The 123,767-nt window shown below is 41.1% G+C and overlaps 8 protein-coding genes and 1 long non-coding RNA gene across 9 annotated transcripts; 4 read left to right on the top strand and 5 right to left on the bottom strand.

Annotated features, from left to right (window-relative positions):
• Nucleotides 1-36,904: 36,904 nt before the first annotated feature.
• On the bottom strand, nucleotides 36,905-50,456 carry psat1 (phosphoserine aminotransferase 1). Its single transcript, XM_033619001.2, has 9 exons — nucleotides 50,278-50,456; nucleotides 46,456-46,516; nucleotides 45,744-45,813; nucleotides 42,806-43,011; nucleotides 41,158-41,330; nucleotides 40,764-40,933; nucleotides 39,769-39,897; nucleotides 37,524-37,661; nucleotides 36,905-37,334 (listed from the first exon to the last, which is right to left on the bottom strand). The coding sequence occupies exons 1-9, from the start codon at nucleotides 50,332-50,334 to the stop codon at nucleotides 37,232-37,234; spliced, it is 1,107 nt and encodes a 368-aa protein (XP_033474892.1). The 5' UTR covers nucleotides 50,335-50,456; the 3' UTR covers nucleotides 36,905-37,231.
• Nucleotides 50,457-54,499: 4,043 nt separating this feature from the next.
• kiss1rb (KISS1 receptor b) lies at nucleotides 54,500-59,954 on the bottom strand. Its single transcript, XM_033620148.2, has 6 exons — nucleotides 59,735-59,954; nucleotides 57,742-57,866; nucleotides 57,292-57,427; nucleotides 55,258-55,496; nucleotides 55,019-55,171; nucleotides 54,500-54,868 (listed from the first exon to the last, which is right to left on the bottom strand). The coding sequence occupies exons 1-6, from the start codon at nucleotides 59,952-59,954 to the stop codon at nucleotides 54,632-54,634; spliced, it is 1,110 nt and encodes a 369-aa protein (XP_033476039.2). The 3' UTR covers nucleotides 54,500-54,631.
• Nucleotides 59,955-60,855: 901 nt separating this feature from the next.
• On the top strand, nucleotides 60,856-63,300 carry LOC144464256 (uncharacterized). Its single transcript, XR_013492014.1, has 2 exons — nucleotides 60,856-61,462; nucleotides 61,594-63,300. It is a non-coding gene; the product is annotated as an uncharacterized LOC144464256 (long non-coding RNA).
• Nucleotides 63,301-64,699: 1,399 nt separating this feature from the next.
• Nucleotides 64,700-70,129, bottom strand: isca1 (iron-sulfur cluster assembly 1). The gene is made up of 4 exons (XM_033618894.2): nucleotides 70,028-70,129; nucleotides 67,590-67,643; nucleotides 67,018-67,123; nucleotides 64,700-65,762 (listed from the first exon to the last, which is right to left on the bottom strand). Exons 1-4 carry the CDS (start codon nucleotides 70,106-70,108, stop codon nucleotides 65,614-65,616), a joined length of 390 nt encoding a protein of 129 aa, XP_033474785.1. The 5' UTR covers nucleotides 70,109-70,129; the 3' UTR covers nucleotides 64,700-65,613.
• A 2,082-nt stretch (nucleotides 70,130-72,211) lies between these two features.
• Nucleotides 72,212-85,451, bottom strand: tut7 (terminal uridylyl transferase 7). The gene is made up of 29 exons (XM_033619715.2): nucleotides 85,319-85,451; nucleotides 83,909-84,344; nucleotides 83,352-83,506; nucleotides 82,962-83,078; nucleotides 82,648-82,825; nucleotides 82,441-82,529; nucleotides 82,002-82,053; nucleotides 81,789-81,858; nucleotides 81,442-81,568; nucleotides 81,196-81,315; nucleotides 80,964-81,086; nucleotides 79,862-80,039; nucleotides 78,836-79,533; nucleotides 78,475-78,625; nucleotides 77,122-77,208; nucleotides 76,878-76,978; nucleotides 76,589-76,646; nucleotides 75,990-76,093; nucleotides 75,814-75,903; nucleotides 75,593-75,706; nucleotides 75,379-75,456; nucleotides 74,481-74,658; nucleotides 74,148-74,195; nucleotides 73,944-74,035; nucleotides 73,739-73,854; nucleotides 73,445-73,635; nucleotides 73,223-73,296; nucleotides 73,065-73,131; nucleotides 72,212-72,410 (listed from the first exon to the last, which is right to left on the bottom strand). Exons 2-29 carry the CDS (start codon nucleotides 84,324-84,326, stop codon nucleotides 72,352-72,354), a joined length of 3,933 nt encoding a protein of 1,310 aa, XP_033475606.1. The 5' UTR covers nucleotides 84,327-84,344; nucleotides 85,319-85,451; the 3' UTR covers nucleotides 72,212-72,351.
• A 1,494-nt stretch (nucleotides 85,452-86,945) lies between these two features.
• ccno (cyclin O) lies at nucleotides 86,946-88,972 on the top strand. The gene is made up of 3 exons (XM_033619644.2): nucleotides 86,946-87,299; nucleotides 88,036-88,221; nucleotides 88,307-88,972. Exons 1-3 carry the CDS (start codon nucleotides 86,946-86,948, stop codon nucleotides 88,913-88,915), a joined length of 1,149 nt encoding a protein of 382 aa, XP_033475535.1. The 3' UTR covers nucleotides 88,916-88,972.
• Nucleotides 88,973-90,387: 1,415 nt separating this feature from the next.
• mcidas (multiciliate differentiation and DNA synthesis associated cell cycle protein) lies at nucleotides 90,388-93,768 on the top strand. The gene is made up of 7 exons (XM_033620575.2): nucleotides 90,388-90,564; nucleotides 90,642-90,711; nucleotides 90,822-90,901; nucleotides 91,381-91,441; nucleotides 91,574-91,800; nucleotides 92,780-92,890; nucleotides 92,986-93,768. Exons 1-7 carry the CDS (start codon nucleotides 90,388-90,390, stop codon nucleotides 93,424-93,426), a joined length of 1,167 nt encoding a protein of 388 aa, XP_033476466.2. The 3' UTR covers nucleotides 93,427-93,768.
• A 4,211-nt stretch (nucleotides 93,769-97,979) lies between these two features.
• On the top strand, nucleotides 97,980-117,747 carry LOC117252604 (cell division cycle protein 20 homolog B-like). Its single transcript, XM_033619645.2, has 13 exons — nucleotides 97,980-98,119; nucleotides 98,457-98,516; nucleotides 106,278-106,500; nucleotides 107,341-107,429; nucleotides 107,910-107,961; nucleotides 108,064-108,180; nucleotides 109,122-109,339; nucleotides 109,496-109,587; nucleotides 109,807-110,035; nucleotides 111,210-111,335; nucleotides 111,419-111,542; nucleotides 112,327-112,420; nucleotides 117,604-117,747. The coding sequence occupies exons 2-13, from the start codon at nucleotides 98,463-98,465 to the stop codon at nucleotides 117,614-117,616; spliced, it is 1,431 nt and encodes a 476-aa protein (XP_033475536.2). The 5' UTR covers nucleotides 97,980-98,119; nucleotides 98,457-98,462; the 3' UTR covers nucleotides 117,617-117,747.
• On the bottom strand, nucleotides 101,269-104,809 carry gpx8 (glutathione peroxidase 8 (putative)). The gene is made up of 3 exons (XM_033619016.2): nucleotides 104,541-104,809; nucleotides 104,118-104,379; nucleotides 101,269-101,897 (listed from the first exon to the last, which is right to left on the bottom strand). Exons 1-3 carry the CDS (start codon nucleotides 104,745-104,747, stop codon nucleotides 101,734-101,736), a joined length of 633 nt encoding a protein of 210 aa, XP_033474907.1. The 5' UTR covers nucleotides 104,748-104,809; the 3' UTR covers nucleotides 101,269-101,733.
• Nucleotides 117,748-123,767: the final 6,020 nt, after the last annotated feature.

The raw sequence follows: 123,767 nt of genomic DNA on the forward strand, positions 1-123,767 counted from the left end.
CGCACCTGAAGCCCTGACGCCGGATTATTGGCTTCAACACAAGGGCTGCCTCTGCCGCCCGCCACGATGCCTCAGACGATTCAACAGCCAAGTTTTTTTTTTTCTAAAGAGGAACTTCATTTGGCAGCTGATGCGCAGGAGATTGCACAGGAGCAGATTTTGAGGGTAGATGGGTAGCGAGCTGGATGTGTGTGTGTCTATGGGGGGGCCGGGTGGCTTATCGAGGGAGGGGGGATTAAGGAGGAGGAGGTGGGCTTGACGTGGGTGGAGGTGGGGAGTGGGTGGCAAGAAACCCCGGCCTTAACATCTTGCTCAGTGCACTGATCCCGACTAGCTATCAGGACCTGTACATATGTCTCTTAATCTCACTGCAGCTCCAGTCCCCTCTCCTTTCACTCACTCACACACACAAAATACACACACATATCTGCTTATATCTCATGTTATACCCCCCCACTATTACTAACTATAACACACGCACACACACATAGCCCACTGGTCATAGTATTTCCCTCCGTCAGGTTTTTAAAAGAGTACTCCACCTATTTAGCATTGCACTTCTACAACAATGTCCAACACATTCTCACTCCGACCTCGTAACATATTGACGTGCTTGGTCATGGACTTTCCAAGTCCAAATACAACATGCAAGGTACCCTGGGTGCGTTCGTTGTTGATGCTCTGTGACACCGTGTTGAGTTCTGCCTGTTACATGCATTGTCTTCTTTCAAGATACACTTCCGTTTTCACAGGAAATCTAACATTTACATAGGTCTCTTTGAAAATAATGCACTATGTCAGTACAACACCGTAAATTGACATTTTCTTTCCTTCAGTGACAAACCTGGTTGGGTTAAGGCGACAAAAACAGGTGGTTAGGTTTAGGAAAAAGAACAGGGTTTGGCTTTAGAATCTTTCGGGACGCAAATACCGCTCTCTCAGGTGAAGGTTGGTGTTTGTTGGACCAATCCACCACCACCACCACCACCATTCACAGCCTTAACTTTCGTCCTTGTCCAGCTGCATTTGCCCCTGACGCCACCGGCTGCTCGTAAACTATAATGGCAATTGGCTGCGTATTATGCCAATGTTAAAGGACTCCTTTTTTCGTTGGTTTCTGATCCCGCAACTTACTGCCCATGTGCCAAATTTCGATGACTTCGGGGTGAGACTGGGCTCCAATGTCAGATAAAGGGAAAAAAATCTGATACAGCAGAACCAGAAAACGTAAGAATCCTACACATTTGCTCAAACACCATGGATGCTGTCAATATCTTTCAAAGCCTTTGGAAGGTCTAATATGTTTGGGGATAGAAACTGAGTAATTGATTATTTTTGCCATGGTCATTGACCAGTTCAGCAGAAAGCTGCGATTGTTGTTAGTTGTTACGGTGACAACTCACTCTCAGTTTAAGAACTCTGGCTGCGGTCAAATGGTCCTTTCTGCTCAGGAAGGTTCCTAACTGTGTGAAATGACCCTGAAGTATCTGAGCGTCTGCCATGATAAGGTCTGTTTGAATTGCCTTAATATTAAGGAAAGGTGCTTTGATGCTTCCTTTATAATCTCCTTTAGCGTAGACTATCCTTTACAAAAGGAAAGGAGATAATGCCGTCCCACAATGCCTTGCAGCAGCAACATTTAATGTGACATGCCATACCTGCAGTTCTTTAGGAAATCAACTATTTTGTGACACTATCCGCAACCTGTATGACTCCTAACAACTTAAAGTCACATCATCTGTTAATCTGCACCCCTCTAATTTGTATAACATCTTTACTTCATTTACCTGTCTCTGATTGAGGTCATCAGAACATGCTACTACCACAATAAATGTGGTTAAAAATATGGTCGTATCCTCTTGAAATATTTTTTCCTGCCTCCTAAATGCACTGCAAATGTGCACATCGTGTTGGTAACTTATTCTGAGCAGTAGCTCTATTTGTCAGGACACAGGGAGTTGCTCAGTGGACAGCCGAGAGGCAGAGAAGGATAAACAGCATGCAGACTCACATCTAACTCAGTGAACTAAGGGTTTATTTCAGCCAAAACAGAGTCTGTGATTGTTGGAACAGTGAAAGGAACTAAGAGTTTTTGGTGAGTTTTATTTTGTTTCTGTCAAATTTAAGCGTGTTTTATGATGAGTTAACGAGGCAGTTCAGCTAACGTTAGTCTTAGTTGGGTGAAAGTGAGAAACCTTGATTGGTGTACTTTTTCTATTTAATGAGGAAAATAGGTCCTTTTCTTTTATAAGTTTATTTCTATCAATAGGATTCATATGAAGGCTGTGAAATCTCTGCTCCAACACATCTCCCAGGAGAAACTACGAGGTGGGATAACACAAAAGTTCACTAACAAGTTACTTTCCTCAGTTAGTAACGCTGTAACGTAAATCCAGCAATTCTTAGTTTCTTTCTAGCAGCATGGCAGGGGAGATAGAAAACAAAGACCTCTCTCCCTGCTTTCAACTACTCCAATGCTCGTTTGGTGAGTTCACAACTTGTTGGTTTGATTATACAGAAGAATACGGAAGTTAACCCGCTACAACCGTCACTGTGGCAATGGTACATACAAATGGCTGTCATTTTGATTTCAATGGGATTTTAATCTCTACTATTCTAAATGGATGATTAAAAAAAATAAACTTCAGTTGTTGCATTGCAGTAAACTTAACATTTTTTTGTAAACTCGCTATCCACCTTATTTTCAAACATGGAAGTAAGTAGTGATCAACTTCCGTGTTTTTGTGCGTGACTTCCGGTCAGCCACTTTCCCTTACTGGAGCTAACGGTGCAAGCTAATTTTTTTCAATTTTCAATTGTTTATGTTAGTCAATCAGTTAGTTAGTTAGTTAGTCTGTGTATTTTCTTTCTGTCAGCAACATACACTCCTAACACAGGACAGGTTGTTTTTATTGACTGAGTTGATTTTTAAGCCATAGTGATGTGCGGATCGGCTCTGATAGCACCCGAATCAGCATGTACGCATCAACCATCCAGCCGTTACAACATGATTGAGCTAGCAAAGCAGTTTTGTGTTGCTGTGTGTGGTATTTATTCAGTTTTGGGAAATCACGATGTCAGAAAGCATCAGTGGCTGCAGCTGACAAGGACAGCTAACACTAGCAGCAAAGCTAACATCAGAACGTCATCCGTTAAAAGCCTCCCGTTGTCGGATACGACATGAAACTACTCCAGTTAGCTCAATCATGTTGTAACTAAGACATCCGCTGGAAAAAATATTTTTTTCACAGACCATTTATTGAGTTATTGAGTTATTACAGACACCGCTAACAGCTAACAGCTGACAGCTAACGGTTAGCCTAGCTAATCTACAATAACCATGTTATTAATTACAAAACGTGCACACAGAAATAGTAATGTTTGTTCAATCATTGTGTTCATAGACTTTACAAACATCAGATTAGTCTAAATGGTGATATAGTGATGTGAAAAATGTGAGATATCTAGCTTAACTCAACAAGGTAAACAACAAGGTGATTCCCATTTACACAGTGGTCAAGAGTGATGGACCGGAAGTGTCGCACAAAAAAACCCGAAGCTGGCTGTGTTCTGTTTTGCCTCTGTGTTTACGTGAAAAATAAGGCGGATAGCCTTTACCATTTTCTTGTTGTTACCGTTGTTCCTACAACATCAGACAAGCTAAAACAGTTACCTGTTCAGCCTTTTGATTGGTTTGAATGACAGCAAGGCTCACATTCTACAGATGGATTTAGGGCTGCACAAATTTATCCAAAAGCATGCATACACAACATCTTATCAATTATGCTATATAAGTATGTGGTGGTATTTAACAACAACGTCAACTGTGTTACATGTATGCACACTGCAGTTTTAATGAACCCTTCACAAACATAAATAACTTCCACTTTGTTCTCATTATATCCCCTGAGATGTTATTTTTTTCTGTCTTAAGTTGACATACATATACATGAGCATATAATGTATATATACATGCAATTAGATTGAAATATGTTCTGTTTTCTTTTAACATAAATAACAGTAATGACTAAAAACACAAGTATAAAGTACAAACCTATCATCTCTAATCCCTGCTGAGATGTTGTTATTATCATATCACATCGCTATATGTTGATCAAATGCTGCTCTGTCTCGAAAGTTTTAAATGCCATGTACATCCGTACATGTCAATTAAACTTTGAAGCACTATTAAATATAGAAAGCACACACACACATCAGGGTATGACAAGGCAAGTTTATTTTTAAAGCTCATTGTAGGTGCAAAGACAATTCAGAGAGCTTTATGTATATGAGAAATACAACACCTGATGCAAATTTAAAGGATGGAAAACATTTCAAAATAAATTAAAATGATAAAAGGTGACTTCAGAATGTGGACGCTCTTCTTGCTGTGGCAATGAAGCTGCAGGCTGCTGCTGTTGTCCTAAAGGTCAGCAGAGTTACAGAGGTATATTTACTATACAACAAGCACAGTGGTATTGTCCTTTCACACCTGCATCGTCCTCTGGGTGTATTGAAAAATATTAAAGCACCTGTCTGTCATTGTCTGTGTGTGTGTGTGTGTGTGTGTGTGTGTGTGTTGGAGGTTAACTGTCTAACTAATCATACTTCAGTGAGCACTAACCACTGGTCCGTGTTCTTAAATCTCCTGTCCTTACAGCAAGCCGCATCTAATCTCCAATGCTCGCCCCTTTAACACGTCATTAATCCCCGGCGGCCGCCCCTTTGAACAGGGAGCTTGTGTGAAGGGATAACCAGGCCTCCTCAGACATAGAGACGGAGAGGCGGAGGCAGCGCTGGATTTACTCCGCTACCAGCAGGTTAATCCTGCCTCCGCACAGAGTGAGCAAGGGGAGGCGGTGTGTGTGTGTGTGTGTGTGTGCGTCTTTATTGGAGACAGTTAAGGATCGGCTACATCACGGTAACGACTCTGGGGAAACATCAGCATCTGGTGCTCAAAGTCATCCAGTCCCCCAAAAGGAACGTACAGATTGCTGCCATTTCTTTATTAGATTACAAATGGATGGATGCAAGTGTTTGTGCTGATAAAAACCAAAATAGCATGCAGCAACCAGATGACAAACAGATCGGGACGCTGAAGGCAGGAAAAGGGAGACAGACCTGGATGAAGAACAATTAATTAACAGGGAAGTGGTGAACGGCTGAAAAGAAGAAATCCTGAGGGCCTAAATAATGCAGCGAGCTAATCAGAGCTACAACATCCCAAAATGTACATGACACCACTTTATGGCAGACATTGTAGAAAAAAGTATTGTTGGTAACACTTTACTTTAAGTCCCTCTATTCAGTATCTACAATCAGTATAAACACTGAATACATGTTGACAACAAACTAGACTGTATTGATGAGCAGGCACAAGGACATTTTATTAAAAGGTACAATATAACTTCTTCTATGACAAGAACTTTTATATTATGTGTTTACATATGAGCTTCCACTTATAGATGCCCACAGGAGGAGTATATGAAGAATATAAATAGCCAACATTATTAAACATACATATCTGTTAACAGGCCCGCCACAGAATGGCTGTGCCCACAAAAAAGGTCCATGAATGGGCCCTCCTTAAATCTGCTTTACTCATATCAACGCATGTCCATGCCCTCTTTCTTCTAGTTAAGATCAGTAAATTACTCAGGTAATGGTCATGTGACCGTCGATCACCCGCAGGTTTTGTTTTTGTTTTTTTCTGTAGAGTAGGTTTTCATTATCACACTAACCCTGTCTCTTTCCCAATTTGTCAAATACCAATGTTTGGTCAGTGGTCCCAGGCGTCAGATACCCCTTAGGGTGGCGGAATTTTTGACAACACGTTCTCACTCCGACCTCGTCAGATATTGACGTTTAGTCATGGACCTTTCACGTACAGATATGACGTGACGTGGTACGTTGGTTGTTGACATTCTGGGACGCCATGTCAAGTTCTGCTTGTTGCATGCATTGTCTTCTTTCAAAATACACTTTTCTTTACATTTTCACAGGAAATTTTCACAGGAAATTTACCGTTTACATACAGTTGCTTTCGAAAGAAACGCTCTACGTTGGTACAACAGTGCCAACTGACAACGTTTTTCCTCCAACAACTAATGCACGTGGTTGGGTTTAGGAAAAAAGAGCAGGGTTTGGCTTTAGAATCTTACGGGACACTCTCCTGGTGAAAGTCAGTGTTTGTTGGACACATCCACTAAATCTCAGACTTGACTCAGGCTCTTGTCTTGCCATGTTTCCCCCTGACGCCGCCGAGCACCGTTAAGCTATAGTGCCGACTAGCCGCATATCGTCGACGTTAAAGGATGCCTTTTGTCGTCAGTGTCTGACACCACAAGTCACTGCCTAAGCGCCGGATTTCAATGACTTCGGAATGAAGCTGTTCTTGACACTTTAAGCTGCCATAGTATTAGTAGTAGTAAAGTGTGAGAAAGTCCGCATAGGGTCGGTGGGAGGCAAGATGGATCGGTCAAACAAACTCGTGACTTTCACCCAGGAGACTGACCTACAATCATTTTGATAACAGCATAGTGTAATAGCATATATAGTAAAATCCTTACGTTTTAAATTTATTTGAAAAGAGATTGCATGCATTTCATTAGTGACATTTTTTAATTGTCACTTAATAAGCAATGAAAAATACAATGTTTATAGTTGTTATTTCAATAAGCAATGATTAATAGTTTGGTTTTAAATAAAAATGTTTTATCATTGCTTATATTTGGATAAACATGATTTTTACTGGCCTCCATGGGCCCCCTAGCAGCTAGGGCCCAAAAAGCTTTCCCTCTTTCCCTCTTTTATGGGCAGACCTGTTTGCTGACACCTATATTATTATATGTTGGGAACCATTTAATAAAAGTTTATGTACCTTACTGCTTATAAATGTTACTTGAAAATACAAATAAATAGTGAAAATTTTGAACTTTTATACATCTTATAATTGTACTAAGAGGCATCAGTCCACCTCAACTCACCTGTGTTTGCTCCACTATAGCAAATCAATTCTCTAAATGCATGTTTAAATAACTGAGTGTGTGACATTTGTAAATGTAATAACTGCTCAGTTTAGTGTATCACATTCACAAGGCGACACCGAGGCTGCTAACTTTTCTTTCTAATATAAAAAGTCCTTTGTCTGCTGTGCAGTCTCGGATATGCAGTCGGACTTTTAACATTCGGTCTCCTCTTCAGTCTAAAAGACTAATCAGCCACTCTGCAGGGCTCTGGCTGCTAACCAGGACTAATTCTGCCTCCTGCTGGCTGGTGACACACACTGGGACAGCCATGATTGGCTGTTTAGCGCCAGGGGGTACACCTCTGATTGTCTGCTTAGCATATTTTCTCCCCTCATTCTGATGGCACATACTCACTCTTATCCTCATTGCACGGCACAAAGCAATGGAAACGTGGAAGTTATAGTGTGTGTGTGTGTCTGCAAGTGTATGCCACAAGAGTGTGTCTGGGAAAACAAAAAAAATTCATCGCCAAGCTAACCCTCCCTCCTCCCCTTTCCTCTCTCCTTTATTGTTCTCCCTCTCTCTTTTTTTTTCTTCCTCTCTTCCGGCGCGGCACAGATCAGATAGAATGTCACCTCTACAAACTGCCGCGAGCTAATTAGCTGTTAGCCATGTTTGTGTTCTTGACTGATGACAGGATCATTTACTCTGGTCTCCAGCTGGCTCTGTTTGTCAGAGCCATCTCATTAGCATGGCAAATTAGTCCCACTCAGTCAGGGTTCTGCCTCGCCCAATGGGAAGTGATTGGAATGCAAATCAATCAAGAGGGCGGGGAAATGAAAATCACTAAATTGTGGAGAAGAAGCCAGAAGGAGAATGTTGTGTAAACTTTTATTTTGGAGGAGATAAAAAAAAAAATCAAGTCAGCTTGTTTGCTGGAAATTAGAGACAAAAGTGGAAAAGGTCAAGACTGAGCCAATTTGGGATGGATTTGTTACCAGCAGAGGCATCCGAGGGAAAAAACATTCAAGGGTGATGCCTTACACTGTTGCATGTGATTGTTATTAGTCTGAGGAAATCGACTGTAAACTGTAGGAACATAACTCTGAATTTGTGAGTTTAATTCCCCTAAAAGCTCAGCTTCATTCCCAATACCAAAGCCCAGATTTAATCAACAGCAGCCATTCATCAAATCTGTGCCAGGCCAACCAGGTACAGTATGACTCTGAATTAAATCAAATGAACCAGACCTGGGGAAGAAATAAAAATATATCAATAAACAAACAAGGTTCAGCATATTAACAAGGAGCATTGCCTGGCAAAGGAACCTTGTTTGTCATCATTGCTTCGTAATTCTGCTAAGTGAGCCGTTAATACTTTCCCAGCGTAAAACAATCTCTTTAATTTAATATTCTGTCATCAGGTTTTCCCCCTCATCAGCAGGAAGTTATTGATCACTCTCAGGGCTGCTTTCACAACAAGACAGCTGCAATTTTCTCTGTGCGTCATTCAAATCAGTCAGTGCATTTACATTTCCCTGCTCATATAGCCGTGACTTACCATTTGACTTAAGTGGAGGAAAGTTTGCGGAAAGCGTATAGCACATGTAGGAACCTACGCTTTTTTTCTTCCGCCCAGTACAGAACAATAGATGAGCGAGCCACTGGGGTTTACTAGGTACATTTATGTTGTTAGAGGTGCAGGAGGTCTCTGTCTCACTCTCTCTTTTCTGTGTGTGTTTTACTCCTTCAAGTCAATCTCTGTGAAGCTGCCGCTATCTCCAGTTTCATTTGTCGACAGGTCTGGCAGCAAGGAGGGAGGGGAGGGAAGGAGGAGGGGGGTGGCGGTGGAGAGAAGGATGGAGGTGGAGAGAAGGAGGGGGAGCAGTAATGTAAGAAAATTGGAGGATTAGACGGCGAGCCCTCTTCCTGTCTGCTGCAACCCCCCCCCTCCTCCTCCGCCTCCTCCTCCTCTCCTTCCTCCTTCTCATGCCTCCATCCAACCCTCAGACTATAATAACACAGCCTGACATACTGACGACCAGCCCCCCCCCCCCCCCCCCCCCCTCCTCCCCTCTCTCCGTTATCCCCTAACAGATCTGTCATACCTCCTCTTTCCCCCTGGCTTTCTCCTCTTTTTTACAGATCTGAAACCCGGACTTTCTCCCTCTTACTTCATCTTTTTCAGTTAAAAGCAGGATTACACTCTATTTGTGTCTCTCTCAGCCTTACTCTATCTTTGTCACTGTCATTCTCAATTACTCTGCTCCCCTCCTGCCATCATCAGCTTCTCTAATCTTTGCCAAGACATAATCCATGCTATAAAGTAATGTGTGAGATCTCTATATCTAAGTTTGAGGCAGATTTCCATTGTCACTGTGTTTTTGCATGCTGGGGAACAGAGCGTAGAGATGTGGCGCTGACACGACACAAGGCAAAGAGGTAGTAGTAGTGGCGGTAGTGGTGGTGGTGGTGGTGGTGGTGGTGGTGGAGGTGGGTTGGTTGGAGGGGGTGAGCAATGAGTGGGAGTTTCAGAGTGTACGTGGAGGGGTCTGAAAGGGCCTAAATGGATCTGCGATTGGACTCTCTGAGGTCGTCATCAGCCCAGATTGGAGGCCATTAGGGCCTATTTAAAAGAATTACTTCCAGGATGCAATCAAAAACCCTGATAGGTAATCAATGGCAACTAGATCAGGGCACAAAGGCAGTCCATGTGTCTCAATCAGCCACCATTCAGCAGGACAGGGAGATCAGTACTGGCCAGAGACTGCATTCACTTTCTGGAGTGCATGCATGCACACACGCTGCACGTAATATACAATACCTGAGACGCATGTACGCATGCATGCACACTGTTATAAAAGCGTACAATCATTTGGACAATACTATGCATTGCTAGAATATTCACACACACACCCACGCCCACACACACGACAGTAAGTTGATCTGCAGATGGACATGTTACTCTGATCTGCTCCCAGACAGTGATTTATCAGGAGGCACATAATGCCTCCAACACCACCCCCTGAGCTTTAAAAGAAGAATTACAGGACATAAAGGAGAGAGATGGAAAGAGCGATGGATGGAGAAAGAGAGAGCACAAAAAAATGAGAGGGGAGGAGGGAGGAGTAATGGGGGAATAGGTAAGAGCGAAGGCAGGGAGGAGATTGTGGACAGACAGGTTGATTTATTAGAACCTTCTAGTTAACGGAGCTCCTCTACACATGCACACACACACACATACACACACCTGCAGCATCCAGTCAGAGTGATGAGTGGGGAGAGGTTGGTAATGCTGCTCAATGATGCGTGTGGCGTTTAGTTCAGTCTGAGTGCGCCCGTTTCTCCAGCCATGCAGGCTCACAATATGCCCCGGCAGGCGGACAAAGAGAGAGACAGAGAGACGGAGGGAGGAAAGAGACGAGAGAGAAAGAGCACCAAGGCCACAAATTGGGTCAATATGCCTCGTTCATAAACAGAGCAGAACCCTCAAAGCACCCCCGGCACGCAGAGGGGCAAAATTAGCACCCACATTTGAGCTACAGGGACTTCAGGGTGCACGCAAACATGCACACATACATATGCAAACAGAGACAGTTGCTCAAGAATGTGCAATAACTCAATTTATTAGGTTAGATACACCAGCGCATATAAATGCAGAAACACATATACCAATAGGAACAATAATAGTCCTGACATGATAAAACACCATCAAGAAGGGGATATGAAACACACTGCGCTCCCTGCAATAAGATTACAGGCTATCAGCCCTCAGTAGATTTGCCAGCGGGAGTCCCCAGTATAATAAAATCAGATTAAAGGACAATCATATTTATTTCTAGTATATACAATATATCAAGGTTGCTCAGTAGCTCTTATTGTGATAGGCTGTGAAAAGGCGAGCCTCTGTGTACTCTCCTTCTTCTAAGTTGACGTTAGGCTGTGTTTAATGAGCTTCAGGTGTCAAGGAGTCGGGAATGTAACAGGATATGTTGGCGAGGCTTATTGATTTATTGTTTTTCAAAGAAGTTTTTGTACTTTTGTTATTGCCTGGCTGTCACCGGTAATGTCATTTCAGAATCATTTCAGGTGAATAAAAGTTGAGGGACGGTGTGTAAATGTGAGCTGGTGATTGCTCTGCAGCTGAATAAAATATTAGAGAATAAGATGACTTGGATAGGTTAATGTGGCTGCTGACACATAAACAGGTCTCCTGCACTGGTGTGTGAGCACATGCAGAGATTATGATTTATAGGGATTCAGAATCAGAACAGAGGCATGTGAGTAAATAATTAGTTTTACTTTAATTATTACCACCAGTGAAACCAATATTGCCAGTTCTGCTTCTGCTGCTACAACTACCAACACTAATACCTTACATAGGTGCGGATAACAAATCATAGTAAAGTGCTCATATGAGGAAATAAATCACCACAAGTGTTGGCTTTGGTCGCCTATGCTTTTTTGCTTTGTGTACAGTTGTACTTCATGGATAAATGTTACTGAGTAAAATGATTTTTAGTGCAGATGCTCTGCAGTAGGTGGTCAAACAGTCCGTGCAGGTGTCCTTCCTCATTAATTAAAACCTCAGAAGGTTACATTTGCAGGAGATATACACAAACCAAAGGGATACTTTACATAGGTGTGAGCTCGTAACCCAAAGGTTCTCTTTATAGATGTATTATAAAATCTGTAAAACAAGATGTGTTAACCTGTAGTAAATTCAATAAAATGAACGACAATGTACTGTGATGCAGATAATGTCAGGGTTTCTGATCCTGCTGATAAAGGGTTTATTGCATACATGCAAGACAAACATCCTGTAGCTAATTATTTTGGTTTTACAGTTACTGTTGTTTTTAGCTGCAACTAGCAGCTCTATAGCTCGTTCTGTCGGTTAATTGATTTGTGCACATACTTCCCCACCCTTTGGTGGTCACAGTTTTTGCCTAGGAGCCTGAAATTTGGCATGGATGTCTCAGCTATTGCAAATTCAGGTTTTTTTTCTTTTGGACTAGACTAGACAAGACAAAGACTGGACAAAGTTAGCAACTGGCTGGTGAAGATAGTGGAGCCTTTAGCAGCGAAAGATGCTGATCAGGAGTTGATGGAAACCAAAATGCAGCTAAAGGAGAGTGAATATTGGACTTGCTTTGGCTGGGTGGGAAGACCAAGCTGAAAAATGAAGCCAGTGTGGAAGTGCCAAAAAATGCAGTTCCTTTAATGACCACTTGAGGCTGCCTCCAGAAGCGAGTCAATCCCCACAGACCCCCTTATTAAGATGCCCAACTTTATAGCAGAAATTCTTCACATTTGTATGGGGGTGAATTTTTATACAACTCAGTCATTCATTTTAAGGCTTATAGTTATTCATAATTAAGGGTGGGGCCATCTGAGTGCCACTGCTCTACCCTTCCGTCCATATATGGTCACTTCTGGTTCCAAAAAACCGAGATGGCAATGGCGGGAATGCCAAACTCAAGGCTTCAAAATGGCAGTCCGCAAACCAATGGGTGACATCACCCTAGCTACATTGATTATTTTATACAGTCAGTGGGGACGACACACAACTCATAATGCTAATGTTGCTCCGTATTTGCTGGATGTGTAAACTGTTGCACTGTATATGTACTTTAAACAGATCATATGTCAGTGTTGTGTTTGCAGATTGTTTCTGCTGCCCCCAAGTGGTCAAACACTAGTTCATGCAGCTTTAAAGGTTACAGAAAACACAAGAGTTGTGTGATGCTATGCAAACAAAGGAATAGTAATTAAAGTCACTAGGCATCAACAAATGCTACGTATGAAACATACTAATACAATTAAGAAATGTGTGTTTATCTTGTAAATTCAAGAAGACCTTTACATAAACAGAAATGATACTGTCTTGTTTGAGAGTTAAGTTCGTTTGACTTTTTAATTGTTTTAACTTTAAATGCCAGAGTCATTGCTCATGTGGCGAGGAGACTGAACACAAAAGCCACTAGACTCAACGTAAACTAAAAAACAGAGGGTCACTTGAACTGTACAAAACTGAAAGTCTAAATTACTGCAAATGAAATAAACACACTGACTAATGTCTAAAATCTGGCATGCACACAAAGATTTGCCTTTTCATTTATTGTCCACAGTTTAGCTACAGTAAAGCTCTCCTATCAGGCAGAAGAAAAGGCAGTATTAATGCAGTGTTAGTTCATCACTCTCACTGCAGTGTTTGAGGTCACTTTGCACCACAGCATACACTTAATTTGCTACCTGTCTCTTCACTGAGGATCTCTTTTCCCTCTATACTTTTGCCTCCACTGAAAAAAAAGGGTCCGTGCACTCTGCACCCAGCCAGCTCTGTGCTTATGCAACCAGCTGTTTGCTTCGCTCATCCTGTCCAGGGAAAGCAACTGTCTAAACAGCACTTGTATTATTGGACCGTAGAGGTTGTTATCAGAGCCTGATAATACAAAGAAGGTTAGGAGCCCAAATAGATTCGACTGATTCCATCAGAGGTAGGGCTGCTTCTTGTGCATTCATTAAGGTTGTTAAAAGAAGGTATATGTCTGTAGTGACTGCAGCATCCTCCGACATCTTTGTCAGATTTTACTGTCTGGATAAAGGCTGGTTATAGTGTGTTCTCTGTTCAGCCTCATGAGGAGAGACCATAATCTTTTTAAGCTGTGTGTACCACCATTACAAATGCTTCAGTAGAAATGTCAAACAAACTGAACGCTAAATGCGATACCAATTTGTTGCAGTTTGTAACGCCAAAGGGAGAGATTGGATTTTTTAAAATGGGGTTGTATGAGGCACTCGTTAGTGTATGAGCTAAAATAGATGTACGCCCCCAGATTGGAGAAGCAGACAGGAGTACCAATGTGGAAGCAAAGCAATGCACTGCTGAGGGAGGCATCAGCAAAACGTATTTTAGTCACCTTAAAAAAAGGCTCACCTAACACAATAAATATCAGGTTAAATTAACACTATAGTTACAATATTTTCACCATATTAACTTGTTTTTGGAAGGCCCTTCCTGACAGGGAACTGAAGCCATTATCTATGGTCTCTTTAAAGCTACCAGGCTCCTTTGACAAAAACTTAACTCTCGAAACACGGGAGCTGCTGGTCTACCACTGCCTTGACTGGTTGGTTTGTTTGCGTTATTGCCTGACTTTGATGAATCTGAACGAACCCTTAAAAACACCAAAGAAGAATAGGTGATCACTTTTAACAACTGCAAAACTAACGCTTCAAAATTAAAACATTCGTTAACAAACTCTCACACAACTCGTGCAGTATAATCCAGCAGCCAGATGCATAAACGATGTGTACGCATAAAAAACATACGTACAGCTTTTCTCACACATAAACTGGTATAAAGGAAGAATGAACGGTGAGAATGTGCGTACCTAACACATTCTTCAGACCACGCATACGCAAGGTTTCAGTTGAGATAGATGCAGATGATATGATGCAGGGATAACACTGTTTTTAGATTGTTTTCCAAGTTCAGTGATTGTTCTATTATTTTTGCAGGCTGCTTGTCGTTAAAATATTAATCAAAGGCACATTTATTAAGTTCATTTTGAATTATTTATGAGTGATGATGAATTTCATCATAATTTTTATTCACATTCATCTCCCAGGTTCGTGATTGTCTAATGTTATTCTGTGAAGAACTTTGTAAAGTCAGTTTCAACAGGCGCTCCATGAATTAATCATTGATAATCCTTCTGACATTTAATAATAATGATGATTGAGATTTTACCACAGAAATGTGATAAATTACTGGTACAGATGCTACAAATTGCCACAGCTGTGTGTGTTGACAGCTGCTCTGGCACCTTTGGAGGCCCTCGCCGATGCAACACAGTTGGTGAACTGCACATTCTATCTTACTGACAGGTTTAATGTTTAAGGGTGTTTCTACATCCATTTATGGCGGACTGTGGGTGTGGAAATGAGGCTTGTGCATGTGTGCCTGCTTCCACAATGATTAGGATTTAAAAACAGACCACTTAGTAGCTCAGTGATTAGAGCGGGTGTCCCATGTACAAGGGCAATGTCCTTGCTGCAGCGGCCCTGGGTTCCATTCGAGCTGGTGGCCCTTTGCTGCATGTCATATGTCACCCCGTCTTTCCCTTTTTTGCACTGAAGTCTGTCCTGTCAAAGGTATCAGGCAAGAAATTAAATGAAAAGTTAACCCTATCTGTGCTCTTTTCCAAGCCAACAGACTCAACTTACAAATCCAGTAATTTTACCTCGCTGAACATGGGAGCTGCTGGTCTACCAACTCCTCTGTTTGTAGTTTGTTTGTGTTATTTTGTGACTTTGGTGTTTTACAGGGTTAGTTTGGATTCACCAAAGTCACGCATTAACACACACAAACTACAAATAGAGGCAGTGGTAGACCAGCAGCTCCCGTGTTCAGCGAGGTAAAATTATTGGTTTTGTCAATGGAGTCTGGGAATGACAAGAGCACAGATAAGTTTCACTCTCAGTTCTGTTTGCTGTCAGGAAGGGCTGTCTGTTTGGGAAGTACTGAGCATACGACTCAGACTTGGATCATACTGCACGAACTGTGAGAGAGTTTGTTACAAATGTTTTGATGTAGTTTTGCTGTTGTTAAACGTGGACCCAAGGATTTTCTCCATTTTTGAATTCATTCTGCACCTGAGAGATGAAAGAAAAACAAAGTTGACTGAATTCAACAAAACACAGGTTGAGTAACTGATATACAAATGGTCATTTAGGCTATGAAGTATTCCTTTAAAAGAGGCAAAAGTGTATCTTTTTTTCTTGCTCAACTCAAATACCTCACCTCCATTTTACAAAGAATGAGAAACAAAAGGTTACCGTATTAATCTTAAAATATTCAACCTCTATCCAAGCCTGCATTTATATTTGTAGTCCACTTTTTTAAGCTCTGGGAAATTGCAACTGTGCCTAATTATTCTCAAATAACAGCCTAAAATGCAGAACTGTGAGGCTCAGACTTTTTAACGCTCCTCTCGCCCACACGACTAGATGTCCCTTTCCTCTGCCTAAATGCCACACAATTATGAGTACCTCTCAGCTTGGCAGGCCAAGATGGTTGGGGGTTGTTGAGGAGTGAGATTGCATGCGTGAGTGCACAAGCGTCTGTGTGTTTGTGCTGTGTGTACATTTGTGTGAACAGAGAAGTCATCTTATTTACCCACCTTGGTGTTAGGGGTGGCCATCGCCCGCCCAGCTAAATGCCATGCAAATGCTGCCGCTGCCGTCAAGCTGCCAATCACAACGCTTTTGGCATTCATGGCATGCCGCGGGAGCATTTACAGCATCTGTGATCTTTACTAAATGAGAAATAACCCTAGCCTGTCCAAGCTGGCCGCGACGTTTAAACAACGCTATCCCCAAATTCCCACTGGAAAAATGCTGTGAAGTGAAGACATCGTATTGTGTCAGAGGAATGATAAAGAAAACAAAGGGGGTGGAGGGGAGGTGGGTAGATGTGTGGGTGGTAAGGGAGGTGTCTTACTCCCATAGTACAGCCTCATTATGATGATGTGATTTGCTGGAATGGCAGCAGCGGCTCTCGTCACTAATACCAGCTCCCCTGAGCCACGAAACAGCGCTTTATTAAACTTTATGAAAGGCTTAGCTGTCCAATTTATGAGCCTGCCTGCTGAGGACATGAGCGTGCAGAGACAGAGGAAACACTGCAGCACTACATCAGATGAGATTACACAGAACAAAAAGTTTTACCCCTGACAGTACTTTTTCCTCTCGCTTTATTCTGAGATGCAAACACAAGACATTGTGTTAGATTGTTCTTACAAGAAGTGAAGGAATCAGATCAGCTCTCTAACTAAAAGACATTCCCATCAGCATGCATCCGTGGAAAGAATCAAAAGTCAACCTTTAATTAAAACTTTTTGATATGCTTTTATAGAATTAGAATGATGAGACAAAAAAAATATATGCCTCGAAGTCAGGCTGATTTGCAGAACTAGGTTATCTTCATTTGTTTATTCCAGTAATGTGTTGAAAACCAGCCTTAAAACTAAACTACAACTTTTATGATAGGCGGATTTATAAAAAAAAATATATATAACAGGTTGTAAAACTGCACAGCCATCAATAAATATAAATTAAAGGCCACATTTGGTTTTTATCCTAAATCTCCAATTTGATTACAAGACATGAAATAGAGGGTTGGTGTGAAGGAACATAACCATTGAGGGCTTTGTAAGTTATCAGTTAGCAACAAGTCTAACTATTGCCACAGTACTTTTGTATATGATTTATTCATAGACTGTCTAAAATGATGGACATAGCTACTGTGATGTCACCCATTGGTTTGTGGCCTCCCATTTTGAAGTCTTAAAGTCAACATTTCAGCCACCGTTATGATGATTTTTTAGAGCCAGAAGTGACCAAATTTTTCAGTCTCTGAGTCAGTTGACATAGCCCTCCTCTAATTATATGTAACTTCAAGCCTCAATAAAATGTAAATGGGTACGTTACATAAAAAAATTCAGCTCTGCACAGTTGTCATGAATGTTGAAATTAGCTATAGCAACCAAAACAGTTTTTTGTACCAGGCTATAAACATGTTTATTTCTGCTGTAAAGTTGGATTATTTAACATGGGGGTCTGTAGGGATTGACTCAATCTTGGAGCCAGCCTCAAGTGGCCATTAGAGGAACTGCAGTTTTAAGCACTTTCGTGGTAGCGTATTTTTCAGCCTTGGAGGTTTTCCGCTTGATTTAATGTTAGATCCATGTTTTATTTTTTGGATGTTTGAAATAGAAACTATTAGCAGTTGTATTACCCAAATGTTGCTGTGTTTGCAATCTAGAAATTAGCCCAAACAAGACAATTTAAAATTTGCCTTCATTCAGAAGGCTCAATCTACATATCCGACCCCTCTATTGCACATTCTAGCCTAGGAGTAGGCTGTCCCGATTCTTGTTAGGTAAAGTCTTGCACCAAAATGGCCCTCTAAACAGAGGTCTTTCAGAAGTACTGAGTGTTATGAGAAATCGCCTTGTGAGTCACTGGCATGATGGCTGCACAACCAACAAAAGAAACCCACAAATGTAAGTATTTCCCTCCTAAATAAATATTTTAAAAGTTTGATCAATCAATCAATTTTATTTATAAAGACCAATATCACAAATCTCAATTTGCCTCACAGGGCTTTACAGCATACGACATCCCTCTGTCCTTAGGACCCTCGCAGCAGATAAGGAAAAACTCCCCCCAAAAAACCCTTTAACAGGGGTAAAAGAACAGTAGAAACCTCAGGAAGAGCAACTGAGGAGGGATCCCTCTTCCAGGACGGACAGACGTGCAATAGATACAGAACAGATCAACATGATAAATTAACAATATGATGAGAATTGTATATTCTTAGTTTAACAGTACTTCAATATACTGTGGTTCTTTTTTTTATAACAAGCATAATGAAAAAAAAAAATCTCGATAGCTAACTAGCTAGCTAGCATAAGTTACATTGTGATTGCTGATTTATGCATGACAGTCCCGCAAGAGAAATCGCCACAGCCGTTAATGTCATCAGTGACTACCGATGAGGTTTCTTGAAGGATTGTCCCACACGGGAAGGTTCTGATCAACCTGTAACTCTTTTCAAAAGGGCCAAAAGGGCACTTGAAAACAAGGGGTAGGGGGTAAAAATAAGAAATGGGATTGGGCCAGAAAGAGTACAAACAATTATGAAATGCTGCAGAGACAAAAAACATATTTGACTCCCATGGAGTAAACAGATACAAACAGTTTGCTGTCATCAGCATAACAATTACAAAAAAATACAGTTATTATAAATGCAACAGGAAGGGGACCCAATGCAGAACCCTGAGGAACCCAGCATTTCACCTCAGACTGTCAGTCCGACTGTCAGTCCGCTGAGTAGAGGGTGGACACATTTCATGAAATGCCAATAAGCAACCATCAAAGCTGCACTGTGAGTCTATCTCAGATACACAGATGCAAGTTTTATTTTAGCTTTCTCTGGAGGTCCTTGCCCACTGCTGTTCAGTTTTTACAACAAGTGGGAGTTTACAGGTTTCAAAGCTTCATAACACCATTATTTTCAAATTATGATAACTCCCTATTATCCTCTCTTACACACCTGAGAAATAAAGATGGTGATGTATAGTTATGATAAGATGAGACTGATAACATTAGCTCTGTGCTCTTATGAATGATGTATCTGGACTTGCAGAATTGTCTGATATCAACGTTATGTTGGGTGAGTGAATTGATAGTTTACCGTATGGTGATGAATTAGAGTATCCGTTCTGATACTCTGCACTGCGGCTGCAAAGACTACTCATGACAGTCATGATTATACACAAAAATAGTGCCCACAGAGCTGTGTGCACCTCGCTCAATCCACCACTGGTGGCAAAAAAGGCCTCATTAACTCCTGTGTCTTTGCTGACATTCTGTTATCACACACTGACAGACACACACAGATAAACACGTGCATTAAATATTCACTAAAGTGTTTGTGTTGGCAGAGAGACAGCCGGGCAAACACACACATTCATGCACTCACTTGCACACACATGAACACAGATCCCCAGGCAGCAATTAGTCATGCCCCATAAGAGCCCCTCCACCCCACCACCGCCCCCCATGGCACTAAACTGTAGGTGCAAATTTAAATTTGTCTGAATGCACTGACACTGGTCTCTCATCATACATGAACATGTCAGGGTCACACAGAGGCAGAGACAGATACGCTCACTCACATGCACACTGCACACACCAAAAACACATAATAAGAGGGATTTTTTTACTCAAGAAGAGATTCATTTTCTGTGTGTTGAGAGCTGACAAACAGGGTCTGATTAATCACACAACTGAGTTTATGGTGAAGATACAATCTGGAAAGGGGAATGGAAGATTTTAGATATATTTAGAGCAATAATTGGGCCATTTTATAAAATAATTTAGACATCCTGTTCATACTATAGTATGCATATTATATGTAATCAAAATTAGCACAATGCTCTTCAAGATAGAAAAAATGCTCAAGCTCATTGCCAACTACAGTATTAAAGGACACAAACTTTTGAGAGCTGCAAAGTTTATAACTTATGTTATCTAATCATTTCAGTAGTTACCCAAGGTGAATTTTACTTTCATGCCAGCTATTACTTTTGAAGGTCTATAGCGACAAAGTGCCACCCTCGTCTTTCATACATTTCTGATTTAAAGGTGATGATCTCAAGACAAATATCAGCTGTGTTAAAGTAAAGAAAGAAGAATGGAACAAATTCAGTGATGTTCAGAGTTTAACTGATAAGACGCACCAAAGAATATTTACCAGGAATCCACAGATACGTTACATTTGCACGTCATTATACAGTGGATACGCTTAAACTTAACATTTCAATGATGCTGTGTGTGTGGTTTGATTTAGGTACAAAAAGATTGTGTTTTGGTTTTAAGAAATGGTTTTGGGGTTACAATCCCAGTAGGAAAACAGCAATGTCTCAGTAACTAACAACTACTTTTCATGCCTAAAAAGCTGCTGGAAACACAGGAATGACTTGATCAATCACAACTCGTTTTGTTGTTGGTCTCGAATAGTGGTCTGCAGCTTGGCAAACATTGGTCAGCCCAGGTGACACACCATCCACCATACCCTCCGCCTCCAGATGGAAAAGTCAACTCATATATTAGGTCACTTTAAAAACAGAATGATTTGTATGACGTGCAAATGTAACATTATTTGTGGCTTACAGAAATATATACATTTTCTTCTGATGACTGAACAGTTTTTTAGTTTAGAGCCTAAATTAGGTTACAGAGAAGAAATCTCACTGGTCACCCGAGGAACTGATTAATTGCATTTTTGTTTATACAGTAAATGTTATTAACTGCAATCCTAAACAAATCTAAAGAAGCTTTATTCTATGAATCTGCAATTTACCTGGGTGAATATTTATTCATTGTTTGTTTATTATTGGTCACTTTATTCTCCCTAAATGTAGACAACTTTAACACCATTGTATATTCAGGAATAACCTACTGCACACTGACTAAAAGACCCTTTCAGTTACACAGGCAACTAATTAAATTAATGAATTTACTGCAAGCACTATCTCTAGCCCCACTACTATTAAGGCCATAGCGCTTTCCAGAAAACTGCATGAAAATTTAAAGGAAATTATGTTAAAATGGTATATTCCTACAATAAAGTGTTAAATACTTAAACAGAGTTAAACTGACTCCAAAGTCAGAAATAATATTCTCATGCCACTGAAAATTTTTTAAAAAAAGTATATATTTTGTGACTAAACCCACTCGAGCTCTTCAGTAACCTGATTATTAATTATATTAAGGCATATGACAGGCATAAAATTCAACCCCATTACCATAAAAAATGTTGTCGTAGATTCTGCACATCAATGTTTGTTACGTTTGTACATTTCATATGTTTAATTAGTAGGTTTTATATGTAGTGGATATGTTGAAACGTAACGCTTTAGTTTTCAAATTTATGTTGGGACAATGCTGTGGTCAACATGTGGTTAGGTTAAGGCACAAAAAACACTTGGAAGGGTTAGGAAAAGATCATGTTTTGGCTTGAAATACCTGGTTTTGTCTCCACAAACACGGCTGGAAATGTCACTGGTCTTGGATACTGGTCTGCTGTTCACGCGGGGTCATCCCTATGTTTCCAGTTTCCTGGGTTCTATGTTCCCCACTTAACCCTGCAAAAAAGCTTCTATGTTCCCCGCTTACACAAAAAGGGTTCTATGTTTCCCGCTTGGTTGAGCGGGCAACATAGAACCCGGGAAACATAGAACCTGTTTTTGTGTAAGTGGGGAACATAGAACCTTTTTTGCAGGGTTAACTGGGGAACATAGAACCCGGGAAACATAGAACCCTGGAAACATAGATACGCTCCCGTTCACACCATCCGCCATCCCTTCCTTTTAATGATGTAATCTTAACTAGCCTTCATCACTTTAGAAATGTTGATCTGAATGAAACATACAAACGCAACATACCCATGGTTTGAAGAAACATACAATGCCAACATTTTATTGATTTTATTTTATAATTTTCTTTTTTAAGAAACCATTTTTATGTGACAGCAATGAGATAACTGACTCCAAGAGGTTGTGGCAAAGTCTTATTGGTTGAGGTTAAAAGTATAAACGCCTTCAGTCAGCTGAGTGAGTAGGAAGTGGGAAAGGAAAACTCTTCATAAACAGAGTAAGTATGAAGATTTTGCTGATCTTAATTTCCATCAGGAGAGACTAACTGAAAGTTGATCTTAAGGAGTGATTAAGAAATCACGTTATTTGATAATGTACGAAATAGAAAAAAATAAAGAGATATGTGAGGAGTCTTTGGCACTTAAACCCATCATGGCATCACATGGGGTCTAATCCATTTCAATTTAGGAAGGAGTTAAAAGAGTTAGAGAAACCTGGTTACCACAAGTAAATTTCTGTTAAACACAATTATGTATCCATGTAAACCCTCTGGACACAAACATCAACCAGATGTTTGCATGACAAACCCAGGACAGGAAATGTTCCCCAGTAACAGCATCAAATATGTGGAGTAATCAGATTCATCACCTAATTTCTTGCATAACCTGATTCATCACAGTAATCTAGTTTGCACACGCAGTCAGTGACTCAGCTAAACCATTAATAAAAAACCAAACCCACAGTGATTCCATCCACCTGAATAAGTTAAGCACACTTGTACCACAGTGGCGCTGAGTGAATGAGTGCCAGCAGTGGCAAAATGACAATGTAACACTAAAATCAATGGCACTCTGCTGCTAATGAATGACAAGGCTAATTGCGGGAACGGCTTGTTGCTCTTTGGTTTAGATAAATACTCCGACAAGTGAAGTGCTTTAATTATCCCCAGTGTGTTTGTGCCTGAGCGCTGCCGCTTCACTCGAGATGCCTGCCGAATGAGACAAGCTAATTAAGAGTGATTTCCCCGCTCCCCACTCATTAATAACACAACAGCAATTAAGAGGAGCTAGTGGAACATGGTGCATTTGGTGCTAATAAGATTAGCCTCATGGAGCAATGAGTTTACGAGAGAGACAGAGACGCGCACAGACAGGGGAAGGTGAAGCTGGGAAAGAGATTCAATTGAGAGAGAAAGATATTAGGAGGTGTTGAAAGGGAGTAGAGAGATAGTGTGGCTGTAAAGAATTGAGAATGAAGAGAAATGAGACAAGAGGAGGAAAGGAGGCAGAACAAAAAGGTGGTAGGAAGGTAAAGACAAATGAAGTTGAATGAGGAAGAGAAGGATGAGGAAGGTGCAGAGAAGGAGGAAGAAAGAGACGGAAAAGAGAGAAATAATGTGCTTTGGATTCAGACAGCCTATTTTTTTCATTTCCCTGCATGAATCACCAGATTGGCCTTTAAATGAGCTGTTGCATAAAGGACATTCAGTTTCATGAGCTCCCTGAATAATAGCAGAGGCAGGGAAGAGACCGTGCACCTCTGATCGTGACAGCGTTTAATTACCAACAATACTTGAGCCTGTGTGAGAGAGATTATGGAGGTAATAAACAAATTCAAGATGGAGAAGAAAATGCAGTATGTAGGTTATGTTTACACTCAGGCACCAGTTCATCACATATGGGTACAACAGTAAGTACACGGGACATGAACATGGTGAATTAGATCACCCTACAGGCCGTGGTTTACTATAAAAAGCAGGCCGACAAGCTTCAAGGGGTTCCTGTACTTCTAAATTAAGTAATAGGATGAGCTAAATTAGGGGCCTGAGTAATTTGAAGCAGGACACAACTGCTGATGTTTGGCAGTTTAACTCCAAAGTCCACAGCCATGATAACGTCTCTGTGAGGCTGCGGGGCTTTGAGCTAAATGTTAATGTTAGCATGCTAACGTGTTCCAAAATAACAAGGCTAACATGCAGTAGAAGATGTTGCGTCAGTCAATGCAGGATTACACAGGCGTAGTTTTCTTTCTTTTACATGTCAGAGCCAGTCAGGAAAATTAAGTAGGCATCAGTAAGGTGTGAGAGGATGAAACAGGCCTATCTGATTGTAAAGACAGCAATCAACAGTAAGATTAAGCTACATTATGGATAAGGCAGATACTGTAGTAGCGTTAGCATTAGATGAGAAAGAGGCCACCTCAGGCCAGGTAAGGGAGAGTCCGGCATGTGCCTGACAGCTACGCTTTAGAGCTTGTGAAGTTCAAAAGTTCCAACAGTTACTCAATACAATAATCCAGTGTTATGAAGTGCTTTGTTTAATTTTATTGTGTGTTTGAAATTATAATCGTCCTCACTATGAAAGATGTTAAATTTTGCCTGTTCTGAGCTGCAGGACAGAGCCTCACGTGTTTACGTTATGGTGCTGCTTACACGACACCGAAATGGCTCAACTCAGTCATTAAACCCGGTAATAATTGTTGGGTAATGTTAGCTGTGTGATGCTAGCCCTGCGCCATCCCTGTCCCTGTGTAAACAGAAAGAGAGAGGGGCAAGAAGGGGCTGAGCGGATCAGTAGGCCTACGCTGTGCGCAGCTCTAAAATGAAATGAGATTTTACCCATCTTAGATGGTCAAATTGCTGTAAAGTTGTGGTGACTGGACAAAATTGCAACGTCGCGCAGAACTGGCTGAATTTGTTGAAATCACAACATTGTGAAATTCTGGAGGGACTGCTACGTTAGTGTTTAGCTGGCTATGAGGGGGAGAATGACCCAAAATGTTTTCTCAAAAGCCTCGAACTTAGGTTTTTAAAATACCGTCAAATTTGTGTCATATGAATAATCCCCTAAAGAGGTCTAATATAACTGAGTAAATGTTCTTCTGTTGGCCTAATATTCAGTTCAGAGTATTGAAGACCTTGGTCACTTATTGGCATTGTTGGGGATCCTTGATTTTCAATTACAGCAGTCCAGATTTTAACGGCATGGATTTAAACGTAGCAGATTTGTTGGCATTAACTCTGACAACTCTACTCCAGCGTACTGTAACAAAAATAGGTTTCAAGATTAGCAAAGCAATTTAAACCAAATTCCTACCCTGTCTATGTTAACTTAAAAATAATAACATCTGACAAAATGTGCCTGTTTTTAGGTGGCAGGAGTGAAAATTAGTCATCCTCAACATTTGTTGTGATATAGCCTTAGAATGATGAAGACAGTTGGAGAACAAATTAATACAAAAAAGGATGTACAGGATGATTTATGCCTTGACATCTATCATGTGTTTACCAAATGATGTACAGATTTTTAGGCATTTTATAATCTTAAATGGTGAGAAACAAAAGCGCAAATAGCTTCTGTAAATGAGAAAAATCTGCCTGGGGAGCATGTCCCTGGACCCGTTTGGGCCTAGCCCAAATCTTTATAATATCTGGCTCCGCCCCTGTCCCACAGCATGAATGGCTGTGTCCAAAATCACTCCCTACTCACTATAGTCTTCTGTATAGTGAGTTTGCCAATTTGTAGTGCTGTCCAAATGTATGGTGGGAATTATTAATAGACTCAAAGTATCCCACAGTGCACCATGAAAAGTAGTTTACCACTGATGGTCACTCACCAAGCAATATATCCCATCATGCATTGAGCCGAACTGACAGACTGTATGGGACAGACACCGAGACAGACAACTCGACTACAACCTGCTGTACATGTTTGACTTACAATTGCATGTTGTTTGTTTCACGTTTCTTTGCTATATAATAAACTGTCGATTTAATGAGTAGTGTCCAAAAGTGTTTTTGTTGCAGATGAGCTCACTACATAGAACTCCCTATATAGTGAGTAGGGAGTTGTGAATGAGTAAATGGTTTTGGCCTATCTGTATCGAATGCTGCGGCACCTCACTCAAAAAACCTAAACTATTTGTCAGCCTCTTGATGGACTGAGAGGAGCAGTCAGGGAATTACCAAAATTAGGACTCATCATCGGGACACTATGAAAGCCTGTGCAAAATGTCATGGGAATCCATCCAATCGCTGTTGACCTACCAAAAGAAATACCCAAGTGGTGGACCCATAAAGCGCCTGACATTACCATGATGCTAGAAATGCTAAAAAATAATTTCAACACCTCGGCAAATAAAACCAAGTGCAAAAAATAATTTTGGGTGAACTCATCCTTTTATATTTCAAAACCACACTTACAGTCTAAACTTATGACAGTGGTTCTCTGTGCACGTTGCTTGTGTGATTTCCAACTTTGCACATTGTAATTAAAGCACATGTCTGTGTTTTGTGCCGACGTTGACCTTGTGGCTCTGTTGAACAAACTAGCTCATATACAGTATGCAGACATTCTCGGGTACTTTTCCTGCCTGTTGCATCTTTGAAAACAAACTGAAACAAAAGAGTCTAGTCAGTGTGTTCATGAATATAAACCTTGGAACAAAAGGTTTATCCTAGACTGAATTTTTATGCTGTCCGTGATTGCTGCATCCAAGTTTATTGTGCTCTTGGTTCTGGAGGAGCTTGTTTGACCAAGTTAAAGCTGCGTTCATTATTATTTTTATATTAAAATCAATTGATGCAGGTTTAATGATTGATCCACCAGGGAGCTACTTAACAATAAAACAGAAATACATACATGTTGAATAATTGATCTGTACTAGCCATGATGTCAAACAGGTACACTTAATGCACATGAAGTCACCATATTCCACTTTAAAGCTATGCATTTTCCTACGGGGCCTCTGTATGCAGCCGTTTTGTGGAAAAGTGTACTCACTGCTCTGTAGTACACACTGAGCGGTTGCAGGTAAAAGGAATAAACTAGTTCACGGATAAATTCTGAATTGAGTGATCTTCTTTGAGCAGACAGTATATACAGTATCTATAGAAAACAGACCCAGCGGCAATGCAAACTGTGTGTGTGTCTGAAATAGACTGTATAAAGGATGTCAGTCACAGTAACTTTTCATGCTGCAAGCATGGAGCTCTTGACAAGAGACTCAATCAGCAGCACTAAAGCCTGCCTCTGCCTCCTCTGCCTCTGCCACCCTACTTTTGTGTCGACTAATCTCCTCTGTAGGATGTAGAGGAGCCATTTGATATTGTCTTCCCCGGTGTTTTTCATTATCACCGTCTTACTGCAGCCTGCCGGTGGCATTACCTCGACATTAGTGGGCTTGACAGGACGAGAATCACCACACAATCCTGTCACAACCTCCCATCTCGGCTGTAACCCTACTCGCATTTCAAAGCCCCTCTGCCTCTTCTTATTTTTCACTTGCTTTTTTTTTCCTGCTTTGAGGCGGATCTGCGGCAGGGTCATGGACAATATTTTTGGGGAAATTGCTGAGAGGTTAGGCCGTTTGCTGGAATCCAAATTGCATTTAGACAGAGAGTAGAGTATAAAGAACTTGTCATAGAGACACAAGAGCAAAATATCCATTGGAAAGGTTGAATACAACGCATACAGCTCTATAGCATTGCCTCTCATCTCCTTCACGAATCCCCCTCCTCTCACATCTGGAGGAGTTGCTGAAATTAGCTCAATTTCACCACTAACGAGGATTCTTTCACAAACATTACCCGTTTTTTCTTCACTGTCATAAACTCACATTGCACAGTCCATTTCACAGCCACAAGCACAAACAGCAGCAAAGATTTGTTCAACACAGTCATGCACTTGCAAACATGCACAAATTGTTGACAGGCTTGTTCCAATTAATGCATGACTGCTATCAATTATTGCACCCTCCTGTGTCTGTTGTAGCCCACAGCAGAAGATTTTTTTTTTTTTTAACAAAATTCTACAGTTTCATCATCAACACTTCTAATGAGCGATCTTACATCAGTCAAAGAGATGGATTTTATTCTTCCCATCCCTTCTTGTATTCATGTCTGCTTATTTGTTACAGTTCCTTCTCCAGTTTTAGTTAGATGGGCTTTAAAGGTCTCTGCTCTGAGACCTGATCAGCTTTTTACTCCTGACACGAACACAGAAACAGAGATATTGGAAGAAAGATCTCACACTAATCATTTTGCATCATTTGTTGTACCTCACCTGCCTCAGGCAACAGTGGATCTCACCGTATGTCAGCCTGAACTTGAGGTCCCAACGCAACCACATTGAGATTTATCTCCCGAGGTTAGCATAACAGCATATCTACCCAGATTTTCCTTTTCTAAGCCTGACTAGCAAGAGTGTCCTTTAACCTGCCTATCCTTATGGTTGCTAGAATCTTAAATCACTCCACAGTGAGTCAGTCCACCACTTTGGGTCAAGGTGAAATAGTTTATCAATTTGGATAGCCATGAAATTGTGTACAGTCATGCATGGTGTCCAGAAGATGATTCATACCAATTTTGATTATCCTCTGACTTTTCCTCGAGCGCCACCATGAGATCAGCGTTTGTGGCTTTGAGTAAAATATCTCCACAACTCTTGGCTGGATTTTCAGATTTTTCTTTTTGTACAGACATTCATGTTCCCCTCAAGATGAACTGTAAACACTGTGGTGATCCCCTGAAATCACAACCAGCAACTGTGGTTTATGACTGTATATTTGTTAAATCAATGAAAGCCTCAGCTGTACTTTTGTGCCAAATAGCAATTGTTAGCACGCTAAGACATTATGCTAAGATGATGGACCTGGTAAACACTATCTTGGCTTAACACTAACATATTAACATTGTTACTGCATAAATAAAGAAAGTGGATGTAGACACCGTAAAGCCGTTTTGAAGACTACTTTTTGAAGCCTTGAGTTTGGCATTTTGACTGTCTCCGTGTTCGTTTGTTTGTTTGTTTTTTTTGCTTTTTTCTTTGAGCCAGAAGTGACCATATATGGACGAATAGGGTGGAGCTGCAGAAGTGCGAGAGGTGAATCTAACTGAGAACCAACTTATCAATCACAAGGTAGCCACAACCTAAATCATACCTTGCTTTATTGTCTATTTTAATCTACATGACACCTTAATTTACGAAATCAAGACTTGAAACTCACAGTTGAGACCATAAACCTATCAGGAAAATCTTTACTGAGGTAATAAATACAGTGAGAAATGGGGTCATTTTCTCATAGACGTCTATACAATTTGTGTTCTTTTTACAACCAGTGGACTCGCCCCCTGCTGGCCATTAGGAAGAATGCAGGTTTAAGGCAGCATTTTCTTCACTTTCAGACCTGAAGATGTCCCCTCAGATGTGCTTTGTTTCTTACCACCAAATAGGAAATGGACTGCACTTGTATAGCGCCTTTCTAGTCTTTCGACCACTCAAAGCACTTTTACACTACATGTCACATTCACCCATTCACACACACTGTCACACACTGGTGGCCGAGGCTACCATACAGGGTACCAATGGAACAGCCACCGGGAGCAATTTGGGTTTCGGTATCTTGCCCAAGGATACTTCGACATGCGGACTAGAGGAGCTGGGGATCAAACCACTGATCCTCCAATTGGTTGACGACCTGCTCTACCTCCGAGCCACAGCAACCCCAGTGCTAGCCTAATAAGACCCTAAGCTAGGATGATAAATATAAAAACACTATTCCCGCTTAAGGGCGCAGTCACACATGAGCGAATGCACAGAAGTGACCATTGCCCACTGAGGCAATACACAGAAAGCTAGCTTGCAGGCTAATGTTAGCCAGCTTGCTAATAAATACAGCAAAATATGATGTTATATTGGTACATTTTCCATTTTCTTAAATTCCATGCCTGTCTCTCGACTCACTGCCAGCCGGGCAGCGTCTCTAATTTGGGGCAGTTTGTATTTTTCATGGCCAATATCATACAGTACCAGTTGGTTAGACGTGGAAACAATGAACGTTTCCTCCACACATACTTCTTTGCTACTGGTTGAAGCTGTAACTTTGTTGGTCAAAATTCACCAAAGTTGAACACCAGGAGAAGCGAAGATGTGAATTTGCTTTGCCACCGGAAGGAAATATTTTACTTGCCCTTCTGCTCACACTGAATAAAAGTGAACGAGAGGTGTTCAGTACCCTCATGTGTGTCCGTACCCTAACACCAACTTGTTAACGCCATTATGATGAGTATGTTAACATAACCCAAAGCACCTCTGTGTCTAAGTTCAGCCTTACAAAGCCGCTAGCTCCACAGTTGTTGTACACCTTGATCCGAAGACAAGGTGTCACCAATTTTCAAGTTGCCATCTTGGACATCATCACAATAGACATCCTCTACTGTTCTGAAGCGCCATGGCTATCAGATGCTTAGATAAACTAGGAGCTGAGGTAAAAACATTCTGGAAATAAGCGTAAATAGTATACCTGTGTCAAAGTGCAGTTATGTTAATACAGAAAACCTCCGGCCTTGGAATACAAAATATGAGCCGCTAAGTTAAGCTACAAGCTAAAGATGGAAGTAAAAGAGATCAAATGTGTGCTAATGTCCATGTGGCTCCAAAAGGGGGGCGACTACTTCCTGATGGAAGCATGAAGCCTTTCAAGGCCTCCATACAAAACGACCATGCACAACGACAAACTGCTGCTGAAAGGTTTGAGTCTTACAAAGCTGCAGATATGAATGTAAAGAAAATGATGAGGCGGTCTCTTATCACACTGACAGAAAACTCATCTGGCTTAAAGCAATACCTCACTCTGGAAGAACATTTTTACCTTTCAGCACACAACCCTCCGCAGCAGGTCCAACATCTCCTGCTCTGGGGATCCACAGTCAACACCAGCATTCAGACTTTCTCCCCTGCTCTTGGTATTGATATTTGCTAACAGCCAAAATTACTTTTTGGAAAGAATCATCCGGGATGTTATATAAAATAATAACTCCTGGATCAACTTTACCTTGTGTTTCATTACATTTCAAAATGAAAGTAAGAAAATAGCTAGTCGCTTTTTTCTTCTTTTTTTGTACTCAAAAGGAGTCAGTTTCAGAGGTGACACTTTATGATCACCCACCATCAAGGTAGTTTTCAAGAGGCATATTAAATCGATGAGGGGGAAAAAAAAGAGCTTAATGGGAAATATCACTTAAAGGATCTCGCTTCTCTGAAAGTGGGCTGCAACATAATACGGATGCTGAGCCTGAAAACGTTTTGAGAGGCTACAAGGTCAATAGTTCAATTCCCACTTATTCCACCCATACAGCCATTCATGCACTGATAGATTTGTAAAAGATGAAAGAGAAAAGCAACGACAAAACGGTGCATCTCATGCTCTATTAACTTCATGCCCGGTACACACTAATAGCCTTTTTACACAAGTCTGCATCAGCAGAGTTTTTCCTCTTATTCACCTGAAATAAGCAGCTCCTGGAAAGTGAATTATAGCGTATTCCTTACAACATGCTTCTCTGTGTCTAATATGGATATTTTTTCAGCACTTGACATTTATTTTTAAAGGCATAAAATTTGCTAAAGATGGTTAGACAGTGAATTACAATCATGCCGAGCATTGTTTTCTCACTGAAACATTATTGAGCAGAGATGTGTATTTTCAGAGAGGATGCTGATTTTGTTCTTGAGTTGAGAACCCTTCATGTGTTGTCGTGAGCTGACCTTATCAGAGGAAACCACACGAATCTGTGTGTGTGTGTGTGTGTGTGTGTGTGTGTAGGTGTGAAAGCAAGAATACAATATGAGTAAATTTTGTTTTCTGAAGTGACTCATTATCAGCAACCGGATGTTTCACACACGCTTTGTTTGTCGTTCTTGTGTATCTATCACCACATCACATATTGGACACTATTATTATTCTATCATTATATATTATCTACCTTATGTGTCAGTCTATGTATGTATATGCTTTGACAACATGATTTAATCCAAATTGCATGCCAGTAAATCTAATTGAATGTAGTGGGTGACACCAAGAATTACCATGAGAGGAGTCAGACCCGATTTGATTGCCTCTGCCTTTGCAAACACACGTTTCTTGTTGAACACTTCCACCTAGAGGTCATTTGCAGCAAAAACAATTTTATTATTCTAGTTTCATTTTTGTTCAAGCTTGTTTGCAGCACGTGGCATAGGCTCCCAGAGACTTTGCCAACGAACCAGAGACCTCTCAGGTCATCTGGGACAGGTCTGCTTTGTTCCCCCAGAGTTAAAACTAGCAGCAATTAGTTTTTCACGTATCTGAAACAACTCTCAGTTCTTTTAAATCAAGGCTGAAGACTTTTCTGTTTGCTGCTGCCTTGTATTGAATCAAACATTTATTAATTTCTTACATTACACTGCAACTTTTATTCTTGTATATTATTAGTATATTTAAGCTTGGTCTTATTGCAACTTCTGTAGCTCTTTAATGTCATTTTTAACTGTATTTAAATTTCCTTTTTTAATGTGTTTCTTTTGAGAGTTGGTGGTGGAGTCAGTGTCCTTTATTCAAAAACCTTTTATAAAAACATACTTGGCTGAAGACAGAGGCACCTACAATTAAGGACTTGGGTGGATGTAGGCTAATACATGATGTATATGTGATGGAGAAGTTGACTTTTTCTTCCAGATTGGAACTGGGAAAAAAGTTATAGACTTATGACTGAGAACTGGACTGAGTACATATCGTCAAGCAGGTCGGACTTCATATGAGAAAATGTGTAAACTGAAGAATCCTTTGGTTCGTTGCATTCATTTGAAATGTTCTATAAGTTGTCCACATGTGTTGTGCATGAGGGGAGGAGGAAAAGGACCGAGATTCATTTTTTATTTACTTTTCCATATTTTTTTGCAGTTTTATTAGCTCATTTTTGCTTATTTTAGTATTTTTATTGCCCTTTTTCCTTTGTTTCCTTTTCTTTCTTTGCTATTCTGTCTAGAATGACTGATGGAAGAGGTGTAGACAGATAGGGATATGAAAGTTTAGACATGGATCTGTAAATGCACAGAAGAACGAATAAGCAAGGATACACCCATGTGGATGTAAGGTACTTAAGTATAGTATAGTTTAGTATAGTACCCTTTACTATATGTATCTATGTGGGTATGTGTGTATATGTATTTTTCAGTTCATTGTTTTTTGCTTTGATATAAAAAAAACAAAACAAATGTAAAGATACTTTCATTTATCTTGATTTTAATAGACCTTTTTAATCATATATTACTGTAATTTGTTTTGACCTACATTATTCAGGTTCAGCTTATTTATTAATTTACTTACCTATGATTTGATTATATGATCTGCCTTATGTAAGAGAGTGCTCTTTAAATAAATCATCATGTTTGTTTATTATTATAGTGTTTCAGATAAATAGCAGCTACAGTGTATGCAGGCAGTTACAACAAACGACTATTTGCATATATTTTGGATATACATACCTATACAGACACTCGTTGGTGGATCCCATCGCCCGAATACGTCTTCTTTGAGGGCCTCCTTAATTCAACCAACACCACACCATACCAGGGTTCCAACACCTTCCCAAACATCAAATTCAATGACTTTTTAAGGACTTTACAGGCCCCGTTCCCTCAAATTCAAGGACCCGACACGGCATTGTTTAAGACAAAAATAAAAGTTACTTGACAGCGGGCTTTACAGAAGCTCCAGGGGAACAATAAAAAGAGAAAGAGTCTTGAATGTGTTAACACTTCTCAATTGTGCCGTTACAGTGCAGGCAGACAATGTGGCCTCTTGCCCTCTCTAACAAAGCACAGCAGAACAATATATTGTGTAAGTTGGGCAATAGAGACACACTTATTTCTGAATTGAGGAGCGATTCTTGCACAAAATATGTAAATTCAAGCACTTTAAATGACCTTTGTCTACTTCAAGGCCTCATTTTTTTCCTTTAAATTCAGAAACTTTCAAGAACCCATGGGAACCCTGCCATATGATCCTCACCCTCCTCTGCTGGAAAAAAGTTACATTGGCAGGAGAGGACAAAATTCTCACTAACAATAGACATGCTCACTGACAGATAATTTAAATATGACAGAAACACCTCTATAAAAGATAAAATTGAACTACATTACTCTCCTCTACCACAATAGCAGGAATACAATTATTATTTTCATCTCTTTCCTGTTTTGCTTCTCCTCCAGGAAGGTCAAAGGTCAGGGTCAGACAGACTCACGGCTCCTGGAGCTGATACGGCTGTGGTATCTTGCTGAAGAACAGCCTCAGCAGGGTGAAGGCAGCGGGGAACTGGCCTCTGGACATCCAGATGGAGGACGGTCTCTCTCACCATGAAGCCGTCCTGCCACCCTGCTGGTGTTATGTAGACCTGGTCACTCCTACACACTGAGCTGTTTTTGCTGTCAGTGGGCAGTGAAGTAGGGGACTGTTTAACCTCGCTGGCAACACACTAACTGTGCTTGTAAAGTAGTTGTGCTGCATATTATTATTTAAGAGTAACTTAATAACACCACTTAATAAAAGATATTTTCACAGCCGTGTATTGACGAAAGTTTCCGGTCTGTTACACCACACACAGCATCACTAATGGGTGTGGTCAGAAGTGTGCTTGGGGGAGAGTTACTGTCCCAACCGAGGGAGTTCAAGTATCTCAGGGTCTTGTTCACGAGTGAGGGTAGAATGGAGCGTGAGATGGATCAGCAGTTTGGTCGGCTCTGCAGTGATGCCAGCACTGATGAGCCAGAAGGCAAAGCTTTTGATTTACTGGTCCATCTCCGTCCCAACCCTCACCTATGGTCATGAGCTCTGGGTAGTGACCGAAAGAATGAGATCGCAGATACAAGTGGCCAATATGAGTTTCCTCCGTGGGTTGGCTGGGCTCAGCCTTAGAGATAGGGTAAGGAGCTCAGACATCTGGAGGGAGCTCAGAGTAGAGCCGCTGCTCCTTTGTGTTGTAAGGGGTCAGATCAGGCATCTGATCAGGATGCCTCCTGGGCGCCTCCTGTTAGAGGTGTTTCAGGCACGTCCCACTGGTAGGAGGCCCCGGGGCAGACCCACTGGAGGGATTACACATCTCATCTGGCCTGGGAACGCCTTAGGGTCCCCCAGGAGGAGCTGGAACGCGTTGCTGGGGAGATGGACGTCTTGGGTGCTTTGCTTGGCCTTCTGCCTTCGCAACAGATAAACAGATGAAAATGGATGGATGGATGGATAGAGAAGTGTGCTCTTGTAACCTCATCTATCAGTGATGTGATGTGATCAGATGTACTCATACAGAGATCAGCTGCTAGGATTGTTTTTTAAAAGGCTGCAATGATTCTGAGTTCAGGCAGGGTCGATATGCAAATTAGAGTTACTAGGAACACAACTTTTTTCCACCCACACCACAACAAAACTAGACTTATTGATTTATAATATTATCAGTAAGCTCTTCACATTTCCATTCACCTCCACTATATTGGGGTGGAGGCAGACATTGATATCTAAAAACCCGCTCAGTTAATAATGTTTGCAGTTTGATATGGCAACAAATTTGACCAATGTTAGCAACAGTAACAAGCTAAGATGCTGTTAATTAGGAAGTACTTGTTTGAAGATGTTGGGAGTCGGGACTTAGTTATCGTTGACAAGGTTTCCTTTTTTATACTTTTATATCAGTCCTACTGATCCCAAATAGCTAGGAGAAATTAAAAATGCATACCAAACAAAAGTTCAGGTCTCAGGAGGATATTACCCATGTAACCAATTCAGCAAATCAAAATCAGTGAGGCTGAACTTATACAGCACTGAGTCAATTTTCTAACAGTATCTGAAATCCGAATATCCTTAATAAAATCCCTCATTAAATCAGAACCAGGCCGGCATCACATAGCTCAATTTGGTTGTGTAACACTGCTCCTCTGCTATCAGAATGAGAAATTATCGCTCATTAGTTGTGTTTCAATTCAGCTGTCAAGAGAAATTTAAGCACTTTTGAAATGTTGCAAAAAAGAAATGCAAATCAGACGCGTTTCCAGCAACAGGTTTGGAGCAAGGTTATTATAGTTCACTAGAGCTGAACATTTTAGTTAACTGAAATGAAAATAAAAAGTAGACTTTAGGAAAAAAGTAAAGTATTGGAAACAATATTGTGCACTTACAAAAGTGACTGAAATAAAATATCTAAGTTTTAGCGTTTGTCAATTTGTTCACATCTGTTAGAACAACAAGCATGATGAAGCACTGATGCACACGGGATGTCTACATGACTGTGAGCACACTGCTGAGGCTCTGTGGCGGTATTCCTGCCTGCATATCCACACTTGGAAAGCCGACCGCCATCCACTCTGTGCAATACACTGACCGCGGATAAGTACCTCACACAACCCTACCTCAAAACATCCAACCTGTCCCCTTGAGTGTAGAGCCACTCAGCGGATTGTTGGCAAGCTTTCCCCAAAACATATGTAGTGTGGCACGAGTGAAGAAGGCAAGTGACTCAATTAAAAAGTGCGTTGTTTATTGTAATACCTATTCTGAACTTCTTAGACAAATACCCCCATCAAAACTAATACTGACACTGAGTAAACATTTTTAAATAATAAAAACTAAACTGAATCAAGCAGCCTTTCTCTGAAAACTAACTGAAACTAAACTGAATTATAAAACAAAATAAGAAACAAAATGAAAATAAAAACTACAGAATAAAGCGAATAAACAAGGCTACGAGATGAGTAGTTTCGTCAGAAAATGGCAGTATAGGCCAGTGGTTCTTAAATGGTGTGCTGTGAGACTTTGTGATAACCACACATTATTACAAAATTCAACTGGGCCAATACAAAAAGTTATGAATGAATGTGAGTTAAATGTCTGCTACATCAGAAATTACTTGGCGAAAGCATTTCTATATCCCGTTTATTGTTTAAACTCTTTTTCTACTGCTGTAAAAACTACCTCAGGGCAAATGTGAAAACTTTTTTGTGCAGTTCAGGAAGTTTTATCGAATTTTGCCGCTTCCATGCAGCTTTTTTAACGCAATACTTCAAAATCCACATAAAATACTTTCATGGAAACATGATGCCGACTGATATTGGTTTTAAATGGTTTTAAATGATGTAGTTTATAATGTGATTTATAGTAAAAGGCACTCAAGACAAAAAAAATATGCTGCGAAACTTACTTTACTGGAATGTAAATATATTTTCAACAAGTAACAAGACTTACCTACAGTATGTACATTAAAGCACTGTTAGTCAACAAATTAATTAAAATAGTAATTCTAAGAAACACACATGTATTTTAAGACATTACTGGCAGCAGTAGTGGTTAAAGCTGATTAGGAACAATGACCAGGTTTTACAAAATCTGTGCCTAATGGTGCACCTTCAGGATCCACCATGGACCTCAGCTAGAAGTACCAGAGTTTTATTTTAAGTACTGGAGTAGTAAAATGCCACTGTGTGAGATCAGCTGACTGAGAGACTGGCCTGTTTTATTGGTGCTCTTTCAGGAACTCTTTCATATAGGTGGCCAGGGTCTCAGTGTCCTCCAGTGTTACAGCGTTGTACAGAGAGGCACGAATTCCTCCAACTGACCTGCAGGGGGAGACAGAACGTCTTGTCTGAGGTCTACACACAGAAAGGTAAAGTTAACATCTAACTTATGTCGAACTTCATCTAACCTTACATATGAAAAAAAGACATCAGTAATGTCTTCAGTAACCTACAAAATCTAGCAATAAAGCCAGTATTAATGCAATGACAGGAGGCATGTGTCTGACTAACCTGTGTCCTTTCAGAGATATCATTCCACGTTCGACCGCACCAGCCAGAAATTCTTTTTCCAAGGCTTCGTCTCCTTCTTTCTTCCCCACACGAAAAGGTACGTTCATACGGCTGCGACAATTCACATCTACGGGACACCTAGACAGGTGGACACAGTGGTAAGTAGTTAGAAGTTTAAATTTTCACTTCATTAGTTACATTTATTTATTTATTTAACCTTTATTTAACTAGGAAGTCCCATGAGATTGAAAATCTCTTTTACAAAAGAGACCTGGCCGAGGTAGCGCCATTCAGAGCACATTTAAAAAGCAACGAATACAACATGTAATATAAAAAACAAAAAACAAGCACACATCTCTGTCACCACATTCTTTCTGATGCCCTTAAATTCATAAATGGATATAAGTGTTTCTCATGTTAGATCTTTTTGGAGATTGTTCCATGCCCATGGTGCAGAGTAGGAGAATGTGGTTTGCCCCAGATCTGTTTAACCCCAGGGTACATTCAAAAGCAACCACCAGTGAGAGCATAGCTGGTAACTACCAGGGCTGACACACAGGGCGGAGCAGAGGTAGGTCGGAAGTTTGACCAATATTGCTTTATAGATAAAAAAATAAACCAGTGCTGTTGTCTGCGAGTGGTCAGTGATGTCCAGCCCACTATGCAGTGATGAGAAAGTGACTTTGCATTTGTAATAAAACATAGAGATGCATTATATACTGAATCAAGGCTACGTACGCTTTAAGTATCTAGGTGTACAACTGGATAATAAGTTGGACTGCTCCCTAAACACAGACACTCACAGACACTGAAGATGTTCGAGGCCATCATGAACAACCCAGATCATCCACTCCACAACACCTTGATGGACCAAAAAAAACTGTGGTGGACGGCTCCTCTCTCTTCGATGCAGGACAGAGAGATACAGAAGATCCTATATACCAACAGCCATCAGGCTTTATAATTCTTTGACATGTAATAGATGAGCTGACAGATAATTGAATTTCCCCTTGGGGATGAATAAAATTATTCTCAATCTTATTCTTATTATTAATCACAGAGAGAAAAGTAGCTTCCATTCATTGTATACTAAATGACCTCAAGTTTGGTCAAGTAGCCAAACTAAAAAAGTGGTACACTTATAATGAGTTTGTATTCCATGTGTATGCATTACATAAGTTGTAGTGACATTCCCTCTGAATATCAAAAAAGCCACTAATGAGCTGTAGGCACATAATTAATCTAGCTATAATCTAGATATAATCTATCTTAAAACTTAAAATACACTCAGTTACATGGTACAAAAACGATGTGCTCCCATGCTTAATGCAGCTCTCTGCTCAACTAAACTGCACATGACGTAAATTAAAAAATAAAGGGAGCGTCCTTATCTAATTTCAACATACATGCATTTTAGTTCTTTTACATTTTTATACAGTATTTATGTTTTATACAATATCTGGATATGCATTTTGTATTACATTAAAATTAAGTTAAATTCACATGTTGTGACTCTTGAAGGTATTTTCTTAGGGTTGTTTTATTTTCCCTTTAGTTATCAGGGCTCAACAGTAATGGTTGCCAGGTTACCATTGGCAACCATTGAGAAATCGTGGCCCAGTTCTCGGCCTTTGGTTGCCATCAGTGGCCCAGCACAGCAAACAACAAAACATGCAACCCACAATAAAAACATTTTTTAAAATTGTTGCATGAGTGATATTTAAAAATTTAAGTAACAGAACCAGACTATGTCACATGTAACAACTCTTGTGTTGGTAAGTTTATTCAAGTGTGCACAGGCATCTATTTTAGAGACGCTGGTGGAGGAGATGAAGTTGTTTGGGTGTGGTGTGATAACAATCACAAATCAATGTGCAAATTGATTTCACAAACAAAGAACCAGATGAACCTGAACTAAAAATAAACAGGGAGGTGAAGCATCGCAGCGTCTTTGAGCTGGATGGAAAGTGATACTGTAAAGCATTTATATAATACACCTCATTAAGTGACACACAAAGGTCATATAGTTTGTATAACTGCATAGTGTCTTAATTACTCAAACATAGGCAAACATATTTTCAATTTCGAACTGGTTCCAGCCTCACAACCACTTTTGATATTTAGCATTGAGCCCTGATTATGTTACGAGAGAGAGCTCTTATTTTGAAGGCAACTTGCCAGGGGCCAAAATACACAGCAAAAACACCAAGACAATGTCAGCACTTTGAAGTATTGTGATACTCACTCATAGAAGCCATTAGAGCCGTTGATGATGTCATAGATCATGGAGGACTTCTGCTTGTTGAGCCTCTCCATGGCAGCGCTGCCGCCGTTGTTCTTGATCCACTCCAGAACCAGACCCATGATGTAGATACTGAACCCACAAAATTAAATAATGAATGATGTTTTACATAATTGTGAACTGTTTTTTAATATCCGTGAAAGGAATTGTTCAATGTTTTGGAAAATACACTTATTTGCTTTCTTGCAGAGAGTTAGATGAGAAAATTGAATCATGTGTGTATGTTACATATAAAGCAGCAGCCGGTTAGCTTAGCTTAGCTTAGCATACAGTAAAGCCTGGAAACAGCTAGCCTGGGTCTGTCCAAAGGTACTCTCACTGTTTGAAATGCTATCTCATTTGTTTCCTCCATCCAAAAATCAAAATATAAAAACAAGTTGTGGTTTTACAGGGTGCTGCTCTGAAATCTTGTCCTCTCTGAAGTTGCCAGGCAACCACTGGAGACCCCAGGAAGTAACAAGTCACAGCCCAGAAACAGTTTGGCACACAAACCCGAAAAAAACAACATCACTGACATATGATGAGTTAATTAGTGAGCTTTAGATGTGCCGCTGATTTTTTAGCTTTGGACTGAGCCAGTAGCTGTTTCCAGTCGTTATGCTAAGCTAAGCTAACCAGCTGCTGGTTGTAGCTTCATATTTACAAGACAAACATGAGAGTGGTATCAATGTTCTCATCCAACTCTCTGCAAGAAAACAAATGAGCACATTTCCCGTAATGCTGAAATATGCCTTTAAACTTGTGTGGTGAAAAAAGCAGCCAGTAATTCCAGGAGACACAGAAATGAGTAAAAAGTTCAGCTTGGTTTTTCTAAAAATGTGACACATGTACATTTTACAAATGCATTTTTCTCAGCTGACATACAGACTATACAGATAATTCTCAATCTGTAGGAAACATGGAAGGTTCTAAGGACAAAAGCAGAGGTGAGTCTGTACCTGAAACACGGCGGCGTGTTGTAAAGTGAGTTATTTTCAGCCTGCACCTTGTAGTCCAGGACAATGGGACACTCTTTGAGCGCGTGGCCTATCAAGTCCTCTCGCACGATGACCACAGTAACCCCGGCACAGCCCACGTTCTTCTGAGCTCCGGCATAAATCAGCCCGAACTACAGAATGCAAGAAATATGACTTTATTAATCCATGCCATTGACTTGTGGCACAAAAACTGCTTAATTTGTATCTAAGTCAAATATGGGTGCTACTCCCTTATCACTTAGGGATAATAAATGTTTTCCTGACATGTGATATGAATAATATGGAAATCTGGGGGACAAGGAGCACAAAAGCAAAAGGGGTTAAACATTTTATTCAGTATCATTCTTGTCTTCACCTTCGATACATCCACAGGTCGAGACAGGAAGTTGGAGGACATGTCGCTGACGAGGACCACCCCGTTTGTTTCAGGTGTGAAGTTGTACTCCACGCCGTGGACCGTCTCGTTGCAGCAGTAGTACACGTAGGAGGCTGAGGGGTTCAGGGTCCAGCTGCTGGGGTCGGGGATTTCTGAAGGGAGCAAAGACAGAACATTGTTAAACAAGAGCTACATAGTTAAACCGGTTTCTTTGGTGATTTGTAAAGCCTTCTTTTGGAGGTATTTTGTCTCCAGTGGCCAGAGTGACACAAAGAGTGTCAATGTTCTAACAAATAATTTCCCTGATGCTTACATGAAGTTTAAACTTAGACTAGTCGACTAGTCTAAACGTAAGAGATCACTCAGAAAACAGTCAAAGTGAGCACAATCAAAAAAGTATTGTGTATATTTTAAGAGCCATTTGAAATCGTTAAACACATATTTCGATAACAAAATTCTATTTCAAATGCCACTGAGATGTGTGGCGCTTTGCACCGTGCATTATCCTAAAAAACATGACAACAAGTCAATAAATACAAGCTAAGAAATAAGATTTACAGTGTATTTAACTTCCTGACTCATCTCCATTTTAAAAACACACACTCACAGGTTAAGTCTCTCATGCATGAGTATGCACGCAAATCGACACACACACATGTTGAGGCTTCTCAGGATCTTCCATGTGCCCAAAAGCACGTCTCTTTCAGCCTGGAGAGAAGACATTGAGCCAGTGCGAGTGTGTGTAAGGCTCAGACCTACTTTCCACGTTGAACGTCTGCTGACAGCTCAATGGTTCCATCCATTGAGTCTGAGAGCGCATGTGTGTGTTTGTTCTTGGCTTTGTGAGTGAAAAGAAAGAGCGAGGCAGCTGATGACGATCAGAGCCGCTGCTGAGTCTCACATCCAGATCCAACCTGCTCCAGTTTTCCTCCAAACTAAGTTTAACCAACTAGTATTTCTGGTGACAAGTAGCGAGGGATAGCAACATTTAATGGACTAGTGGACTGACTGCAACCACCCCTAGCAAACACCAGATGTGCCTCATGACTTTCTGTCTGAAGAGCCACATGTTCAGACAAAAATGCAGGTTGAAAAGACTGAAGAAACAAGCCATTCAGAGCACAGAAGGCTCAATATATTTTGATTTTGTATCATGTTTCTTTTAATCCATATTGTTAATGAAAGTAATTTACATTTAATTCCAAAAACACTGTAAAACTGCCTCCAGACATTAGAATAAACAAGAACCCCACTGAAAACCCCAAATCAGACACAACCATGTGGAAAAGGCTGCTCGCATACCAGAGTCTTTTATTGGTCATCTGCTCTATTGTTTATTACCTAACAGCCTGGGCACATGGCCAGGTTCTGCACAGGGACTGTCCTCATATAGCAGGACCGTCAATAACCAACTCATAAGAGCTGAAACTATTTTTTGATGTGGTGATTAAAATTTTATTTAAAAAACGAAAGAAGAAATTAGGAACTTGCTAAACCTCCACTTTGGGACTAAACCTTGTCACTGGTACATGCTTGCTACTTAAAAGTTTTTGTTTGTGGCAGTTGTGGCAAAAGAAAATTATTATTAGTCTGCCTCTGCATTAACACAACATGCACACACACTTACTGGTGTAACTGTCCAGCTTTGGGTGGACAATGTTGACTTTGCCGTATTTCGCCGCCTCTTGTGCTGCTTTTGCCGACCACGTGCCGGTCACCAGGTAATCTGCGCACCTGTCCTCTTTAAGACCAATCAGGTTGAGGGGGACAGCGCTGAACTGTCCAGTCCCACCGCCCTGCAGGAACATCACCTTGTAGTTGTCTGGGATGTTTCTGTGAGGGCAAAGGTTTCTGTGTTAAAACAGTGTAGAGACGTTACGCTGATCCTACCTTCAACAGACACAGTATATCCGTATCTGACACACTGGTGTGGATGAAATGTCACAATTAAAACAGCTGCATCTTCGTTTCGCTATAGTTTATCTTTATGGTGTGTCAATGTAAATGGTAAAATAACTGTTAGAATAAACCAGGGGTTGGCAACCTGCAGCTCTGGAGCCACATGCGGCTCTTTAGCCCCTCTCCAGTGGCTTCCTGAGGCTTTGACCAAAAATGAGGCCACATGAAAACAATTCACATCCATTTTTTAACATTTTAATTTTCAAATGTCATTGTTGTTGGCCAAACACATGGTTTGTAAAGTGACAAACTTCTTGAAAGTTTGCAAAGACTGGAGCATGTTTCAACTCCTCCTGATGAATCTGACGTTAGCCCATTTAAGCCCACCGGCAACAATAGTTGCCAAAGTGTATGCTTGTCATTTTCCACTTATAAATACATTTGTAAATACTATACATGTTTTGTATATCAATGATATGTGAGTAGACACCTTAGAAAATCATATTAAGAAAAAAAATTAAGTTTCCACATACTTCCTGTCACATGGCGTTGTTGGGTTCCTGACCCATCTTACTGAGGGCATGGCGACCACAAACCCCCACAAGTAATGGTGATTTTCATATTATAATAATATTTTTTTTGTTGACATATATATATATATCTACTTAATCATGAAAGTCTCTAGAATCATCCAAACAACAGGAATATTGCACTGGATGTATAGTTTTTTCTGTATGCAATCATTTGTCCAAGCGGCAACTATTGTTGCCGGTGGGCACATACCTTATCAGTAGATAATAATGTTAGCTAACATTACCGACATTACAAAGGGCTAATATTTGGTAACAATACAGTTTTTGATAGTGTTAGCTTTAACATTTGGTAACCAACATTACTAGTGTTTGGTAGCTAGCGCTAGCTAACTACCTAGCTAACTAACTAGCTAGCTGCCAATGTTAGCACTGACTGTGTTGCACTGTGTAGTAGATTAGAAGGACTGAATGATGTCAAATACAGGGAGAACATCTTTAACACTATTGTACATGAACAGGGATACAGAATTGGAATTGTTTGGTAAAAAATATCCATTTCAAATTGCGTTAATTTCACAAAATGGTGGCCCCCAGTGGCTATGGGAACAAACTCTTTCGTGTTTTCCACAGAGATAAACCAGGAAGATTAGAGAGGTATACTTTGGCAGAGGTTTTGGACATCCTTGATGCAGATGATCCCTCTGCAAAAATCACAAGCATTTCAGTTGTGCCAGAGTCTGAGAATAATGCCCGCGAAACAGACTGTGACAGCGATTTTTCTGATGATGATGATGTGACCTGTGATCCCAAACGCCTACCATCTAGGCTGCTCAAAGGAGACTGCTTTGTGTCTGATGGTGACATGCAACTACCCATCATTGATGATGGACAAGAACCTGAGTAGCTATGTTTCCATCCAAAAGTGATTCGAATCATTGGGAAATGCGCATTAAAAGAAATACGAATCCTGTGTGTTTCCATTAAATGTACGGACTTTGGTGAAAACTACGAACTCACACGAGTTTTCCGCAGAACCGAAAACAAAACAAGTCTCGCATTGTTCTTCTTCTACGTTTTCTGGTGGTTGGCAACCAGCTTGTAAATGCATTACCGCCTTATTAAGGCTAGAAGTGTTCTTATTTTGTCCTCCGTCTACACAAGTCTTGTGTTGTTGTTTTCTGCAATGTTTTTGCCTTGTGAGTGAACCAGAATCACCGGAAGCAGTTGGGGTGAAACTGCGCTACGTCAGACTTAATTCAAACATAACTGTTTCCATCCCCCGTTTTGTGAATCAACATTTTTTTCTTATCAACCAAAACCCGGCTATAGCGAGTGTATTTCAGTTTGTGCGAATCAGGGGATTTTCATTCGAATTTTGGCGTTTCCAAGTTTTTTGATGACAAAATTTATTAATTAAATTGTTCTCATACTTGTTTTAAATAATAAAAGTCTTTCTCAATAAAGACAGCTGAATTACATGTTGTTTTTTGTGCTCTAATTCACTTTTCACCATTAGAGGGGTAGATACAAGGTATGTGCCCACCGGCAACTATAGTTGCCGAACATTCAAATGAGATTTTCTAGAACAGAGAGCACGAAACGGAGGAAATAACTTTAGAACATGTTCATATGGGACTCAGTTAACATAATTATATGCATAAAAACATTGAGAAAAATTTGGGCACAAATGGGTTAATAACTGTGGTGAAACACACCTCCTTCACAAGCAAACACAAGCCAACCCCCCCTTGAACCATTCTGGCACTCATCAGCAGTCTGAGACATAAACAATGTCAGCAAAAAGGGCCAGGACTTGGAGGAAGATGAAAGGGAATGTGCAGATGATAATTGATGTGGCAATAGTATCATCTCCATCATTCTACTTGTCTATAAATCATAATTCACTCGACATTCTTCTGTATGTCTGGGTGTGCAGGTTTTTTTGTCCCTGCTATATGGTGACGATCAAATAAAAAGACGTCGCCCCAGAAGTCCTGCGTAGAATGGGGCCATCTGTTTCCATGACATGTATATTGTGAGAAAATATTTGACACCCTTGTTTGGAAGGACAGTGGAGTGAAGCAGGAGGACAAAACAGTTGTAGTCATGTGAAACAACAAAAGCAGCACTTACAACAACTCTCGCAGGAGACCCTCCGTCTTGTTGAGGATTTTGCCGAAGTCTCCTGATCGGTGACTCATCTCTGGTTTGAACAGAATCACAAACATTTGAATTTAATCTCACCATCACTGGCATTTACTCACCTTTCAGCACATTTCAGTTATATCTGATTAACACATTTAACGCTGACGCACATCTGTAGGACAGATTCCAGTGAGGAAGCAGCGTTCAGTTGTGATGGCTGATAACAGTGTTGATGTGCTGCCTTGATTAGATCAATGAAGTTATCATGAATCTGACACAGTTTTACAGGGTGTCAGAAATATGTGAAGTAAATATCTTCCAAGGTCACTGTCTTTTTATGAAGCATTCCTCCTCTGTGGTTGAACAGGAAACAAAAAATGTTGGGGCATACCTATTTGATTTGGTAAATTCAGACAGCTGAAGCCTCATATTAGCTGCAGATAAACTTTGGATCAACAATGTTGCACACAGCAAGGACTGTGTGGATGTTGTCCCTGATCACTTCCATTAAAAGCACATTATGAAGGGATCTCTTAATGTCCAGTATTCATGAAAAGAAGGAATGATTATTACTAATGATATACTTGAGTTAATGCGTTAAGAACTTTCGTAACATGTATACGTACTGATCATGTCTGGAATAAAGTAGTTTCGTCTCATTATAACTTAAAAACTTTAACTCATCAGTAGTTCTACTCACCAAGAACGCTAATACCAAGGCCGCTGTAGCTGAGGAGCTCCTTCTGTGCTTGTAGCAGCACCTGCAATATAAAGCACAGCTTAAAAGTATTTCTCCACAACTTAAAGAGGCAGTTCACCCTAAAATCAATTCTACATATTTTCCCTTTTACTTGTAGTGTTGTTTATCAGTCTAGATTGCTCTGGTGTGAGCTGCCAAGTGTTGGAGATATCAGCTGTAGAGATGTGTGCCCTCTCTCTAATATAATGGAACTAGATGGCACTCGGCTTGTGGTGCTCAAAGAGCTAAAAAAATACATTAAAAAATAAACAGCAATGGCTACGGTTACATGATGGCTTCTCTTTCAGAATGAAATAAATCTGAATTAAATCATTCGGAATTAAAGTTTTTCCAGGTAGTTTACATGGGAAATATTCATTCCGAATGAGGGTTTACACAGGAGATCAGTTTAATCGCCTTTATTTGGGACTGTGCAAGGTTTGGGGCAGGGAAGGTTTCTGATTGGATAGGGGGCGGGGTGGATGTTACGCGTTTACGTTTATCGGAAGAAAACACTGTAGTCCTCGCTCTGGATAACAAGATGCTTGACGATGCCGTTCTTAGTGCCTTTTTCGGCCGTGTTTTGCTCATATTCTTGAAGCAGCAGTACGACAACAACCTTGTTCTTCTAATGCTTCATCTGTTGAGGAGGAGAAGGGAGGTAAAAGAGCGTGCTGTGGTGAATGGCAACCGGTGAGTGCAACGAGTCCGACTGCTCTATCTCAGCCCATTGCTATGCTGCCCATTGCTATGTGCGATATATACGTCAACGCACCAGAAGGGCAAGGGAACGAGCATGCGCAGAAAGACCAGAATGAACTTAAAAAGGAATGAGTGTATACATGCACACAAAATTCTTTCATTCAGAATGACAAACGGAATAAACCACTGTCCATGTAAACGTACTGAATGTCTCTTTCCAGAAATCATGACCTGGTAACTGAAGATAATCCATGTACCCACTGAGGTCGGCCGATCAGCTGCGGTTTGTGGTCCCAAAAAGCCGCTTGAAAACGAGAGGTGACCAAGCCTTCTCGGTAGTTGCCCCTAGGCTATGGAATGACCTGCCTGCCCATGTCAAAATGGCCCCACTGTAGAATCTTTTAAGTCCCGCCTCAAGACCCACTTGTTTTCCTTTGCATTTGATTCTGGTTGACGAGTAGACCAACCTGTCTCGGTGTCTTTTTATCCCTTGAGCTTGCTGTACAGTCTGTATCGCTTCTGTATCTATGATCTGTATATTTCGTATGTGTATTTCTGTATAGTCCCATGTGGATATTCTGTATATTCTTATTCTTATGTATATTCTTATGTGGATTTCTGTATATTTCTGTATATGCTTATGTGTATTTTTGTGCAGCACTTTGGTAACTTCGTGTTTTTGAAATGTGCTATATAAATAAAATGGAGTGGACTGGACTGGTGCACAGTTTCATGTAGGAACTATTTTCTTGCTACCGAACTACACCCACCAACCGTATCACCATGCAGAAGGAGGCAGACATGGCTCACCTAGCACCACTGAGCTAGCTAACATTACAGCTCAGCCGAGGAGGACACCATTAATGCTTACATCTGCAACTTTACGAGCACAGGCCTCTTGTCCATGAGTATGCATGCACGCTTCCTTCTTTGCAGTGATAGTTGGTGGGTGTAGCTCGGTGGAGAGAAAATAGTTTCTACTTAAAACAGCTCACAACAAGGTCTGTGGATTATCTTGAGTAACCAGGTCATGATTTCTGCAAAGAGACATTGCTGTTGCTAATGTCTTTGCAGGGCTGTTTCAAGACACTCTGGGGGCCCTAGGCAAGAGGCACCTCAAAAACAGCATCAATAAGTGATTAACATAGGGGGGATCAAAATAAAATAAATAAATAAAATAAAAATCAACCAGCCACTCTCCTCCCCTGACAAGTAAAGAACAGTCCCTTCATAAGTAAAGAACAGTCCCTAAAGTGCGCTGAGGTTTGTGGACCGTTACCTGCCACAAAGAGAGAAATGTGAACGGCTCGTTTCTCCTCTGACACATCACACCTGTGTGCTGCCACGGCTCGGCTGTTCAGGTATTTCTGGGCAGCCATGAAATCAACAAAGAGGAAATTATTGGACCTGGAGCCAGACTTCCCCGTCGCCAGTAAGCCTTATCTTGCGGCGTATTTGACAGGGATACGGCGTCTGTGACCCCCGTTCAACCCACAACTGGCAGGATTCGCCTTTCGTTTCTGCTGCTGGTTGAAATCTGTACTTGCATAGCGTGCAGAATGATTTGTTTTGCTTGCGCAAGAGGGTGAGTGTCCATGCGCTACACTCACCCTCTTGCGATTGGACTTTGAACTTATCCCACAGTAGTGGTACCGTGAGGTACCGTAGTACTATGGTACTCCAACAATGCTAGCGCGAGCGGCAACCAATCATGCAGGACATGGTCTCAATTTGCATGATGCATGAAAAGAGACAGAAATGCTGTGCAGTCCCGCACAGTGCGGGACGTCTGGTCACCCTATTTAGCCACTCGCAAGCAGCAGCTAGTAGGGGGCCCATTAGGGGGGATTCCAACATGTTGTCGTTGTTGCAGTGTCTATAGGGGTTCCATCATATTGTCATTGATATGGACCAATGTCAGCCGTCTCTGGGGGCCCCCTTCCAGCTCGGGGCCCCAGGCAATTGCCTAGTTTGCCTGTCCGGTTGCGACGGCCCTGTGTCTTTGAGCACCACAAGCCAAGTGCAATCTAGGTCCATTATATTTAAGAGAAGGCAAACATCTCTACAGCTGATATCTCCAACTCTCTGCAATATACACCAAAACTATCTAGACTGATAAACAGCAACAGGTAAGAAGAAAAATGAGTATTTTTGATTTGGGGGTGAACTGTCTCTTTAAAACTGTATCAGACATGATGATGATCTGTAAAGTTACATTAGATAAAAGTCAAGTCAAGTCCAAAACTAAGAGGCAAACTAAAGGAGATGAAGTGTTTGGTCTTTGTCAGTAACCAAAGTGGTGTAATGACACATTAGGTCTGACAGTCTGGCACAGTATGGGCCATCGGGGACATTTTAATATCACTGTAAATTAGTGTTTAATGCTTTATCCAAATAAAGGCAATTCAGATTGTTATTTGGTGTGTTAAAAGATTTGAGATGTCCATTGTGCATTGCTGTACATTTTTCTAAATTTTTGTTTGTTTCGGTGATCTGTTGTTATTGGTGTTGTTTTCAATGGTACTTTGATTACCAAAGAGTCTCAGCAGTTCATAACCTCAGAAACTATGCTTAATGGAAAGGACCAAACATACGTGACTTCACAGACCCGAATATAGCTGAGTTTAGTAGAAGCCTACCAAACTCAAATACACACTGAGACTGTGTAAATGTTTGTTTTCCCCTAAAACATGTTTGATAAGTGCTTTGATTTATTTCTCTGACACGTTAGGATGTTTTTGTGCCATCTAGAGGTTTGGTCTGCTGCTGCCAGGGCGGCACAAAGGAGCAGGTTTCCACATGAATGAATGAGGCTGATGCAACTCAACACTCAGTTTTCAGCCGGAGCGGAAACAAACAAGCGGCAAAGCGACAGCAGCCACAATCATTATGTCACATAACTGCCTGCGCGTCTCTGACATCAGCAGGGCTCAACACTGCCGACAGATTTACAGTCAGTATGTAAATGCAGAGTGTTAAATGTTGCATTAAATAACACAGTCAGCTCGTCTGTTACAGCTTGTTCTCGCATTATTATCGTTACACAAGCAAAGTGATGCAGATCTGAGGGTCTGGACTCACGGATTGGGGCAGTTTAGCAGGTCCGGCTCCAAAGTTGATGGTTTGTTTCTGCTCCATGGTGTCAGAGAGATTTCCTGGATGTTTGATACGGCGGTGTGGATGGTTGTCTCCTCTCAGACGCGGCCGTGCTTCTGCTCTCCTCCTGTGCTCTGCGGCGTGGATGCCAATTATCTGGCGAGTGTGAAATGTTGCGTTCAAGTGCGCCTCGTAAACTCGTGTTGTCGGCTCACAAGATGGACTTCACAAGTCATTTTTGGTTTCTAACCTCTCCTGCTCAATATTTTCACTTTTAATTTTTCTCCGGTATTTTTTTATACATGTATGTGCAAATAAATAAACTTACTACATTACAAGAAAAAAAACTTTAATCATAGATAAGTTAGACATGGTGCACATATTCTGAGATACTGTGACATAGGAGTATTTTTTTTTTTTTTTTTTACAGAAATGTAAATAAGAAAACAAACAGAACTGAAACAAATCTTAAGCCTAATTTATATGTTTCATTGTTTGTTATTAAAAACACATCAGCAATGACAGATTAGAGGAGCTACAGTAACAACACACTACAGACCAGTGATACGCAACAAGCGGCCCCTGGGCCAAATCTGGCCCGCCACAGGGTGCTGGGTGGCCCCCCACCAATTTTCTAATTCACAATAAAAAAAGAGGAGTCCTATTGAGAATTTTTTCATACTGTTAATGTAAAGTAAGGTGCCAGGGTGCATAAAAAGCATAAAAAATAGAACTTGTTAACCAAAAAAGTTCCAGGAGAGGATCCCTTGGACCCCAGACAGAAGTTAGCCATGAATTCAGGCTAAGTCCCAAATGTCCTCAAATCCTAGAGGCATCCCAGTACACCTGGCCTGTGAGCGAATTTGCAAATCTTAGGGCTGTTTCATAGTCGACGCATGCAACGCATGCAACGCAAGCAAGCAACGCAAGCGATGCGAGCAGCGCACTTCCTTTCATAGTCAACACCTTGGATGCAAGTGATGCGGGCGACACTTGAAATGCAATACATCGCTCGTGCAATAGGGGGTAGCAGAGTCACCAGTACATTACGGCTATCTAGTACTGCTGTAGCTAGCTAGTACTGCTATTTCACTAGAGTGCAGGGCACTAGAACTGTCATATAAATGGGGGTGTGCCCATACGAGTTCGCAAAGTTTTTCCTCCTCGCCCGCCATATTTCATACCTGCTTCTCCTGTGAATAAAAAAGTGGTTAATTTCAAGTACGTCGCTTGCATTATCACCCCCGCTGGGAACGCATGGTATTACACACGTCGCTGCGTCGCGTATCAAAAAAACGGACAACACATTTTGAGATGCAAGTACGCATCATGGCGGCCAGTGTGTCTTGATGCGTCCCAATGTGTTTGCATCTGCATGCCTTTGCGTTGACTATAAAACGGCCCTTAGGATGGCGAAGGAATAGCCCGCCTTACTCTGCCTATGACCGGCTTACTCTAACCTTAATCACTCCCACTACTACTACCTAAACCTAACCAATCCAACCAGTGAAAACAACAAATACTAGCCAGACATAGGGAGAGAAGGGCAGGTCATTCCTTCACCATTTTAGGCTTTGCAAATTTGCAGTGTGTGTGGGGCTTTTGTAACTGCCCCTGGTCACCTGTCATTTTGCAAAAATGGACCCCAGGCAAAGCAACGTGAGCATCCCTGCTATAGACAGGATCATCAGATTTATTGGCCAAGTATGTTAGAGTTTGGGCCTCTATCAAACAATGGCTAAAAGACAGACACCAATAGGTCACAAAAGAGGCCAAATAAACCACATGCTACACAGGTCAGAACATCTGCACTAACCTGTTGGGGAGTCACAAGGCTTAAACTGCTGTCAGGCTGATAAATCTGACTTATGATAGTAGTCAGGTGACCATAGAGAGCCTAAATAGAAACAGTATTCTTTTTTTCTAGCTGCAGTCATCCCTAATGTTCATACTGACCATTAAAAGATCACTTTCCAGTGACAGTGATGGGGGACAAAATCAAGCTATTCCAAAGTTCATCAGCAAATTTAGAGTATATGAGTCTACAATGTTGAGCTGCAATGGAAAATCACAATAATTTTGAAATATACCTCCATGATTTATCTAATTCACAGTGTTCAAGCCCTTTAATTGCTTCAGATAAACTTTGGATTACACTCTTGTCTAAAATGAGACCTGTGGATTTTGTCCAATAAAGGGTTAATTACCAGCATAATCATGAGTAATTATTACAGCAGGAAAAACCTGTTTCATTGTTCATGTTGGCACCTGACTGCTGTTTCAACAAACACTGTGAACCTGTCCTTTAATCCTGTTCTATCCAGGTGATAATCAAGGCTAGTGCCGGGGCTGTGGCGTTGTGATTTATTCCTGCATGTGCACTCTGTGGAAATCTTTTTTTTTTTCGGCATCACCTGAAGGCAGCACAAGCACCCAAATTCCTCGCCAGGCTTTCTATTGGCTGGTGTCACATGTGTGTCCGGTAGACGGCTGTCATTGGTGGATTTCGATTTAGATGTGGACTGATTGGCTCCAATGTCACGCCACAAAAATGTGAGCGCGCGCCAGACACGCACGAGTCAGACAGACAGAGGTTTAACTGTTACCAAACATCATTATAAAGCGTTAAGATCACAGTAAATGTGGTGTCATGAAAGAGTGTTTAATAAACTGCAACCCCCAAGAAAAACTATTTTAAAAATATGTGCATGTTGTTTACAGTCTCCCATTGTTGAAATGAAAACAAGATCCCTCCTACAAGTAATGCAGGAATTTGGACATTTCAAAATCAGTGCTGCTGTGAAGATACAGGTTGTGTCTTTAGGTTCGGGGGAGAGAAGGGATCTCTGGGTAATCACAGAGGCTCTGAGAGGAGCAGGAAAATACCATGTGTTTGAGGGAACTAAACAAAACTACAATAAGTGAAACCACACTATTGACATAATTTCATTTTTTTCATTTTTTTTTTTTTTGAAAAAGTTCATATATATTCTAGTGTACAAGTGAAACACTGCATCCTATTGCACACATTACCATCATGTACAAGTGATAATAATCTTTCCAAGGTGAAGAAAATACAAAACAAAAGTGATACGAATAAAAAATAAGCATATACATATACCTACACCAACGTATACACTTAAACACACATATACCTGTGTGCATGCAGACATGTACACATGGCTGCAAATACACACACTCCCACACTCACAATAAGTCTATCAACTGTCAGGAAAGGCCATTCTGTAAGTTTTCAGACGAGATTTAAAGATGTGAACAGAGTCAGCTGATGTGATGCTCGGTGGGAGGTTGTTCCAAAGACATGGAGCAAGACCTGAAAAGGCTCCATCACCCTTTGTCTTTAATCTGGACTCTGGAACAGTTAGAAGACCCAGACTTGTAGACCAGAGGGGCCTGTTTGGACTTGTATGTGCTTAAAGGCACTTTAAAATGGAGTCTAAAAGAGACTGGAAGCTAAAATAGGTGTGATGTGTGAGGATCATTTTGTTTTTGCCAAATGGTCAAGGACAAATGACCTGTATAAGCGTGCAGACTCTCAGACACAAAGCATGTTTTAGGGATTTAGAGGAAAAGGAACTGTATCCAGCTGTTGTGCATGTTTCTCTCAACATGCACAAGCAGACAGACAAACACAACCTGAGCATACACAACTGAATTCAGAAAGAAATTGCATGAAACAGTAAAAAGGGGTCGTGTATGCATGCTATTCCTCTTTTTACAAGCCGTCTGTCCACACAGGATGCTGCTGCTACAGATGTTAAATTGATTTAAGGAACATGACCTGATACAAGAAACAGGTGACGATACGTTGAGCTTTGAAATCGTTAACAGAACAAGGGTGATGCTGATTTACCAAAAGATAGAAAAATTGATTTAAATACGTTTTTTAGTCTCCTCATTTGATGTGACTGCATCATGTCTAATACACAAACGATGATCATGTCATACTTTTGAGTTAGGGTACTGGCACTTTTCTGGTCCAGTTCAGGCACTGCTGACATCCTGTAAACTGATTGCATGAGTTCAGCTAAATGAGAAAAGTATGACTAAGACAGTTGTGGTTCAGAGGCTTGTGAGGGTCACGAGAGGCTCCTGATTGGTTTGTACTTTTAAAGAAGTCACATGACAGAGAGTGCTCTCACAGTGTGTCACTTACTGGTGTTCTTACTTTCTATTTTGAGCCTGCATTGTGCCAGATTGGTGTGTATGTATGTGTGTGTGTGTGTGTGTACATGCACATGCACACTGCTGCTCTCATCTCCAGAACAAACCATAAATAAACAATGAGCGCACAGTGTCCGAATGCCCAGCGTGGCCTTTAGGACCCAGATGAAAGAAAGTGCATCTCTGCTTCTCCTTTGGGTGCCTGACGATCCATCTCTCTCGCGTCCTCTGCGTTCATGTTTCCCACCCTGACTCTCCCCCTCGTGCGCCACAGAAACACGGCGGGGAAGGCGTGCTTGAAGGCCTTCCTGAAGTTGTTGCCCATGAAGGCGTAAACGAAAGGGTTGACGGAGGAGTTGGAGTAAGACATGCAGTGACCCCAAATCTTCAGCTGAAAAAGATGAAGCGGACTTAGATGAAAGGGATCGATCATCGGAGTCAGAGTTTTTGAAGCGAGAGCTGTCACCACAGTCCTGTCATACACTATCAGTGCACAGATGCTACCTAGCTACAGCATCAAACACTATGGAGAGTAAATCACCTTGTATAGAATGTAACTGCGGAAGCCAAAAGCTTGCAGGAGGATGCAGACCTGGATGGGGCCCCAGCAGATGAGGAACAGGGCCACCATTACTACCACCATCCTGGAGACTCGCGCCCGCACTGATGCTGCTCGCTCTGCTTGAGCCTGAAGCTGGAATTAAGGAGCTTTAAATACATTCTGTTCTCTGTGGATTTAATAATAGTAAGATAAAACAGCAACTCCATGATTCCTCTTACCTGGTAGCTGCTGTCGATGGGATTCACACTGGACTGCCCCATGCGCTTGAGCATGAAGGCGTAACAGGCGGTGATAGTGAGCAGGGGCAGCAGGTAGACGGCCAGGAAGCTGTAGATGATGAAGGCTCTCTGGAGGCAGGCCGAGGGGAAGACCTCGCTGCAGTACGTCTGAGGGCCGAACCAGTATCCTGCCTCCAGGCGCTGGTACACAGCTACAGGGATCGACAGAAGTAAGGAGCCTGGAGAGGACAGAGGACATGAGTGTGTGACTCGGAGCATGATGTTCATAATGAGTTTATTGCCACTAAATGCTGGCTACAAAACAAAAAACAGAGCATGTGGACAGCAACTGGAAAATCCCCAATTGTAAAGTGTAATTCAGGGAGCAAGCGCATCACTGTAGGCCACACAGGTTCAGGGCGCGCAACATCATCCACTTTCACCAAGCAGTCCCACACAAGCCCTTCTTCACTTTCCCTCATGCATACTATGCTTAGCAATTTTGTGAGTTACCACTTTCACTACTTTTCACGAGACTTATGAAGACTTGGGTCTCGTTGAAACTGTTCCTTATGCTGTTGCCATGAACCTTTATCCCTTTATACGGCCCTAGTCCTCAGCCATATGTTGTTGTGTTTTTGTCATGGTGGCTGTTGTGACGACCCTCCTCCCATACGCTAGATGGCTCTCTTGCTGGTTCTTGTCTGCTGTGTTGCAGGAGCTGAGAGGAGGGTCTATGGCTGACTGAGCCACACCTGGGCCCGGTGTGTGCTCCAGTATAAATAGTCGTCAGTCTTGATCTCTGTTGGCCTACGGACAGCTCTGGCTTTTCTCTTTTGTTTCCCACACACACACACACACACACCCCCGCTGCCACATACCCAGTACCCACACATGCACCTCATCACTGATTTCTGATGATACACGTTGTATTGTTTGATTAAACTTGTGTTTTTGCAAATAAATTATCATTTTTGTCAGCCAGCTTGTTTGTTTCCCGTTGTCATAGCTTTTGAGCAGGGCTGTGACACCATTCTATCGCATTTCCACATTAAACTGCAGAGTTGTCCACCAAAATTAATAACTTTATGCACTAGCATTGATGACAGAACTTTAATTCCTGCGACACTCACAAGGTGCCACCAGTTGTCAAGCAACCACAAGCTTTCTACTACAAGTCGTTTTTCCTCACCTGATAGACGCTTGTCATGGTGGCCGCAGTTTGACACAGTAGCCGAGTAGTGTATTAAATGTAAGCTATTGACTGTGAGAGTGCTGAAATGGGCTGTGGATGATTAAAATATGATGCATTCAGGACCTGCACGAGGTGATTCTGAGGACCGCCATTGGCCCATGGGACGCACTTTGAGCAACTATGCATTGAGGAGATATTAAACTTAAACAAGCATAAGTAAAAAGGAAAGTTTCTGTGATTGGCAGGTATCTCTGCCTATCACACTGAGCTATGGTGGCTCCTGCTTGCATGTACAAGCTACATCCATGCTCTATTCTGTTGCCAAGACTTGAATTAAATGACGCCAGACAATCAACAGGACAGTGACAAGGACTAAACCTAAATTCAAAGCTTCAATATGTTCTTTACGTCTTTCTTTTTCTGTACAGTTTCTATTTTAACTGCAACAAAGGCCAAAAAAGCCAGTGTTTTCTAAAGCTCTCATTGCAGAAGGGCTTATGAATACAGAAGCCATCGAAAAAACACAAAAACGCGAATGGCCCTGTCTAAAGCCAGTGTTTGGTTTGTCCATTCTGGAATACTGTAGAAACATTGTAGAATCCATAGATACACACTTGGTCCCTGTATAGATATAAACAGCTCATTGTAAGGTAACAAAAACACAACAGTTTTTATTTTCAGCAGATTATACACTAAAGAAAATATCCTTATTATATTATATTCCATTCCTGCTAATATGTCCCCCTAAATCCTACACACTGGACCTTTAATGCAGTGACTAACTAATATCAAAGTGAGGGGGTTTGAAAGGTAAACAGAAGCTTGTGCGTGTGTGATACCTATCCAGATAGACACAGAGACGGCCAGAGCCATGCGTGGAGTGCGGTGTCGCAGTGACTGCAGAGGATATACGGTCACGTAGCAGCGGTCCACACTCATGGCTGACAGAGTGATACATGTTGCCTGAGCAGTTACCTGAAACATGAAGAAGACAAGGAAGCTTTGACTCTGTTTGACACCTCATACTTTTCATTTTCATTTTCACTTTTGTCTTCTCTGGTACATTTTCAAGTTATTGGGGTTTTTTTGCACTATTTGAGAAGCTGTACATATAAAACTGTCTATTCTGCACATAATATCATTAATGCTACTACGTCTTGTGGGCATTTTTAAATTATTATTGCAGCACTATATCATTGAGTTTCAGTCACCATGCCATGACAGTACTCGCACCATGGTCTCCAGCAGTTTCGGACCTGTGTAATTGTGTGTTTATGTGTGTATCTCACTTGTTGAAGGTAGTTCACCAGTCGGCACATAAACTCTCCAAAGATCCAGCTGGGCAGTGGGTACAGTGTGGCAGTGAAGGGCACGCAGCAGACCAGAAACAAGATGTCAGTCGTCGCCAGGTTTACTGGAAGAGAGCAAAGAAGTGATTCCTCAACACAGAAATGTAATTCAAGACATGTTGAGGTGAGATGCATTCAAAGTGTCCAAAACACCATAAATGACAGCATTAATACCAACAGCACATTTAGATGCTGAGGTTTTGCCTTTCAGAATTTCCCAACTAACCTGTGTTGACACTTTCAGCATGGTCCATCCATTCATAATTTTAAAGGTTTTAATCCTAAATGCAGTTTTATTTTTATACTAGTTACAAGCCACTGTTACTGACATTTACCAACATTATTGGATTACCTGGTGAAATAAAGTAAACTATTTAAGAGGACAGGAGCAACTAGAGCAGCAGTGTTGATGATTTTAATGAGTATTGATAAAGGTTGTGTAAAACTTAATACAACTTTTTACCTAATGCAATATTAAGCTCCATGCGTAAAAACTGACTCAGATCTGCAGTAAGAAGTAGGTTCATTAAAATATACTCCAACTACTGCAAGTAGTCCTAAGGTTTCTACCATCTTTTTCCCCGTTAATGGTTTTTTGGGGAGGGAGTTTTTCCTTATCCGCTGTGAGGGTCCAAACGACAGAGGGATGTCGTATGCTGTAAAGCCCGCTGAGGCAAACTGTGATTTGTGATATTGGCTTTTATAAATACAGTTGAATTGAATTGAATTGAATTACTGTATTATATTTTAAAAGGGGATGTATGTGATGATGGTAATGTTACATGACAGAACTGTTAAATTAAGAACACGTCGAGGCTAAAAGGCCACCAAGTGCATTAAAGTTTAGTGTGTACTTGCAGATTTGTCCATTCTGAGCTACTGTAGAAACACCATGGAAAAGGGCCAGGTAACAAAAACACAACAACTCTTATTTGCAGGTGATTATACACTAATGAAAACAAAGTTATTAATATCATATCCCATTCCTGTCGATAGATGCCCTTAAATCCTACACACTGGATATTTAACAAATACTCAAAAAAGTACATGTACACAAAAACAACAGTAATAATAATACATGTAATTTGTTGCTCCGAACCCTTTGTCCTCATTTTGTTTGTGTCAAGGACACACATGCATGTGGGTGACATGATACACAGTCCTACCGATGGTGTCACACTGTTCCTTTTATCAACATGTGGCCGTAAGCTGCCAAAGATAAGCTGCAATGTGCCAGCAAAGGCAGGGAAGAGAAGGACTGCTGTAGGTAAACATGGATGTAAACAGTTAGGGATTCAAAATATTTAAAAATCAGTTTTGCAAATGTGTCATGAGGAAGAAAATGCACTCAACACATTTATTTAAAAAATACAAATAATGTGTTTTCGTGGCTCACACTGGATGCAGACATAACTGTTGCTCGTTGACAAGAAAACCCCACATGGCAGCTTTAAACTGATTTATTCTGTCCTGCAGAGAGAGTCCTCTCATCTGTTCTCCCTTTGGGCTTTGCAAAGTAACAATTTCATTTGAGATTTCCTGCATGTGCTCTATAACTCCTGTGTGGGGGAATCCTACTTCCGATATTTCTTTCACTGGACACGCTGAAAAAACTACTGAAAACTGGTTAACTGGGAACTGGCCCACTGTAGGGTGTCCGCTAAGAACTTCACCACAGATGTTTAGTCATATACAGATTAATAACAAGTTGACTATGATGTTGTATGTGGTTCTGAAATGTAAGCAACTTATAAACAATGTAAAGGCCTATATTAATAGGCATCAGTATGATTACACATTACACAGGCCAAAGACTCCCTAGGCAAAAGATAGACGTGTTACCACTAACATCATCACAGAGATTCTATGTTGTAGCCACCAGCATAGAGGATACCAAAAAACAGCTGGTCTTACTGCACTTCAGAAACGTTACCTATGTAAAAGTTGGTGACAGTCTTCATCTGCTGGTGCTTGGTGACCACATGGATGACCAGCGAGTTCCCGACGAGGCCGACCAGCATGATGAGGCCGAAGAAAGTGGGGACCAGCCAGGCGTCGACCAGCACCGGTGGCCCTTGGCCCTCCAGTGCTGCTGACATGTTGCACACAGACCCACAGTCTGGACTGTGATTGGCTGTAGGTTCCTGTACCATCTTCACAAATCAGAGCCAAAAATATTTTATGGTCCATGAGGAACATATTTAAAATGGTAGTATGTCAGCTAATGTTTCTGCAGTGTCTGTCTCTCTCACAACATTTAAATGTAACACAAAAAATGACAACATCTAAGTAAATAAGCTTTTTTCTGTATAAGCATCTCTTACCTGTGCTGTATCTGTTTGCTCCAGCAGTGTTCCTCTCTCTGCTCTGTAAAGCAAGCTTTAGTCCTGTGTCGATCAGTGATGGGCTGCTGTTCTGTTCTCTGCAGGTCTGAGATGAAAGCACTGTTATAGACCACCATAACTGGGGAGGGGAGGGGGAGTTTGGAGGAGACAGGAGTCACTTTAATTTGTGAGCGTTTATGTGAGAGCAAGAGAGAGAGACACTGAGGTAGCAGGAGCTTTTAAACTAAATCTCAGTCATCACCTGTAATTACCCAGGACCGGGTGTCCTGTGAAATGACTGCAGCTGGATTCAAATACAGTTCAAATACATCCAGAAGTCGCAGTGGATGTTAACTTCAGCTCATCCTGCATCTGAACACAGTGCGGCTGAACCAAGCCTGGAAGAGCAGAGCCTGAAATGTCACCAGAGATATAATTTTGGATGTCACAAATGTCACTTTTTCTTCTGCGTTCTCTGCTGATTAAAATCTGTCTGATGTAATCATTTCTGACATCAATAAACTGTGTTGTCGAGCAGAATTCTCCAAATGACTTTCACATGTAACGAGGTCAATGATGCAATCAGAGCAAGAACTGATTCTGAGATAATAGGTGTCACATGCTCTCCAAACTCTTATCACAGTCTGAAGTTATTCCACCAAATTGCATTTTATCAATAGTATGTAATAACAATTAATACACTAGGAAATCATAATGAGTGATACCTCCCTGTAAACCAAAATGAAAACAGATGAGCCACAGAGGCAGCCGGGGGTCGTGGTGACAGTACAGCTTGATCTCCTGCACATCACAGCAGTTTTTAAAGCTGTCATTATCCTTCATGGCCTTTGCTGCAAAGTAACAAGTAGCAGACAGTGCCAAGTGCACAGCGTGACACAGGTGGAGATTAAGTGTTCAAGTACAGTGGTGACGATTGTTGTTTTTGCAGCAGTTGTTTGGCAGGTTGTCCCGGCCATCGGACATGTAAAACTCTTCTCTCTTCTTGAAGAAGAAGAAGTGCAGGATCAGGAAGGAGGAAACCGGGCTGCTTTAAAACAGACACATTGGAGTGATCAGCCCCAAGTGAAGAAAAAACATTCATTCATTTATTATCTGTAACCACTTTGTGGTGATTTTGGTTCCTGTGGTATGTTTTTGTGTTTGCTCTCTCTCACTCCCCTCTTTTCTGTTCTGCAGTGCATGTGTGTGTCAGGGGGTGTGGCTGGCTTCTCCTGCAGCAGCAGATGAGGCACACCTGTCTTCACTCACCTCATCTTCCTGTCTACAAAAGCCTGGTCTTCACTCCACTATGCTGCCAGATAATTCCGTCATGTTCGGTAGAGCTCTGTGTTCTTACATTTTGTTTCTTGTGATCAGCTTGTTGCATAGCCGTGTTTTTGCTGCCTGTTCTTCTAGTGTTGCTAGAGTTCTTTTGTACTTACCTGTGTTTTTTTCCTGTTGTGCTCAGGACCTGCATCAGTATCTGCTTTGGGGTCCAAACAAAACCGGAACTTAACACACTTATCCGTCTCAGGGTTGCAGGGGAACTGAGGACAGCTGATATTAGGCAAGAGGCGCATTCACCATGGACAGGCTGCCAGACTATCACAGGGCTGACGAACAATTATGCATGCTAACATTTATACCTATGTGCAATTTGGTCACCAATTAACCTGCATGTCTTTGGACTGTGGGGGGAAGACGGAGCCCCCGGAGAAAACCCACGCTGACACGGGGAGAACATGCAAACTCCACATAGTTTAAACCTGAAACCTTTTTGGTGTGAAGTGACAGTTCCTGCAGCAACATGCTGAGCCCAGATGAGATATGTAATCCCTCCAGCGTGTTCTGGGTCTGCCCCGGGGCCTCCTAGTGGGACGTGCCTGGAACACCTCGCCCAGGAGGCATCCTGATCAGATGACCGAACCACCTCAACTGACCCCTTTCAACACGAAGGATCAGCAGCTCTACTCCGAGCTCCCTCCAAATGTCCGAGCTCCTTACCCTATCTCTAAGGCTGAGCCCAGCCACCCCACGGAGGAAACTCATGTCTGCAGCTTGTATCCGTGATCTCATTCTTTCGGTCACTACCCAGAGCTCATGACCATAGGTGAGGGTTGGGACGTAGATGGACCAGTAAATCGAAAGCTTTGACTTCTGGCTCAGCTCTCTCTTCACCACAACGGTCCAGCACAGCGCCCACATCACTGCAGACACAGCACCAAACAGCTCTCAGTTTGTGGTTTCTAATATTTATCATGTGTAACTAACTTCTTGTTCATCCTTGTCTTTGTCGGTGCTGCAGCAATGATCAGTCTTAAACACACAAGTGCAATGTAAAAATAACGACTGTCAAACTCTCTTTGCTGGTTTCAGTTTGATTTTATCCTCTTTGTGTCTTTTGCTTTAATTAAGTGGTACAGACGTGGGTTTTGATTAATCATGGTGAGCAGTTTTCCCAGCTGTCTGAGAGTTCCTCGGGACTCCAGATTTCTTTGAGGCACCTAAATACAGCTTCTTCTGGAGGTCTGTTAGGTCCTCAAAGAACCAGTCAGTGGTGGGCCCTGGATCAGGAACGAGCATCACAATAATTAAATGACTTACTGTTAATTCACTGATTGTTCAAAAACACTGTGATTTCTTTTTCTTTTCTATGCTCCATACAGGGTAAGAACAGAAGGTGTCATGATCAACTTAACAAGCTTTGTTCGCAGTGATCTTGAAACTGTTATGTGATCAAAAGAAAATGATGTCTCAGTATTACTATGGTTACATCCTCTTTTCACATTCCGTTCATTTACACTTGGTTCTTGTGACCTTAAAAATCATTCAGTTGAGAGGAAACATAAAAAGTGAAGACCTTAACTAAGCAGTTTCCAGATCACAGACAAGTTCCCTCATTATCCAGAAAATCATCTCCTTTATGTCCTCTGTGACTCACCATATGTCAGAACACAGGGTCACTTACGAAACAGCTCTCCTGTAGCTACAGCGTCATTAACGGGCACTTACTGTGACATTTACTGTCGAATGGGGCAGAAATCTGTGGCAAGACATGGGCGTCATTCTTTTTCTGTTTTGCTTTTTTGTTAAAATTTAGTAATTTAAATCTTTACCAAAAAAAAGTAGTTAGTTTCAGCTTAGTTGTGTGGATGAAGATCAATAAAAATGTATTTGTATTTGTGAATGTAATGAGTAATTTTTTCTTTTTACCAGTCTGGGGAAACTGTTCAGGCAGCGTCCTTCAAGGTTCACAGTGCTGTTTGGCCCAAGCCTGCACACCCAGGATGTGTGGATGCATCATGTGCTCTTTAAGCTGTTGTCTAATAGAGGAGGCTGAGTCAGAAGGCTGCATCTTAGACTTTGCTACCAGGAGGGCAGGGTTTGGGGATGGTGAACTAGGCTGCAGCTGTCCCTCCTGGGATGAAGCCACAGCAGTGATGATGGGGGCAGAAACAGGTCCTGAGGCAAGTAATCTTTCTCTTGAAGTCTCTCTTGGACAGCTGGCTGATGTTTACAGGGAGGACGGCTCTAGATCTAAAAGTCCCTCTGGTGTTAGAAGTGCCTCTCCCTGAGTTCTTTAAGGTGGAGAAGGTGGTGCTGTTGTTTTCGGGGGTCAGTAGGTGGTGATCTGATCTCAGCCAAAGCCTTTAAATGGGTGGTTGTGGATATTTTTAACACTTGGCCTTATTTTCTTTGTAAACATAGTGTACTTCATAGCACAAATTGCCAAAATAAAATTAAAAAGGAAGCTCAGGATACAGATATGCAAACACACAGGAGCAAGTTACAAAGACTTTGTGATGGTTTTGCATCTTTCTAGTCGTTAAGCATCTTTTTTTGTGGGTTTGTAATCCTTTGTAGCCATTCAGTGTCTCTTTGTGGTCATTTTGAGTCTACTCCTGGTTCATGTGGGGTTAATTTAATAGTTGACATTTGCAAGTGAAGGCTAGGGGCCCCTCTGGACCCCTTTAAGTGATCCATCCACTGTATACTGTGCTACCAGTATCATTTCTCGATGCCTAGCCCCTATATACTGCATGCCAAAACAGAAGGCAGACAAAGTTGGCAAATATAGTGAAGCTTTTAGCCGCTAAGGACCCAGATATTTTCCTCAGGAGTAAGTGGAGACTAAATAATAGTTAAATGCAAAGTGATAACTAGACTACAATGCATCAGATGTAGTGCTGCTTAATCCCTTAACTCCAAACTAATGCTGACAGTTACTCAGCTGCTGCTGTAAATGGGTAGATATTTGCTCATCAGCATGTTCATCAGCTTTGGTAATAATAGTTATGGCTGTATATGTTCTGTGCTGCTGCATTAAAACCATAAACGAGGGATGATTAAAATAAATCTTTAGAAATAACTGAACCTTCTCCTCCTCTGCCTGGATACAGTCACCATAAAAGTGATGTCAACTTCAAAATTTCAGTGACACAGAATCCATCTGTTTCTCACAAATGAGCCATCTCCATGACAACTAGTCTAAGTTTATCAGTTCAGTCATGATGTACCAATCACCCTGGCACACCCACAGTCAAACTGTTGAACACAAAACAGTGGCCGCACAATTTCATATCCTTGGATTTATCTATTTATTATTTCATATGTACACAGACATATTGCACAGTACAAACACAAAGTCCTGGCTTTGATCAAAGCAAAAAGAAACACAGACCTCATGTATTCTTGTGTGAAGAATACTTGTTTTGTGCGTTATGATTTTTTTTTTGTGCGTTTGTGTGGTTCAAGGGAGATATACATTCTTTATATTTACACACAGAGATAAATATACACTTTACAAACTAATAAAGCAGTTTCAAGACACTCACACTCGTCCACTTCTGCATACTGCGGGGTACATGACACTGGGTGATGGGACACTGTCTTACAGTGTGTTAGTCAAACAGGTGATGTTGGCCTGTAGATTTTGGTGGACAGATTTAAATTTAAAAAACAGATAACTAATAGTATCAAATCCTACTTACACATGGGCAACTCCCACCTTCACTGCGCATGTCCTTGGGCCATGCTGTGCCATTTCCTGCTGCATACAAGTCATGGTGAAATTAGACTGGATCTCTGAATATAATGTACGTAAAAGTGTAAAATGGCAGCTAGGCACAAAATTAAAAAACATCTTGCCTTTGAGGTCCTTCTTATTTTTAGATGCAGAGCAGAGTAAAAAAAAAAACAGTTGTCTAAATTGAGGTATGTGAACCTAAAATCAACATGTTGAGATAGTTGTGACTACACTGATTGAATTAAAACCTTCCTGTTAGTATGAATATGCATACGTGGGTTTTACGTGTGTGTGTATGCGAGTGGTCCGCAGGAGGAGCAGTGGTAGTAATGCAGGCACATCCACATGTCAGAGATTTCCTGATGCCTGACATCCTCGTCAACATTCAGTCTCTCAGTCTTTAGGGGAGGGACAGGGTTTGGAGCGAGAGGAGGGGTGGGGGAGGCAATGGCTCCATGATGCTCAGATGTTGAAGCTTTCTCCACAACCACATGTGCCCTTAATGTTAGGGTTGTTGAAGACAAATTCACTGGACAGCTTCGACTCCACAAAGTCCATCTCAGTTCCCAGAAGGGTCAGCTGAGCCTTTTTCTCTATAAACACTCTCACACCTGCAAGACAGTAACAGTAGAGCTATTACTCAAAGTCTAACCTTCATGTCAATACTCAGCCAGAATGTTCTGGGTTTATATGTTACCAGCAAAACAGCTCTTATGGTCTACTCAGACTAAATGAGGACAAATCATACATCAATCAACCCAATCTATGTCTTTAAGCCCATCCACACTGAATCTGAAAACTTAATATTTTGCAGTGCAGGGTTTCTTTTCCTGCAGCTGTTTTGAATTTTGAGACTATCAAATGCTCATAAAAAAAAGCCCGGAAATAAAATGATCGACTGATCACGTGGGCAAAAATTATTATCTTCTAATTCTGTTCATACTGTCATACAATATGGATATTGATCAACTGATCCATTTGGTCTCGCAGAATAGAGTTCTTCTTTGACAAACAGACAAATCATAAAGCCCAGTTCAGACCAATAATTTGCATTTTGGAACATTTTTGCCTGTTTGTCACTACAACAAATGCAACTGTAGCCAGTATCTCACTATCACTATCATCATTCATATTTTACAAAGCAACAAAATATATTTAGCCACAAACTAAGCCTGAAAAGCTGGAAAACAAAGTGGAGGTACAGAGAGTTGTTGCACAGAGATGATACACTGTCTCATCTAGTTGCATTGGTGTGAACTGGCAGGTTTTTAGAACGTTGCACAATGCATTGCAAGTAGTTGCATGTTTCAACTCGTCTCATCGTGGATCTTTGGTCTGAGCTGGGCTTTAGATAATGACCATGAAGGCTGAGGAATCTGAAGACGGCATCTGATGAGGTGTAGCAACTGAACTGGCTTGTGCTGGTGATTAGCAATAGCTACAAAAGAGGCCGAATGTCGACGATCAGCTGTTGCTGTCACTCGATGCAGCGCTGAAGGACTGTCTCTGTGAGCCACTCTTCTGCTCTCTCTGTCCAGATAGCACAAGCTAGCACAGTAGGCCGTGCTGTGCAAGGTTTAAACACAAAAAATCATTATAAAATATTTTGGATTTTTGTTATGATATTTCCAGTCATCCCTGGTGTGAAAAGGCCTTTTAACTCCACAAAAATATATTTTTAATTAAAGCCACTAAGTGTGGAACTTGAACTTTTCCATCTTTAGCACCCCCGAGCGGTTTTATGAAAATAGTATCAGCAATGAATGCTCAAAACCTTGATGTATTTGATCTTTGTTCTGCCTGTCTTCACTCAAATGTTCAAAATCTTTTAGTAAAAGGAAAACACAAAAATAAGACAAGGCTTACCATCCTGCATCACTTCCTCGTCAGATTTGCCTTTTTCCGTGGCGTAGTCCAGTGTGTAAGTCATGCCATTGCAACCGCGTGTTCTCACTCCAACCTTCAAACCGATCTATAAAGAGCCAGACCGACATTACCATCCAGTGTCATTTACCTCTTCAGCAACCACTACTTGACTGTTTCATCAGTTTTTAATGCCATGTTCAAAGGTGGACTGAAAAAAAAAAAAAAAAAAACAGCCATCACTGAGAGGGCGTAATATTATTTAAAAATGGATATAACCACACAGTCACAGTAAGCAAGTGTGTAGAGTATGTAGAGTTGCACCTGTTTTTACACATGAAAAGTGCCACAAACTGTTCTGTAACAGACGAAAAAAGACCTAGAGGGAGAAGTTCAAACCAAGCTCACTTTCTCAGCTCTGGACAGCTGGCCAATCACTGCATGAAATGGGTGTTACACAATTGCTGAGACTGAAAACAATATTGCACCCTGCTGCCATTACACAGGATGTGGAGAGGCACTGTCTGTTTGATGATATGATGTTTCAGTGAATGTTGATTTTGTCATTTACTCACATATTCCGGCTTGTCCTGCAACAAAAACCTGATCTTGTTCACAGCTGCTGGAGTCTGAAGAAAAGACAACAGAAGATAAAAACTGTTACTTTATACATTGGATTCAGTGTATTTAGCAAAACTGACTGTTTCGAACATACTGAGCAAATGAATGAGGGTAAAGAAACAGCCTTTGGAGCTAGTTTATGTTTCTATGACTGAAGTTTCTATTGCACGAGCGACCACTTCATCTGGTCTGAAATTACCAAGTACCTACAGTATAATGAAATAGCCTGCACTCCTGTAGCTAGTGCTGTAATTGAATGTGCGTAGGTGCAGTAAACATGGAGCACAGTGTTTGGAGCTCTTGTGTGCTGGCATTTAGGAGACTCAGGTGCACCACATTAGCCACATGGTGCTAATCCTTTAAAGCCGGTGTGCTCATCTCTATGTGTTAAATTGCTGATGCCAAATGTACAGTGCACCCTAATTGTGTCACAGCCTGGAGTTGTCTCATCACTATAATGTCAACTAAGTGAAATGATAACTTGGCCTTTAGGTCACAGAGTGTTGCAGGGACGATGTTTTCTTTGTAAGCCATTCTGGAAGTTAGCATCATCCTGGTTTCCTTGACAAAAGGCCTACGATATATTTCCATTGGATTTTGGATTATTGCAGAAAATAAGCTCTGTGGCAAACAAAAGTGTTCGTGTTTGGCATGATGGCATTTAACATCCCAGACAACTTCTGTAATCTCATTTAGCCATCTGTTAGCAGCTGCCTTTTTTAAGACAAATAAAACTTTTACATTTTACAAGTGGTGTATTTACTCATGTAATTTATGTTGAAGAACAAAATTTGAAAATGTCTTATGGTTGTGTTAACCACAGACCTTCCTTCAGGCATCTAACCCAAAACCAATACAGAAAACCCACAGATTTCGAGACAAGGGAACAGGAAGTAAAAAATGCTAAGTCATTTCCAGGTTTTAGGGCTCATTACTGCAGCACTTAATCATTTCAATCTTAGTTAATAAAGGCTAATGGCTAAACACACAACTCCTGCAGCTTATTAATAGGTTACATCAAATTTAATGCATCATTTGGCAGTATTTTGTCTCATCATCCTTTACCTCTTACAGATTAAGACAGTAACTACAACAGAACCATTTAATGACACATCATAGTTGCCTTAGTGTTGAGTGACCTCACACTGCTGAACATTTTCTTCAGCTTGCTACCTTTATCAGTTCAGACCACCACACACACACACACACACACACACACACACACACACACACACGTTATCTCGCAGCAGCACCATTAGCAGAGCACATCAAACTGGTATTGACATTTTTATCCCGCCCATAATAACAAACCATGACTCTGCTGGAGCATCACTGAGAGTGTATTTCATGACAGTTACCGTTACATTCATACTTTTCCATTAACTACTGATTATTCTCTGGTATGTTTACTCTATTAGACATTTACCAGTGAAGAGAGGCTTAGGATTACGGGAGAGATTGATGTCACAAATAAGAGTTGTTGAGTTAGTTGACAAATGTGTCATGTTTCTCTACTCAATAACAAATATTTGTCAGCCATCATGTGGTTTATATTCAAGACCTCTGGCTCACTGAGACACCACCCCCTTATTTCTAAAACCTTGTGTTGTTGATGTCAAAAAGGTTCAGAAACTATGTAAACTGCTAACTTAACTATGGAGCTTATTTCATGCACACTGCCCTTGTATTGCGATTCTGCAAAAACTGTTTCTATAAATTATTTGCAAATCAAATGGGTGATCCACCGATTTTCAACATAAAAAGTGAGTTTACTAGCCACAAAGAGGGAAACACTGTTTGGGAAAACAGATGTATAGTGTCAGAAGGTTTAAAGGTTATATTCTATGATGGAGAAACGAAAAGATATTTTCAAAGTTGTGACGGGGGGGCTAACTTAACGTGTACGGCTTGAAACTATTGTCGGTATTGTGTTAAACTGTTAATGGTGGTTAAACTGTTAATGGTGGTTAAACTGTTAATGGTAACTGTCGCTGTTACCGAACAGATCAGGCGATGACATTTTGTTACCAAACAGCTTAGCTTAGCAATTAGCATTGGATAGCATCAGTTCAGCCCAGGGCAATTATCGTCTTGCGACCGACAGCTGTCACAGACGCCCTTGTATGCACATCGGCTAATAACGTTACAAGCTCACCAATACGATTAAAACTAATGCTACAGGAAAGCTACGTAAAAGTAGAAACCAATTTATAACTGCGCACAACGTTAAAGTCACAGACAGTTAGCTAGCTTAGCTAACTTTGGATCACGTAACGTTAGCATCACTGGCTAACGGACGCCGGGTATGAAGGGCGCAGTTTGTGTGCTGACACTCCTGAACAGGCGGAAAAAAATGTTTAACGTTCATTTATAACCACAGTTTATTACCTACCAGTGTCAGTGCGGCTCTTGTCGGCAGAATCTTTCTTTTGCTGACCGCTCGGACGGTCGCTCGCACCAAGGAGGCAGACATGTTGCTTCAGTTAAAAATCAAAACATTGAATTGCGCAAGCGCATAAAACAATGGTAGTCTCCCCAGTTTCCTTGTCGATGATTGGCTAATATCATGAGTGACGGGTGCGGCAGCCAATGGGATCACGGATAAAACTAAGAGGACACACAAGGGCTCTGGAATGTACTGCTGCTGTGTACCCTACTTGTAATGTTACAACACAGTGTTGTACTTAAACTTTTCAATAGATAATAAATTAATATAAAAATAATTATTTTGAAAAATTTATCACAACTGAAGGTCCACTCAACACCTTTTCCCAGCGCTTTCAATCCACTGTGCTACTTTTTGTGGTACGTTTTTTTCTTGTATTGATTTTACTAAAAACATGACATCCAGTGACCATGGTGGACTAATTTATCATCCCTATCTTATTACTCACTTTTAATTACACAATCCGAGTTTAGTTCCTAATAAAATACTTAATAAATAGTGCAGTTGTTGTGTTTACTGGCTACTGTATTAGCTCAGATGTGTTAAGCAAATACAGAGGAAAAAAATGTTCAAATCAAACACCCAGGAAACACTGTTTTGAAAACAAAATATTTTCAAAGAAATATTCCACACTTGGATTTGAGTTCAGTTTAATGAATTCTTTGAGACACAAAATGGATTGCAAGCCAACCTTTTCTGGCATGAACGGGGTTTCCTTAATTACAAACTAAACCTCCCATTTGAGTCCAACAAAAGAAATGCAATAAAGCTGGCATTAAAACAAAGCTGCTTTAAAACAAGAAATTGGATTACAATACCATCAACAACACATTTCTTTTAATAAAATTCAGCCATATTAGGACAACAATAAAGCAAATCCATCTTCAAAGTTGAATGATAAGCAGGTCTTTGAGACATTAACTAGCAGCAACATAATTAAAGGGCGTGTACCCTCACACAGTGCAGCTACCAATCTGTGGCACCAATACAACAAAATTAAGCCTTGGTGGCAAATAAATACATTTATTTCTTCACTGAACTAACTGAGATTATCTCTAGTTTAAGAGTAAGTGAACACAGTGTTTGCAGCAGTGTACACCATCAGCTGGACCAGATATTTTGTTGTTGTTTTTTTAACTTCACCACTGAGTGTAAGCATGAAACGTTTTGTCAAACTGCCTCAACTACAGTATATGTTCTTGCACTATAGTTACAACACTTCCTAGCATGTGTGGAGACACATACGGGTCAGGGTTAGCAGTTTCACTGTCCTTCAATTCACACTTAAGAAAGGCAGTTGGGGGGCAACATGTATCTATGAAACAGGAGTGGATCAGCAGTCTCAAAAAATAAAACTATGATCCTGAAAAAATATCTACAGGGTAGTTTCTCTAACACAGAGACACAAACACGTAGACATACTGTAGGTAGAGCTGCTCTCAAGGCTGAAGGAGAGATGGACTGATGGACGTCAGTGCAGAGGACAAATCAAACAGGATTTAAAACAAATTCCATAAAAAAAATAAGATCCTGGCCATTACGTACACTGCCATTCAAAAGCTTTTGAGCAACCTTTTTCCTATTTTGGGGGGATAAATCTCAAGAAATATAACTGGAAATTCATCCTAAAAACCTTGTAATCATAAAATAAGGAGTAACTGAATTGATAAATGACTTCTTGGCTTAATGATCTCAAGTCACTTTAGGTCTAAGACAACAACCTATCACTTGTCTTACAGCTGTAGCAATGCTTACAAACACCAGACTGTCAGGACAGTGTAGCCAATACAGTGTCAAAAAGTGTTAGCGTCAAGTATAAGACAAATATAAAGTATGTCGTCTGTAAAATATGCCTTATTATGGCAAATGAAGTAATTAACTATTAGTCCTGTACCAAACACTTCTCAATTACTCACATAGTCTAAGAGATTTCACACTGACATTGTTTGTAATGTAATGAGTATAAAAAAACTTGACTGGCAGTGTAGGTAAACAAAGACATGAGGTGCATGCGTAATGGCTTCTCTTGTTAAAATGAAAGCTTTAAAAAGCTCCTCTTACAAGGAGAGCTTTAGGAGGGGAAGAAAGAAAAAAAAAACACATAAAAAGGCCCTATTTGGCTTCAAGTCGAGGCGTCCTGGCTTTGGCTTTTAACGGGCTCCCATTGGCCCGACAGTTCCATTCAGATTCAATGGTTTCTGGACTTTGGGTTGCTGCCTGCCTGGACAAGAGTAGAACCTTGTGGTTTGTGTAGCCACAGCTGCTGCTGCTCATTCCACCGGGCTCTTCCTGTGACCAGAGCGACCCAAATTTCGGCAGGCTAAGCTACCTAAAACAAACCAGAATGCAATTGTCAAAAACCATTCCAAAACCCGCACGGACACAGGTTTATAATGTTAAAACTGCTCTTATGAGGCTAAATGTCAAATCGGGCAAACTGCCCCATTCTGATAAACTGAGCGCTGTATTTGTTTTGTTTGCTGCTTTATTTGCACAAAACCATTTCAGGTTACAAGTACGATCAATCACAGAACATGCTCTTGGACTATAATGAAAACAACAGAAAAAAACAGGAGCAAAATGCTAAACTTTAGCCCAAACATCAGCAAGCGTGCAATCCAGAGTCCACAGACAGATGGATGAACCTGAACCTGCTGCAAACATGAACATGTCTGGCTCTCATTCTCTCTCCTTACCAATCCTACAACAAGACAGTTGACCCAAAATACAAAACACTGTCAACTATTTTTACGGAAACTAATTCTACTGTACAGAGTATATGAATTATAGACAAGTTTTGGCTCAAACAGGTTGTTGGGGTCGGGCATATGGGGAAAAATAATTCAATCATAGGGAGAGCTGCATTCTTAGTGGCAGAAAAGTGGCTATACAGTGACACTGACAATTAGTTACTGTCACAATGAAAGGTTGACCGCCTAAGGATTTACAATTAAGGCAAAATAAGTACAGTGAATCTACATACCTGCTTGTGGACTTAATATCACATTTTGTTGCTTTCTCTTCTTCTTTTCTTCTTGTATTGGTGAACCCTAAAAAAGGGAGATAAACAGTGTAGCAGTGTACATAAGCCGTCTACCAAAGTGTCAGTAATATTTTTCATTGGCTGTCACAAGATCATACCTGTCTCTCCTTTTCTCTCAAATTCCTCAAGTGGACTGAAGAGGGAGAAGAAAAGCCCTCCATCTTCACATTACCTAGCAAATGACAAATAAAATGGAGCAAGAAGTCAGTCACTTTCTTTGAATCTTTATGAATTATATCAATGCATAATCTTGTATTTTATATTTTCATGCATAAGAAAGTAAAGGAAACTTAAAATAAAATAATAAACTTGGTGTGAACCTGCAGGGTTTCTGTACAGCTGGCAGTCCTTCTTGATGTGGGCACTTGACCCACACAGGTAGCAGCAGCGCACCTCCAGTGCATCTCTTTTCCTCCAGTGCTCGCTCTTGTGTCTGACCTGATCCTCTGCTGCATCCATTTTGTCTCGCAGGTGCTCCGGCCTTCTCTCCGAGTCCCGTCTGTGTTTGGACCTGGGCCAAAAATATAATCCACAATATGTAGCTCCACACATGGTGCAGATAAACAATTATAAACACTGCGACAAATTCAGATATGCTTTGTGATTATACCCACTTCTTACGCATGGGGCAGTCTTTCATGAAGTGGCCGATCTTGCCACAGATGCGGCAGCAGCGATCGTTAGGAGCCACCTCTCCCTCAGTAAGGACTTCGGGATCAAAGAAATATTCCTGAGACAGATAAAGACAATTTATGATTTGAATGCTTCTATAATGCCACTTCAGTAAGGAAATGTTATGTTTAGAGAGCGAACACTAACCATCAGACTGGGGTACACGGGAGGGAAGATTTTGACTGGTGTTCCAAATACTTTTCTGCCATTGATGAAAGCCTTCATGATGAAGTTGGTCACTGTTTTAATGACAAAAAAAGGACAAGAAAATAAATTAGAAAAGACACCAGGAACAAAGGCAACGAGACAGCCGAAGATACAAACAGGCAGATAATAAAATAATAATCATACTTTTCCTGGACAGACCAGCACCGAGATTATGATTCAGGTCAAATGGATCTGGAATATAAACAGATTAAAGAAAGCAGCACAAATTAACAATGAAAAATATCTCAGAGCAGCCACACAGTCAATTTGATTCAGAAAACAATCTTACAGTACTAGTCATTAACACTGATGTGAATTTAATGAACTGAATGGAGCATGTAATAGGGATTCCCAAAGTGTTGTTTGATAAATAACCATCTGCTGCATCTACCTAGTGGAACAATACTTATGCTTCTGTATTTTCTGTTATTCATTTATTGTAGGAGTCTGGACCCTGAGTTTGTCACACAAGCTGACCTTCAATGACAATGTATTTGGACGTCCACTGCTTGTTGAATGTGGTGAGGCGGTTGTGCAGACGGATACAGACAACATGCTCTCTGAAGTCGAATTCTTCGGTATAAAAGCGGAGAAGGCCGAGCCACAGCTCCCCCACCGTCTCTGTGTTCTTCCCAAACTGTGGCAATCGACTGGGCTGCAGGTAGAAGAAGGGAATATCCACGTGTTATCAAAACCCCGTTTCCACCGCACGCTTTCGGTATGGTACCTTTGGAACCAAAAGTAACCCTTCAGACATGGTGCCTAGACCCTAGTGTTGTTGTCACTCACTGCTCCGTCCAGCACTAAATGTATTTCTTCATTACCCGTGACACAGATGGAAGTCTGCACCTCGTTTATCATCCACAGAAGCAGGGTGGCATTATCAGAGCAAAATAAAACAGGCTGCAGTGAGAGTCTCTCTACATGAGATATCTAAAAAAACATAGCAGGTTTGTGCGTTTAGTCCTTCTAAGGCAAGCTCAGGGGTTTAGTGTTGCCGGAGTCTACAGGAACGACACTCCGAACTATGAACAGTGGGTATGTGAGCCTCAAAACCAGCCATAACTCAGCCCTGAGCAGAGTGCACATCTGCTATTGGTCAATCAACAGGCTGCAGTGTTCACAGCTCCACCTTTTAGTACCAGATCTGTGCGCTAGGTACTCCAACAGAGGTGGGACCAAAAATGGGGACGGTACAGAACTGGTCCATTGGTACCATCCACAACTTTTCACAGTGGAAACAGAAAAAAGCATACCGATCTGAACTGAACAGTACTCAGTGGAAACAAGGCTTAAGACATGGTCTGACATGCGTCTTCGCTTAACTGTTCACAGGGGCACCCAGACAGAATATGTCAAAATACAAAATACTCACAAGTGCTTTTAAATCGTCAAAAAAGTATACGTTCCAGCCATCGACTAGCACCTCCGGCTTCTTCTTTCCATCATGTATCTGCAACAAACAACAGTTGTGTGAAGTTGAACATTTGCAGATTCTTGGCAAATTTAGAATTTACAATAAAATATAGTTTCTGGGTTGGTTTCATACTGAAACAAAGTTTGAATCTTGAACAAAATATTATCTGTACCTCTTGCAACACAGGGATAACTGGCGGGTCTCTCTGCTGGAGAAAGTATAGCACCATAAGGGTGTAAGCGTAGGATGAGAGGCTGCCACGTGAAGCGTCCCCAATGTCACACATCTATAATTGGACAAAAATAAATATAATGTAATACAATAAACATTATAATAATATTATATGACACTGGAGACACACTAAGACACCTTGAGTGTGTAAAGCACACTGACCTTGGCAAAAACCTTCATGACGTAACAGAGGATCTTCACTCTCCTGTCAATGGCAGCATACGAAGCTAGCAGATGTGTGTTGTGCAGGGCCTGAAAAGAAAAATGTTTGTCTTAAGGCATGACAATATAAGTTATTCAATAGCAAATATGAGATTTAATGAAACAGAAGGCCCTACCAGAGTGTTGTACAGGCTAATGTCTCCTTCCAGGCCAGTGCGAATATGGTAGAACTTCACGATCGGTACTTTTGCTGTTGTGATGGGCAGGATGTTCTTCAGACCTGTCGACAGGGTGCAGATGTGTGAACAGATTAACCAGATGCATTGACATTTTGTGTTTCAAAAATTCTTACTCTGTATTTTACTTGCGATTAATTATTTTACTTTATTTATCCTTTATTAAACCAAAAAGGTCCCACTGACATACAATATCTCTTCTGCCAGGGAGTCCTGGTTAAAATGGGCAACAAAATAAAACATTTCGTATATCAAGTATAAACAGGAAAAGACAACATCACAAAACTAGAATTAAAGCCTTGCAGTTATACACCTGTGCGAACTAGTTAAGTTGCAATTCCAGTTTACATCCATGTCTGTGATTACACATATCTTCCCCGCCAGCACCACTGAAGACCTTCACAATCACCACAGTTTCAAGATTAGTGTCACCAAACGGTATCTGACCAAATGTCACCCCCTTCTGGGAGGTAGAGAGTGTCGTTTGCAGCACAGATTGTGATCTTAAATAAATAAAAGTGCCTTGACTTATTACTGACCCTGGTGCTTCTTCAGCAGCCTCGCCAAGCTTTCAATAATAGTGATGCAGTCTAAATCCTGGGGAAGAAATTCATGACCCAAGTTAGAAATGTATGGGTTAGAGATCAAAATAAATCTCAATGACAAGTCAGTATTATCAATAGCTACAAATACCTCATAATTTAATTTAATTTAATCTAAACTACAATGACTGTGGCAGAAACACCACGCACCAAATTACCAAAATGCTGAGTTTAAATGAAAATGAAATATCAGTACGATGCAGTAAAAGTTCAAATGATAAGTTACATCCATGGTGTCCTGCCCCTCCAGCACCATACAGATGTCTAGGTCACTCTGTCTGAAGCCAAAGCCATTTTTTGATGATCCAAACAGCTGTAGTCGAGCTCCTGTCCAGCAAAAAGACACGATCTGTTAATTTCACCATAAATTTGCATTCTAACATGGCCAAGTCAAATCAATGCAATATCATGCTAGTTCAAGTTTGAAAAATGAAACGGTGCTAAACAGTGAAGATGGTGGTTTACTTCACCAGCAAACTGTCGTCTGACAAAGGTCTCCAGGTCCTGAAGGATGTGTTCTCTTACACCCACTTCCAGTTCGTCTGGCGCAAAGTCAGCTAAAAAGGAAACAGACTCGTCAGATCTCAGTCTATGTCATGAACTGCTTTGTGGTTTTGTTTTTGCCATCTAAACTCAGGTCAAATCATCTCTTTATTTGCTGCTCCGCTCAGATGACACACCAGTGACAGCTGATTTCTTTTGCATATTTTTGACAGCAAGAGAAGTTTTGTATGTCTTTTTTTTACTCTTTAGAAACATTTTCAGTCTTATATAGAAAAAAAGGCAACTGAATAAGAAGGCAGGACTTTAGCCTCACAAAACCAGGCTCTTCACATAAAGTGAAGAGCCTGGTTTCTATTCACTCTGAATTTTGTCTGGATTCTGGTTCCGGTCTAGAGGGCGGATGCGGAATTCACCAAATTCACCAAAGTAAAAGTGTTCACCAAAGTAAAACTTTAAATTCTGGCGCACCATCGATTTGGGGTGATGAGGGGTTAACTTATGGCTTGGGGCTTTTCTTGTAAATTATATTCTTTAAATTAAAGTTTCACCGCATTTTTATTAGCTTGGTGCTTTTATTTTGACGGAAAGGCGCATCCATCGAATTCCGGATCCTGTCTCACTCGCCCTGGTTCCGGTTCCTTACCAAAACGGCCACTAACGGCCCCAGACTACAGGACTTTGGTTGGGTTCTGTGGCCATGATTGGTTGTTTCGTTGATTGTTTGTCCCATCAGCCATGTGCAGCTAAGGCGATGCCACATGGTGCAGCTCTGTTTATTTTCAATTAAGAGAGTGTCAGCAGCAGGCAGAGAAAAGTCACCATGGATAGCTTGACTTTGGGACTTCAGTAGCTGGATTTTGTTGGTGAGCAGTCCATTGCGTGAGTACAACAACATGCTGTATATTCTTTATTTGTCTCAGAACCACACTCATCTACCACCTTGCACACCCTCAATATGTGGCAGCAATAAAGAAATCATTCCAAGCGTGTGGTTCAAGGCCTCAACTAAGAAACGGCCCTATTGCGGTCCCACTTTCTACATCATCACTGACAGCACTTGGGACATTAACAATGTTGTTTATGCTATGATTGGATCTCACAGTGCACACCTACTCATGAACAGGTGGCCTTCAATAAGTGAAAACGAACAATTTACAACAAGGCTGTGCAGTTAGTTTGCTGAATCCGACTCAGAGCACTCAAATTTTCAAAAAAAAAACAAAAAACAAAACATTCTTGCATAAGCCTCACTCTTCATGAAATATGTTTATGTAACATGAAAAAAACTAAACTTATTTATGGAATTTCATGATACTCACTGTAGCACTGCTCACAGACTTTGTTTAGGACATTGAGAAACTCTGGCGTCATCGGGGGCAAAGGATCTAGCTCTACTTTCTTGAAATCTTCCGGACAGTCTTTCTTCAGATGTCCATCGCGTTTGCACAAGCTGCACACCACCATGTGTGACTGAGACAGATTGAAAGTAGTTTAATTTAGATGACGTCCACAAGCTTATTTGCCACGTTACATGTTTAACTTCCAGTCACCTACGACCCAAATGATCAAAGACGCAAAACTGATTTAAAATGTTCACTTAAGTTTTACATTTGTCATTTGTTGACTTACACATTAAGACAAACTGCATGTAAAGAGACACTCACATGAGGCGACACTCACCTTGCCTCTGGTGAAAGCTTGCTTGGTGAACTCATAAGAACGAATCTTCTGTGGTTGGGTTTTATTTTCTGGACTCTCATCCTTAATTGTATCCTCACAATGTGGAGGTGACAGACTCACAGGCGCCAGCTCCAACTCTTCCTCCTCTTCCTCATCCATTGAAGCAGGTGTGTCCAAATCTGGACCCTCCTCATCAGACAAAAGCTCCTCCCCTGAGATCTCGTCCACTGGGAAAATCTCCTCATCCTCTGTGGTGAAGCTGTCCAAGTGTTGTCTGTTATGTGTATCCACATCAATGTCCTCGTCCTCCTCATCCTCAGACAGACTGCTTTTGCCCGGGTCCACTTTTTCCTTCTCTCGCTCTTCGTCTGAGTCACTGTATTCTTCAACCTCCTCCTCTTCCTCAATAATGCAATCAGAGTCTTCAGGACCGTTTTCTACAACTTTAGGTTGACTTGCATGCTGTGACTGAATGCTGAGCTGACTGAAATCTGCTAAGCAAGCAATGTCTTCACACAAAGCCTCGGCGTTTGCTCCTTGAGTGGGTCCACGCTGGGCCTTCGTCTTGTGATTAGCAGTTGGCGTGTTGACTGGCAGTGCAAAGTACTTGTATGTAGTTTTGAGGCAGTGGAGGATGTATTCGTACATTTGCTGGCTGTTGACTGTGCGGGCCACATTTCTCTTCACAGCAAAGGGGTCTGAACACAGACACACAGATATTAGTTACAGTTAAAACATGTAAGAGGTCTTAATTTGTAATCAACAGAGAAGAAGATGACGTTCATCATTTAACAAGCGAATATACTCATTAGCAAATCTAGTGTCAGGTAGCATTTGTCAGTATTAACATTTCATTAATGGCTGCGACAGAACTAAACTGCAAACACTGAATTACAAAAGTGGCATTTCATTTCTTTGCTGCTTGTTTATTTCAACCTGGGAATCCGCAAAGGTCCATGAGTGACTTTCCCAGTACCCAAAAGTAAAACCTTCAAATTCAAGCTTTAAAACGAGAAAGCTTCTGACCCTCCACAGCGATGCGTTTCTTTGGCCAGTCTTTCATCTCTCGGGAGAGGACAGCACTGGTCCGCACGCTGATTACATTGTCAGCCAAGTTGAACTCCAGCGAGTAGAAGCGAAGCATTTCCACCCAGAGAAGCCCGACTTCCACGGGCGGGTGAGGGCTCTGAAACACCAGCGGTACCTACAGGGAACACATTAGACAACATAAACTTTCAGGATCAAAAGCATGTTTCACTTTTCTTTTCCCTAATTAAAAGGGTGAGTCAGCAATTCTGGAGAAAGATTGCTGATATATTTTTCTTTTTTTTTCAGCAAGTAAGATATTTCAGTTTCAAGTTGACAAGGTAATATCGCTGATGTTAGTTGTTTTATTGCTATCACGGTGTAGCTCCATTCCACATGGGTGAGGATATAAAGCGGGAGAGTAGCCGGTGTAGTGTTGTGCAGCTCAGTCCGAGCAGTTTTCTTACTTTCCCATTTACAGAGCCAGGGCTGTTTATGAACACAGTTTTTTCTTCAGCGCATAAACAGGACGGATAGCTATCAGACCGTGAAAAGATACTTGACCGGATTGAACAATGAATTTGAGAAGTGTATTGGATTAGAATTGCTGACTGCACCTGTAAACATAAAGACAATCAATCTCTTCTTCAGGAACTAATTTTTGGGCTTCGGTTGCCTCCCAATGTAGTTTGAGGGATAAAACATGACATCTATATATTAACTTTACTTTGACAAAAATAATCTGTTCACTAAGATTATCACCTATAGTACCAGAAGGGTAACAGGTCTCTGTAGGTTCTTTTTTCGGTTACTGTGATGGATAAAGAAAGATCTACAAACAGCACATTCACAGCACATTTTTTTCCCATTAAAAGGGTTTTTTGGGGAGTTTTTCCTTTATCCACTGTGAGGGTCCAAGGATAGAGGGATGTCATATGCTGTCAAACCCTCTGAGGCTAATTGTGATATTAGATGAAAAGCTTAGATGAACTTAATTAAATGCATCATAAAAACTATATATAAACATAACAAACTTCCAAAAAACAAAGAACCAACACACTCCTCTCAGACAAAAAAAACACATTAGTGTCTTTGTGATTACCTTTCCCTTTATGCCATCTGTTGGCTGTTCTTTGGAGGAAGGAGTGTAAGCCCAGTGTACATGTCCATCCTCTGTATGTGTGAGATTGAAGTCTGACAGCCTGCTGAGTGAAAACACCTTAATCTGAAAACAGATCAGATGATTAGATTAGTTTCTGTTGAAAACAAATGACAAATACTGAAATTAATTCTCTGTATTTTCTTTCAGGCTCAAGCTGACAAGAAACACACACCTCTTGTTTCAGGTAGGTAGGCAAGAGGGGCTCTTTGCGCTGCTGTAAGAAGTAGATAACCATGAGGGCAAAGACGTACGGTGGCAGCCCACCCTCCTCTGCACGGTCGATCTCACAGATCTAAACCAGAAGCAGAAACACGAGAATTAAATGTGATGTTTTACACAATCAATGTAAGCATGAGCAGCTTTTACTGGTTGCCTGTCTAATGTAAGCAACAGGTCAGGGTCTCAACTGGACACATACCTGGGCCCAGCGTCTGAGGCCCAAAACCAGTGGGAGGAGGAGATGCTCCCGACTGGACAGAGCAGAAAGATAGGAGGTGGTCTGGAATGCGTTTTCATTCCCTGCGCTCACTTTGCAGATCAGGCCACTGTTAAGAAAAATAGTTTCAGTTTCTATTTACTGCTCTTAGTGCGTTTGGAAATGTAACCTTGATGTGAACAATGGCCTTTTTCTCTCTTTAAAAAAAAAAAACACTCTGGCTGTTTCATAATTGCTTAATGATCAATGACTCCAGAGTTTCTATAAATATAGAGTCTGATTAATTAAAATCAGACAAATAAATAATCCAGCGACTGAAAAACGCCCACCTCTTTTTCTCTTTGCAGATGACCACAGGCACCCTGGCGTGAAAATCCGCTTCCATATCAACAAAGAGAGCTGAGAACACAACAAGACAAGTTACATTTAAAACTTCCATGACAGTCTAGCACATTAAGTTTCCTATGGTGGCTTTTTTTTTTTTTTTTTTTTTTAAAAAACAAAGGAAAGTCTTGCGATTAGATGAATAAGAGGTGACTCACGGCTCACAGAGAGGCTCTCCTTGACCAACAACAAGACGTCGGGCTGATGCATCTGTGAATACATTCCATTTCAAAACCTTTATACAACATAAATACAATATAAAAAAAAAAAAGACATGAATGTGGCATGTCTCACAAAACACGACTTCCACAAAACAGTAACCTTCAAAGATGATTAAAAAACGCCAACAACAATAGCACAACTTTCCCTTCCTCTACTGCTTTCTCTAGATTGCCACACATATGATGTGATTGAATATCTAACACTAATATTAACTATGCTGAACCTCAAATGTCTTATCAAACTGGACTAATAAAAGCTGTATCTTTTCCTGAGAGTTGTGGGAGCGTTTTTGAAAAATGTGACAACACCCAATTAAAAACAAACAAAACAAAAAATACAGTATTCACACTATCGAACTCACACTGGGCTACTCACGTGAGGTGGATACTGAATGTCAATGTTGACATCAGAATCCTTAAATCCAAACTTAGTGCAAGATGATCCATAAAGCCTGAGGTTGATCTCTACAAGTAAGAGAAAGAGGGAGGAAATAATGTTATTAACATTAACAGAGCCAACAGCCCGTTTGCTTCAAAGAAGTATCACCATGTCTCTGTTCCTAAATGTCCCTGGGTGACTTACCAGGCAGGACGGACAGAAGGAGATCTTGCATCATAGAGACAACATTTTGTCTCGTCTCAACATCCTGGTCATTCAAGCCATGATCCCGAACAACAGCCTCCAGTGCTGCAGTCACTGCACTGATCTGCTCCGGACCAGGAGGCAGAATCTCAGTCAGCATCACCTGCTCTTGCCTCTCCTATAAACACAAACAAGTAAATAAATCAGTTTTTAATACATTAAAAACTTCACAGTGACAGTATGATAGCATCATCTGTCTACAAAAGTTTAGAGTAATCACAAATAATGAGTTGCATAATGCGATCATTTCTCACCCTGGCTCTCTTCTTGTGCCGCTTGTCTCTGATATGTCTGTAAGCGTCAGACACAGACTCCAGCAGAACATCACACAGAGTGCAGGTGTAAGGTGCACCGGTGTTGTTGTGGGACTTCTGAACCCGTTTCAAAAAGGAGGAAAGTACATCAGACATCACACAAAAGCTGCGATAATTATACCGTCTTGTTCTTGCCTCAACTATACCTCATAAACATCAAACACTGCATCACTGAAACAACTCTAATTAGAGAAAGAATGTCTTATGAGGGCAAACTGACCTAAAAGATTCATCAAAGCAAATTAGGGGTGCAACTATTTTCATGTTTGATTACTCTGCAGTTCTAAAGCATATATAGACAATTTGGGCTACCACAATGGGAGCCTGTACCCTCTTCGTGCTGTAGATCTCATCTCTGTTAAGCCGCCTCTCTGCTTGCCGTAGGCTGCGCAGCTCTTTGGCTGAGAGTGTGGACTCTTCAATCACAGGGCCCCTGTTCTCTTCAGCATAAGCTTTATTCTTGTTCCTGTGTCTCCGTCTCCTCCCTTTGGAGAGAAGAAATACAGGTGTCAAAAATGTGTTGAATGTGTTTTAGAGGAGAAAGTTAATCAGTGATGTGTTTATGTCGTGGGCGATGGAGTACAGGCAGTTCTTACGGTCCGATTCACGATAGATTTTAACAGAGTACATGTGTACAAGTGTCTCCTGTTTTTACATTACAATTATTTAGTTGACTCTTTTGTCCAAAGCGACTGATAATAAGTGTGATAAGTGCACACAACTATGTGGGCACAACCCCAAGAGTGCAAGAATCAAGTAAGTACATCAGCTTTTTAAAGATGTCCATTGAGACCGCTGCATTAGGCAGACTGCCTTTTTTCTATTATAAGGGGCTAATCTTAAAAGTGTTCATCCCTTTTCCCAGAGTCTGATTTCCCAATTCTCACCTGATTTATGAGCACCGCCATCACTGTCCTCTCTCCTCCCCTGCTCCCTGTCCTCCCTTGGACTTTCTCCCTGGGTACTCCTCCTCCAATGCTGCTGCGGCTGCAAGCGGTCTCTCCAGTTATCTTCTCGACTCCCACCAATGTTCTCAGGACCCGAGAACCACCGCAGGTCATCCTTTTGCGAGGGGCTGTGTCCACCTCTGAATCCACCAGGGGAGTAGCTCAGAGGCCCCAGCCCTCCCTTCTTGGGACTGGCTCGGTAGGGTCCTCCCTGGTTCTTGCCCTGCTGACCTCCCTCTGATCTGTAGTTCTGTCCTCTGCCCTGGTCCTGGATCCTCCAGCTTTCTGCCCTGTCTGCTCCCGCTCCCCTCTCCCAGCCACCTTGCCTCGCCCGGTATGACCTGCCTGAATTTTCCATGGTTCACTTGTGTTGTAACTGCAGGATGAAACGACCAGTTAATATGAAAATAGTCCTTGCGCAATCTAAACATCCTGGACACAATGTATGTCAACAGAATTGTCTATTAAATGCTTTACTTTGTTAGCTGGCCTTACTTTGGAGAAGCAGTATGCCATTTGTGTTTCCTTTTTCCATTTCTTTGTACAGAAGCTTTTCTTGGCTGCAACTGCTCATCATGTAATTTAGACCAGACTGTTGCACAACTTTGCAGCTGAATAAAACACAGCTACAGTGTGAACTCAATGTGTGAGTTGAGCATACAGAGATCTGGCGATTATTGTGCCATTTTCGCCCTCTCCAACACTGTTGTCTGCCTTAACTCCGGTTAACCGTTAACAGACTTTTATTAGCTGTCAACTTCGACAGTAACGTTACTTAACCGAAAATCTGAGCTCAGTGGAAAAGCTGAGGTTAACACTGGCGCTACTCGTGTTACCAAACATATCACTAACTAATAAAGGCATCACCGCGAGGTTAATTGAGGAGACTGTTTACACAAATGTAACGGTACCCAACGACTCAAGTTACCTGGCTAACTGTAACGTTAGCGAACCAACCCAACGTTCGCTGACTTTAAGAGCTTGTTATTGCATGCTGTTAGCGTTAGCTAGCTTCCTAGCTAATGCAGTCTCCTCTGCCTGTATCGTTACCTCCTCCTCTTCCGAGTTAACTACGTTTAACTTTGCCACACACGCAGCCGACACACCGTCAACATAACCGTGTTAGCCTTCTAATTTGTTAGCTAACTTACCACATATAGCCCAACCAGCTAACGTTTCTGTTAGCTTAGCGAGGACACATAACAGCTAGCTAACCAGCTAGCAACAGCTAGCGTTACTGTTTATTTCATAGTTTTTGTGACGCGGCTCAACCTGCAGCTGCAGCTTAACAGCCAGCAGTGAAATGTCATTGATAATTATCCACAAAGAAGAGCAGAGTCATTGAAATACCTTCAGTAGGGGTGCAGAGGGCATTCTTGGAGCCTTGTTCAGGTCTGACTTGGCATGATCGCTCGTCTCGCACTGGAGTTTGAAAGATGACGTACGGGCTGTCTGTTTTGTAGTCGTCAGCGTTTAAGTTCCGCCCACCGCAAAGTCAGGACAGGTCCCTCTGGTTATTAATGTTACACAGATTTTAACTGTATAAAATATAATATAGTGCTAAACATGATACATCACTGTGAGCTGCATCTATGCTGCGTTTAAAGTCAGTTGAGAAAACTTGCAAAACTAAAACTGGAGATGAAGTTATGTCATTGTTATGGATAAAGGGTGACATAACCTCAGCCTACACCCAGCTCAGCTATTTTACCCCACTGTTTTGCAACCTTCATTGACATTGCATGATGATAATGATTATAACAATAATGCTTATAATATATTATAGTAGAAAAATAACAGGGGACGCCCTCACCTCACAAAAAAATAAAGTTTGGGTTTTATTTCAGAAACAAGTCCTGTTTCTCCTTTGAGGCCAGGAAAAGACTGGTTGCTGGATTATGGTGATTTGTTGTACATGAACTGCTCATCGTATGCACATGCTAGATACTGCATATCATAGTGCACTGAGATTTGTGACCTCTCTTCCTTGTTTGACCTTTCCTGTGCTCAGTCACTGGTATTTGCCCATTCATAAAGCCATACTGGGTAAACTCCCTTCATACATTTGTACTTTGAACAGAGATCCGACTGTAGCTACAGTCTGAGATCTCAAGGTTTAATTTTGTTTTGACTGAGCTGGCTGCTCCTCACACTTAATCTTCAAAAAGATTTGAAACTACATGAATTGGTGTCTCTGCCTGATTTTAAAGCTCTCCTAAGTACAAGATGAATGAGTCGGTTGGGTCTTGTCATTGTGCATATAAGTGCTCTAATACTTCTACATGTTACCGTGTATCTTTTATGGGGGTTTTTGATTTATTGTGTGGTTGTTTGGCTGCAAATTTTTGTGTGCTGATCTCAACGGGACCTAACTGGTTAAATGTGGGTTAATTAAATAAAAATAAGATAAAATAATAATGCATTTAAATACATCACTTTGAACACCATTTAACATTTTTTAGATGCAGTTACAGTCACATTAGGCACATGTGGTTTTCAGTTATTTTATTGTGAAAGCAAACAGCAGCTTTACATGCAATAGGCTAAAACAACACTTGACGAATTCACACATTCACATATACAGGCCTGTGTGTTTTGTGGATGTAAAGCAGATTGAAATTAGTGTTTCCAGGCTACTTTTCACATGTAAAGCTTTTCAGGCACATTCTTTTTGTAACGATTTATTATTTTCTTTAGCGAAACAATAGGCAGCAAAATTTAGCCTGACATATGGTTCAAGGTTTCGGATAATTAATTCCTACTTGGGACAAGTAATTGTTTGGCCTCGGTTGCCGGGGCAACGGGAGAAAGGTGCGCTGTAGGAGCGGGGACGACCCCGGGAAAACTGACGTGGGCCCAACCAGACGGAACTCCCCTCCTCACCATCCAGGAGACTGCTGCTGCTGCTGCTGCTGCTGTGAAGCACCTGGCTTCAGTAATACACAGCCAGTCCAGGCTCCAGGGAGAGATACCGGAGATGGTGTCATTTGTGACCGGTGAATGTGGCACCGAGACTGTTTACAAACGGAGACGGACAACCGGCGCATCTCCTCCAACAGAAGCGCGCACACCGGCCCAGCAGCGGCAGACTGCCCGGCACAGGAAGCAGACACTCATGTCCAAGTTGAGTGACTCTGGTTTTGAGGAAGACTTGGGATCCTCCCCGATTTCATCCTCGGCTCGGTTAGATGCGTCCCCGCTCCGGTCAGACGAGCTTCCTGCAGGACAGCTCTCCAGCTGGTACCTGCAGTACGGTGACATCGGGTTCAAGATCCAGAGGGAGAAAGAGGCGCAGTTTCATCCCTGCAAAAGCTTGGCCCGACAGCCACAAGTAAGACACTTAATGCAGTGTTAAGTCAGGTTCAGTGTAGCCAGATGGACTAAATGGCAACCACAGAATAGAGATATGTTTCTGCATCTATTTGTGGTTTTAATGTATTTTTGTGAAAATAAAAATCCTCTGCTAATTTGTTTTTAGTGGGGAGGACAAAGGCACGTGTTCCTCATTCATTTTGAGGGGACATGTCCCCTGCATTCCCCCCTGAAATCTACACCCATGCACACACTTTTGAAACAAAACCCAACTTCCTGGAAATACACAATATGTGTAACTATTTTCATATGAATTGGGTCACTTATCTGCTCATTTTTAACACACTGTCGACCAAAAATGCTTTTCAAATTTTACACAACTTAAGAAAGCAGCATCTGAAATCTAAAAATATTAGCATTGACAAGTAGCCTATAGGTAAAATTGCCTGCTGGTGCTTCAAGACACAGCCAATATTTCAGAATAGTTAGATTTTCTGGTACAGTTTATAGTTTAATGATTTATTGTGGCACCAGTATGACCTTTTGAATCTAATCATATGGTTTTCACTATCTCAGTATATCTGCATGTTTTCAATAAAATGACTTGGAAATAAAAAAAAAAAATGCAATAGCAGGCTACACAAAATGTTTCATATTTCTATATGTGCCTACAGAGGACAATTACATGCCATCTTTTTTCCTCTATTACCAGGTATCTGCTGCTTATACTAATGCAGTCTTTGTTTTCCTTACAGCTGACTGCAGAGGCACGGTGTAAGCTCATCAGCTGGCTCATCCCTGTGCACAAACATTTCCGTCTGTCCTTTGAGTGTTGCTGCCTGGCAGTGAACATCATGGACAGGTTTATGGCATCCACACCGGTAGCTGCCGACTGCTTCCAGCTACTGGGTGTAACTGCGCTCCTGCTGGCCAGTAAACAGGTGCATCTTTGAGTAACAGTGCTCGAGGAACAGATTGTGTCTTTGGGATTTCATTGAACTCATTCCCTTTCTCTGTGTCACCCAGGTGGAGGTTTGCTCGCCGCGGATCAGCCATCTCTTGTCATTGTGCTGCGATGCCTTCAACAAGGAGCAGCTCTGCAACCTGGAGTGTCTCATCCTCCTGCGTCTCAACTTCCGCCTCGCTGCACCCACCCTTGCGTTTTTCCTGGACTATTACACTAACTGCAGTGAGGCTGCGCAGCTTGAGACTGAGAACACAGGTGGTGGCAGGTTTGCAGTTATGAATCCAGACACAAAAAGATCCGGGCAGTGCAGCAACCTCGCACGAAAGGTGTGTGAGCTGAGTCTGGCAGACTATGCTTTCAACAAATACCCACCATCTCTGACTGCTCGCTGTGCACTGAGGCTTGCCAGTGAGTTACTGGAAACTGAAGAAGGGCTTGTTGAGCATGTACCCATCCAGTCACAGGACGACCAGCGGATGGTGGATGAACTATGTGTCCAACCATCTGAGAGCACTGAGGTGGACTCTTTGGCAGCGAAGAGCCACCTCCTGTCTGTGAGTCATGGCAGCTACAACCACAATCTGGTCCAAGAATGTAAAGACAATCTGAAGCTGTTGGTGTCATTAAATCAGGAGACATTGGAAGTGATGTCAACCATGTGGCTATGAATGTGCCACCATTCAGATTTTAGCAAAATGCCAAATTGCCCTCCACTCTGGGGGTGGGGTGGGGGGGTTGATTCTTGGGGTTATTTAAAGGTGATGTTCTGTTTATGCAAACCTCATGTATACCTCATAGACACTCAGCTGATTGCGGTCACTGAGTGTTTTACAGCTTAGCACAATAGTTTTATTTATTTTCTATTGAAAGTAGGTTATTGTTCATCAATGAAGTATATTAATATATTCTGTTTATTTCAATTAATTCTAAATCAAAGTCTTTATTTACTGTGTATGCACTGACTTGCTGCAAGTTTACAAGATGTTACTGTTGCAACCTCTTTAATGAAGGACCTGGGAAATGTGCTGTATTTTTTTTTGATTTGTTTAAATTATAAAATAAATGATTAGAAAATGAAATTGTGTTTGTCTCTGAATGGATGATAAAATATCACACCATGATTCAAACCCAGTTGATGTATGATGAAAAACCACAAGCCCAGTCATATGAAATAAGTGAAAGAGACAGGATGACATGATCACATGAATTATGCAAAATGCACCACCTACAGTTTAATATTGGCAACTTTATCTGAAATAAGTGGTCATATTCTGCTAAACTCAAATGACTGCTCTGTAAGTTTGATGAATAGTATTCAACAGGAGCCAGTTCTTTCAAACTGGCATAGATCTAAATGAAGGCTCTCCAAAGGGATAATAGCAGAAATAAATACTTTTCAGTATGAGGGATTTTAGTGGCTTTTATTGCAGCTGTGTGTCTGGAGGTCAGTTTATCCACATCCTCACTTCCCATTGCTTCACTATTTGTAACTGACCTCTGCCAACACAGCCTGGTCAATTGAGGGTCTTCCTCTGCTAATCCATTACGCGTGGCATCTCAGCCTGCTGACACAGTGTCGACCACACAGGTGCATTCAGCGTTAAGGGTCACCTAGGCTTACTCTTGTTTGTTTACTAATCGAGGCATTTGTCACCAGTGTTTGCTGAGCTGTCTGCTGTAATTGCCCTTTTCCTTTTCCACTTCGCTTTAAATGTGGCAACAGGCCTTGACCTAATTTGGATACGGTATGGGTTATATTTTACGCACAGCTGAGTAGAAATTACACACCGAATGATGTGGATATGAAACAAAACATTATAGTCTCGACTATGCAAACAGGCTGGTCTGCCTTATGAAGTGCTGTCAAGGCAAAAGCGATTTTATAAAACAGACATGGTTGAAAGAAGTCATGCCGGGCCATGCGCCTCTGGCATGGCGCAGGGAATATTTAGCTGCAAGCAGAGGGAGGGCAGGTCTGACGCAGAGAGCACCTGCTGTAATGGCGCCGTTATGCGCGGTACCACTTTACACTTCAGACCAGAAAACCGTTAGACTGCACCAATTTAATCTCCGAGGACGCTGTCTCTCCCTGGAGACCAAATAAGTGCATTTGATTGGGCCAAAACTACGAGGCCGCGGCATGGAGAGACACAAACCGGGAGAATTTCCTCTATATCAGCTCTACTTCAAATCATGGTCCCTCAGTGTTGCAGCCAGAGCTGTGCTGATGAAGATGCAAAGAGACAGGAAGGTGTTTGGCACTGTCTGCCCCAACCACATGGGCCAACAGGGTAGCAGAGCTGCAGGAAACAAAAAGGTATGGCATATTTCTCTTTATGGCAATGCACACAGTACAGCTCTGTATGGTGATGCTAACAGACTTTCTACTTGCAGGGTAAGCTGGTGCCAAGAAGCAGCAGTCCAGTCAGTGTGTACGCTGAGCTCCCCTGCATCATCGAACAAGGTATGCGCATCGCTGACAAACGGCATGCACTGCCTTTCCGCATAAAAATATAAAGACAGCATGTGTAGAAATGAACTGACTCGTACAGACACATTTTGTTTGTGTTACAGCTTTTTCAACGATTGCATGGGATGATTTGGAAGACTGTGCGTCTGTGGTGAGAAGGGAGAGCGACTCCCTCGGCTCCCAGGTGAGGAAAAACATCAATATCAGAAAAACATCTTGTTCCTACTAAGAGATCTCAGGTTTTTGTGACAAACGACTTTTCATGTGAATCAACGCATTTCCAACAATTTATATCTCCCAGAAAAGAGATGATATGGTGGCTGATCTGCATCACTACAAGGCTGTTAATGTTTGACACGATGTGCTGGAATTCCACACGAATGAGACTGTAGTTTGCTCATGACACGCAGGCTACCGCTAATTGGCTGGACCTCCCAAGTTTTATGCACAAGCTGACTCTTTGGCACAGCTCACCGTGCGCAAAAAAACACATTACGCGACGGCACGCTCACTGAAATGACTACCCAGACATGTTCTGCCATAACGCCACATTACCCTGCTTGGTCGTGGTGGGACTTTCAGGTCTGGGGCTGTTGTGATTTCTTTGTTGACTGAGTTTTTAGTACGTATATGTCTTTAATCGTTCATCTTACTCGCCCACAGGTGAATGAATCTGATGTAGATGACCAAGATTTTGGAGATTATGCGCTGGATTTCATGGCAGGTGAGTAAAGCAAAGCTTGTTGTTGCTGCAGCTATTGTAGTCATAACTTCGTCACCATCTTTTTAACGTTGAGACAATCCTCAAAACTAAGACATGCTGATTGAAGCCCTGGGTATTTGTCTCCTCTGTCAGATTCTCCTGCCACACTGGAGAGCAGTCTGTCTCCAGCTGAACTGGTACCATTTCAGGGATGTGTCATACCCCCTCTCACCCCTCAGCAGTACTTCTCTTCAGAGGACAGTCTGGTTCACTCTTCCACAGAAGCAGGTAACCCATCTGCCCAAGAGGGAGCTCCATGGAAGGGCATCGCCCAGTGCCAAGGCAGGGTGCTGAGAGACTCCATGAAAGTCAATAACCAGGTGAATCCTTACTGTGAGATTTATTTCCTTTTTTTGTATCTGGACTTGATGATATTGGTGCATGTGAAAAGGCAATGTTTGTATGTGATTTGTGTTATAATGCATCTGAATTATGCAATGGCAAGATTATTTTAAAGTTATACAAGAAACCCCAAAGTCTTGCTAATGACCCTACTTTTTTGGTTGTGTCATGACTTTATATCTCTAAAATGATGCTGAGAAAAAGACCTGAAAGTTTTTGTTTTGCTTTGTTTTTTCATTAGTGAACCCAGTGGGCAGTGGTGCCCCCAGAACTTTTTTACTGGGGTGGCCAGATGGGGCTACTGAAAATCTTGGTGTGGCACACCAAAACCAAAAGCCATAACTGAATTTTAGGAACTCTGTTTTGCTGTTGTAGTGTACAGGCTAGTTGAAAATGATGTCCAAATGATAGTTAAGGGACTACATACTGATAAACTGCAACTGATATTGTGATATCATTGTGATAATGTGCATGGATTAATAGTGATTCAGTTGTGTATGGGTACCCATAGAGCCCATTTTTATTCAGATACCTTGAGGTGAGAAGTCAAGAGATTGGTTGGTTTGAAGATTGCCATGCCAGTTTTTCCCTCGCCAAAATTTAGTCTAACTTTGGAGCCCCCTTCCCCACAAGCTAATATGACATGGTTGGTACCAATACATGCCCTAGGTTGTCTAGTTGTCTAATTGTTTAGGCCACAGCCACTTTAAGACAGTAATGTCAGCTTCCAGTTATCTTTGCTGGGGAGGTGGCAACAATTGCCCCCCTTGGTGGTGCCACTGCCACTTTGGTTTAAAAAGATGTGTGCTGGATAGTTTGTGTAAACCAGTATAAAACATCATTTAAAGTGGAGTTTCATATTCCTACAGTATATAAACACAAAGATGCACATACATTGGTTATGCCAAGGTAAAGGAAAGAACTCTAAGTGTGAGCAATGTGTCCTTTTGTCTGCAGCTGCATGAGACTCTACACCGGAAACAGGAGGAGATCGACTCCCTTCAGGACAGAAACCTTCACCTCAGGCAGCTGGCCAGCCGTGCCAAGCACCTGGCCTCAGTCCTTGAAGTGAGTACAGTGATGACATTTTCATCCTGGATACAATATATAACCTCTTACGCATGACTGACCATAAATTAACCTTTGCCTCTGTTGGTTTTCAGAAACTGATGACAGTCCGAGACCCAAATGTGAGAGAACCAGTGATGCCTTGTGGCGATAAAACCTCACTGAGTCCTTGTAAGAGGCAGCGGCTGGATGAAGGATATGAAACAGAGTCTTCTGACTCAGTGGAGGACATGCTGAGGGACGTCAGCACACGCTGCAACGCTGTCCTGCACAGCGCTGCAACTGGAACAAGACTACAGCAGGAATCAGAGACTATACGCATGTACGGTGCATTCGCAGGCCTACAGACTTGTATATCCAAAGACAGCAGTGTGACAGCAGATGGAGCCGAGCCTGAGGAGAGTGTCTCATCCTTCAGGACTTCTATCAGAGAACACTGCACCATAAGGACTCAGGTGTTTCCTCATGGACGTGCCTTCACCACGAGGGCTCAGCAGGGAGGATACCGCTTCCGCTGGGTTCCCGACCACAGCTGAAACCACTGTTACCACATGTAAAATTGGAGCCATTAGTGCTAATTACTGATATGAAGGAAGTGTGGGTGGGCACTGACTGTTAATGCCTAACTTATAATCTATATTGAGAGCTGTAAATGATTACATGATGTCTTCCTCAGGTAGCTTGTAAGCTAATCAGTCAGAGGTGGTGTCTGACAAAGGAAATGATACTGCCACAGCTTTTGTGTTCATTGTGTTTCTGTTTACATGCCTGAAAATGTAATGATATATTGCCAAACAATGAAGTAATGCCATGTTTATTTTCACACCTCACAGTATGTTTTGTGTCAGAAAGTTTGGAATAAAAATTGTGTTTGATAAGGATGACTTTAAGAGCTTTTTTTTTATTATGGAAGGAAGACTCGTGATGTTTACACAAGTGGAAAGAAACTGTTTTCAACGCGAACTTTCTTTCTTTGAGCAGTGAAACAAATGTGACCCTGTGACCTCCTTTAACACAGGTACTTCCTTCCCTTTTGTCTCTGTGACTGTGTGGTCTGAAAAAGTGAACTGAGTCATGATGCATTGCAGTCAACATCTTTGTTTATATACGTCTGTTTGGAAATTGGTTTTCTTTCCAGATTGCAAGACTTACTGCTCTTCTAAACCATGCAGGTTACACCTCAGTTGCTTAGTGAAAAAAGTCACATTCTCCCCAAAACTTCTAAATCATATTTTTTAAAACTTGGATTGAAACAAAGGAGGAAATCGAGATAAACCTATCTTAAAAGGATGTGACCTCTTGACCTTTCAGTATCTGTGATGTAATCTTTATTCAACATCACCTTAAGGGCTTTAGCTGTAAAAAGTAGGCTTGCGTGAGGCGGACTGGTCGACAGGACAATGTCAAACCTCAGGTCAGACACCTGTTTAAACTGCCCGAACCTGGGCCTGTTTACCTAAGAGCAGTGAAGGCAGCACTGCAGCATCGAGGGCTGGGGACACTTGCTGCTGTCACAACACAACAACACAAACAAAGATAAGGACCTGATAAAGAGATAGAGGTCTGATAAACACAGGCTGGGCGCTTCATTTTAAGATCTATCTATCTATCTCTATTAACTTACAGAGCTATGTGCTCTCTGGGGGAGATAGGCAAGTTATCCAATGTCACGTGAACCCCAAAACATGCTCTATCATTATCATGTCACAACAACAAAAGTCCTCTGGTGCCCACTCAACTACCTCTATACTGAGAGGAGTGTATGAGGAGAGAAAGAACATGGAAAACCAACAAGTCCGTGTCAGATCAGCAGGAGGAGAGCTAGTTACTGTTACCTCCAAGCAGCCGGTGGCCACAATGAACAGCTCAGGGAGGGTGTAGTGATTGTGAAGCTTTCAAGCTCTATTTAGTAAAAATTTGTACTGGGTGAAGGTAAATTATAATGTTCTCATGCAACACATTCTCACTCCGACCTCGTCACATATTGACGTTAGTCCAGATACGGCGTGCAGAGTCGGTGTTTGTTTGTTTTGACCTTGTACCGCCGCATTTCCCCCCTGACGCCATCAGGTGCCGTTAAACTATATTGCCAACTGGCCGCGTTAAAGGATGTCTTTATTTGTTGGTTTCAGACACTGCAAGTCACTGGCCAAGCGCTGGATTTGGTTGACTTCAGAGTGAGCTCTCTCATTATGTGTTCATGGTGGGGGCCGCCAGGGGAGGCTCACCTTGGTCACCAAATGTGCTAGGGCCGCCACTGGAAACAGGTAGTTTGGGGGTCCTTCCTCAAGAAAATTTTGAGCAACAATTGGTTTCCTGCCTTCTACCAATTGATGGTGGAAGTATCGTTTAATTTGTCAAATATAAAAGTTACCTACTACTTTCATGTTTTTATTTGTATATAGTTTTGTATCATTAATCTGTATCTGCAAAGCAAGTGCTACCTGATATTAAAGCAGGATATATGGAGTAAAAAGTAGCCTGCAGTATTTCCGTAGAAGATAAAGTAGCAGAAAATGGGAATACTCAAGTAAAGAACAAGTAATAGTTGTCTACATGAGTAACTCCACTGACTCCACTTGCTCCACAGATATGATCAGTTAACACTTTAACTTCCTGCTGCCAGCGTAAATCAGTCAGGACGCTCCTTGTCAGCCTTAAAATAACCGCACAAACCTTCACACCCAGACGCGCCTTCAGCCACTTTTACTGCAAACAAATCCGTTTGTCAGTGACCAGCAGCGCCGCGGAGAGCGGCCACAGAGGGCGAAGCTTTGTTTAAGCTGGTTGTGACACATTTGACCGGTTAAGCTACCGCCAAACTGCGGGGGACAATGCGGGAGGGGAAAGGAAAATACACACACAATGAGTTTCTAAGGTGACTAAAGCCAAACCTGGAGGGAGGCTGCAAACCAGACACAGTCCCGCGGGAAAAAGAAAAATCATTCATTTTTTCCTGAAGAGTAGGGATGCTGATGTGGTGCAAGGCCTCTGGGTAAGTATAACTTACACACAGTGAGGACTTAATGTCAGCCTTCTGCGCAATTACGCATATTGTGAAGCAAGCAATTCGTGCGCAAAGTTGGGGTTTGAGTGTTATTTTGTGAATGTGAGATGGAGAACACCTACATTTACCTTCATTAATGGATTCAACTGATCACTAATTATTACAAATTGAATATAAACATTGTTTTTCAAAGGTCAGAAGATATAATAGGTATCTGTTGATGAGTGTGGAGAAACTGAAGTCTATGATATGAATACAGGGCCTCATGGCTGCATGCTGAGGGAGCTCTGATGGAGCTGCTCACACTCAGCATGTGTCTGCTGCTGCGTGTCATTGAGAGCACGCACCTGTCGCACAGTTTCCAGGCTCGAGCTCGGGGTGTGAGCGCATATGGAAGTGGCAGGTGGCGAGAACGTGCGCAGCTCGCGCCGTTCAGCCCTCTTAGCGCCAGAACAGCTCATAATTAAAACGGTGTGGCCCGCGGACACTCGGCCTCCTCCCGCAAAACCAGGCGACTGTTAAACAGAAGTTACATGAAGGCTATATTCCTCCACTGTTAGAGCAGTTACAAGTTTATCCCAAAAATATTTATTTTTTATTTTTTTTTATTAATATTATTTAATGTTTTATCGTCAAAATAGTACACAATGAAATTGTCATTATTTTATTTCAGTTTAGTTGTTTATTAAAATATTTTACTTAACAAATAACATATTTTGCATAAACCACAGAATCTTATATGTTATTTCTTAATTTCGATGTAGTTGTTTAATAAAATATTACACGTAATAAAAATAAATAAAACATTAAAAAATATATATTTTGCATGGAATCCAAAATCTTTCATGGTATATTTTGTTTGTTTGTTTGTTTCAGTTTGGTTGTTTATTAAATATTTACTTAACAAATAAAATAAAATATTTTGCATAAACCATAGAATCTTTCAATTTATTTAAATCTTAATTTCAATGTCGTTGTTTATTAAAATGTTATACTTAATAAATAAAATATTAAAATATATATTTTGCACACACTCCAAAATCTTTCACATTATCATTATTAGTATTATTATTTGTTTCAGTGTAGTTTGTTATCAAAATATTTTACTTAATAAATAAAATATTTTGCATGAACCATTGAATCTTTCAATTTATCTAAATTTTAATTTCAGTGTAGTTGTTTTTTAAAATATAATACTTAATGAATAAAATATTTAAAATAGCCTATATATTTTGCATAAACTCCAAAATCTTTCATGATTTTTTGCTTCAGTTTAGTTGTTTAATAAAAATATTTACTTTACAAATAAAACTATTTTTGCTTTAACCTATAATCTTCCATTTTATTTCAATGTTAATTTCAATGTAGTTGTTTATTAAAATATTATTCTCAATAAATAAAATATATTTTAAAAAAAAAATCATACACTCAAAAATCTTTCATGTTATTAGATTGTTTTTCCCACAGTTTAGTTGTTGATTTAAATATTCTAATTACCAATTAAAATAAAATTAAAATTACGACCTATTTTTGGATAAACTGGAACCTGTAACTGCTAGAAGGGCTATATTTATGTTCTTTATTTATATGTTTACATCATGTAGGCAATAATCTGACAAAAAAAAACAATAATAGGATTCACCGTTAGCGTATATTGATTCTTAATTTATTTTAAATGTTTTAACACGATTCCTTGCTTTAAATGGCCACATACCCTCTTCGTCTTTTCTATTAACAATATGGCTGTCTAATCATCATCTTAATCTTAATTAAAATAGTATTTTCCTTAGCCAAACGAGGCTGAGTCTGACAGTTAACTGATGGATTGTGTTTGGACACTAAAGAAATAAAAGTCTGTCCTTGTCAGGGTCATTAACTGATAACATGTTGCCGCCTCCACCTTTACAACATTACCGCGTTGCTCTTTTTTTTAATGCGTTATTTGTTTCCAGTAGAAACCGGGACGCGGAGGGAAACAGGGAATCCCTCAACAAAAACACTTAATTTAAAAAAAACCCTCAGACCTACCGGCCAATCGCAGAGCAGAGGACGGTGCTTCCCGCTCCACCGTCCGCCGGGGGACAGTATTTAGGAGCGGAGCCCGGCCAGGGGAGACAGACAACAGGTGCACCGGGCATGAGCGGGTCCTCAGATCGGTGGAGAGGGAAGAGAAGTGATGGAAACTGAACATGAAACTAACAGGTGGTGATTCAAATGACTAGGTGAGTAATTCATATATAATAATATTGAAAGTAGCGTGTTGGGTGTTTCCTTATCACATATGACCTGTTGCTGCTGCTTCCAGGCAACCAAACTCTAAACACATGGCTGTGTCTCTTTGATACAACACCTACTGCAATAAGTGGCTGAATGTAATTTATTTTACAGTTAGATTTTGATCAAAATACAGCTATTTATTGTGATTTATCATAACATTAATACAACAATCCCCAACTTTCTGAATAATCATTTGAAAATAGAGATTCCAGTCTATAAGGAAGTTGTTTTAATTGATTATGAGCATCACCTTGACTAAAGTCTGTTTGTTTTCATCACCAGGACAATATGAGGAGAATGCTGAGAGACTTTGTAGGAAAGAGAAGATGCTGCCCCTTCAAGGTAAGAGGGGAAATAAAGGGAAAACCTGCATTAAAACCATCTGTACCTAACTGTACTGGCTGCATCCTCTGAGCTGGTGGTGACAGTGTGGCAGTGTCCTGCTGCTGGCTGTGCTATCTGATTTACAGCTGTCAGCTGCACTCCTCACTGCTGCTACCCACTGACCTCAGACAGCCCGCTGACTCCAGCCACGTAACTTGATTCACATGTTAAATAAAAAGTCAGCAGTTGAATAAAGTCGGGAGAGGAATGAATGACAAAAAATTAAGTTCTACATTCAGCACAATGAAAAATATTCAGCTCAACACCAATTTAACAGTCAAATCCATTCATTTGCATTTACGATGACGATGAGTTGTGGCTGGTTGGGAGGCAGTGTAATGTTAGCTGATGGTTCTGTTGCCAGCTCACACTGCTCTGCTACCTTAACAGCCACATTTGACTATACATTTATTCCCGGGATGCTCAGACTCATGCACATTTAGATGATGTTGGTGGATCAGAAGATACTACAGGATTCTGAGATATTTAAAAACTTTGCACAGGAGAGGACAAACTTCATTCTGAAGTAGAGGCTGAAAAATGTAGAATATCTCCCAGTGTTACAGGTTGTTTTTCAGCTCTCTTATTGTGGGTGGCTGGTAGGCAGTGTCTTGTTAGCTGGTGGATTCTGTGTGTGCCAGCTTACCTGCTGCTGCCCTCCAACTGTCCATTCAAGTCCACGCCAGTAAGCCAGAAACAGCACGTTGGGTTTCAGAACTCCTGTTTTTTTGCAATCATTCATCCATTTTCAAAATATTCAGACTGAGAGGCGAGCAAAGACGTTGAAATTAATGTTGTTAACTGTCAAATATCAAAATCAAAAATAGAATATTAGCACCAAAATGCATTTGTGTTGCACTACTTGCATCTTGGCATCAGCATTCTATACACTTTGTTGTTTAAAGGTTTAGTTGTATGAATGGATGTAAGTGCGGGGTGAAGATGGAAGAGGGATGTCTTTGGTTAGGCTGGTCTGGGAGAATGTACTGCAGATCAGGCAGAGGGAGACTCAGTGTGGGGGGTTCTGTCTCTGGCGTTTTTCCACCTGAGCTGATTACAGGCCCCCAGACAGTACCTAGAATGAGACATGGGAGAGGTATGCACCAGATTGGATAAGAAGAGATGAGGGGAGAAGGGGAGAAGGGAAGAGAGGATGAAGGAATGTGGGTAGGGATAAGCAGAGGAAAGGATGGGGTTGGGTTAAGGTGTGGAGGATGATCGATGAAGGGAAGGGAATGGGAGAGAAACAGCAGGATGGGTTGACCAGGTATAAGTAGGCTTGGCAGGTAATCAGAGGTGTGGTTGAGGTGTGGCCCTGCTCCTGAACCTAAGTTAACAAATTAACTTCATGTCAAATACAGACTCAAATTAGTTATCAACATTTTGCCTCAGAGATGTTCCAGTACTATTTTTTCCCTCCTGATACCGTTTCCAATACCTGAACTTTCGTATTGGCCAATATCGAGTACTGATCCGATACCACTGTGTTCAAAAAGATACAATTTTAACTGGAGCTAGCTTGCATTCTGTACATATTGCCTTTTTACTGGTGGGACTTTCCAGAAATCTTTGTTTTTGGAGAAATGAAACAGTGATTCCAGAGAGAAGCAGACAGAGGGGTCTCCAGTCTGTGTTTGAAGGATATATCCAGGATGTCAAACTGACTCAGCAGCAACAACAGCTTAAAAAGACAAAGATAGTTAGAAGCTAAAGCCGAACTATAGGCTACAGATCACAGTGTAAAAGTGAACCACCACATCACTGCTGATCACCACATAAGACAATGAATATAAAGAGAAACTTCGCTGATATTGAACCAGCTGTGTGGCATCACAGTGTGTGCAGATGAACGCTGTTTGGCTTCGCCCCAGTGCCACCACCTGCAGTTGGACCTCTGCCGTCGGACCGTCTGGGATCTCCGGGGGAAGTCAAACAACGTTCATCTGCTCACAATGTGATGACACAGCTGGTTGAATTTCAGCAAAGTTTCCCTGCTTCCCTTCACTGGTTCCTGTACAGCAGGGTCGGTCTTTGTTTCACTGTTATAATTATTAAAAAGCAAAAGCAGCATGTGTATACATTCAGTAGGCTATATCTTCAGTAGCTAGCTAGCTAACCCTACACTTTTCAGGGTTTGATTTTGGTTTTGGAACAGGGAAGAAACGTGTATCTTTTTCCAACCTCTCCAGGTAACGAGTATCATTAATACACGACGTGCCCCAGGCACAACATTTAGCTCCAAATCCACAAAACCAGCCTGAAAATGAAGAAAATCTGAAACTATTGCATTAGAGTCAATGGAGCACAGCTGTGTTGTTGTCAGACCCTGGTCTGAGCCGGTCCGATGCTACATTATGATTGGTCAGTCTGCATCCAGGGGCAGGATTTAGCCAAGGGTCAGTTCTTCTACACCACTCTAAACAATAGTTGCCAGTTGCGACACAGTGCAACTTACTGTGTATGTTTTAAAGCTGTAAGGAAGAACTGATATCTGGGAAAACTGTCATTTTATCTGGGTGTGAAACTACTTTAAAATTTATGAATAAATTACGTGGTATTGGATCGGTGCTTAGTACTCACCAGTACCCGATCCAGCCTTTTAAGCAGTGTCGGAGGCCTTTCCGATTCTGGTATCGGTATTGAAACAACTCTATTTTTCTTGATTTTAAAAACATGATTGGGACAAAAGATCCTGAACTCATTCGCTAAATCAAATTATTATGAAATTATTTTATTGTTGAATGGATGTTTCACAATTTGAAGGGCTCAAATTAGTCAAAATGGGCTAAAAATGCTTCACCAAAAGAAATCGATTTAATGAAAACATCAGAACGAGATGGTACAAGATACAGACTAAGCCAAACTGTACATCTGTAAAAATCCAACACTGCAATGGCTAAACAATCCTTGAGCTGCAGCAGTGGTCATTATCAGGAATGTTCATTATGATTGTTGCTGTTAACCACAGGATGGTCCCCACACACACACAGACAGACAAACACACACACTCTGACTCGTCTTGAATGACTAAAAGTGAATCTTCTCATCCTGCTTGTTTCTGGAGACGTCACCCAACCACACTCACTGCAGCAGCTCAGAGTTCAGTCATTCCTTGCTGTCAAAGCACAGGAAAAACCGACACACCACACACAGATGTGTCCAGCATCCATCTCCATCATAGCTCCACCCGTTTCTTCAGGATGATTTCTCGCACCAACGCTGTGACCTCTTGTCGAACGCTCTGCATGGGCTCGTCTGCTCGCCAGAACCGCACCACTTTCCCCTCTGGGTTCACCAGAAACTTCCAGAAGTTCCACTTGGGAATCTTCTGCACAGAATCTGAAACACAACATATTAGCATGCACTCATTAAAGCTAAGTTGGTAACTTTTATTAAAAGAAATATGATGCTATATTTGTTGACACTGTCATACAGCCTACTCTTTTGCCTTCTAGCATTTCTAACGGCTTTACTGCACATGAACATTAACAACCAATCAAAGCTGAGGGGTCTTTATTAACACAGCTATCATGTTACTGCATTGTTTATTTCTCTCAAATATTTTCAGAAACACTTAAGTGTACTGTTGAGCTGAAAAAAATGAAAGGTGGCCCAGCCATTGCCGGTAGTACTTTGATCGACCATTTCCAGCATGGCAGCCAAGTCATAAAGTTTCCCCTTTTACAGCTAAACAGTACACTAAAATATCTTGATATATATTTGATTAGCCCTGCCTAAAGAGTTTGACTGTACGTGAACAGTGATTGACACAGTTGACAGCTGCTTCAAAGACTCCAATTGGTTGTTTTCTGTTTGCCATAGTGAATTCTAACAAACGGCATTAGACGCAGCAGGAGGAGAAGGGACACAGCCTTTCTGTCTCATGTACTGCTTTCACAATATAATGACAGTTTCAGCAACTATGACAAAAAACGTTTTAATAAAAGTTGCAAAACGTAGCATTGATGGAGCATCCTACAACCTGAATTCACTGACAATGCTCTGCTTGTCCTCACGTCCAGAGCTTCTTATGAATCAACTTGTAAATAACGATTATTTTTCCATTCTTACGTCTGCCTAGTGTCGTATAGCCAGACTTATCTCGTGGTGTTGTCTAACTGACTCAGTTGCATTTTTAGGCGGTTGCAAAAATATCATATAAAATCAAACCTGAACCTCATAGCAGGTGATGTCATTGTTTAGTTATGACTTGTAACTCTGCATAATAAATAATTGCCCTTTTGGATTTCTTTAATGACAGTGATTGACATAGGTAATATATATATCAATTTACAGTCTGTCGAGATATAGTACTTTTAACTAGTACTGGGAAAGTATTTTGATGACATGACCAGGTGTTCCTGAAAATTTAACACAGCGGAAAATCAAGATAGCTCATCACATTGATGCAAAAATATTGACTACAATATAAACTGTCTGACAAATGATGTTATGTATCATCTAGGGTTGCAGCAGTATGCTGGTTTCACGGTTCATAGTGGTATGGAAATTGATGGTTAACAGACTGTGTACATTTGCTTATATGGCATTGAAAAAAGTGGAACTGGGCAGAGAATCTTACCTGCGCATGCTCCATTCCTTCTCAACAACCTGTCACACATTTTACTTCCATCTTTAAAAAATGTTTTCAAGTTTCAGTGATAATAAAGCATTTGTTCAACCAAAAAACATCTCTTTTTATTCCTTTAACGGTCATTGTAACTGATAATGTTAATTATATAACTTTATTGTATCATATTCCATGATACAATAAAACCTTGATATTTTCTGAGATGGTTATCATACCCTGAAAATCTCATACTGTTGCAACCCTAGTGTCATGACACTAACATTCACACTTAATATGACCACAGTTCAGACAGAAGGATAGAAAACTCTTAAACTTTACATTTCTGAAGTCACTTTACCACTATTATCAAAAATTGATTATTTCTGCAGAGCTGTAAGGTGCAACATTAAGATGTCACACCATAAGTAGGTACTTCAGAATCACTAACAGGTATAAACCCAAATTTAAACCAAGGCAGGCATTAATAAATACCAGATTTTCCATTTCAATTACATTAGGAGTTCACAGACTATGTTCTCCAAATGTTCTTCCAGATGCATGTCTATAAATATAAGTTGAACCTTTTCATTTTGCTTCTGAGGAAGCATAATTATATATTTTGTATGCAAAGACTTTTTCATTATAAACTGAATAATATAGGCTAAGTAAGAAAAGAAAACTTGGCATCTGTGCTTTATATGCAGAGATTGGCCTCTAATAAAGATTAGATAGTGAACTGATTTGAAATTTGACGGATTACTTGATCTTAAAATTGATCTTTAGCTGCGGCCCTGTAGAAAAGTGTGGTGCAGTGAATGTTAGGTCCAGAGTGTACTTCCTGTCAGAAAGCCATAAATCACTCAGCCATAATTTTATCACAAAAGTAATGCAAATACAGACTGATCACAGGGCTGGGGTACTTTCCCTGCATGTTTTTGTGCTCTTAGTGCGCCATGGTGCACATCAGACAGGGGTGGTTAGGTGCTGACCTGTGAGGAACTTGAAGGCAGGGTCAGCCTCTGAGCCCATTATTTTGATTCTGCTGAAGAAGGGGAAGGTGACGCCATAGGTAGACTTGGCGAAAGCCTCGATGTCCCGGCTGGTCCCTGTCTCCGTGTCCCCGAACTGACCGCAGGGGAAGGCCAGGACGTTGAAGTGAGAGGTGCCCAGCTCCCGGTGCAGCTCCTGCAGAGACAAGTAGTTCGCCTCCGTCTGCTCGCTGTGACTCGCCACGTTTACAACCAAAGACGCCTGCACAGGAGAGGGAAACACAGGGTGTGATTACTTCTAAAATACTACAATAAAAACGTCTCATGCATTAAAACACAAAGTCAGCTGACTGTGGATAAGCTGGACAGAGTTTGCACAGATTTCTCCTCATGCTGACAGGACTGGTGATGATGTGGACTTACTTTTCCTCGGTACTTCTCCAGAGACACCGTCCTCCCCTTCGCGTCTTTCGCCTCGAAAGAATAAAAATCTGTTGGCTTTCTGGGCTTCAGCAGCTGAGTCTGCAGGAGGAACAAACACCCGACACCCACTGTCATGCTCAGCAGCACCCCTAACTTCTTCGCTTTAGGGTTGGAGGACTTGGTAGGGTAGCCCCCTAAGGCCTCCATCTTGGAGGGGGAAGAAGGAGCTGAGGACGGAGCAGGGGCTCCTGGAGGAAGTTTCTGGGCGGATCAGTGGAAAACAGCTCAGTAAAGTTAGGGAACATTATGACAGGAAGCCTGGTGCTACTTCCTTTGAGACAAGGAGAACATTTAGAGCAGGGGTGTCAAACTCATTTCAGTTCAGGGGCCACATGCAGCCCAGTTTGGACCAGTAAAACCACTGCGTAATACCCCTTTTGAGTGTGAAGAAGTTCATTCTGAAAACGTCCATCCATTTACAAAACAAATGATGAACAGCCTGCAATATCCCCAGAAACATTATGTGCAAATTCAACAGTATGTCTCATTTTTTTCACATTCACTCAGTCTACCACTCACTGTCATTACATGTGACTTTTTTCATACTTTTCCATTAAAGCTGAAACTATTGAAGAAGCACGTTAAATCATCCCCTGCCTTACAAACCATTTACAATCTGAAGTCTTGTCAGTGCCTCAACAGCAGTATTCCACCCATACTGTTTTAAGATAGAAGTCTGATACAGATACTTTTGTACTGAAGCTGCTGGTTGACATGTTTTTGCACAGTGTTCAATATCTTTAGATATGACCACAGTAGTGTATTCATTGTTATTTCAGAGAGCTGTATTGTGGTCATTTCACATTAAGTATCTACTCACCGTTCACACTGTTCCTGAAAACTCTCCTCAGGTCATCTCGTGGGCCAGATTGGACCCTTTGGCGGGCCAGTTCTGGCCCCTGGGCTGTATGTTTGACATCCCTGATTTGGAGTTTGCATTGCGAGAGCCTTGGCCTGTTTACTGGGAAAATCTGCACTTTGGTATCTACAGTTACATTAATAAAAACTCAAAGAATTTAAAGAAAGAAATTATTTATAAATCCAAATTTAGCCATTTAAACTTTTATTTATAGTACTGAAGTGAAACTAAACAGTACATTGAGCCCGTTTTAACAACAACAAAAATATTTTTAAAAGTTTTTTAAGTCTTTAAAATTTAAAGATTCATCCTGGCTCTGACATTGTTGTGTTTGTATGAAGATTTCATGTTTCAAAGCCTGAGCCCTGCAGCTCCTCCCTGTTGTGTAGCCTTCTATGTCTTCAAGCGCCAATGCTTCAGAGCACAGAGGAGTAATTCAGATGAACACGTAGTATTTTCTGGATGATGTTAAACCCTTTTTACCTTGAGTATAATTTCTAAGATAAATGTTGAACATGTTTGCTGTTGTGTTTTTGAAATATGGAGTGAGAAAGTATGTTTGATCAGCATTAAAGGCCATCAGGGGCATAAATATAGACAGTGCAGGCAGTGTGGTTGGATTGGGGGCCCGTGGGGTGGGGGGTAAAGTTGGGAGAAGATCAGGCATCATAGGTACATTAACAGCAGCCAATGTGCACTCAAACTGTCCACACCAGCCTAATATTAACAGATAAATAAATGAATAAATGAAAATAAAGAAAAAGTAGTATATATTCAGAATGACAAAAAATTTTCTTTTTTGCTTTCTGTCTCCTCAGGCACAAAACAACGCCCACTACGCCTCCTACAAGCGGTTCAGGAGGAGGATCATCCGGCGGAGCAGCAGTGATAGAGATGGTCCTGCAGCCAGTACACCTGTGGCCACTGGGCGGCAGCATGAGCCCAGCTTTGAGTTTGATACAGTCTGTCAGAGGCTGGAGCTGGATTCTCCACCGAGACACCATGAGACAGCACAGAAAGTCCTGAATGGACACAGTCAAGGTATTTAAAACATCACACCACCTCATTGAAGAATGAAGACCTGCCTGTCTGTGATATTCATCAAACACCCACCACACACACCATCGAAGACAGTTATTGGAGGGGAATTGCCCAAACTTTCTTTAAATGACTTTGCTATTTTTGAGAAATACAGGCCTGCACGCAAACATGATTTTAAAGTTTTAATCACTTAATTTAAAAAATGTTTTGGTCTTTGCCACAATCCTACTGTAGGCCTCAATAAACCGACTGCCTTAAGTTCCACCTATAGGCTATGTTAGAGGATGAAAATGGCTTTTTACAGGGTATAGGCTTCATTGTTTTTATGATTGATATAAAACACTGCAATAATGCTACAAAATGCTTGTGTAATTTACATGTCAATATATTGACAGCATGCTTCAGATGTTACACCCAAGGGGTCAGTGTTGCATGTCACAGCTGAGCAAGCAGCTGTAAATACCATGCCTCAATATGTTGGTCTTACAGTATGACACCGTATTTCATGGCTGATTGTTAAAACAATATCAGTTTTTATTAGAATAAATGAAAACAGGCTGATAAATCACCAGCAGAATCTGTTTAATCTCCTAAAATGGTGCCAACATTGAATCTGTTATCAGTCAAAATGTCAGATTTAATTTTGTTTTGTTGTTAGAATACATTTAATTACTACATATACTCCATTACAGAACAACTGTAGGTAATATCAGGGCTACAAACCCTCATGCATCCACTCTTTGTGATCGTCAGCATTATGTGCAGCTGTCTCACTGTGTGGATTCATCACAGCACTGTTTTGTGATGTCATGTTTTCTGAGATATCATCTCTTCTTCTAGTGTTGGTGGGAGGAGCGTCCCGCTGTGAGGCCATCACACCACCAAACACACCACATACCTTCACTGCCTCAGGAAATGCCCCAGAACAGGTTTGTTTAAGGAACTTGTATCTGTGCCACTGATTTTTTTTTTTTTGTTTGTTTTGTTTTGTTTTTCTGCACTAAAACAAAAGACGTTTCAGTATCAAGATCAAGATTAGCTTTGTTGCCCTACAGAGAGGTAAATTCATCTTGGGCCCTGCACCCATACTGCAGCCATAGAAATAAAGCATACAACATAGTACATAGACAAATCAACATTATAGGTTTTATAGTAGGTTTTACACTTCCTGGTGCAGGCTGTCTTTATTACATGATCATATCAGTGATAATGTTGAAAAGTGTTCAACAAGACCAGGTACAAAACATAACCCAGTTATACCCACATGTACAGTTCAGCTAGAATAGAGATAACACCAGCAAAATACTGTACATGAAACATGGCATGACTCTGTCAGAAAAAGATGTGTTTGAAAAATGAATATAAACATCATATAAAGACTAAATCTTAAGAGAACATTTTTATTGCAGGGGTGGGTGTGGAGAGCTGCAGCTCAGGAACCTGGAAATGGTCAGCAGGCTGGTACAGCATGAATGTTTCTCCTTTACTACATTCTTACAGTGCTTTATGTTTTGTTTTCATGTTTTGTGTAACTGTGTTTTATGTAATATTTTTCCATTGCAGGCTCTGATGAGAGAAGACATGCTTTGCAGCCGTTTGCTGTTCTGGAAGAAGCTTCTGTGAGTCTGCAGGGAAAGTCAGTGGTGAAGCTGGCAGTACCGTCGCTGCTGGACGACTACTGTAAGAGAAGATAAAAATCCTGCAAAAGAAAACTGAGTCTATGTTCTTTTTCTGCGTCTGTGTTTGAACGGGCAAGGCTGGTGTTATTCTGGGTTTCTTATTGTTGGTTTTTTTGCATTTTTTTCTTTTGGTCAACAAATCTCAACCAAGACTGACTCTCAATACTTTTCGCTCTATCCATCCTTTCTGTGAAACTCAGCCTGAAGCCCAGAGTTTTCATGTTACTAAAATACTTGAAAATGTTCTAAAACAGCTGGACACTGTTTCTAGCACACACTTTTTAAACAGGAGGAAATTGCTTGATTACAAGTCCTCTGTATTTTTTTATGAATTTGTGGGTTTAGGCACTTAAGGGAAAGTTTAAATTCTAAAACTTTATATTGGATGGATATTTTATGAGCTTATTTCAATATTTTTTTAACTGACTTTGACTGACAAATTTGACTACTCTTAGGCCGATTAAACAATAAAAAAATAAAGCCACAAGCAGAAATGTATTAGTGTCACTGTGAAGAAGGCTTTGAAACAGGATTTAGAGCTGCATGTTGGGAAATAAAAATATAATGAAACCATTACCTGAATAAACATTATATATATATGCACTGAAAAAAGAAAAGGAAAAAAATTAAGAGACTTTACCTTTAGTTTTTGGGAAAAATTAACTGATGGTGGTGGGGTGTGTGTTGGTGTCTTCTGTACTAAGCTTTAAGGAATCATCCAGAAGGTCCCACTATTTTTTTCTGACTTCATAAGGTCACATGACCCCGCTGTTGAAAGAAAACAAACATCTCAGACTGTTGTTTTGATTAATAAACACATCATATGTGGCAGAGCATGCTTCTATTATTCTGTAAAGTCTCATTGTGTTGTCAGTACTTGGCTCAGCTTTGCCTCTGTAGCCCTTCTCTCTCTCTCTCTCTCTTCCATCTCTCCCCATTCAGACACTAACCTTCTCGACTGCAGTTGTAATGGTATGGTTGCATTAGCACTGGGCTCTTCTGTTTACCTCTGGAATTCAGAAACTGGTGCTTTGGTGGGATATTTGCACTCGAGTCCACAACCCGCACGAGCACACCATCAGACTCAGTCCATCTCGTGTCTGAGCTGGAGCAGAGACGGCAGAACTCTCTGCGTTGGGACCAGGCGAGGGGAGATACAGGTAAATGCTCTGCAGCTTAAAGTAAATGAGAACAAAGAGGGTGGAAACTGATTCATACAGGCTGTGGTATGGGGGGCCTGTGTGAGGGGAAGGGTAACACCTAGTTGAATCAGCAGGATGACTGTTTGTGGTGTGTCTCTCTTTTTGACTTTGTAGCTGTGGGATGTTGAACACCAGAATATGAGATGTCTGCCGCCACACATGTCTGTGGTCGGAGCGCTTTCCTGGAAGCAGCAGTTACTCAGCAGGTTTGTGTTCCCATAACACAAAATGAGAGTTATAAAGAATTTCAATATCATACTTAACTCTGTAAACTTCGTGAAAGCAGGAATAACATCTACAGATCTATACTGGTTTAATGCTTTAGCAAAAGGAAATATAGCTGGGGTAAAAACAGCACCACATTAGTATGAATATGAAGTGTATAGTACTCATTGAGGGTAATGATAATTTCCACCATCTTACAGTGGCTCTGTTCTCGGACTTATCCACCACCTTGACCCTCGGGCTCAAACAGCTCTGGTGGGCACAGCTGTCCAGAAGGAGGCAATCTGCAGCCTTCAGTGGTCACCAGGAGACAACTGGCTCGCCAGTGGCTCCACAGAAGGCCTCCTCTGTGTATGGGATAGTGACATCGCAGGGCTCACAAGGTCACGTCAGCCAATCACTGTCATGAAACAGCCCAGTGCTGTTAAGGTCAGTGTATAGTGTATACTCCATGAAATCATGAAGTAATTCATGAAGTAATCATTTATATAACTCAGCTACTAAATCCATTCAAATATGGTATCTTCAGGTAACTTCTGTCTCCAAAAATCCAAGATGGCCACGGTCAAAATGTCAGACTCAAGGCTTTAAAACAGGAGTTCACAAACCAATGGGTGACGTCACAGGGGCTACGTCCATAGCTTAATACATCCATCCATCTATTTTCTGTAGCAGCTTATCCTATTCAGGGTTGGGGGTGGGCTGGAGCCGATCCTAGCTGAGGTACACCCTGGACAGGTTGCCAGACTATCACAGGACTGACAGACAGACAACCTTTCATGCTGACATTCGCACCTAGCGTCACCAATTAAGGGCAGCAGAGTGAAGCGGAGCCTGAGGAGGAAGCACCGGTTAGCCCCGGTTTCACTACAGGCAGATCCACTCGCTACAGGGGCGAGGAAATAAAACCTGAACAGCCAATCAGAGTGATTTCTCTCACCGACAAGCTCCGCCGCCAATTCAACATGCTCAATCGGCCGAAAAGCCGCCGACAGGGGTCCGACTAGTGCCAACGGTGCGGGACACACCGCAAAAACTAGGGTGACAGACGCTCATGGACGTTGGCCTGGTGTGTCAGCACCTAACCTGCATGTGTTTGTCCTGTGGGAGAAAGCCAGAGAACCCAACAGGAAGAACATGCTAAGTCCACGCAGTAGGGCCAGTGGTGTAGTGGAGGGTATACTCAGGTTTACAGGGTATACCCAATTGTTTTTCTATCCAGTTACAGTAAACCCACCGATCAGCTATAAAGCCATTGTAATATAAAGGAGAGTATGCCTACTTCCTCATCGGTAACCTACCTATCTACGTAGCAGTACACCCACCTCATCAACCATTGAGTAGGGCCCCCTTAGTCATATGTTGCAAACAATTGTATGTTCTGGTGTATGGCTTGATGATGACTAGTCGTAGCTTGTGCAAACATGAGCGTCACTTCACTGGTTGGTATAGTGAAAGATTTAGCCTAGCTGTTGTTATTCTACAGAGGTTTTAATAATACTGTTAGCTGATCCCGCAGCTATTCACTGGGCGGTCTGCTTAAACCACCACACAATCCGCTGACCATTGTGTGCTTTTGTGTCCATTGTGTTTGTGTTTTTAGGCAATGGGATGGTGTCCATGGCAGAGAAAGATAATCGCCACAGGAGGTGGATGGAAAGATGGAGAACTGAGAATCTGGGACTCAGATTTGGGGACTTGTGTGACCTCTGCCAACACACACTCACAGGTGCTTAAGGCTCAAAGTTTGGCAGAGATATTTCTACTGTGTATAAAAATCAAGCAGACTATTCGTAATGACTCCTATTGCAGATCTGTTCTCTGAGATGGACTGAGAGGAAGAGATATCTGGTCACAGGTCACGGCCTTCCTCATCACCAAGTCAACTGCTGGTCCTGGGACTTACCCTCCCTCAGCCCCATCTGCCAGCTCACAGGTGAGAGGAGCTAAAATATGATGTACAACTACAGCCCTCAGCACATAGGAATAAATTAACTGCATGATTATATGCTGAGCAATACAGCAGCATCAGTGTGAGAGTTGGATCCTTGCTGAGACATTTAATACACATTTTGTGCTGACTCATTCATGTCCTGGGCTTCTAGTGAATGTGAAACTATGAATTGAACACATCACTACGTTTGGTGTGTCACAGTTTCCTGAGGTATTGCGAATTGTTGGGGGCAAAGACAGACGTACATGTGCGAAACAGCCTTTAAAAATTCTACAAAGATCACTTCAAATATGTGAATGAGTTGAAAAATGTTCAGTAACGGTGTTATTTATTTAAAGATTCAAAGATTGCAGTTGTGTCAGTCTGATCTTGTGTCCATCTCGGCTGCTTTCTGATCGGGAAGATATGTTCTGTGGTTCTGACAGTGAGTATCTGTTAGGCGGTTGTGGTTGCTAGGAGAACTTTGATTTGTAATGTCCTATTTTTTGTATTTCTTCCTGATTTACTGTTGAGTAAGTGCACTGAAATGGGCAGGTTGCCAAAACTTTGTATTTTGATGAGACGCGCTCATTATAATATGTAAGTGGAACTAGACAGAGAGCATCATGGTCCGGTGTTTTTGACGTCTCGATGTGAAATCTTTGTCAAAGTTAGTACTTCTTTGTTACTCTATCATAGTGGTGAAATTAACCATTGACTCACCTCTGTTTAATAAGGGGTAGAAGTTATTTAACATCAACATTTAATCATGTTGTTTCATTTTCAGGTCATTCTAATCGAGTCCTGCACTTGGCCTTGAACCCCGACGGCACTCAGATTTTCTCTGCTGGAGCTGACCAGCAGTTTCTCATCTGGGACACGTAATTATCAATTTCACTGAACATTGTGGGTGAAAGCTCTTGACCTGTGTAACACCCGTGTTCACATACAAGTGGCTTATTTTCTTGGTAATGCACCTGCATAGAGAATGCACATTTCCTCTCTGCTTCTCTGAACTAACCACAATGAGAAGCAACAAACCACAGTCAAAGTGGGCAAAGATTTAAAGGTTAAATGCCTTATCAAGACGCGACCGAACCTTTTTGTTTTGTTTTAGTTTTGTTTTACTGCTAATAAGGTTATTTTCTGATGATTTGAAAAGGGACAACAGGATTTTCATGTGAAAATAGTACAGAAAATACCTCAAGTTACAAACAGAAGTTTCATCCTCCAGTCACACACGGCTCAGAGTGACTCTGGCATCAACATTAAAAGACTGTGGGGACATCGGTGAAAAATTGTGCTAATGACAATAATTATTTAATTTCTGTAGCACCTTGAAAGCATCAGGCAGAGGGTGTTTTTTCAGTACAAAGGGAGCGACACTCATGTGTCACACCCTCCCAATTTGGCGATCCATTTTGAGCTGCAAAATCTTCCCAGCTCTCCCTTTGCATTGTCTATGCCACTGCTGCCCTGCATCACTACTGCTGCTCGCTCTCGACCTCCACCCCAGCATCCACCTGCACATTTAATCATCACTCCCAAGTTTCTCATGTAAACATATCTGCAGGGAGTGATGAGGTCGGAGTCTAGACACCAAACTCTTACTATGTTCTGCTGTTGTCTGACCGAACTGAAATACCATTAACACATGTATAAAATCAACAGCAAAAGACAGGAGAAGGGGAATAATAAAAATATGTTTTCAGGCATGATTTAAAAGCTGAGGCAGGGATGTAATGCTAACAGGAAGACTGTTAAGCCAAGGTGCCAGTATAGCAACAGCTTGATCATCTTCATGACTTTAACCTTGACTTAAGCTGCTTTCTGAACAGCAAGCTGTAAAAAAGATTCGCTAATGTACTCTGTAAAGCCCTGCATATAATGAGAAGGATTTCAAAAATGTTTTTCATAACCAGTGGAAAGAAGCAAGACTTTGTGTTCAGGCTCAGGAGAATGTTTTCTCATTGTTGTAGAAGGTTTGATTTTGCAAGAAGCTCACTTTGGAAACAAATAATGTGCACATTGGACTTATTAATGCTTATTTATTTATTCATGTAACTTGTAATTAATGTTTTGTTTCATGTATGTTATGCTGTAACCTCCTGAGATATGTAACACAGTAAATATTGCCATATATGTCCCTGATATAATGCCAGTTCCCATGGTGAGTTCAGTGTACCCAGGCTGCCACTACTTGATTTTATGTAAGTTTCTGTGTAACATGTCAGTAGATGCAGAATGACGTCTTCCTGGCAAAGACTTGTGTGTCGAAAGATGTCTCGCCTGCAAATATGTGACCAGACTAGACTTCAGACTTCACAGAAGACTTTGTGCAAAAGTGTCTGTGGTGAAGACTTCCTTTAACAATTAAAAGAAAAAAAGAAATATAAAGGAAGACCCCCGCTGAAGGTGACACTTCACTCGGTTAAAATGTTCACAGGCACAGAGGTGTGGCTGAGTTGGTGCAAGGTGAGGTTTGTCACCACCAACGTGTGATTCTCAAAGACTATACCACCACACTTTCCATCAGGGTACAGACTGGTGATCAGATGCAGAGTTAATGATGTAAAAAATAAACGTTTAAGAAAACGAATTATTACAGTAGACAACACAAAATTAAAACACCGAGATGTAACAGTAAAAGGTACAGCACGGTGTCTAGTCTGGCTAGTCTGTAGCCCCAAGGCTGGTGAGTGTTTTGTAATCTTGTTGGCATATATAGATAATCACATGCCAGTAACTTATAAAACTGTGGTGAAACGTTTCTTGGATCCATCATTTCTACTTCTGAATTGCTAGTAAGTGAAAGCTCGCTGGTTCTTTTTGCAGTATCTCTAATGGGGGCATTTGATTGATTGATTTTTCCTTTAGTGTAACCATCAAGTCTAAATTTAAATTTGTCCAATATCTAGGGTTCTAATAAAGCTTTCGATTTACTGGTCCATCTACATCCCAACCCTCACCTATGGTCATGAGCTCTGGGTAGTGACTGAAAGAATGAGGTTGTAGATACAAGCGGCCGAAATGAGTTTCCTTCGTGGGGTGGCTGGGCTCAGCCTTAGAGATAGGATGAGGAGCTCAGACATCCAGAGGGAGCTCAGAGTAGAGCCGCTGCTCCCCCTTGCATCAAAAGGGGTCAGTTAAGGTGGTTCGGCATCTGATCAGGATGCCTCCTGGGTGCCTTCTGTTAGAGGTGTCCCACTAGTAGGAGGCCCTGGGGTAGACCCAGAACACGCTGAAGGGATTACATATCTCATCTGGCCTGGGGACGCCTTGGGGTCCCTCAGGAGGAGCTGGAAAGCGTTGCCAGGTAGAGGGACATCTGTAATGCTTTGCTCAGCCTGTTGCCCTCGTTGACCCAGCTTTGGATAAGCAGTTAGAAATGAATGGATGGATAAAATACTTACACTTGACATTCCCATCAGCCTCAGCTTTACTTTCTGTTTACTAGGCTACTAATTAGCAAATGTTAGAATGCTATAAAGCAAAACTAAGGTGGTGAACATGAGAGACATTATACCTGCTAAACATTGGCATGTTAGCATGCTGACCACTGTGTACAGACTCATAGAGCAGCTAGCATGGCCATAAAGTCGTGTTACATTTTTAAGAGCAGTGGGGTTTCTTTAAGTATTTTTATATATTCGTTTCCCCCGGGGTGGGGGAGCCCCTCTGTGTAGAGTTTGCATGTTCTCTCCGTGTCAGCGTGGGTTTTCTCCGGGTACTCCAGCTTCCTCCCACAGTCCAAAGACATGCAGGATAATTGGTGACTTTAAATTGTCCGTAGGTGTAAATGTGAGTGTGAATAGTTGTCTGTCTCTATGTGTCAGCCCTGTGATAGTCTGGTGACCTGTCCAGGGTGTACCCTGCCTCTCCCAATGTCAGCTGGGATAAGCTCCAGCCCCCTGCGACCCCTAACAGGATAAGCAGTTACGAAAATGATTGAACGAATAAATGGTTTGTTTTATGCTGTTATTAGAGAGTTTAAAATGGAGTGATGACAGGACACAAGGGAAGAGAGAAAGGGAGAACATGTTGGCTTGTCCTTAGTTGATGCCTTAAAGTCTAAACCACCAGGCTGCTGTGGTGCCACACTGTGTCAATCTTTAACAGCTGTTTGTAAGTGCTGATGCTTTGCACTTTACACTGAATGTAAACCTTTTTAAGTCCAACTCTAAATCTAGTTCTCCATTGCATAGAGTCCTTACTGCTATTGTTTACAACCTTAAATGTCACAAAGGCCCGATAAGTTAATTATTCAGACCCTTACCCACTGATATAGGCTAAGCTGCCTGTGATAGCCTACTTTCTCTTTCACATTAAAACCAGTTTTCTAGTGTTCATCTGAGGAAACAAAGCAGAGGCTAAGCTCACCCACACTTTATTTTCCTTAAATATTTCTTCTTCTTCATGTATTTTTAGAGGCTGTGGATTGTTCTTTAGTAATTCATTATAAGATTAAAGGTCAAAGTTACACAGTACACAGAAACTTCGAGATTGCCAGTGCTTAAAATAGACTTCAGGGAGGAGCCACATATCGTTATTTTTAGCACCTCACATAAAAGCTGATCACCTTTCTCCTGGTGTTCAGTTTCATTGTTGAGCCCATTCAAACACCAAACTACACAATAAGCTGTTTTATGTTTACCACTATTATGAGAAAGTTTTTTTAAGTGGTGCAACAGTTTAGTGATACCCAAGCAGGTTGTAAATGTGTGTATGGAATTACAATATAGTGGTGACATCAAAGAATCATTGTGAGGTAATGAAGTTAAAAACTTCCTGAAACAGGTGAGCACACAAATGGGCACTCCCACTTTCTCCACCTCTTGCATCACCCCATAGTGTGAGCCTGTTTTATAAACATCCCAAGGCAGACGCGAGGGAAAGAGGATGTGTTATGTTTTGCAGAACACATTCTCTCCAGGAGAAAGCAAAGATTTTACTGTATGTTTGCCTATGAGACGCAGATTCTGCAGCAACTGGCTCTTCTGGGTAACTGTTGTAACTTTGGTCAAACTTTGACATTGCATTTTATAAGTTGTTTGTAGTTTAAATTACTTAGTACAGGATTTTACAAGATTATTAAATACAATGACAAATTGTAACAGCTGGCACTTGATATAATTTTGTTATGTCTAATAAGTTAGAGCCATGCTTGTCATCATTTTGCATCTCTTTGTAATTGTTTTGTGTGTAATTCTGCTTTTTGTGTCTCTTTGTTGTTTTTTTTATGTTTTTTTGTGGTCGTTTTGTGTCTTTGTGGTTATTTTGCATCTCTTTATTGTTTGGCATGTCTTTGTTGTTGTTTTGTGTCTCTTTCTGCTGTTTTGCATCTCTTAGAGTTTGTTTTCCATCTTTGTAGTTGTTTTGCATCTTTGTTTTGCATGTTTGTAGTCATTTTTGCATCTCTTTGTAATTGTTTTGTTTGCATTTGTGTTTTTTGTGTGTCTTTGTTGTGTTTTTTATGTTTTTTTTGGTTGATTTGCAGCTCTTTGTGGCCAGTTAGTGCCTCTTTGTAGTTTTTTAGCATCTCTTTGTTTAGCATCTTTTTGCTGTTGTTTTGCATCTCTTTTGTCGTAGTAGTCGTAGTTTTCTTTGTAGAGTAGATTTGTGTCACGTTATAGTTGTTTTAAATCTCTTAGTGGTTGTTTTACATCTTCGTTGTTGTTTTGTGTCTCTTTGTGATAGCTATTTTACCTGTTGAAAAACTGCAGCAGAACTAATATTTAACTCACACTGGAGATGGAGAGAGCCCGTGCCAAACTTCTTGTTATTATAGCTTAAAGCAGAGCGATCCTATTGTTCTGATTTAAATGCTTCTACAGATTTTACTGTATTTTTATGAAATATTATTGTAGCCTAAGTATGATATGAGGGAAATAATTAACAAAAACAACAGTTCTATTGGATTTGTTGGCCAGTACTTAATGTTAAAGGACTGATCGTGGTCACAAGTCCATTCAGCTGCATGCACAGGTGCACAGGCATGAAATCAGGCCAGAAACACAGTTAATAACTCAACTATTCTCCCCTCTCTTAATATCCCCTGCCTCAGTGGTGTGCCATGACTTAGCAGTGGGCCAGGCCATCTCCCACCACTTCCTGGTGCAGAGACCTACATCCTGGTTCAAAGCCCGGGAGTACTGTCGAAAGCATTATGTCGACCTTGCTGTCCTGAGCACAGAAGAGCAATACTTCACTCTCCTCAATGCCACTGCTGCAAGCAAAATGAGCTTTTGGCTTGGCCTGCAGCGTCAGAGTGTGTCCAGCGGCTGGAAGTGGGTGGACGGGGAGGAGCTGAGCTATGAAGACTGGTACAAGATAAACTATGTAGGCCGCTGTGCAAGTTTGGAGGCGATGCTGAAGAAAGACAAGAAACTGCTGGCACGCTACTGTGATGAGCTGCACATGTTTGTCTGTCAGGGTGAGTAATGCTTCTTGGCTGTACGATTCAGACAGTGGTGCCATTCATTATGTGATGGTATGTGACACCTTGTTTTTTCCTGCTTTTACCTGTCAACCATTATTGATAGAAAAGGGACAGTAGTTCTCACAGAAGCCATTTTGGCATGTCACATTAGGACGTGTAAATAAAAATATCAATAATGGTTGAGTTTCATTTGGCTGCTTCAGTTTCAGGTTTCCTGTGTAACATTCAATGTCATGGCCTACTGGACTACATAATATAATATTAAAAAACACATAGGAATACAAAAGATATCAGAATAAAAGAAGATAGTAAGAGCATAGAAAAAAAAAGTTACTGACCTGGCTCCATATAGTAGGGTGACCATATTTTGATTTCCAAAAAAGAGGACACTCGGCCGGCCATGACTACTTAAATGATACTCGCAGTTTACTCAAAGATGCCTTATCATTTTAATATATTTAAAAAGAAATATGTATGGATAGAAAATTCAGTTTTATTACAAAATATCTCTCAAAGACAGAAATTCAGATATAGGGGACACATACACACACTAGAGTGTGGCGATCCGAGCCCGACGGTACCCGACGGGTCGGCCGGGTTTGGTCAAAAATGTAGAGCTACATTTTTGACCAAACCCGGGCCGACCCGTTATAGCTATATAAATTGTATTCGGGCTCAGGTCGGATTCGGTCAGCTTTCAGTGAAAATGTAGTGTAAAAATACATAGAATCCTATTGTCTGTCCTGTTTATTGCTTGGGCACTGTTATTTACGTGACAATACCTAATCATAACACACACAGACACACATTGGCTGTTTGTTTCTACCTCTCTCCTCGCTGGAAGTCTCGGACCTCCAGCCGCCCACCTCCACCTTGATTAAACGCTGAAAATAAAATAAAAGAGGGAGACAGGTTTTTCCTATTTTATCTTATTTTGTTTTATGTCTCCATCTCTTCTCGCTAGAAGCGTCGGACCTCCCGCTCCCGTCTCAAACACGGAGGTCTCCCTCTATGCTGAGCACGCCCGGCCTGTTAAATAGCCTGTAACCACTGTGTGACACACACTAAGTGCTTTGGTCATTAAATAATGTCGGGCTCGGTTCGGGTTCGGCAGAAATATGTGGCCGCACTCTAACACACACACACACACACACACACACAAACACACGGAAAACCGGACATTATCATCAGTTTATAAAACCCTCCCGGACGCCCCGGACAGGACATGAAAAGTGGACATGTCCGGGCAAAAGAGGACGTTTGGTCAGCCTACCATATAGCCACTATAATAACATTAGATTCCTGCAATACTGAATCTTAAAGTAGCCGTACCCTTACTCAAACCACTCATCTCTGTGATGTTCAATGTCCTACTGTAAGACCTAACTCCAACAACAAGTGGGGAAACAATTGTCCAGGAAACAGACTCCACCACAAGATTACAGGTGTAGGTTGGCCTAAAACTTTTCTCTGACTTGTTCACTCCGACTCACAGGTCCAGTTTCTCCGCAGCCAGTGAGGATGGACTCAGTGGGCTCTGATCGAGTGATTCTCAGCTGGAACGTCTCAGCATTTATGCAGATGACACCACACTACTACAATGTGACGACATGCACCAACACATGTGGATCGCTCCTTGTCCCATACACCAATGGCTCTGGCTTTATGAACATCAGCATCTCCAACCTGACTTCAGCCACTGAGTACTTCATTGAGATTTTGGCTTTTATTGTTCGGCCTGACAGTGTCACTGATGGAAACGTGACCCTTCAAAGTCACCCAACAGCCTTACAAGTCAAAACAGGTACAAAGGACTCAAATGTAATTTATGTGCTGTGAATTTTGTGTTGCTTTAGGTTTCTTACATAACAATAATAAACACTTTTGGTAATTCATTCAAGGGATAATTGACAATATTCCTTTATTGCAACACTACCAAAATGGGTATGGCCTTCTACAATTGGAAGATGGGGAAGAAATAGTAAAATAATGAAAAAATAAACAATTAAATAGTGTTATTAGTCCTACTAAAAACCACCACCTTTGTAAGAAATAAAGGTCTTGATACCAATGGCTGGTCAATACTTTAACACACTAAAACAATCTTAAAAAATGATGGTCTACATGATGCAACATTGTCTTTTCTCTTTCACAGTGGAATCTATTGGGAGGCAGCACAAAGTCATCATCATCACCCTGAAGCTGTTAAAGCTCGTATCTCTGGCTCCTCCACTCTGGGTTTTCTATCATATCCTGAAAAAAGGCAAGTCTCCCCAACCATATAAAAAAATGAATACATAACATACTCCTCATAATACACAGACATGTCAAATATTTATCCTCCACGTCGTTCTTTATCCTTCCCCAGGTGATTTCAAGGAGTCAGATCATGACGTCTTACGTGTGGAGCTCTCAACTGAGGAAACAATTGTTGATCTGATCCCTGAGAAAACCAGAGCAGTCAGGTAGGAAGGGAAAAAATAGAAACATGCCTGAGATCGGGGTCTAGGTGACAGAATATTGACATAAAAATGATCCATGAGTCCTATTCATCTTTTGCTTCATTGCTCCATCCTGCTCCATTTTTGCATAAACCAATCTCAGTATTTCCACTAGAATGATTTACCCTGCTGATGTTGTTTAGCTTCTTCTTAGACGCAGAGCCTAGAGGCAGGGTTCACCCTGGACAGGCACCAGACTATCACAGGGCTGACCAGTAGAGCACACTCACATTCACACCTATGGTCAAGTTAGCATCACCAATTAACCTGCATGTTTTTGGACTGTGGGAGGAAGCCGGAGTGCCCGGAGAAAGCCCACGCTGACACAGGTAGAACATGCAAACTCTACACCTAAGGGCTACCCCACACCAGCAGTTATGAAAAACAAATCAATGACTTTTAACGTCCCAGTTCCTGTACTCATCTAACCAATTAGAGCCTTGTTTTGAGATCTGTAATCGTTCACCTTATTTTGTAGGAACAGGGGTGTCAATGCAAATTTAAAACTCCTGCAGCTGCTTCAGAGTAAAAAAAAAACCTTTCAGCTACACCTTCGAGAGCTCACTTGTTGCACAGAGGCACTACTGAAAGTTGATATGAATCAAAATTTGGATGTTTTTGCATGTTTTGTTTTTGTGGATTAGTTTTAAAACTTTATAGAATAGACTTTACAGCATGCATGCTATACAACAACTAAACACTTAAAATCTTATAACATTCATGTGGCCATAGTGAAACATGTGGGCCTAATTAAATGATAATGGTCTGTTCCTCTACCGTTTCTGTACAGAAACACAGTAAGTGCTGATTTTGATCAGTTTCTTAATGCCTATGACATGGATCAAGATCAACAGAGATGTGAATGTGGGTTACCCACAATATCCATAGTTATACAACTAAGAAAATTGCTATTTTCTCGATAAATTTTATGTATTTTATGTACGTTTTTGGAGCTAGTTCTGATAAGCAACTATGATGTTTAACTTTACACAACCTGTGATGGTCCCCCATGTTTATTTACTATATCCATGGAAAGCAGTCAGTAGAAATTTTAGGGTATTTTTGTGTCATATTTCTTAAATAGTATAGGCTGAGCATGGAGCAACAGAGCAAATGATCTTCAGTGGACACGTGGATGATTGTAGTGTCACAACATATCCTCACAAAAGGTTTGTATGATATCTAATGAATTAGCGTCCCCACAAATTACATTACGTACCTAACATTAAGTTACATAGATGATATGATAAGGGAAGTAAAGTTTCTTTGGTTAGATTTAGGAAAAGAAACATGTTGACTGCCTAAAATAACACCAAATTCACCTGGTTGGTCTCACACCTGTCTCCTGGAGGAAAAACCCATCCACCACCCCAACCAGACGACTTATTTCTTTACTTCCGTCAGCGTGTTGGTCATGTGATTGCAGATTTCCAAAGTATGTGGGTTATTCACGTATTACTAGCTCATGTTTGATTGGAATATATAACAATTTTGGTGCAGTACTTTTCATAGCTACACAGTACATACGAACAGTGTTGACGTAGAAGGTTTACTTAAAGCTGGGAAACAATGTGTGATCAGCCTTTTAAGGCTCTCCTTTCTGTTAAGATTAAGTTGATCTGTACAACAGAAGTGATTTGAAACATATTCTCTAAATATAATGTAATTGTTAAACTGTAGGTTGCAGTGGTGCAACGTCATGTGACTGCTGCAGAGAAAGAATGCATGCTGTTCACATACAAACTGAATCAGCAGCAAGAAGAAGTATAAGCTTCTTTGTTTTGTTTTTTTTTAACTGTTTTTTCTTTTGTTTTTTTGTTTATCTGTTTTCATTTTTGTTTGGTCTTTTGGATCCATAATATGACAACTAAAACCTCTCTCAGGGATTATCCACTTAGTTTATTTCAAAGGGCACAAGGTCAGTAAATGTGAATTGGTCCAGAGCTAGCTAAAGGTAAAGTTCATCTGGCCTCCTTGGCCTGATGTTACAAAGGACCCTAAAAGTGATCTAAAGCCTTAAGAACATTATTTCAATGAAATTATATATGAGAATATTGTAGTTCAAAATTAAATTTCAAAGAAAGCATTAACGTGAATGTGGCAGCAAATTCTAATAGTATTAGTTATGGCATTTAGCTTTATTTTTATTTTTGCACTTTTATGCTTTTATCAACTTTTTGTTTTTATTTGTATTGTTATTGTTGTTTTTTCAGTATTTTTTTTTTAAACAATATCTAAAATTTTGGCCTCTAACCATATGCTGATCGAGTCAGATTATCAGTGTTTATTATCATCATTGGGCCTTTGCTGATATTCATTCATTTGGATGTTTTGGAGCCAAAGCAAAAATTCACATTTCAAACAAGAAAATAAAATTTACAGTATTGTGACACAAAAAGAAATAATTATCAGCTTTGAAAGCTAAATCTAAAGCACATAGTGATGTGACTGCAATGAACATGTTTATGTTTATATAAAGAAAGTATTTGTGACAACAAATCTTGCCATTCTCATTTGCCTCGCACCTTTATCTTTAACTTTTTAAGATCTATGGTGCATTTAGGATAATATATAACATATAACATGTTTTGGGTATTGGACAGTATTGTATTCTACAGTAGAAATGTACTGTGTAAGCAACTTGTTGCTATCTTCGGTAGCTGCTCATGTAACTAAGTGTCAGATGAATAAATATATACTATAAGATGGTTGGCATGACTATTTTTTTCATATTTGAGAAATAATTAAAGCAAAAGATTCACATTTTGGGAAAGATGCTTCTTTGTTTGCTGACGGAGAGTTAGTTGAACAGAATAATAGTTAGCTTAGCTTAGCTTAGCTCAGCTTAGCATAAAGACAGGAAAGAGGGGGAAAAAGCTAGTCTTGCTCAATCTGAAGCTGGTGAAGTAGACATCAAAGATGTTTTGCTACAAGTAGGAACTGCAGGAGCTGCACAGGATATGGTGTTTTAAGTTTCTTCTCATGATGGTATCTCGTGGTGGTTAGAGTATCCACATTTGCAGCAACAGCATGTATCTTAAGGTCACAAGCCTTTTGCCCCTTAGCCTGTACACCTCGCCTGAATGCGGCAGTGAAGACCGATTAGCCTTCACGTGTAGAAGGGTTCCAACTGTGGGCTCTCATCAACCACAACCATCTTGAGCTGGTCTTGAGGTTATGTCCCTGCCGGCTTACTTCAGATGTTTGGGCTCCTCAGGAGACATCCTCAGATGAATGAACCACCTCAACTGGCCCATATTAATGCAAGGGAGCAGCAGCTCTACTCCA

The sequence above is a fragment of the Epinephelus lanceolatus genome, chromosome 9 (genome assembly GCF_041903045.1).
Source record: "Epinephelus lanceolatus isolate andai-2023 chromosome 9, ASM4190304v1, whole genome shotgun sequence".
Lineage (NCBI taxonomy): Eukaryota > Metazoa > Chordata > Actinopteri > Perciformes > Serranidae > Epinephelus > Epinephelus lanceolatus.

What these genes read in the sequence shown, in the direction of transcription:
- psat1 (XM_033619001.2), bottom strand. Translation starts at nt 50,334, where the DNA reads ATGGAGCAGAAACAAACCATCAACTTTGGAGCCGGACCTGCTAAACTG. An exon ending in AAAGCTGGACAGTTACACCA is followed by an intron (nt 41,331 to 42,805) that starts GTAAGTGTGTGT and finishes TGCTCCCTTCAG; the next exon opens with AAATCCCCGACCCCAGCAGC. An exon ending in ATATCTCTGAAAGGACACAG is followed by an intron (nt 37,335 to 37,523) that starts GTTAGTCAGACA and finishes CTCCCCCTGCAG; the next exon opens with GTCAGTTGGAGGAATTCGTG.
- kiss1rb (XM_033620148.2), bottom strand. Translation starts at nt 59,954, where the DNA reads ATGGTACAGGAACCTACAGCCAATCACAGTCCAGACTGTGGGTCTGTG. An exon ending in TGTCACCAACTTTTACATAG is followed by an intron (nt 57,867 to 59,734) that starts GTAACGTTTCTG and finishes GCTCTCTTCCAG; the next exon opens with TAAACCTGGCGACGACTGAC. An exon ending in TGGTGAACTACCTTCAACAA is followed by an intron (nt 57,428 to 57,741) that starts GTGAGATACACA and finishes TTCATGTTTCAG; the next exon opens with GTAACTGCTCAGGCAACATG.
- isca1 (XM_033618894.2), bottom strand. Translation starts at nt 70,108, where the DNA reads ATGTCTGCCTCCTTGGTGCGAGCGACCGTCCGAGCGGTCAGCAAAAGA. An exon ending in CAAGAGCCGCACTGACACTG is followed by an intron (nt 67,644 to 70,027) that starts GTAGGTAATAAA and finishes TCTTTTCTTCAG; the next exon opens with ACTCCAGCAGCTGTGAACAA. An exon ending in CGAGGAAGTGATGCAGGATG is followed by an intron (nt 65,763 to 67,017) that starts GTAAGCCTTGTC and finishes ACTGTCTTGCAG; the next exon opens with GTGTGAGAGTGTTTATAGAG.
- tut7 (XM_033619715.2), bottom strand. Translation starts at nt 84,326, where the DNA reads ATGGAAAATTCAGGCAGGTCATACCGGGCGAGGCAAGGTGGCTGGGAG. An exon ending in ATCTGCAAAGAGAAAAAGAG is followed by an intron (nt 81,569 to 81,788) that starts GTGGGCGTTTTT and finishes TTTTCTTAACAG; the next exon opens with TGGCCTGATCTGCAAAGTGA. An exon ending in CAGATGGCATAAAGGGAAAG is followed by an intron (nt 80,040 to 80,963) that starts GTAATCACAAAG and finishes TGTTCCCTGTAG; the next exon opens with GTACCGCTGGTGTTTCAGAG.
- ccno (XM_033619644.2), top strand. Translation starts at nt 86,946, where the DNA reads ATGGTGTCATTTGTGACCGGTGAATGTGGCACCGAGACTGTTTACAAA. An exon ending in GCTTGGCCCGACAGCCACAA is followed by an intron (nt 87,300 to 88,035) that starts GTAAGACACTTA and finishes TTTTCCTTACAG; the next exon opens with CTGACTGCAGAGGCACGGTG. An exon ending in TCCTGCTGGCCAGTAAACAG is followed by an intron (nt 88,222 to 88,306) that starts GTGCATCTTTGA and finishes TGTGTCACCCAG; the next exon opens with GTGGAGGTTTGCTCGCCGCG.
- mcidas (XM_033620575.2), top strand. Translation starts at nt 90,388, where the DNA reads ATGGAGAGACACAAACCGGGAGAATTTCCTCTATATCAGCTCTACTTC. An exon ending in GCGACTCCCTCGGCTCCCAG is followed by an intron (nt 90,902 to 91,380) that starts GTGAGGAAAAAC and finishes ACTCGCCCACAG; the next exon opens with GTGAATGAATCTGATGTAGA. An exon ending in CCATGAAAGTCAATAACCAG is followed by an intron (nt 91,801 to 92,779) that starts GTGAATCCTTAC and finishes TTTTGTCTGCAG; the next exon opens with CTGCATGAGACTCTACACCG.
- LOC117252604 (XM_033619645.2), top strand. Translation starts at nt 98,463, where the DNA reads ATGAGGAGAATGCTGAGAGACTTTGTAGGAAAGAGAAGATGCTGCCCC. An exon ending in GAAGATGCTGCCCCTTCAAG is followed by an intron (nt 98,517 to 106,277) that starts GTAAGAGGGGAA and finishes CTGTCTCCTCAG; the next exon opens with GCACAAAACAACGCCCACTA. An exon ending in TGGAAATGGTCAGCAGGCTG is followed by an intron (nt 107,962 to 108,063) that starts GTACAGCATGAA and finishes TTTCCATTGCAG; the next exon opens with GCTCTGATGAGAGAAGACAT.
- gpx8 (XM_033619016.2), bottom strand. Translation starts at nt 104,747, where the DNA reads ATGGAGGCCTTAGGGGGCTACCCTACCAAGTCCTCCAACCCTAAAGCG. An exon ending in TGGAGAAGTACCGAGGAAAA is followed by an intron (nt 104,380 to 104,540) that starts GTAAGTCCACAT and finishes TCTCCTGTGCAG; the next exon opens with GCGTCTTTGGTTGTAAACGT. An exon ending in TGCCTTCAAGTTCCTCACAG is followed by an intron (nt 101,898 to 104,117) that starts GTCAGCACCTAA and finishes GTTGTGTTTCAG; the next exon opens with ATTCTGTGCAGAAGATTCCC.